Source organism: Spea bombifrons, chromosome 3 (assembly GCF_027358695.1).
Source record: "Spea bombifrons isolate aSpeBom1 chromosome 3, aSpeBom1.2.pri, whole genome shotgun sequence".
Classification (NCBI taxonomy): Eukaryota; Metazoa; Chordata; class Amphibia; order Anura; family Pelobatidae; genus Spea; species Spea bombifrons.
Window position 1 is genome coordinate 15894280 of NC_071089.1, and position 123777 is coordinate 16018056.

Genomic DNA, 123777 nt, shown 5'->3' on the forward strand with positions numbered 1-123777 from the left:
GTTCCAATAGAAATGGGGGGGCATCTTAAAGATTTGTGTTATTAGAGGAATTAATAAAATGTCAAATGTGCTAAGGGTGATTTGCTTAACATGCTCAGTCAATGTTTTGTGTAAGTGGAACAACACCTTTAATTGGCTGCAAAATTATTCCTAAAATGATGTCTTGGAAGCAAACACCAGTTATTCACTTTTAACTCTCATCACCTTTATATTTATGTAGAAGAACTAACATTTGAAACTGTGAACGGAGTGCAAAATAATGCACATACAGAAACACCGAAAGCTCAATGCATGAGAATTCATTAGGAACTGCCTTTAAGATTGAATTGATTCTGTTACCTGCATTCAGTTACAAATATTCCCTGCAGCTATTCTTCAAAATCAATATATACGGATACAAATTACATCTTCTCAAAGTAATAAGTTCCCAAGAACACTTTTCAACAGGGGTAAATTTCTATATATGTAGTATGGAATCATTGGGGAAAAGCTTATGTGGTATATATTAACATTTTCATTATCTGCATCACCAGCTTCTTGACTTGCGACAGAGTTCTGACCCTAGGGCTAAACCATGGAATTGTAACGTGGATAAATGGTTAGTGCAAAGGAAGACTTGTTAATGGAATATGAAGTCATGTGATACAGCCTATAAGACTACTAGGTATATGGAATTATTTTTCTGAGAAATACAATAAGATGATAAGCCGCTGAGCTGTCACCTAAAATTGGACTCAGTATGCTATATATATATATAAGTATGTGATGGTATACATACAGAAAAGCATTCAATGAACTACAGAACACACCTGAATTGTGCTGCTGTCATATCTATTGATGAGTAATCAAGTGGAGATATGCACTGAGACCCGATGAGACTCTGGTGTAGACTGCATGTGTTAACGATTTTGTTTTCATAGAAACATAGAATTTGACGGTAGGTAAGAATCAGTCAGCCCATCTAGTCTGGCCATTTTCCTGCTGTAAGACTCAGGTTTTAATTAATCCTTGCTCTTGTCTCAGATTCAAGATAGCTGTGTGCCTATCCATTGCGTGTTTGAATTACGTTATTGAAATAGCCTCTACCACTTATGGGAGGCTGTTCCATTTATCTACCACCCTCTAAGTAAAATAAAACTTCCTTACATCTAAACCTCTGCCCCTCCTGCTCTACCATTACTTTTCCTCTGAAATAAACTTCCTTCTTGTACTTTGTTAAAATTGTCCTTTATGTGTTCATGCCTTGCAGCAAGTAAGTGATGAAGACACTGAACACTTATTGTATTTATATTGTACGAAGTCTCTAATGTGCATTTAAAATAGGTCCAACCATCAGATGCACTTCAATGCATATAATAGCTGTCCCCATTAAGTTACTGTTTACTTCACCTTGCAAAAAATTCATCAGAAAGCACCCCAGATGCATTTGCCTTCTTCCCTTCTCCCAACTGCCCAGCTTGCAGGATATCTGCTCAGCAGAACACATCTCTGGCTTGCAACTGTGCACCAGTCAAACCCAGTGCTGTCTTGCATGTTCCATAGGGCACAATGCACACATACTGTATGTAGAAATCATTGGCAGCGCTTTCCTGCCACTTAGACTCTTTGTCTAAATATTTTGTTTTCATCTAAAAAAGTAATCCAGGGGCATAACTAGAAATCACAGGGCCCAGGTGTTAAATTGGGGCCCCCTGACTTCTCAATAAGCATGTCCCACAGTGCCACCTTTGCCCCCAAAAAGCTTATAAGTGCCAGTTTATCCCCCAAACAGCTTGTATGTGCCGTCATTTCCCCAAAACAGCTTTTCAGAGCCCCCAGCTTGCCTGGGTCATCTTTTTCCCCAAACAGCTTGTCAGTGCACAGAAATTGCCACCAGTTTGCCAATGCTCCTCATACAGCCTGCCTCTGCCATCTTTGTCACTAAACAGCCGGTCTGTGCCATCTTTGCCCTCCAAACACATACATGTCCATGTTAACACACAAACACTTAAAAATTAATGCTCACACACACATAAACAAGTACACATACACATTAATGTTCATGCAGCCTTGCTTTTACCTAGGGAGGTCAGGTAATGTGACCCCGCTGTGTTCCTGCCACTGCGTTCCACAAAAGGCCAGTCTGACCAGTAAAATCGAGCCCCAGAGAGTTAAGCTGGTACTTTTGTGGATGAGTCTTTGTGAATATACAGTAGTTCTTATTAAGTGGCTTGGCGCATGTTTTTATATGAAAACAACGTTTCCATGAGCATGACTTTGCTATGTTTACACATTCAGTTAGATGCTATAATTTTCATGCCGATTTGGGGGGAACAAAAAAGCTCTGGGTTAAGAGCTGTTAAGCTCAGGCGCAACAAAAATTCCTGGCATTACCAGTGAAATCCTTCTAAAGCTTAGAAGGTTTATAGGAGGTTAGGGAGTCATTTGCATCAGCCATGAATGAAATAGATTTTTTAGGCAGTAGCTCACTCAATAAATTCTTGCTCTTTGAAACAATGACACAGGTGGAACTATTCTAAAAGGGCAAATACAAGTGAACGATTACATGAATTCCTAGACTGTTCTTCCCTAGCTATCAGCAATAAAAAGAGACTCTTTTTCATTGCGTTTTTAACAACTACACGCAACTAGGTGTTTAGAGTATCTTCCCATCCAACTATTGTATCTAGTGCTAATGTTTCCCATTTAAGGGTTTTTCATTTAATAGGTGTTGGTTTTTTTTCGATTGGTGTTAAATGAGTTGTTATTACTTTCTACTTCTGAAATGGTGAGGTACAATATGATCAGCTCACATAGCTATAATTGTGGTCTTTTTTATTCAGTGATTCTCTAGTTTAAGATGTTCTTGGTTTAGAAACATCTTAGTCTCAGCATAAATCAAAATCTGCCCCCCCCCACAAAACCATACTATAAAATACAGAATTTAAGATATACACAAATATTATGTATGACAAAGCAGCATAAAACCCCCATCCCATCAGAGTCTTTATGTGAAATATTACCTTAATCATCTCCATCTTACTAGATGTTTTTAAAGTTCTGGCCAGGCCCATATAAGCCATTTGGCATAGCGGGTAAATGCCCATGGACCCAGTGGAGGCTCCATAGCACGTGAATCCCCAAGCGCAAAAGAAAAAAAAATTGCATAATTTTCAAAAATCCATTTTAATCTAAATTAAATAGAAGTAATAAGTTTATTATAATAAACATCAGCTCCCAGCCAACACACTCACCGCCCAGCCCGGAGTCTCCCCGCCCTCCCCAGTGACTGATGCGTGCGGGGAGGCGGGGCTTACAACTTTCTGCTTCCCAGTCCCTTCTTGCGGTCGCACTGACGATTGGCCCCTTTCCTTATAGCGTCCACACAGCTCAGCAACTCATCTAACAGTAAGTATAAAATAAATATTTGGGCTGCTGAAAGGGGAGGTGGGGGTTAATTTAGGGGCAGTTATGGTTAATGGGGTTTTTATGGTTAAGTTAGGTGCAGTTTTGGTTGATGGGGTGTTAAGGGTTAATTTAGGGCAGTTATGGTTGATGTGGTGTTAAGGGTTAATTTAGGGGCAGTTATGGTTGATGGGGTCTTTAGGGTTAATTTAGGGGCAGTTATGGTTGATGGGGTCTTTAGGGTTAATTTAGGGAAATGTATTTTAACCTGTACATTGCGTCGTGAATGTACATTTCATTTTCAAAATTTATATACGTTGGAATTACCCAGCAGCCGCCACTGCGTGGACCAATGGCCAACAGCACTCCATACTTACTGCAGTGTAACTTTACGGGCATAAATATTACATTCTTTAGTGTATGTATAATTATTGTTTTTATTACCTGTGTTAAGAGATGGGGGCTATCATTGGGCCCCTAAAGACCTATAATCCCCCTGAATAGAAAAATGTTGCAACACATTATTTATGTGTTAAGCTAACTAAGAAAGAGGTAAAATATTTCCTTGGAGAGAGAAAAAGCATAATCGTGCATTAAATTATCTTTAGTCTATGCAAATGCAATGTTAGTAGGTTTATTTCTACTACTTTATATTAAGGTATAAACAAACTTTACATTAAGTCTTTACATTTTAGATTAATTAAATGAAATGTGGTTTAAAAAGGAAAAACACATTTTGATAAGTTCTTGACAAAACATAAAATACAAAAATGAAATGCATTTAGAACAATTCTATGCTGCAAAATATAAAAAAATATATAATCTGCCACGTAGGATGGATGAGTCATAAAGGTTTAGTTGTCTATCATGATCGTGACTTTTCTCGACATTAAAAAAAAAAACTGTAAGATCTGTAAGAAATGAAATTCATAAAAATAAAAGATTAAGAAACTAATTAAAAAACTGAATAACAGCCAAAGAACATGGCAAAGATATTAGAAAGTTGTAGTGTAGATAGATTAAACTCATATTTGATACATTATTTTGCCCATAGGCGGTATTACGTACAATTGCTAGTCGTTGTATGTCATAGAAACATAGAATTTGATGGCAGATTAGAAATCATCGGCCCATCAAAAATGCCTGATTTTTCCTCATGTAAAGACTCAGACCTTAATCAGTTCTTGGTCTTGTCTTAGATTCAGGATAGCTTTATGCCAATCCCATGCATGGTTAAATTCCTCACTGTGTTAGCCTCTACAATTTTTGCTAAGTAAAACATCCTTACATAAAAGCCTTTGACCCATCTAGTTTTATATTATGGCCTCTTGTTCTAACATTTCTCTTCCTTTTAAATAAATGTCCCCTCTGTACTTAATAGTATGCCCTCATAGTACCCAGATTCAATCAGCTGAGATAAAGGCATGCACATGTGTGGTACATAAGCGTGTATGTGCGAATGAATGAGCAAGACTCTGTTTTGTTTTTTAGCATGCATTGATGTGCAGTTGATCGTAAGCACAGATTTTATAAATGTTTCTGTAATTACTTTTTGAATACTTGTGCTATAGATACACTGATGATTTCTATATCAGAGTGACTTTATTGCACATCTAAGCAGAGGCACATACAGTATTGCCAAGGTTTAGACATTCATGGCTATGTGTTGATTTTTTGTGTTGATTTATGTTCTCATCATCATTATGGGAATATCCAGACTTCTCCTGGAACCTCGGGGGCAGTCTTTTTACCTTCACTTCCCACCCAGTTTTGTCTGCTATCAACCTATCTTTAACTGTCCGTGACTCCACTCATGGCTGACTTCCCCTCATGTGGCTTCTGCATTGAAAGAGAAGGAAATGTTCCAGGGTAAAGAATTAGCAGGGATATATTAGATGACATATATTATGTTGGTTTAATGCCTTTTTATTTATATATAATATTTATCAGAACTTTACATACATTTTGCATGCAATAACTGCCTAATGTGATCAGAACCGCTTGTGATGTCATGACACTGCTCAAGAATGCTGGGTAGAGCAACGCGTGACATTACACACACTCCAGCCTCCTGGTATCGGCCCTTGGAAAGTTGGCATATTGCGCAATTACTTTGATGTCCTGCTTTCTGGCAAAAGTATACATTTTAGTGTTCTGAATATACAAGCAATATACATGATGCTCTGCACATGGTGCTTAGGCATGTTGCAATATCCAATCTGTGAAGTTATGTACCTGCTAGAGATTATGCTTCAACTCCACTGAGCATTATAAGCTCTACACACACTTCTGAAAATGAATAAATATATTAGAAATTAAAGGTTACACTTAAATAGTTATTTTCTAAAGATTGTATCTTACATAAAACGTTGATCTTGGTCTTTACATTTTGTAAAATTCTGCCTGGAACAACCATTTTCCATAAGTACAAATTCAAATATGTTATGTGTTGCTTCCTGATTTAATCTAAGCACGGTTAAGTCCCCTGGATGCCAATATTATACTATTTATTTACACTAAAAGTACATATGTTGTCTTATTTTTTTTTAAAGCGGAAGAGAGAGAAAGCCGAGTGATTTTCACTTACCAAGTTGTCAGTACCCGCTCGGCGCCCCTCACTCTCTCCTCTGCGAGCCCTCTAGCTTGGTCTCGGTGCCGGCTTGTAATGCCGAGCGCCGGAAGATGACGTCATTTCCGGCGCTCAGCATTACAAGCCGGCACCGAGTCCGTGCAGGGAGCTAGCCGCAGGACTGCCAACATCTCTACTATATTCATTTTTCATGTCCATGTGCCAATGACAGTGTATCAAAAACATCATTTTAGACACAATAGCACTAAGATTTTCAGTACATCACGCAATTCATGTCGAGGTTGCTCAGTGTTTTTCGTACTGCAATTATATAAAAGAGTATAAAAGGTGCTAAGGGTAAAAACTGGAAAGCAGTTAATAGCACTGAGGTGAAAACTATTTATACAAAAATACAAAGAATATGGAACGTCTTCTCAATGTCAATTACGTTATCTGGCATAAAGGATTATTATAGTTTTATTAGTATATTTCATCCAACAGAAATGACAAGTTGTTTCAAGTTTAATATTTACGTTTTTGTCATCGACAAATGGTGGTAACCAGAAATACTGACCCCAATAAATGTACAGTGCCCACAATTGCTCATCCAGCTGTACTGCTCTCTGGGCAGGAGAGGGGTATTTGGACGTGCCATGGAAGTGACAGAGCTCCGAGTTTATAGAAAATATAGGAGAATAAGACACCCTAGTGTCAAACTATATTGGAGCTGGCACTAAATATACACATACCATATATAACATCACAAATAAACCCACATAGCAAATAAAATGTAAAATAATTGAATAATGCAATTCAATAAATAAGCCAATAGAATAGATGTCAAAATATATAGGCCAATAAAATAAATAAGGCTAAATCTAAAATGAATAGATCAATCACTAATCTCTAAATGACATGTTAGGTGACCATAGTGTTATAACCCAAACGTTGCCCCAATGTAAATAGGATACAATGTAATCCTTTTGGTTGACCATAATATAAAGGGAGGTCTCATCAGCTATACTTGCAACTCAGGATCCTACAGGGAGACAGAGACATAAAGCCCAACACATTTTGGACATCTAACGGAAGTCATTTGATGACAGCAGGACTGGAGGTTACAAGTTAAGTGGTGTACAGTTCTGTCACCAGAGCGTTGCTACAGCCAATAATAGATGGCCGCCCAGTAATAAAAACTAGTCTGTGGCCTTTGGAAAAATCTCAATATTTCAAGGTGGGCCGAGTGCCAAAAAAACCCAAGTGAAGTCACATTGGCAAAAGTAAGTTAAATGGTGTGGTCTTCTCTGTACCAGTGTAGGGAACACACATCTTCTCGGGTCTTAAGGAAGATACATCAAAGACTATGCAGCATATTTCTATATATACATTATAAGATTCATAATATAAGACTATATATATATAAATACAAGTCTCAGGATTGAGTCTCTGGGACTGGGGACACTGGGGTGGAATAGATACTAGACCATTGGGAGGATGATTGGAAGGAAATGGGAGTTATAGACTGTTAAAGGCTCTAATTGTTTTATGGGGGTGTTTACTTACATATTTTATGATGATGAAAAAAAAGTTGCAGAGCGAACTAAGGTTCCAATCAGAGTACAAAAGACCAGCAAAGATCTCCTAAATGTACTAAAACCCCCAGCTTGAGCAAATGTACAGTGACAGATGCTGTTAAATATGCATAGAATTTTCCACAAGTAGAACTTTGTCAGAAGTGGGTCTTCATTTACAATATCCAAGGGAGCCAGTCAAGTCAAAAATGTTGAGCATTATTAAGGCAATAAAACACAGCTGAAAATACAGTTATCTGAAACTAGAGCTGGTTCCTCCAATCTGAAATGCAATAAATAATTGGGACTGAGTTCAAAAGCAGCCAAGTCTCTTGCCCAATGTGGGCTAATTATTCAACATGGACAGGTGTTCACGTAAAAGACATCTCAGAATTTACTAACCTCTCCAAATACTTTTAAACTGCATGTAACCTTTAGCATCACCCATGAACCTTTCAAATGCTGCACATCTGCTCCACAGAGGCATTTCTATCTACATTGTGACTATAAAATCCTTTAAGTGATTAAATGCCACACTGTAGCTCAGCTTTTTTCGTAGATCATTTCATGACTAAAGAATGTGATCGCGTTGCGTGTATCTTCATTAAATAACTGACTCGGATGAATTGCAGAAAAATAAGGACTGTTTCTATTTCAAATAAATATGTTTTGTTTTTTAAAAAGTGGTTTTGGAAAATCTTTATTAACCCCTTTGATCCCTACTCCAAAGGTCTTGAATATAAGTCCCTAGTTTCAAATTGGTAAACAATCCATCAATTCTTAATATTTTACTAAGTATGTCAAACCTGTTGGAGGTTATGTAGAACATTCTCACATATTAATGTGATCCATATTTTATGATGTGTTTTTGTATGTTTTTTCATTTTGAGTGTCAAAACATGAAAAATCTGCTGCAAGTGGAAAATACCCACACGTTTCCATTCCCGTTCCATTGACACCTCTGTTGTTGGTAACCGATGCCGTAGCAGAACAAACAGCCAAATCAAGCAGGACTGGTTTGGTCCTCAACCAAATAGCATCCCAGGCAAGAATCCTCACTACCCATACAAACATGGCATATCTGGTTTTATATCTTTAGAATGCTAATGTAGACACATATCATTGTGCACATCCTCCATGCATTGTGGAGGCTTCCATTGCACCCCTGACTGCTACACATTGGGGGCATTTTCTATAGTGACAAATGCTGCCCCTATCCCCATCCCCGTTATGCCATTTAGCTAAGACTGGCAAAGTCAGCGAACTCCAAGCTAGAGGTTTAGTAAAAACCTTTGTGTATATACGTGAAGCCCAGAAGTACAGGACATTCTGAACCTGGCAACTTGTACTCGCTCAATGTGCATTTTACGTGTAGTGTATCTTTCCCGCTGAGAAGTCAATCAGTCGGCAATTAGTAATGGGCTCAAAATAATTATGAGCCTTAATTGGAACTTTAAACCGTCAAAGACAAGTGGAATTTATAATTAGAAAATGAGCAAACCTTTTGCGTTTTTTTTTCAAGGGTTATTGAGCATGAGAACAATTCAGAGGTTGGGGAATGTTTTTCACCAACCAACCATGTAGTCATTGTGTTATGCATTATCAGGTAAAATTAATTATAGTGGAGGCAGAAAGGGAAGCTAAAGCCAAAAATATATTAAAAGAGCTGAAGCATATTTTTTCTTAATTATGTGATCACATGGCCTCTTTCGTGTTCCCTCGTTGGTTAAAATATATCAATCTGGAATTAACCAATTAAATTAAAGTGAGCAGGTCTCCAAAACACAAAATGTCTACATACTTTTTATGAGTTAGTTTATCTATACCTATAATTGTATAATAAACTGGTGGCTCATTTAACTCTTCGTAGTATGACATTCTGCTTCATCATGATTTTTGGGTTACATTAAATCCACTGTGACCGCATTGAACGTTATGACTTCAAATGGACATAGTTTATAACTATGATCAATTTGATTAGTAATGTTTCTGCTCTAATATTTGCTGCAGAATATAAAATGTATTACTAGATTTTCCAGCCTAACTAATACTGAAATAGATAAATATTGCAGCTGGAAAACCTGTATAAAATTTGTATGTGGGCTTAAGTAATAAAGATGAGATTTATCACTGAGCAAACATATAGCAAAAATGGTTATTCCTTTTTTTATGAACTTTGTTTTCAAAATACATAAAAATTGGACTTTTTAACCTTTGAATGCTAATTGCACTATAATTTCCATCAGTTATTACATATACATTAGTTACAGATTTCTTTTTTTAAGATAAAGTGGATATGGAAATGTTTAAATTTACTTTATGTAACTTTATAATAGAAAAGCATATGTTGACCTGAAGCCAATGCCACTTCACCCCACTTATAGGAATACAGTTTGGGTGACAAATCCCCCCAGTGCTTGATCTCAGTTCCATTCTGGTTTTGGACTCCTGGCCTTGTCTTGTGTGATAACACGTTCCGGCTCCTGACCTTGGCTTGTTCCACGATTATCCGCTTGTCGCTTGTTTTGGCTTTTTGTTATTTCATTATTATTATTATTCAAAAAATTTTGTAACCAGTACCTTTGGCCTCAGTCCTGATTGAGTGGTACCTTGGCCATATTGTATTTTAGGCTTGGTGACATAGAAGACATACACTACAGCTTTAAGGTTACAACTTAAACCGAGAAAGGAGTTGCCCAAATATTGCCCTCACATACAGTAGTCTAAATTAAATGTGAAATAAGTTTTTAACTAGAGGATGCAGAAACATAGAATTATGACAGCAGATAAAAGCATTCAGCTCAGCCAGTCTAGTCTTCCTGTTTTTTTCGGATGTAAAGACTCAAACTTTAGTTAGCCTTTGGTCTCGTCTTACATTCAGAATACACATAAGCCTGTCCCATGCGTGTTTAAATTCCTATATTAACCTCTACAACTTCTGCTGGCAGGCTGTTCCACTTAACCAACAGTCTCACAGTACAGTAAAAATCTGAAGCTATTGTGTTGTTTCAAATTCTAGGCTCCATGATATGTTTTAGCACAAATACAATGTGTCATAATATATTTGGCTGGAGCTGATCAAACAGTATTTTACAGTCCCATGGTGAAGCAAACCCATATTTCAAGAATGGAGAGACAACATTGTGCTTGGAATCAGGACTGCTATCAGCTCATAGCTGCATCAACAAAAGAAATGTATTTAGACTGCTTTTTTAAATATGTTTTCTTATGTAACACCATATGGTACTCCAGTTTTCCAGAAGCTTGATCCAGACGTAGCTATTAAATATGCAAAGACTTTCTATTATATGACTCTAAATAATATTATGGTTGGCCTTGCATGAAATAGTCTCCATACTGCGCTAAATAGAAGCCTTGTTTTTTTATTAATTCTGCTGGAAATCTTGAATAGCTGTATACGCCATTCATCTCATTCTATGCAGGGGTAGCCAGAGCGTGATGGCCTCCCTCTAACCCATCAAACAATTACAATTCATCAAAACCATCCAATAGAATTTAAACAATGTTATCATTCTTAGCCCTTTCTAATCAAAATATAGAAACATTTTCTTGGCTGGACTTCTTATCAGTTTTCACGGACAATGAAGGTGAAAAATAAAGGGTCTGTAAGGTGAGGCTTCCAAGTATAAATAAAATAACACGCTAATGAAGACTTTAACCTAATTAAATGTATAAAAATGCATGTTATTCTCCAGTTCACATAATAGTTTACATAATAACGCAGCAATAAAACCGTAGACATTCTTACGCAAATTCTATTCATAGATTTTTATAATTTATCATGAACACAAATATGTTTGTACTTATAAAGAATTCTTATGGAGAGATTATTATAGGGATGGCTAAACGATACTCTTTGGCTCATTCCTCACCTTCCCACTCCAATGCATTTTGTTGAAGGTAGGATGAAGTCTAGTGAGCCACAGGTTGACGGTAGATGAGACACATATACCCTTGATCCATATACCATGGACCCATCATAGATAAATATACAAGCCCTGATATCTAGGACTGAACAATTAGCAAGAACTACACGGGAGGACATCTTTAATGCTGTCTATATGACTGTAAAGTTGTATTAATGAAGCCAAAGCAAATTAACCATCAATTAATTAATTGCCGGGTGTTGCAATCAGTTATCTCCTTTGGTCTCCCAGGCAGCATGGTGGCATCCTTTGTGATGCCTTGCGATGCCATATGGATTGTCCTTACAGCTTCTAATCTTGGCCATGGGTGTCTGGAGGGGGGCAAGAGGGGGCACTTACTCCCCACCTAGAAATTCAAAGAGGCCCACTGGAGCAGCAGCAAGGGAGGGAGAGGTTGTTTAGGGTAAGTTACCTAGACACAGAGAGCAGAAAAACACTTGGTAGTCAGGGTGCTGCAGCAAAAACAAAATTGTTTAATTATGTAGACCCCCTGCTGTCAGAGTGGTTTGGCCTGCTATCTTCCTCTAGCTGGTCTCCTTCCCTTCGCTCTGACAGCTGTTCTTTCATAGGCACACTCATGGTCCATTATGGTGGTTGCTGGGTAAAGCAATCCTCACAAACGAGTACGAATAAAAATCATAGATATTATATTGTCATCGTTAATTATCACACCATTGGGGGGGGCTGCAGCTGTGGTAAGTACCTTTTTTCTTTTTTTCAGATTTGAAAAATCCATATGAAAGTATTTACCAATACAAAGTATTTTGATATGCATTCATTTTTCAGGGGGCTCCCTGGGAAGAGAGAGTGCCCCTTTAAGCTCAGCCTGAGTTGCAGTTTACCAGGTATAAAAGAATACGTTAAAAAAAATCAGGAACAGATTGAAATTAGTTATATAAATAGACTGATATTTGTTGCATTCTGGAAATAATGTATTGGTAACTAATGTAACTAAAGGCAGCAACAATTATATTTCCTAGCTACAGTAACTAAAACACCCAACCCAACAATTACATTTCATTTAAAGCATAATAAACAGATGACTTACAATTGCTATATATATGCAATTAGGAAAGATGCCATATAGCACTTTTTAGAAATTGCAGCATAAATGCGCATTTATATGTGTGCGTGTATAGGTAGACTAAAGATTTCTTGTTTCTTACAATCTCTAATCTCATTCATCATTTGTAATTATGTAGTCAATTCAAACACTGATTAGAAAATCTTTTACAGCATTGTAATTTTTCAATGAGAAAATTGCTTGCAGAGCTGCAAGACAGCCACACACTAAAAATAAAGATGCCAAGAAGGTCAAATATAATAGAAAGTAGCTGCTGATTGTGTTTGATCGTCATTTAAAGAGCAGGCCTTTTTTTCAGATGAAGAAAAAAGGTTACTGGGTAAGAAAAACACGCTTTGCCTCCGGCAACGTACTTTAAGCAGCATCAAAAACAGTTTTCTGAAGAAACTACGATGGATTAGTAAAGAGGCGTGAATTCATAATCAATCATAATTAGAGCATAATTCAATGGATGAAGAGATCCTTCTGATTTAACTATGCATTGCACATGGATGACAGGGTCTTCCTGCCAAAGTGCTTACTTGGGTTTGACCTTCCTAATGTATAGCGAAGTCAAGGAGCTGAAACAAGCAGTACTGTGCAGAAGTTTTAGGCAGATGTGAACAAATACTGTAAAGTGAGAATGTTTTCAAAAATAGACATGTTAATAGTTTATTTTTATCATTTAAGAAAATGCAAAGTGAATGAACAGAAGAAAAATGTAAATAAAATCAATATTTGGTGTGACCACCCTTTGCCTTCAAAACACCATCAATTCTTCTTGCACACAATTTTTTAAGTAACTCGCCAGGTAGGTTGTTGGAAACATCTTGGAAAACCACAGCTCTTCTATGGAGTTAGGCAGCCTCAGTTACTTATCTCTCTACATGTATGCCATTTTTCTGCACCCCAGTTTCTGTGTTTTCATGAAAAGTGGGGTCACTTGGCCTTGTTTCCATGTTGGAGCTGGTTAACAGGTTAACAGAGCTGATACTGGGGATAAACAGATGAAGAAAGAAGAACACGAAGAACCCGAGAGAAGAAGCGGAGATGCAGAAAAGAAGACAGGGACACAGAAACAGACGGCGGAAAAGGTAGGGAGACATTGCGAGAGGGCATAAGACAGTGCTACAAGTCTACTGTATACTTAGTAGGTAGACGTTCGGTGTAAGCATAAACAGAATTTATACGTGTGAGTTACAGGAATATAATGAGATGGAATTTCTGCTCTCAGCCATTTACATGGTGCACAATGTTGCACTTATTTTGAAATGTAGGGTAAAGGTCGCCCACCAAATACATCTATTCAAAACATAAGGACATAGGTCTTCATGAAAAATATATTTTGGTTACTATCTGGATTAATGTTAAATAAATTGTTGTACATGACTGTTTTCAATTCATTCTCTAGGGATTAAAATCATGGTTCAAAATACACAGTGAAAGCAGAACATTCATTTGCGTGAATCATCAGTATATTCTAGCCAAAGCATGTTTGTCCGTTTGAAAATTCTATTAAGAATGAATGATACAATCATCAAGGTTCTAATTTAACAGCACTTGTGATGGACAAAGACCTAATTAGAGATCTTAAGAGCTTGTAAAGGCAGAAAGTTAGCTCATCTCTTTCTTTGTAAAGCACCTAGGAGTGGGTGAGATGTTAATGAGCAGCATTCTGGCCAGTGTGGCTATTTTGGTTTCATAAGAATGAATTTAATGCATTTATACCCCCCGGTCACTATCCCATGTCATACAACAGATTATGACATACCTGAATGTTCTAAACAGAGGTCCAAGCCCACCTGTTAAACAAATTATGTTTAATGACTATATTAGAAGAGCTGATTGATTGGATTTGGCATGAGGCACAGAGCTGCCACCTGCCTATTTATTTGGCAAGGTATGGGCATTGTACGTGGCACTGGGCAAGCCCTTCTTGGTTATTTCAGACAAACGCAGATCATATAGAATAAGCCTGCCCTTGCAGGAAGCTGCCAGGTCTGCCCACTGACGTCAGTGGACAGTTCCGCTGCCATCAGGAGGAGTTACTGATGACATCAGGAGGCGTTACCTCTGACATCTCGGGAAACAGGATGTCCGATTTAAAGGGGAAATGGGTGGGGCCTGTCAAGACCCCGCTCCCGTGACCCAGAGGATTCGGGTGTTGACCTGGAGAACCCGGAGGATTCGGGTGTTGACCTGGAGGTATACCCCTCACACATTTATTTCAAGGTTTAGTTATTGTACCACACATGCCAACACCATTCTGGTTAATTTGTGGGTTCTATGCACCCCTTTTTTAAAATCTATATCTTCATAATTACTGGGGCAGTATTTTCAATAAAACACCCATTATCTGGATGTTTGAGTTGTTCAGTTGTGTTAAGTTTCGCAAATCTCGGGACAGCCCCGCCTCTCATAATGTAAAAAATATATCAAGATTGAAATCGCAAATAAAAATTGTGTATAAAGAAATTGGTCAAGAGAAACCCGGTTAGATTTTTTTTCACAAAAATGAAACACAAATATATTTGAGTTAAAAAGCAAGTGTGATATTTGACAGAATTTCTGTTCTATCTGGTGTAAACAGCCTTGTTCAAAATGAGCACAACATTACAACGGGAAACAAAGAGATAACACAAAAGAATGTACTTTGGCTTTGTTACAGACAACAAGGTTATGAAACTTAAAGCAAAACTGTGGAACTGTCATACCGATTCATCATGCATCCTATTGTAGAGAAAATCACCAGGGATGGAAAACAAATGCAGAAATTTTCAAATGAAACGGGTCTTTTTAGACGTCATAACATAAATTGTATGTGACATTTATAGAAGCCTGCAGTAGAATAATAGAATCTTCAGAAGAAACATATTACAAGTTATAAGTACAGATGTCACCAAGGATTCACAAAGTGTTAAAAAAAATACATCTTTCTTGTTTCAAGGTGATTCATATTAAGGGGTTTACATGTTTCTCTTCTCCAATTTCTTGTCTTTATAGACTAAATTGTATCGTGTATATATTTAAGAACAATTTTATAGATTAATGAGATAAACATTGGTTGGTTTTCTACAGTGGAGTCTATTCACTAAAGGGAGCGTTAACAAGAGGGTTGGCAGGAGAAATGGCTCTCTATAACGCATAGTCTAATCAGTTAAGGTTCTTAAATGTCTCTTTACACTTTGAATTATGAATTTTAGAGGGTCAGTGCAGACCTTCTTGCTGGAGAAAGTTGATTTGAAGTGTGACATGAGAGAGTTAAAACCACAACTCTCCTGACAACTCTCCCTTTCATCAATATAGCCCAGTATGGGAATATGTCAGATGATGACTTGTAACTATGTATGTAAAATCACCGTCATAATGTCAGGGCTTTTGGCCTGCCTGCATGGTCCTCCTACGCCTCATGGTTTTGCCGCTTGTTAGGCTGAACCCACTTCCTCTTATAGCTTCTGAACCCAGCTAACCCCTCCTCTACCTTCAGGCTACGCCTATAGTTGCTGAGCGGCTCCAGTCTCCGATTGTCCTTTCGTGGTTCCAGACCGATGAGTGCGTGCCTCCTGTGTATATTCTCCTCCTCCAAGAAAGCCACGCCATCGGTAGCAGACCCCCCCCCGCCATCAGCAACGCAGTCATGCTCGCTTTCGGCGAGGTGCGCTTCACTAGAGCTACTCTGCAACCTTGTGGTCCCCAGACAGAGGATCAGGCATCTGGATGTGGATGCAGCTTGTGGAGAGCTCCTGGTCTGGCATTTCGGTAAGTCAGGGGTCTAAAAGAAAGGTTGCATTTTATCAGAAATTCAATACACCAGACACGTGGTCCGTTGAAACAAGTTTCCTGAACTAACATGTGAAAGAAGCAGTGAAGGGGCAGCTTTAAGTACACTTGGATGAAGATCAGATCCATATGACAAGTTAAAGAGCACTATAAATATTTATATCAATTCCAGATCCCCTGTTAAAGTTGCTTTCTCCTTGTGTCATAAATCCCAGTTATGTATATTTTCCCTTCATCAAACATTTTTGACATTCCCCATGCAGAATAGGAAATTAAATGAATTGTATAGACTAGATCAGACCTAACATGGTGAGGTTCATAAACTATTCTTTCATTGAAACTGGAAGGAACAAACATTACTTCTTCTGCCCATATGTATTTAGTCTAGACTTGGGCGCCGGCCAACTCTTCGTGTTCGTCTTCGTGGGGAAAAAAATGTCGTATTCCAGGAATATTCGCCCGTTCCTGTGTTCAGTTCGGGCAAATATTCGTACATTCTTCGTGTTTGTTTTTTTTCATAATTTTTTCTAGAAGGGGTTAATACGGAGATAACGCTGTAAGCACAATGCAGCAGCATTGGCGCCAGGATTTTAAATGTCCGTACGAGCAACTCTATTGGTTAATGGCAGATGAGCCCCCTGCTGGCGACCAATAGAGTCGCTCCTACAGACTTTTAAAATCCTGGTGTCTCAACTTGGCTGGGAGAGACCACTGGTCTCCCTGCTCAAAGAGCTAAAGGTCTGTACGAGCGACTTTATAGGTGGCCAGCAGGGAGCTCCTCTACCATTGGTTGATGGCAGACGAGCCCCCTGCCGGCGACCAATAGAGTCGCTCGTACAGACTTTTTAAAATCCTGGTGCCGCAACTTTTGCGAGTGAGTTTATCGGTGACCAGTGGAGTTGTTTGCACGGCTCTTTAACTCCTGACGCCAAACCTAAGGATTTCCGCTCCCGTTAACCCCTGCGATGCTGCGTAGATAAGGTAGGCTAGATGGGAAAGGAACCAGGGAGATTAGTAAACGAAGAGTGTTGTGTGTCTTCATATACATTTGGCCGCTATCATGTTCGGTATACGGGCTGAACAAGGAAAACACACCCTTTGTGTTCGTTTCATCTTCGCCTGAATACGAATGCACAAGCCTAATTTAATCATCTTCCAAAATATGGCATAAATATCACAATCAAACAAATTTGGTAAAAATGAAAATGTTTATCTGACTAGATATATTAAAACATGAATTTTGTCAGGAGGTTGTCCCTTAAACAGCCTGACTGTGCCATATCTGCCCCTAACCAGCCTGCCTATACCACCTCTGCCTCTAAACCACCTGTCTGTGCCACCTCTGCCCCTAAACAGCCTGTCTGTGCCACCTCTGCCTCCTAAACATCCTGCCTGTGCCACCCTGCCTTCTAAATACCCTGCTTTATACATTCCTTCACTCGTTTACTTACTCAATGACTCATTCACTGAAGAGTGTGTTTTGGCCTTGGTCAACTAGGTAATGGACAGTAGCCACTGTGTTGCATTAGCGGGACAGACCAGCCTATTGGATTTCCCAAAACTTCATTTCCCAAAACTTCAGACAGATCAAGGCAAGCTGAGTTAATGAGTCATGACCATTATTTAGAAAACAATAATGCAAACAAATAACAGATCCCCAAGCATTGTTACATCAGCCAAAAGTATTTTACAATTGTTCATGTGTGTAAGTAGGTGGTTACCAGAATCTGGAATGTTTTGAAAGTAGCAGCCTTTAATGCAAAATAAATACTTGTTTACTGTCTGTGATGGAGCATCATGCATAACTCCAAATAACCTACAAAAATACACAACTGTGCTTTTAGACACTTTTTAAAATATGGCAACAACGCAAAAGAAGAAATGCATACGTTTTTATGAAACCATTCTATTTTGGCTGCAAATTCCTTGGTTCGTGTCTTAGATCATTATATCCTATGAATTCTTTATTCAGCAACAACATTTTTGAATTCTATAAACGTTCAAATAGTCACATGGCTTTCATTTAGACATGGAAATAGATTCTGGAATCCTAAACACAATAGTGCAAGATTTTGGAAACATTATATTCTTCCAAGGGTAACATTATCAAAGGGGTGCAGAATAATCATCCAAATTACATATTATCACTGATTGTAGTTTGGATTCCAGAGAATGAGAGACATACATTATAATCTATTTATTTCTTGGAAAGTGTGATTATGCAATGCCTTTGTTGGGATGTCTCAAAAATATGATAATCCAAATTAAATATAAAAAATATATTAAAAATCACGCCATTATTGCGATTTTGCAGTTATCCACATAATAAGACACATGTGAAGGGCACCAGACTTAAGAACTAATTAGAATAATAGCATTAAATAATTAGCATTAAAAATTGGTATAATCAATCAGTGAACAATATCTCTCTCTCTCTCTCACTTACTCAGATTTTCACTCATTCTCTCACACTCTCATTCTCTCACGATCTCTAAACGCTCACCGTTTCTGCCGACCACTTCTGCATCTCCCTCCACAACTTTCTTCAGCTTCATTTCCATGTACATAACTAGGCGGAAACTTCCACCAAACTTGCTGTGCTGTGATGTCTCCTACCGATCCTCCAATCAGGGGAGGACGTCACTGCAAGTGCTCTTATTTTGCCCTCACGTGAACCGAGGCCTATATGCCGGCTGTTGCAGGGACGTCAACTCCCTGATCCCCCAATCAGGGTAGAGGACGTTACCACAAGCGCTGTCATTTTGCCCTCATTTGAATTGAGGACAACATGGCAACGCTTGGACTTTTGGCGGATGTTGCTGCTGAGTTATGTCTGCGGAGATGCAGACAAAGAAAGAAGATAGCAGATTAAGGATTGGAGATAGAATCGAGAAGATAATGGAGAAGATAAAAGATGAAGATGTGAAAGAAGATGCGAAAGTGGTCGGCGGAAGAGGAAGTGGTCAGTAGAGAAGGTATGGAAACATTTAAAGAGAGTGAGACATTGTGGGGGGAAATTAACGAGTATGAGAGTGTGAGTGATTGTGAACCCATGAATTTCAGAAGAAAATTTGAAGCTTTTTCCTTTGTATTCGTCCATTTTGTTGGGGGCCTGGCTTCATTTTCTGGGCTTTGTACGAATCGCAGAATTTACTGAAATTCTATGACAACAGAGCACATGGATAGTGAAATAAAACTCAGGAAAATGTTTGTCAGTACATTTTGGTTTTTTTTCCCTGTATTATTAGCCTTTAGCCCATATTCACCATATGAATGCAGAACATTTTCCATCATTCACTGCAAAGTGGATTGGTGCAATTACTGTTCAATGACTGCGACTATATATAAGAGAAGAAATATAATCAGACCAAGAAGGTATAACTCAATCAGCAGAAAATTAATTACTCGTGACGCCATTGGCCTCATAGCCTGAATATATATAATACTTAATTTATCTGCAGTAGTGTGTTGTGTATTATAACCCCAACAATCAAATGCTATGAAAAATTGTGGAAGAATTATTCAGATGGATGTTCTTGCAGGGTACAACACCATGGGTATATATATATATCTATATATATATATATATATAGATATATATATATTAATTTGTCAAACAAAAATGCAAAATAGCTGAGTGCATATGATACAGTTTATTGCTTCCTACAAGGTCTAGCACAGACCATTGGGACACCTGACCATTACACCAATGGAGTAAAAGATGAAGAAGATGTCAAGTTCTTTAGTGTGGAAGAAGTTGACCGGCTGCACAAAGCCCTGACCTCAACCCAATCAAACACCTTTGGTATGAACTGGAACGGAGATTACGAGCCAGGCCTTCTCATCCAACATCAGTGCCTGACCTCACAAACGCTCTACTGGATGAATGGGAGACCATTCCCACAGAATCTCACCAAAATCTTGTGGAAAGCCTTCCCAGAAGAGTGGAATCTGTTATTGCTGCAAAGGGGGATAAACTACATATTAATGTCTTTATTAAGAATGCAATATCCTAGGCATACCTGGGAACTTCTCGTGCAGGACGCGGCCAGGACTGCACAATGAAGTCAGCGGGCGGTCCCGCTGATGTTGGTGGGCGGTCCCGCTGACGTTGGGGGAGTTCCCGCTGACGTCGGGGGAGTTCCCGCTGACCATATCGGGAAACACCCCCATTTAAAAGAAGAAATGGGCGGGGAGTGGGCGTGTCAAAACCCCGCTCCCACGACCAGGAGGATTCAGGTCTTAACCCGGAGAAGCAGCGCTCACCTGGCAATCTCCAGGTGAAACCCGGAGAGTTCCCAGGTATGGTCATAGGAGTCCCTATTGGTGTAATGGTCAGGTGTCCATATAGTACAAGGGTGTCCTGCGGCCTTCCAGCTGCCGCGGAACTACATCTCCCATACTCCTCTGCCAGCCCCTTAGCTGAAAGAGCATTATGGGAGATGTAGTGCTGCAGTAGCTGGAGGGCCAGCTGGATAGTCCAACCGACTACCTCCGCTGACTTGTGCTCCCTTAGCCTGGGACAACACACTCTTTCCACAGTTTCCCAGTCACTAGCCAAGACTCAGTGTAGGGTATAAACCAAAACAAAGACTGATTTATTGTAGACACACACAGGGCCAGCGAAACACACATTAACATAAAACAAGATATTGGGATACAAACTGCCCCCTTAATCTGCCTCCCAGAGACAACAGGGGCAGTAAGGGGATTAACATTACAATAGGGTCCCAACCTTCATAACCCCTATATATTACTGCCCCAAATCAGTTCCAGGGACTGGCCGGGGTCTAGGCAGGGAGAGGGACCTAAGAGCATGTTGTTGGATTGTGCACCAAGCTGCCCAAGACTAAAAGAGGGCTGTCAGCTATATTTCAGGGGCCTGGTTTAGCTGGGTACCTGTGGTTAGTCAGGGACCAGACAGGCAATTGTCAGATGAATTCTCCAAGTAGGAGATGGGTTTTTATTTATGTTTGTTTTGCTTTGTAAATACAGCTTATGTATCTGATGTTGTTACACTTGTATGCTGAATGAATACAGAATAAAAAGGCTACTTTATTACAATGAATCCGGCTTCATGTGTGCTGTACCTTCTACAACTACCCCAACAAAGGTAAAAACTGGTACAGGCTGTTTATCAGAGTGTGGGCTAGGCCCCTTAGTTCCAGTAATGGAACAGCATGTAATGGCATTCTAGACAATTATATGCCTACAACCTAGTATTAGTTTGGGGAAGGCCCTTTCCAGCATTACTGTGCCCTATGAGCAAAGCAAGTTCCATAAAGACATGGTTTGATGGGTTTGGTGAGAAGGAACTCCAGTGGCCAGCACAGAGCACTGGCCTTTACCTCATTGAACAACTTTGGGATGAATTGGAATGCAATTGCAAGCCAGGCCTTCTCCTCCAACATTACTGCCTGGCCTTACAAACACTCTTATAGTTAAATGGGCAGAAATTCCTTCAGACATAGAATCTTGTAGAAAGCCTTCACAGAAGAGTGGCTGCAAGGGGGGATTTCCACATTAATGCTCATGGGTTTGCAATGGGACGTACAACAAGCTCATAAACGTGTGATGGTCAGATGTCCACATACTTTTGGTCATATAATGTATCATGCAATTTGGATGCAATTTGTAACAATATGCACATCAAGTAACCAACCAAGATATAGATACCATGTTTCATTCAAAAACATATGCTACAAATATAATGAAGGTATGTTGAATCTTACCTCTCCTTCACAGAAATTGAGATTGATGTCTTCAACGTACAACAATTACTTTGATATATAAACCATTTACTAGGAGGCACAAGAAACAGCAAACATATGGAGAGAAGGCAGGATGAAAAATAAAATATTTTTAAGTAGCAAACATGTTTTTATAGAAAAGGTCAATTCAATCCAGCAAAGAAACAAACATGTTAACTGCTTACATTTGAATTGTTTTTATTGTAGATTTGAAGTGTCAAACTCTGCAGAACAGGTCAAAATACAAACAGGCTTCTGGAATTTCTCCAATAAACATGAAATCCAACAATTATCAATGCATATAAGTAAACAGCATGCAATGTGCTTTCCTTAAATCGTGATGTTTGAGCGGCCTGGAATACTGGATGATGACATTTCTGTAATAAGAGTGAATATAAAAATTATAAAAAAATATTTAATTTACAAAAGAAAAGCAAGAAAAACCTATAAATTAACATTGCTTTCTCTTAGCCACTATAGATCAGATAAGGTCATGTATTTATTGTTATTGTAATTACGTATTCAGATTTGAGATTTTTATTCCTTAATAACATGTTTTTGTAATTTAGTAATAAGACAAACTTCATAATTAACCTTCCCCTGCTTGGCTGAATAGCTATTATGTCTTAAATACTCTCACTAGCACAGATATGTGTGTTACAAAGTTCCAATGCTTTTGTTAAAGGACATAATTAATGGAGGTATAATTAATAAATTACTTTGAGGATTATGTAAAGTCTACAAAGTCTAATCATCATAGCAACCAATCAGCGAGAGCATTGCACTACTTGTTTGATGAGAAAACCTATTTTCAAATTTTGTGCTAGAAATATGTGTTTTTATAGATAACCCCTACTGAGTTCAGGTCTAGACTATAAGCTCCAAAGGACAAGGACCTCCTACTGTTTTCATTGCTATATTGCCCTGATCACAATGTCTGTAGATTACTGTAATTATAAGACTGCACTTATTTTACCTACCATTTTATTATGCTGTAAATTGCTAATTAAATTATAATATACATATTCATAGCGAGTTACAAGTGTATTGCCATGAGATATAGAAAATTAAATCAATAGACTTCATTAACTATGCATTACGCATGACCAATATGGCCTTCATCACAGAAGGAAATCACTAGGCTTGGACTTTTTTTATTTAAGGAGATTTAACCTCAATTATTCTACAACTCTCTCAACTATATTAAAGCTACAACATTTCTTTAACACGTATCCATGCACCAGCATAGTTACATTTTTATGTAAATAGTGTTATAAAATGACATTTATAGGGTAAATATTTAATTGTATTTTTACTATGCTGGCGTGTTTCATACGTAAGAAAAAAACATAGAGCTTCTTTATGCATTGTGAAGGGATAACCAAAGTGAGCTTCTCCTACAAGATTTGCTGAGCTGACCCTACATATTGCATAAATAATATAGGGACAGTCCTTAAATATCATCTAATTTTTTTACTATGCATTATGCAGGTTAAGCTAAACTACTGCAGAAGCTCGCTTGGTTTTGTCCTTCATGATGCAGAAGTTAGTGGGCTTAGGTGTCCTCAAGGGCCAAAATCCTACCAGGATATTACAATTTGTAAGTAAACATTTAACACACTAGGTCGACAAGCAGCATGTTCTGTCTCATCTTAAAAACTGGTTGTGTTTGCAGCCCTCAAGGTTTGAAGTCATCTTGGTTAAAATCTGGCCATAAAAAAACATGGAATGGTATGTTATTCATTAATGTATTTCGAAATCTAAATCATTTCAAATCTGCACTATGCTTTGTCGTAATTGTAAGGTTACGTAATGAAAAAGAAAAATAATTTCAGATTCCCAGTAACCATGGCACTGCTTAAATTTGTCTACAGACTTCAACCTAGGAACATGACTACGCTCTAGAGAATCAGCTCCAGAAGGTAAAACAAGAAGCTGAGCCAAAAATCTAATAAGGTTATAAATATCAAAAGCTGAAAACAGCTGCCTTTTTGTTATCCTTTTATTGCTCGGTATAATCTTCTTGTTAATGCGTTCTTTAGTCTGGTTGATTATATTTGTTTCAGATTCAATAAATATTAAATAAATATATTAATAACATTGAAAATTAGAGAGGTGGTGAAAAATACACGTGATAATCCTTCACAGGCAGTCTTCCAAAACAAAGAGTGAGAATCTGCTGAAGAATAGATTATCTAATGCAGACACACCGGACAGGGTTTTTTCAGGACAATGCGGTACCGGTTCAGTTGCATAGTTTTTAAAAAGGGAGGCCAACATCCCAGAACGACTCCTAGATAAATCTGAAATGTATAAATAAACACATGCTGGGCTTGATAAAATTCACACATTTAAAATTACACACTCAAAACATACGGTAGTTGAAAGAAAATAATTTAACTCTCAGAGTACAAATCCAAAAATTGCGAAATGCTCAAATGCATGTACACATTTTAGCAAGCAGGACGGTGTGTTGATTCCATGTCTAAATCACTGTTCAAGTCAGAAGATCAAAGAAAAAAATGAAATTGCCACTGCAGAAGCGCATTACAGACAATGTGGACCAGTCAGTAGTGTGAATACTAGACGTGTATTAGTATTCGCGCGAACATAAAAAAACGAACACAAAGGGTGTGCTTTCGTTGTTCAGCCCGAACACTGAAGAAGCGGCACTTCTCCCGGAGTTCTCCGCGACAAACCTGGAGAGTTCCCAGGTATGCTTTTTATTAACGCAATTAATGCAAACACAACGTTTAGCACCAATAACTGTAATAAAACATTTCCTGCAGTTATTGATTAGTCGCGGAGCTGTGCGACTAGCAGGTGGAACGTTTGGTTATTTTGAGATATAAATATGTCTATGTCTCACTTTCCTGATTACATATTGTTTCTCTTTTTTTAACTTGAATACTTTGTATATAAATCATATACATCACCAACACATTTTAGGAAAAGTTAAAATGTAACTTTATCTTACTGATTAGTGCTATGTTCCAGCAATTTAATTCCTCTCGTAGTTTCTGTGTATTGTGATACTTGGTTGGCTTTTTAGTGTTTGCTTTCCTTTTACCTATTGCGTAATACACCCCAACTCCCGCTAGATTGTAAACTCGTTTGAGCAGGGCCCTCCTCACCTGTTGTCTCTGTAAGTCAAATTGTTATGTTATATACTACTTGTTATGTCCTGTCTACCCATTGTACAGCGCCACGGAATATGATGGGGCTATGTAAAACAATAAACAGTATTAATAAGAAATAGTGTAAATGTCACCCAAAAATGTCACTTTTCACACATCTGCCCGTAGAACATTGTTCTAGAACTCTCTAGGAGCATTCATGTCTTTTTTGACATATGCTAGGCTAGAAGGCATTGGTTTCAGCCCTATTGCCCTCCCATGAATGCCATATTTATTTTTCTAATGGTGAGGAAAGGCCTTCGGGTCCCCGTAGTTGTTCTGGGGCCATTTGTTCTCACTCTATATACGCTATATTACCAAATGTATGTGTATGCGGATTGTACGATGTAGTGAATGTAATGTTCACTATCCTTGGCACATTGAATCGACATTTATTTTTATATGGGTTCTAATTTCCCTTGCATAACCTAAAACTGAACATCCCACAGATGAACCAGCAATTCTAGTTCAAGTATAAATAACAATGGTGAAACATTTATATTTAAAACACGTTAATTGGCTTGTGGAATGAACAGAGGGCCAGAGGTCGTTTAAAGAGAACTAAAATATGTTTAAGTATCAGTAGAAATAAAGTCTAATTATAAATGTCACAGCATATTCACAGCCTGACGAATTTAATCACGGATCCCATTTTCCAAGGATAAATACCGTCAAAGGTATCTGCAAAATAAAACCAGTTTCCATCTCCAGCAGAGTAAAATGAATCACAGTTACATCACGACAAAAAAGCGAAATGAATCCAAGGCTTTGCTTCGGTAGTGTGATATATTAGTAAAGATTAAGAAAGAAACATTTGTATGATTAGCATAGCAGTTAACATCTTTTGTGTTTTGCTATTGCTAATAAGAAATTGCAAAATGTATGATAATTCAAGTAATATAAGGATTAGTTCACATGATACATGTTGTTCTTAAGCCTTTGTAGTTTTTGCATTAGTAAAGTTAATATGATAAACGCAGTGTTTAATTTTTTAATAATTTGTCAGAAAAGATTCCCTTTAAGGTATAATCGTAGCGTTATAATCTCTCACATGTGCTCTGTCATTTTTGATAACGTTCCACCCTTTTTTAAACATACTCCATACAATAGAAGCCGTTTATAGTTTTCATAGTTGGTGCTATCAATTAAGCCATCTAAAAGGAACAGTCATGTTTGGTTTTCTAAGTAATTAGTTAAATAAATCTTTGATGCCCTCCTTTCAGTAAGTGGTATTTGCTTGGAGTTCAGACTCCTGGTGGGCAGCACCACCGTATCTCCTGACCATACGTCTACTCTTTTGACCATACTTCTACTGTCTTACCATTGGCATGTTGAGCAGATTGCTACTGAAAACACCTTATGGATTTCAATGGGACCTCACACGGTCCTGAATTAGGGAGTATATCTTGACCTGTGTGGACATGTTTTGTTTTTCCAGACTGGACCCCTTAAGTGCGACTACCCCGCATAAAGGCATATGGCTGAAGCTGCCCATTATTGGGTCATTTGGATGTTGTTGCCATTTTACTTGAATCTTGCCAGTCTGCCCTGGTATGAGTTTTGTACACTGGAACGATATGCCAATAAATACCAGATTCCATCCCTAATACTCACATTATCACATGCCAGGTCTATAAGATGATTCATAAAAGGAATATCAGCACATGATGTGCATGATTATCCCCTATCCTGTCCTAACAACAAAATAGAAAGGGTGTAAATGTTGCCACCTAGTGATTGTTAGTCTGGACACCCTGATAGCTATATGTGACCTTACATGCATGGGTAAAACACGCAAAAATACTTTAAGTAATGGCCACAAATCTTCAAATCAGGGCAGCCCACTAACCTCCATGGCAGCATTTACATGGATCTTCATACTGTTCAAAATGAATCAGAAAAAATAAAGCACTTAATGTAAAATGGGCCCAGGGAGCAACTTAAAGCTGGGTCACAGGACTGAAGGGGCGATGGAATTGTTCATCCCTGCTTACAATGTAGAATAACAATTACTGGAAACTAAGGTCGGAGGTTTGCTTATATCTAATCTAAATACAAATGAAAGAAGGTAAGCATCTTTCAGGTGTAATTTAACATTTTTGATTTCAGTCTTAACCTATCGCTGGAGACAATCTTTGCTTCCGGCTAAACCGTAAAAACGTATTAAATGTATCCTGAAAGGTGTCGAATGAAGGAGATTAATGTAACATAGTAAACAAATCACCTGGAGTTTGTTTAGCACAATGTTTACAAAGAGCAGTGTGTCTGAACATTATCCCCTTAAGGACAATGGGCGGTCCCAAAACCCATTGAATACAATGCATTTTGAGCCCGTACATGTACGGGCTTTGTCATTAAGGGGTTATTCTTAGAATCCATAAATACAAAAGGTTCTCCATAATAATTGAACATATAGGCCAGTAATTTATTGGATACATATGCCAGTTTTTTCAGTGCTCTGTATATGATGTTTGTCATATCATTATAGGCATGGACTGGCCATTGGGCACACCAAGCACATGCCATGCCACTGGCATGCATTGCTTCCCATGCACCCCATCTGCCACTCAAGCCACACGCTACATGAGCATAAAACTATAGCATGCAGTCATGCTTATCCAACTGTCAGCTGCACCTATGTCATCGGGCAACCGCTGGCCTTAAAGTGACAGTATCATTATGTTACATTTATTTATGGGGTGCAAGCAGATTCCTTAGCGCTATATCTTTCCATAGGACTGACAAATGAAAAAAAAAAAAAAAGAGCAGTGTGTTCTGGAATGAATAAGAAAAGATTCCATTATGCAGGATGTCTAAGATAATTGCTTTTGGTGGAAGAAGATTGTCATGTTCATATTAAAAGTGTGGGGGATACAAAGAAGAAAAAGGAAATATTCTATGTGATATCTCTGAAACAAAGCTTCCCCTTAATTCCTAGAACATTTATCATCTTTTTTGACAACCACATGTAAAACGCTTATATAGTAGGGTGAACATCCTGTTTCTCTTATTATGTAGTATTTCAATTAATATTACACCGCTTGGTTCTTTTCAACGAACATCTGTTGCAATGTTACCTTTGATATGCCTTTTAATTGGCTAATTGTATTGAGACTGGCATATTCTATTGGTGGCCATTTAGCCACCTAACAAATCTCTCCTATATCCAAAGCAACTGTTGGCGCAAATATGTGATTAAACTCATGTTACCAAAGTTGTCTTAGTTATATTTTCTTCAGGGAACTATTTATTAACATGTGACACAAACGTATGCACTGATAGGCTGTTGCCATAGAAACTGGAAATGTTTTTTTGTGATATTTTATGTGGCAGATTTGCTATAGTTTACTTTATTAACATGATCAGTAGTGTGAATGTTTTGTCTAAGCGAAGCAGCATGGTCCCTAAATCTATACTGTTTGTTCTGCTTATTGTATCGAATTATATGGGCCCTATTTTCCAGCTGATGTAATTTAATTTTTTTTGCCAATTTATCCATAATAAATCTAAAATGTCCTCATTCTTTGCTTTTTGCCAGCCCTTCAGTTTTTAATCCTGTATATCAGATCTAATGTTATTTTTTTCTCGTCTTTTTAGACTTGCACATTCTACAAAACGAATTTTAAGCATGAGAAAGTGAGGGTGGGAACATGCATGACCGAGAAGCCAAATCATTTCAAACCAGCCTTATCTCTGCGTAAAAATAGAAAACTGAGCCATTTAGAGGTCTAATAACAATGTTTAGCAGCAGGAGAATTATGTAGAAGATGTAAAATATGAATTATCTAGTTATGGAATCTTTGCTCCAGAGTTCACCTTGTGTTAGTTTAAGCAAAGCATCTAAATATCTATTCTCTCTTTTAACAATATTGAACGTAATGGAACAGAAAATTGATAGCAAACAGACCAATAATACGGTTATTTATATAGGAATTTGATTCATACAACTACAAGTTAACAAAATATCCTTAGCTATGATCTACACTGATATTTTACAAACTCGGCATGGTGTGGATTGTAACCTTTTACAGGTACGATTAATAAATGTGTAGAAAAATATTTTTTATGAACACTACAAATGATAATTAATTAGTTGGGGAAGCGATTATGTTACATGATTAGTAGAGAGGAGCACTATGAATAATGCCCCCCCCCCGGACATGGCACTAGACCCTGCTGGGATATCTGCTTGGAAGTGGCACTTCCTTACTTGCTTGCTTTTCGACCAGGATCAGGCACGGAGAGGATCTTAAACTTTCCCACTCACCTGCCGGGAATTGATTGCTAAGAAGACTAATTGCTATCCGCAACAGCAGAAATTGGGAGACTAAGTCAGTAGTGGCCAATGCAACTGGTTCGAAGCTCCTGTTGAAAATGGTGGCTGGCAGGGGTGTCCTTAAGTTGGCCAGGCCGTGAATATGCGTTCAATAAAGATGTGGCCAAGCCCTTGCCCACATATTCCTCTCTGGTGTCTTATTGGGGAAGACTAAAGGTATTGTACTGATATCTGTATGGATGATATAGTGCTAAGCAGTCATGTTATTTTCTGCGCCTACTTACACTTAATAAAAGCCCAGGGTGGAGCTGGCAAGATAGGCCCTGAGGCTACTAATCTGGACCAATGGGCTGCACTACTTTGAGTATTTTGGGTCACCACCAAAAGTATTTTTTTTTTCAATTTTATACATAATCTCACATTTACCCTGTGGGGTATTCAGTCATATGATAAATACCTGGGAGCTTCCCAGGCCAGGCTACTTGTAGCCCTTCCTCTTCAGGGGCATGTGACCTTAAGAGGGAGTGGGGCTAGCCATGTACATGGATGGGGCTAGCCCCAGATAGCTCAAACCAGTATGGTAGTGGAATTGGGAGGTGAGTTGGTGTGCCTAAGTGCATGCCCACATCCCAGAGACAAGGCATGATGACCTGGGGACATCTTCACCTGGAGAGGTGTGGATATAAGTAAACGGTGTACACTACACAAATGTGCTTTGTGCAACTGTATTACAGGGAAATAGGCTGACCTTGCCCCTGACCTTACAATTGCCAGCCTATCCCTGTAAAAGGCATTCAATGAGACTATAGCTAGCATCTAATCTTCCTCTCGGTCCATGAGAACTCAAAATTCTTCTTTTGGTAACATTTGTTTACTTTTACCTGATGGCTAACAGCATGGGCGCAAATAAATTACAGTTGCCTAATTGTAGAACCTTCAACCAAATATACAATCGAGCCTTGAGGAGTGACTACAGTTTTAATGTACTTCCAGTATATTTTAGTCAGTCATCCTCAGGCAGTCTACTATCCCACCCTTACATTAAATGGGTCTACCAATTCAGTAAGAACCCAAAGTCAAGTATCTAAGTTAATTTTGGGGTGTTTATGGTATCAGATAGAGCACAGCCAGTGGAGTGACAACTTTGTGCCTTGACTTCTCACAGAACAGTTCCTCCTGACATAGTCCAGACACCTGACAAGACAAAGTTGAAAGAACTAAGTACTCTGTGACCCTGGAGTTTCCAAGAAGAAAATCAGACGGCTGATTCTTGAGTCTAAACTTCTTTCTCCACGTGGAAAATCTCCATGAAGTTTCAAGTCGCTTCCATCAACAGATGAATTCCAGGTTTGCCAAGGGTTCTAAAAGTTTATAGCAAAAAGAAACAAATGGAGAGGCTACAATCCCATAGAGTTTCAAATAATAAATTCGGAGTGCTGCGGTGCCAAAAGAACCCGGTCCAGGTTCCAAACTACGACACAAAAACAAATCGTTTTAAGAGCCGACACCAGCATCACACAAGGATATCCATGAATGTATAAAATTAATGCCATTGCCTTGCAAAAGTTCTTTAATTACCGTATTGGCTCGAATATAGGCCGCACTTTTTTCCCCCACTTTAAGTCTTTAAAGTGGGGGTGCGGCCTATATTCGGGGGTCTAGCGCCCGACGCCCGGGACATGCGTCCTACTCTCTGATACGCTCAGACAGCCTCCCCTGCCAGCACTTCCCACGGGGGAAAAAACTTTTTCTTTAAAAAAGCACCAAACTTTTAGGGTGCGGCCTATATACGGGGGCGGCCTATATCCGAGCCAATACGGCATATTAAAAGTTCTGTTCCACTGCTGAAAAGGAAACACTAAGTTACTGTGGGGTCAATAAAGAAATAATGCACCCTGGTGCCACTAACCAAACGTACCCCTGGATTTAACTAACACGTAGCTGTTATAACTTATTAAACCCATTCCAAACCAGATGATTTTGTGTACCAAGGAACAGGAAGATAATTCTGTGTTATTCACAAAAATACATTTATCAGATTCCAAAAAGCCTTACGTGTGCAGAAAACACATTCATGTCTCTAAAGGGAGAGTTCAGTATTTGCTGTCACTATTTTACCTGCTGCGTCATTTATCCTTAAAGGACTGTGAAATTTCCACTCACTCGTACTCAAAAAGTCAACAAAAAAAAAGTGAATTATTGCAGCGGTAGCTATTATTCTTGGCAGGAAATATCTGTGCAGCTAAGGCATTGTAAAAGGTATCTTGCGGGCTGTGTATGAAATCCGTTTGATGGGAGTTGCCTCGTCTTACAGAGTAGATGACTTTAGAGCAGAAAGGGTGGATCGAGGAGTGGTGGCAGGAAGGAAGAGGGGTTCTATTATTGTATGTTCTCTTTTGTGTGACCCCATGACATTGTGCACAATAGGCAGGGGGAGAGGTCACTAAATATTTTAGTTATATATTATGCAACGGTATCCATGATCACATTAGCCTATTGAAAATGTTGAAAATGTACTCAAGGGTTGAGATTCTCACTATAACACTGTTTTTATTGTGGGTTTTTTTACATCTGAATCAATGCAGGAAAATATTTATCTTTCTAATACAAATGGAGAAAAATAAACATCTAAGAATGCGTAGGCTCTCACCTTATCTTATTTTTAGTTGTTTGCTTTTTTTATTACTTAAGGCACCTGTAATTGAAAATTGCAATTATATAACAGTTTCTCTACAATCGCCAAGACAACACATTGCATTTGGTAACAATATTCATTAAATTAATAGAACCCTCCCGTACTGTCTCTACAAAGCTTGTGCCAATCCAAGCATGTCTGAGAGTGCTGCATTAATCAGTAGAAACGGCCACATTTCAATAACTAATCTTTCCAAGCTAAAAACTGTATTTCTGGTTTTGGTTTTCTTGCAACAAACAGTGTAAATTGTTTTAGTAACAGGTTTTTTTAGCATATTCTTGTAAATATTTTTATAGAGAGAAGTGCAATAAAAAAAAAAGCAAAGCTTTCCAGATTTGATTTTTCTTTATATTGATCGGGACATAATGGGGAAAAATACATTTATAAATACATTAACCACTTTGGATAAGGATAATGCACTCAGCTGTCCCTGAGCTCTGGGTTTGCTTATATTGCAGGGCTGGCAATGGTAGCCCCCCAAATGCATGAGATTCTAGAGATTCTTCTAGATTGTAAACTCCTTCGAGCAGGGCCCTTCTTACCTTTTATTTCTGTCCAAATTGTTATGTTCTGAACTAATTGTTATGCTTTGTTTAAAAATTGTAGAGCGCTGTAGAATATGATGGCGCTTTATAACTCAAGAAATAATAATATGGGATACCCCTGCACATCAAGTGTTTCTGTCATCTGGAGATATAGCTAAGCAGAGTTCATTTTTTCTGCATACATTTTATCTTATAAATACTAGGCAATGTATGTAAAAATCATATATATATATATATATATATATATATATATAGTAAAATGTGGCAGGGATTAGCAGCAAATAATTTTGCATATATATGTGTCTATGGTGTGCGTTCAATTTCACCTCTTCTGCTTGGTCAGTTTAAAATTAGCAGTTGGATTTCATTGTACCACACTACAACTACAGTGTATATAATGTGAAAACAGCCTTTTTTATTTCTTATCTGCTTCTGGAAAAAAAAAAACATAATCATATATATCAAATTAGTGTCTTTTTTCCATTTCCCTCTGTATAGTAGCAATGCTTGACTACTGCATACTTATGATAAATTTATTTTTATAGCCAATTCATATAAACAGGTATCATGGTCACGAAAGGTGTGTCGTTGCTCTGCATGCAGCCAAAGACATCCGTTATTTCTAATGAAAGAGAATGAAAGCGACATATGTTACATTTTTTAAGCATGGCGTTTCTGTAAATATTTGCAGACTGGCAACTAGAACCACAGAGACTCTATATATCACAGTGTCAAAGTATTAATAGTGTGTTGAATTGCATAGCCAAGACCATAGTCATTTTAAGAATGGCTTCCAGTAAGAAGGCGGATTTCTGAAATAAAGTTATTATATGCTGTGTGCAGAGAATGTATGCCATTTAATGACACAAACAGAAAAATAATGATTTTGTATTATAGCTCTTATAAAGCATGCAGTAAGTAAGGACATCGCTGATAATGGTAGGAATGCCTGATTAAGGAGGAAGGTTATGCTATAACTGTTACATCCACAAAAGGCCTAGAGCTCCCCCTAGTGTATTTTAAACTCACACCCAGTAGATATTTAAAAAAAAAAATATATAGAAGACATAATCCCAAATGTCTCCATTGGCAGTGACTGCAGAAGGCATCTGTTGCGGTGTACATCAGCAGGGCAAAGTACTGCGGCCACTGTCTGGTTGGGGGGGGACTATTTGGTAGAATAGGAAATAATAAACTGGAACATAGTTTGTCATGATAAACCATGCTTTTGCAAAGGAGAAATTTGGTGTTAAATAGCTTAATGGTTGTTTTCTGATGCCCCATGTGAGGCAAGGTCTGAATAATCTTCCCATGTTTTTCATATTAAGAGAGGCTTTCCCCTTTAGGGCTTATATCCATCAGTCCCTCTTCTGATCTTGATGTTCCCCTTTGCTAGGAGCTCAGAATGCCGAGGAGCCAAGTACACCTTGAATGTATTGTGTACACTTCTAGAAACCCCATCTACAGAAGGATATTGAGATACCGGAGAAAGTTCAGTATAGGGCGACTAAAAGGGTAAATGGTCTGCAGGGTGAAAAATTATCAGGAAAGACTAATGGGTGTCCACATGTATAGTTTGATAGAAAGAAGACAGAAAGGAGATGTGCTATAAATATTAAAGAGATTTAACAAATTACAGGAGGGAAATTTATTTGAAGGCATGAAATATGTTAGAACAGAAGGTCATAGTCTAAAACTAGAGGGCCAGAAGCTTAGATGTAATGTAAGGAAGCTTTACTTTAATGAGAGGGTGGTAGATTTGCAATGGAGTAGCTTCCCAGCAGAGGTGGTAGAGGCTAATACAGTGAGGGAATTTAAATGTGCATGGTATAGGCGTAATGTTATCCTGAATCTAAGACCAAGGACTGATCACGGTCTGAATCTTAGCATGGGGGAAAATGGCCAGACTAGATGGCCTGAATTGTTTTTATCTGCAGTGTAAGGACATGTTCAAGAGCCCTAAAATGCACAATAATGTGTATGCAAATAGCAGGAAATGTATTTTTGTTTAGAATTGTGTCAACAAAATGCATGATGCATCAGTCACAAAGTCCTGGAAAAAGTCTTGGTAAATAGCCCACCCCCAGCTATGCCTCTTGCAAACACCTTCTTAAACAAGCGTCCCTTTATGGCTGTATGAAATGCTGAGAGGTATGGTCTGGTGCCTGCTGAGAAGCACGCAGGAATCTTGTTCAGGGTTTCAAGGAAACACATTGATGTCCTTCAAATGCAGCCCTGCCAGGATGCCCTGAAAAGGAACAGGGCTATCAATCCAACATGGACAGAATTATACATACCGATTTATCTATCTTGATATATCCATATACAAAATATGCATCCATGTAAAGCTATATTTATATGTCTAATGTATAGAAATATAGAATTTGGTGGCAGATACAGGATGTTCAGTCCATCTAGTTTGTTTATTTTTCTACCAGCTTTAAGATTTTACTTTAAGAAGTTTAAGAAGGCCAGAGAGCCTTCCTTCCCCAATGCATGCATATGTATTAAGAAGTGCTCTAGTGCTCGGCTTTCACTGTTTTGTTGCCTTCGCTGTTCATTTAATCTGCTTTGCATCTCCACATTCCTCCTGAGTGAGGAATTACTATTTTGTTCCATTTCAGTTATTTGGATTCAAACAGAGAGTGAGTCACTGAGAACAGCTGGATTCACCCTCAGTGACTATAGAAATCCTTTCCAAAAATGATGTATTGCCAGAAAACCATATGCAGAATCAGATATATGAGAAACTCTGCACACCTTCACTAAACAAATATACAGACTTTGTATCTGAATTAGATCGTTAACAATATTTTATACACAAATTACTAATTAAACAAATATGTAGAGTGTTGAAACATTTAACATCAGAACACATTGTTATGTTCTGAATTACGTGGGTCAACATGTTACATTGAAGAACAACTTGCATTTAACACGTGTAAAATATAGTACACATAATTGTAATATGCATTGATGTAACTGTGTATGAATGTACACTATATGTTACAGTGAAAAGGCCCCTCTGGAATTCATAGGATCTAATAGGCTGGTTTGCCCATGTAATGGAGAGCATAGTCTTCAAGAGAAACATTTAACAAGGCTTTTAGCTGCTGTTTCAAGAACCATGTATACAACATACAATTACAGTGTTACGGAAGGCTAATAAACATAGAATTTGACGGCAGATAACTATTCAGCCCATCTAGTCTGCCCATTATCCTGATTATTTTTTTTTACATATTAGCACTTATAATTATTATGTTTATGTGTTTGTATGGTTTCAACAGAATGCCCTACTTGTATATACAATATTTAGGGTACTGAAAACCTTTGGTACTGAAGGGGTTAATCTAAAACCACTTCAAAGCAGATTTGCACCGCTATGGAGACATATGTCCATTTTTCAAGGTCATCTTTGAAGTGAGTTGCCAAATGTGCTGCAACTCAGCAAATTTTTGTATGAATTATTCTTTCCTATCCCTCCCAATGTCCCACTGTACTTCTGTCAAGCCACCTTTGTCCTGCTTCTCGTTGTTTCTTTACCTTTCTTCACTTAATTCTGTGTTTGACCTCTTTATGAACATGCAGAGCTCAGATGGAAACACCCAGTTAACGCAATTACAGAACAGTAGCTGTCATAGTGGAAAGGGTTAACATGTAGCTCTGCAGCACCATCTAATGTCAGTTCGTGGTACTGCTAATGAAATGTTTTTTGTTTTGTAAGAGGGAGCATTCTGTCTTATCCATTCTCAGCCCTCTTTAGTTCCTTTACTTTCTGAATGTATTGTTGAATTAAAAACAAAATTCATATGGGGGTTTCTGCAGAATATATCCATGCTTTTGCAAGGGGACCACAAAAAAACCCTCAGCTATGAAATGCATTAAACTTCATATGATGGGTGCATAGATTTAAAGTTATGTAACTTTACCTTTAATATAAGTAAGATTTACAGAAGCTTCTTTTGTACATTATATGTATTAAGCATCACCAGATTCCAAAGCCCTCTCTTCAACATCAACTACTGCACCACTGGCTTTAGAAAATACATTTTAACTCATTAATAACTGTTTCCCTTAGTAGAATGAGAGAACGTTATCGCCATCTGAATGCACAACCCAAACACGTCTCTATCCGCCTGTTTGCCTCAGGGAATTATACTTTTTAATTTTGCATTAGTCCAGTATCTCTTGACCTCTCGTATGTGCAAGTGTAATTCATAGGCCTACTTAGATGATAATATCTTCTGTGAATGTCTTTGTGCCCCGGGCAGCTTTATGGCAGGAGATACATCTCAAATCTATGTCAGGAGCCGTATCTCAAATCTCTTTGTTGAGGCTCAGGCACACATTTCCATTTTAAAGATGAAGCCCAACATAAGAAAATTATCATCATATCATTATAATCATGAAATAACATGGCCACTATGGTGTCTGTTTCCTAATTACTGGGCAATAAAAGTTGGACCTGGGGAATTTCCTCTCAACCAGATATGCCCAATAAAATACATTTTATCCTAAGAATACATGACTGAACTCTAAACTGGTAGAAGGCTACAAATCCAATTCTTTATTTCTTGAACAATCCTAACAAAGTACTTGAAAGTCTGGTCAGATACTCATTGTATTTTTGTACCTGAGCGTAACATTCGATAGAAACTTTCAAACATTCGCACATATTTTCTAGAATATGTTTTCTTTTCTTTTATACTTAAATAGGTTGCTTAGCATTCCAGCTGAAAAATATTTGCCTGCCACCTGTGATGAAAGTGAATTATAAGAAAGCATGCTCCCATCTCCTACATTTTCCTCACTACAGGGATACAGGTTCTCTTGCTGCTTAGTACTTAACACTAATGCTAGTCCCCTGAATCTTATGAATTAAGATATGTAGCAACACTGTGGGAGGAAAAAGTCTAAACAAACCCAGCTATCTCTAATGTGTTATTCTCCTTATGCAGCCAAACAATACATTTAGGATCGCACAAAGACCCACATGTAATAAAGGTAGAGAGCAGCTACACTGCTGTGCATTAAGGTGCAAATGCACCATATCGTTTTCCGAACACTTATCAGAGAAAGAAATTTGAAAGAGCTGAAGACCCATTTTGTACTTTATAACGCTCATACAGTTATTAGCTCTGTGCTTAAGCATAACGGACGATGAGGCTACCAGGCAATTTACTCTTAATAAACGTATATTTGTGTTCTTTTGTGTGTGTGTTTGGCATTTCTCAGCTTGTTTCTACATCAGTCTGCTTCATATTGTTGCATCTATTTTATTTGAGAAGGTATTATGGTGCCAACTGATGAACTTTGTGTTCTCCACTAAAATGGCTTCAAGGGCATCCAACCAGATACAGATTGTCGTAACACAAAGAGCAGAGCAACTTTAGAAAACTCTCCTGGTCCAAAAGCAGACATTGCATAACCATGTCATGAGATACGTAATTCCATGTAAAATACTTTTTGGGGATAATCTATTAGACTGTTTGATCCAGGGAAATAATGTGTTTGTTAGTTGCTGGGTTATGAATTGATAGAATAGCAACTTCTTTTTTCCAGAACATTTTTTTAAATGTTGATGGTGTTGACAATTGATCCCGTGGAAAAATGAAAACTTGTTAGATTTTCTTGAAAAAAATATTTCTTAGTTTAACCCTGGAGTAAATATTTCAACTAAAACTGTTTTTCACAATGGCTATACAGTATGTTAGATGAACCAAGGCATGAGGATATCACTGGTTTGCTCTGTCTTCACATTACAACTAACGTGGATGCATAGTATGGATGTGGTATATTGCTCTAGCATTATTGCTAGAACAACATACACAATTCAGATATGGAAATATTTTTGGTAGGACAGTCATTTCACACGGCAAAGGCTGTTAAAATGCTTTTTGAACAGGCTACAGAAGGAAGCTTAGCAAGTCTTTACAAAACAGGTCCGTTACCATTAATTTACACCTCTGCTGTAATAATTCCCAACTGGGTTATTAAGTGTAGACATAATAAAACATATCAGGAAAATTGCTTACTAGAATAATTAACACCCTCTTAGCACTCGCAACAATCTGATTTTGCTCTTTTATAAGACAATTTAAGCATGAACAAATCACGTTGAAGTATAAAACATAAGCAATATATAAAATCATTATAGCTTACTAGCAATAACTTATGTTTGTAATCAGTATATTTTGGACACGTTAAAGGGACAACTTACTGCTTATTCTTAAAACCCAAACATTATTAGTTTATTACTAGGGCTTATTTAATGTACGGAACACAAAAAAATAGTACTTGGGAAAACTGACAAATCAGCTTTATCTGATTTATAAAGGTCTAGGAGAAATACACCATTAGCATTGTAGTAACACAACCAGCATACTGGTTTGTGACTAGGGAGAGAGACTCAAATATTAACCCCTTGATGACAATCGACGGTCCAGGCACGTCACATGAAATGAAACGGTAAAATAATTTCACCATCAGGGGAACCTTCCAGTTCCATTTTTTTTAAAGGGCAAAAAAATAATATATATATATATATATATATATATATATATAAAATATTTTTAGGAGCAAGTCCTAAAATTTGCGCTTTATTTTCTCACATGGAAAGAGTGCCCATGGGGTGTCTAGCTTTTAAGAAATGGATGATTTGATGGCCACATGTCTAATTTCCAATTTGAAATGTGCACACATCCCAAATGTGGTCTTTTTAGCCCCCAAACAACCCGACAAACCAATGCATGTGGGGTATTACTGTACTCAGGAGATGTTGCTGAACACATCTTGGGGTGTTATATGACCAGGACCTGTAAACTCATAACTAAAGTACAACGTGTGTGGGAAAAATACACACAAGAAAATACCACTGCAAACTTTGACTGGTGGTAGAATAAGTGCATTGAAACCAGCATTTGAAATACCCTGGGGTGTCTAGTTTTCAAAAACATATGGGTTTTTTTGGGCACACTAAATTAACCAGGCTCAAAGATGTACCAAATATGGCATGGGCAGTGGATCACCAAATAAAGTTAAACATTGCAAAATTTGCATGCCCAAATGTGGCCTTTTTGCCCCAAAACAGCCAGGCAAACCCATGCATGGGTGGTATCACTATACTCAGGAGATGTTACTGAACACATATTGGGGTGTTGTGTGACAGGGAAATATACCAGGACCTGTTTATTCATACATGAAGTAAAATGTGTGTGAAAAAAATGACTACCACAAAATTTGACAAAGACTGGGGATAGAATTAGTGCATGGACAGAGTTAAAATACTAGCATTTGTAATACCCTGGGGTGTCTAGTCTTCAAAAATATATGGTTTGAAGGGGTAATTTGCATTGGCTAGCTTCAAAGATACCCAAAATAGCACATGGGGGAATTACCAGAATTGGAAAAAATGGTTTTGAAATAGCAAAACTCTACTTGTACTTTATTGCCCCATAATGTGTTGAAAAAAGCAAAAAAAGATTTTTCTAGTAAAACCCAGAAAAAAAGTATTTTATGTTTTTATAGTAAATGATATGATACAATCAAAATAATGACATCTAAAGAAAGCCCTTCTTGTCCTAAAAAAAAAAAAACCAATATATAACTTGTGTGGGTTCAGTAAACAGCAAAAAAGAAAATTACAGCTAAACATGAGCACCACAGAAATGCTAAAACAGCCTTTGTCACGAAGGGTACAAAAAATAAAATCACCCATTGTCACAAAGGGGTTAAGATTGCGTATATCCATACCTGGACCTTCCTAGGGTAGTTCACCTGGAGCTCTCTCTCTTCTGAGGGAGCTGCTTCACATGGGGAGGTCAGAGCTAGCCAGGGAACAAGGGACAAGGTTATCATGAGGGGTAAGATTAGCCCCATATAGCATTAAATGGGTTGGGAGCAGGAAGGGAATTGGGTGGGACTGGGCAGAGAGAATGGCTATGCAACATGACCTGGGGAAGCAGTGGGTTAAACCCTGGAGACTTCCCAGGTACGCCTATATCTATGCGCACCAATAAACAAACTAATGAAATAATGAGAACTACAATGCACTTCAGAAATGCAATATAGATGAACCAGCTAAACAGAATTTTCTTCACTGGACTTCTCTTGAAAGGATTTTAAGAAACCGGATTCCTGTCAGAATCGCAGGGGTTTTTCCTCACTGTTAGAGCCATCACATTATAGATTATCCCCAGTCCTAATTCTTACACACATATATATATACACACAACACACGAAACATGTCCTACTTCTTGCATCCCTTAAGCATTAGTGACGATAGCGTTAAATATAATAATGAAATAATATGTGAGAGATAGAGTTCTAGTGCTAAGGTGTGAAAGTTGCTCTGTAATCAGATGAAGCTATATGAGGCTTTTGTTGATGAAAGCATCAGGCTGATTAGGTTGTCTGAGGTTTCAAGCACATTACTTAACATCCTTTCTTTACAAGGTGAGAGAATGCTGTGCCTTTTAAGAAGCACGCAGTGACACAAGCTTTTTATACATAGAAGAATATAATGAAGGCTATTAGCTGCTTTTTCTTGTAACTTGACTTGTGATGTTGATTACTTTGTGTCTGACACAGATATTTTGAAGAGAGAAGCTGCGATTTAAGATGTATAATATATATATATATACATACACACACACACATACATAATGCAGTTTCTACATTGTTTTTATTGCTTTAATACATGCAAAAAGTATTTAATGCTTAAAAAGTTATTGCAGAAATTAGAAAACTGAAGTTTACTTTATCTTATTAGTGTTGACAGAATGAACAAATCATCCTGTTCTGACATCTGGGTTTATGTGAACTGAGAAACTGAAAAGAAGGTTTTAAAGAAAGGAAAGGAGAAAACTACCAGGATAATTTTTACCATTGGTTTCAGGTTTAGGTGAAAAACTGGCTGGATCAAATTGACAACATTAGAAATAGTGCTGGGACTATGACATTGGTAAGCCAAGACATTTCAGTGATTTTTATATCAAATGTTTATGGGAATTTTGTTTCTGTGAGTCTGTATTGTTGCCCATTTTGGTGTTAGTATGGTGCATGTGTAAGTACTAAATCTAACACAACCTTCTTCATTCAGTAGGTAGCATTCTCCTGGTATCTGGCAAACCCAGATTTGTCCATCAGACTTTCAGAGAGTAAAGCACGATTCATCATTTCCTGAGTTTTGTCTAAAGGCTGTCTTGTACAGCGGACAATTACTTTCAAGGCATCCATTTGTGAAGCGGATAGAGGCAAAAGGTGATTATTGTTGACCTTTTTTTGCATGCGCATACCCAGAATCCCTTGTGGTTGTGGCAGGACCATGATGTTTCTGGTATCTGTAGATAAGTGTTTAATAATGTTTCTCCTACCCCCGTTACACACCATAATTTATTTAATGCAATTACAAATTGCAAATCACATTTTGATGATAGATCAATTTTAACCTCTTTAGGACAAAAGCTGTTACACTGAACTGCAAAAACATTTTGGGCTTTTTTTTGCTTTACAGAAGTAAATGAGGTAAAGTGAATGTGGCTAGAATGTTTACATACAAGTACCATACTGTGTGTGCAGATTTAAAAAATGAGAGAAATGTTGAAAGCACTTAACCCCAGGTATGTCATAAAAAGGTAGTTTTACAGGATTGGTGACAAACCTGGTACATCATGTGTTAAAATCACTCCCACATTGAAGCGATTGCAGGGGAACCGCTGTTACTGACCACTTCGTGACTCAAGCAGTCTACAGCAGATCCCATGCATGTGATCGCTTTTACTGCCAATCACGTGCACTGATGCAGTTAGATGACAAAGGCAATGTTTGTCTCCACTGCCTTCATCTGTCTCTTTCCTTCTCGCTGTGATTGTGATCTGGAGAGACAGAGAACGGTAAGAAAATAGTGTTTCCCTAGGTCCCAAGCTCCAGGTTTAAAACAAATATAGATTCAACAATATCAACTTGACTCTAAAGAGTTAATCTTTTTATATTTATCAGTTTACATCGTGTAGTTAGTGGGGGTGGGTAGTTAGTGGGGAGTTTGCGGGACAGGGTTAGGGTAAGCTAGGGGTTAAAAAGAAAATAATTAAAAACAAAAGGATGTACGGATATAGGGGTGGTTTTCAAATCAGGGCTGGTTAACAAGTATATTTTTGGTATTTTTCCCATTAGCACTATCTGCCATTAATTCATATACCTTTAAATTTAAGGTGTTTTTTTGTAATCCCATTTTTTTCCTTATATGAATATGGTTAAAATAAAAGCCCATCTCGTAACTTGTGAGGGAACACTAAATATGGATTGCTATTAATGAAATGGCTGTTGGATATGGCTGTCTCTCAGAGAGACCGTTTGAAAGAAAACAGATTTCTTGGAAATATTGCAATTACTCCGTCCGTTAAACTCCTCCGCTCACAGCCCTACTATCTCCTCATAAATGCACCAGCGCACTTCGCTCATTCTCCACTGCACGGCGTGGGAGCTTGACGCAGGACGCTTACGCGATGACGTCTGCAATGTCCCGTCGCATCACTGACGTGCATGAGTTCCTGCGCGCATGCGCAACAGGTGAGGCACAGGGCTCCAGCTGGATAGGAACCTTTCCGAAGCTGATGCATCCTACCCGGTTTTCCAGACTGCGCAGCTAACCGAGGCGGAGTTGGCTTTTAAGCGGCGCTATTTGGAGTCGTGTCTCAGGATATTCTCTCCGCTTACGGGAGGAAATTGCAGCCTTTGTTGTAGGTAAACCGTTCACGGGCACTTACCGCGGCCCGTACACGCCTGCCCGTCAGCTGCTCTGATATACGATGATTTCTTTATATCGGTTTCTCCTTTTTATAAGTGCATCTGAGGAGACTCCTGTGATTGGCTGCGTGCTGTCCAATCAGGTCTTACCCTTATTTGATCTGAAATGTAAAGGTAGGGTAAAATCAGGCCAGGCATGAGCCGAGCTGGTCCCAGACAGGTGAGGTGTGTTAAATAATAAAAAATAATAATTTACTATGAGTGTAACATAATCCTGCCCAGATAGCTGTATTATATTAATAAATATAACTATTCTGTTACAGCATGTTTTGGTGGTATCCTCTGATTGGATGTTAGCTTTCTGCTACGCGCATTGTATGTGTTTTGCAAAAATGCTGCATATATCCCATCAAAAGCATAACATTTGAGTTTGTTTCTGTGCTGTTGGCATGGAGATTCTCTACAATGGGAGGAAAGTGTTGTGTTCTGCACATTTGCTATAACAACACATAGATATGCTTAGATTGTCATATACACCATATACATATTTTCCTCTGCTTTGGAGGGTGGCATATAATATATTTTATTTTTTTCCTGTTCTTATGATGATCTTGTTTGCTTACGTATGTTATTTATTTCATTCAGGCACATGTCACTGCAGAGTGGCAAGATGGAAAACGCTACTATTTTGCTGGAGTCTAAAACTTTGCCTGCCAGCCTGCTGAATGAAATGTATCAACTGCGGCTTCTCGGACACTTCTGCGATGCTACGGTGAAAGTGGAGCACGACGGAAATAGAGTGGAATTTGTCGCTCACAAGTCTGTTCTGGCAGCTTCGAGTAAATATTTCAAGGAAGTGTTTATTAAAGAAAATGTATTGGATGGCTCCGGTGCTTGTGTATTGCTCAGTGACATACATGCTGTAGACTTTGCATCGTTTCTTGAGTTTATATATACAGCAAAGGTTGAGGTGGAGGAAGACAGAGTACAGCGGATGATAGATGTTGCCGAAAAACTTAAGTGTGAGGAACTGGAAGACGTCTGCTTCCAAATTAAAAAGCAAATGCTAGAATCCGTGTGGCTGGATCTACAAAATTTCTCAGAGGCGCAAGAAACAGAAGACATAAGTGCATTGCATATGCATTCTCTGTCTGATATCCAGTCCGCTTCTGAAGAGGATGCACAAACTGCAAACGCCACCATGTTTCCTGATACCTCTGATGGAAAAAGAGCACAAGAGACGCTCCCTATTGAATCCGCTACAAACTCTGAAGACAATTCAGAAACTGTGAAAGAGACCCCGAAACTCTCAAATGCAAAATCTAAAAGATCTAGTGGGCGCTTAGCTGGAAAAAAGGCTGTGGTTGAAATTCCAAAGAAGAAATACACGAGGAAATTGAGAGAGGAGCAGGACAATGCAGAGACTTGTATGGTGGGTGATGGCGCATCCGTAGAACAAAATACACACCGCGAGGAAATGAGCGATGAGCAGACTGAGGATAGTATTAAGGCTGAAGACGATGACAGCCGTTGTGATTTAAAAGAGAGCTGTAAAAAAAACAGCAAGGATAACACTTGCCCCATCTATGACAAAATGTATTTAGATGAAAATGGTTACTTACTGCACTCCAAAAAGGCTGACACGGATTCTGAAGAAGTTGTATATAAATGTGAAATTTGCTTGCAGACCTTTGCGAATCGGTGTAATTTGAAAAGTCACCAGCGTCATGTTCATAGCAATGAACGTCGCTTTCCATGTGAGCTCTGTGGGAAAAAGTTTAAAAGGAAAAAAGACATCAAAAGACACATACTACAGGTCCACGAGGGTGGGGGTGAGAGGCATTTCTGCCAACAATGTGGTAAGGGTCTAAGCTCCAAAACTGCTTTGAGACTTCATGAGAGGACGCATACAGGTGACAAACCTTACGGATGTACGCAGTGCGATGCCAAATTTTCTCAGACCTCAGCACTTAAAACACATATGAGGTAGGAACAGACATCATAGTGTAAACAAAATGCTTGAATCTTCTGTTTCACCAGTATTGTGACAGATGTAAGTACTACGTATCCTGTACGTATGTTTTTATATTTTATATTGGCAGATACCACTGCATGTAAAGTGAGTGCTAAGAAATGTGCACCAGACGAGGAGATAAGCACCATTAGTCTTTTAGGTTCTGGAGCAGTGATACTGTTAGCAATCTTTTTACATGATCTGGATCGTTGCAGTAGCAGTCATGACCAATTTTCTTCTCAGGGATTAGAAAGGTAAACTGCGTGCTTTACTGATGCTTAGTTAACCACTAAACATGCAGTGTTTTGCTTAGAAACACCATCTCTATACTTTCTTGATGGCTGCACTTCTGTGATCTGTGCCGCTAGGAGCTAGAAAAAGGCAATGGGGGCAAGTTAATGCACACTGCATTAACATGCCCCCATTGCCTTTTTCTAGCTCCTAAATGCGTTTAAACTGGCAAGCATACAGGTCATAGAGGTTGGCAACCGAACATTCTGCATGGCACAGTGAGGTGGCACAAAATGTAAAAGTCGGTGCCAAAGTTCAAGTTAACAAATGTGTGTTGTGTGTGGCAAAGGGAGGCAGCACAAAGTATTCACCCAAAGGCTGCCAATAATTGTATCATACACACTTTACAATTTGTTTTTGTATAAACTTTTGCTGGGTTTGCAATTCTTTGATATCTATGAAAGCAGGGTATATTTTTTGTGTTGAAGAAAAGCTCAAAGGGTTAAACAATAAAGACAATTTTCACAGCCTTCTTATATTATACTTTCAATGTGAATATCCCTGATTGCTTGAGTGCGTCCAATAGTTGTACAGTTAAACCCCAATCTTTGGTTGAATGGATCCTTTGAGCATTCCATGTCTTTCAGGTTCAGCTGCACTTGGTAATATTATATTATCTCTTCGAAGGGAAATCCTGTGGAATAAAGCATTTTGCTTTGAGTCTTATATACAGTACTTTATCCAATAATGCAGTTTAGCATTTAAGAAAACTTTCATTTAGTTCAAACTTGCTGACTTTTTATCTGCAGACCTGAGGGTTTAGAGGGTGCGCACGTTTTGAAATGTGTGGTAACTGAACGCTGGATTTTCTTTTCTCCAGAATTCACACTGGTGAGAAGCCGTTCGTCTGTGATGTATGTGGAGTCAAATTTACACAGAACCACATGCTCATCTACCATAAAAGATGTCACACGGGTAAACACACGTCACCCTTATTCTATTTCACTATTGTGTGGCTGCTGCTCAAGCTGAACCCCCAGTGACCCCTGACAGAATCAGACATGGGAGAAGGAAGATTATTATTTATTGATTTATATAGTTCCATAACATGCCACCACCTTGTACAACTGGTAAACAGGATATAGCAAGCAATGCCTCCCATTACAATCTGAGTGCGCATGTGTGCATGCAGTAAATTGCACTGTAGTATAGTATAGATCTGTAAGTTTTATGCCCTGCAAGTGAATTTTATTCTAGCATCAGAGTAGGTAACATTTTGAGCCTATATGTATATAAAGCTTTCTGTTTATTCACTATAGAACATAAAAGTAGCCCAGTAAAATAAAAAGAAAGTTTGCAATAAATTATTAGTCATAAATTACGATGTTGGATACTAGGCTGTTCTTTTAAGAAAACTAGGGCTAGTGCTTGTATCAAATGACTGGATGAGATGCACCAAACACAGTCACAGCTCATTTGCCATTCATATACAGCTAAAAGCGCAGTTTCATGTGTATATTTGTAACAATCTGTTCATCAAAATATATAGATTAAATAGTTCTCTCTCAAACCTTTCTGTTGCCTTTTTTTTGTTTTGTTTTTATTTAGCTTTCTTTTGTTCACACTTTTTGCAGAAATGTCATTTTCACATTGTTTCTGTTACAGGAGAGAGACCGTTCATGTGTGAAACCTGTGGAAAGAGCTTTGCCTCCAAAGAATACTTAAAACATCATAATCGTATTCACACTGGATCCAAGCCGTTCAAATGTGACATCTGCATGAGAACATTTGCACAGAGAAATTCCCTTTACCAGCACATTAAAGTCCACACTGGTAATGCTAATACCAAAGCTTCCTATTTGTGTATCCTACAGGACAGAAAACTTGTGACTCTCCTGTTCTCCGATCATACCGCCCGTCCACTGGCTTTTCAGGGTCAGGGCTGCAAATAGACTTTTAAACACCGTTTACCCTTTTATAGGCCAGCCGTAAATTATCTGATCATATCACAAGTTCACTGTATCATATGGTTTAAAAAAATTGCATTGGGCAAACCTGCTCTATGTAAGCTGGCTCATTTACAACAAATGATATATCCCATCTGATTCACTTCAGCAAGTTTTGCAGTAACTTTGGCAGAGAATTGTGTCTTTGACATCATAGATATATATTATTTTCTGTTGTGTTCCAGATACACTGTATATAGAACTCCCTTGGGCCTGACCCAGGGCAGCGTCTCTTCTGCATCTGCTGTCGTAACTGCTGATCTGCCCCCGTTGACTAAATCTTGGGTGTCAAATGTTACAGCTGCGATATTGCAAGGATTGTATGAGTTCTGTAATTAACATTAAATCAGACAATGAACACTTTATCTTTGTGCAACATGTTCAGTGTCTCCTTTCAGGAGAAACTCCTCCAACTAGCGAAGCATTGTTTTTGCAATTAGGAGACATTTGTCATGTGATCCCCATTATTTTGCTGGGTCTCACTCAGATGTAGTATCTCCCCTTTTCCTACCATTAATTACAGTATTGCACTCGATGTTTTCATGAAATTTGAGTCAACAAAATGAGTGTCCTTACCAAATGTATTGTGTTTTCAGGGGAACGTCCTTATTGCTGTGATCAGTGTGGGAAGCAGTTTACCCAGCTAAACGCCTTACAGCGTCACCATCGCATACACACGGGAGAAAAGCCATTCATGTGCATCGCGTGTCACCGCACGTTTACCGATAAATCAACCCTGCGAAGGCATACAACTGTAAGAGAATGCTTCTTCACATTTTTATCTTTATTTCATTGGTTATGAGAAGGTTTTTGAAAAGGCACACATTGTCCGGTCATGAAATCCAGCCATCGTGCAGCTGAATGACAATATCCTCCATCCTCAACTCATAATAGGACTTGTAGTCCTGTTATATCTTAAATGATTTGGATGTACGGGGGTGTATTTCAGTTTAGGGAGTGAGTACATGCAAGGAAGGTGCGATACCCCACCGAGTGCTGTGTATGTAGTTGGTCCATTGTATAGCAGTAATCCAAGAAAAAGAAGGTACCATGCGTTACTTAAATTTCAAGGTACTTATTAAATGCTACACACAAGAACAACGTGCTAATGTTTTGAAACTTTGTCTCTTTATCAATGTTCTCAACTTTTGTGCATTTTATATAAAATATTAACTATAGGTTGTGGAAATTTGCATTGTTGCTGGGAGTGACCCTCTAACCTAGCATGTGGCTATAGCCTATGGTTCTTGGCAATAGTCATCAAATTAATAATTAGCTAATAAGCATTGTAACGGCGATAGATTTAAATAAGTAATAGGCAACTGTGAGGCTCCAGTAACCATGTAGCTACTATCTTATTTTTGTTTTAGATACATGACAAAAATACCCCATGGAAATCATTCCTTGTGGTTTTGGACTCTGCTTCTAAAGACGATGCTTCCCAAAAGGCGGACATTATGGAGGACGAGTGTGACGATTCACCTAAACCTACCGAAAAGTTGACTTACACAGAAAATGGGCACTATCAAAGCCTGACAGTGGTGCCAGCCACGGTGGATATTTTGCATGAAAATGGCAGTGCCTCGGTTCTAGGCTGCAAGGCAGACTGCTCGGCCATACCTCAGGAAGTGTTTATAGCCACCACGTTAAACCACCTAACGGTTCTTCATACGCAGACTGAACCTATTCAAGCCGTGGTGAACATGGAATAGCTTCAGTCTGCGCCTGTCCCTTGGCTTCAGCTCAGTCTAATATAATGTAATCTCATAAAATGAAAACATGCAGGATTTGTTTTTTTATTATTGTTATTAATTGGAATTCCCTGTGTAAATAAATTGCATTCCAATTTGTTAATAAGTCTCTTGCTCTTTTTTATACAATTTTAGTAGGTGGAAAAAAAGATATTGGCCTCGGTTCAATGCCCCTTACTAAATATTTTTACAGTTGGAAAGTATTATCTTTTATTTATATAGTGCCAATAATTGGCGCAGAGCTTCTTGCAATACATATATTCAAGGGGTATGACAAGAGTAGAAACCAACCAATATATTGGGCAGAGAGCTTGCGATCTCGAGGATGTCATCAGCCAAAAACAAGCAGATGACTTAATCAGGCCACAGCATGTACTATCTGTGTGGCAAAACCACTTAACCACCAATTATATAAAATGAAAAATAGAGAGAGCGTTTACATTAAAGTGTAAAGTGACTCGCACTGTCTCTTGCTCTGTTTTCACTTGTGCGCTGTGTTTATTTGGTTATGGTACATTTAGTATTCTCAGGTCTGGTGCATCAATGCATCATACAAATTCCACGCCTCATGGAAGGGTTTTAATGTAGTTTTTTCTGTGCGTTTGTACCGTAGAATGTACCGTCATTCAATGAGGTCAAGTTGAATTGCTTTGAGTGATTTATTCCGTCTTATTCTTTTTCCTTCACTAACCCCAGAGTTAGATTTCTCCATTATACTTGGTACACCTTTAGAATGCATTGCTGGAGGATCTATGACCTGCCAATATCCCATGTGCCATTCATTTACTGAGCATTCTCTTCTTTGGTCCCACCTGCATACAAACATGTTTCATCTTTCTTAACCCCTTCGCGACCTTTGCCGGTTCAGGACCGTCATGACATGAAGGTCGCTAAATGACCTTTGACGGTCCTGAACCGTCATAAAATTAAATAAGCTTAGAAAGTGATCAACGATCACTTTCTTCGCTTAAACGGCGTTACTGTAATGCCTCGATGTCGAGGCATTCAGTAACGCCGAGATCGGCATCGGGGGCCATGTCTGGCCCCTCCCCGGGGCGTCAACAGCCGCCATACATTGTATGGCGGCGGACGTCCGTTTTAAAAGCGTTTAGGAGGCGATCGACGATCGCCTCCTAAACTTAAATGGTGTCGCTGGAATGCCTCGATCAGGAGGCATCCAGCGACACCAAACACTTACCTTTGGATGGGCTGTGACCGCTCCGGAGAGCGGTCACAGCCGCAGCTGCCGGTGATCTTCGCCATCAAGAAAGATGGCGGCGGCCCGGGAAAATAAACAATAAAGATGAGAGAGTTAGCTAGACGGTCTCCAGACCCTCTAGAGAACTCTGGCTCCACTTGCAGGTTGAATACAGGTACTGCATTCAACCATGCAAGTCAATGGAGCCCAGCTTTCTAATCACTATGTGATTAGTAAAATATTCAAAAAAAAAAAAAAAAAAATGGAAAAAAAAAAAAAAGTGCTAACATTTAAAAATAATTATGCAGTGATGTCACTAGATGAACCATCCAGTACATTGCAAAATGTGTAAAAAAAAAATATAAAAAAGTATTAAAAAAATAAAATAAAATAAAAAAATAAAGTTTATTATTTTGAGCAAGTGCTAAAATTTCTCAAAAATCTCAACAAAGAGTTAAAATAAAAGCACTTCAAATACCCAAGGGGTGTCTAATATATATAAAAAATGGCTGATGGGGTAAACTGGAGTGGCCAAGCTCAAAGATAGGGCATAGGTACAGACTGACCAAAATGGAGAAAAAAAGCGCACTTCCCAAATGTGGCATTTTAAATCTCAAACAACCCGACAAACCCATGCATGTCGGGTATCACTGCACTCAGGAGATGTTCCTGAACACATATTGGGGGGTTGTTTGACAGTGGCATATACCAGAACCTGTATATCTATAACTAAAGTACAATTTGTGTGAAAAAAAAATAAAAAAAAAAATACTATTACAAAGTTTGACAAAGTGTAGTTCTATAATTGGTGCATGGAAAGGGTTAAAATAACAGCATTTGGAATACCCTGGGGTGTCTAGTTTTCAAAAATATATGGTTTGAATGGGTTAAATTGAGTTAACCCGCTTCAAAGATGTTCCAAAGAGGAGATGGAGGCAGAATGACCAAATGACCACCTGGATTACGCATGCCCCAAAAGTAGCCTTTTACCAGCCAAACAATCTGACAAACCCATGCATGTGGGGTATCGCTGTACTCAGGAGATGTTCCTGAACACATATTGGGGGGTTGTTTTACAGTGACATATATCAGGACCTGTATATCTATAACTAAAGTACAATTTGTGTGAAAAAAAAAATAAAAAAAATTACTATTACAAAGTTTGACAAAGTGTAGTTCTATAATTGGTGCATGGAAAGGGTTAAAATAACAGCATTTGGAATACCCTGGGGTGTCTAGTTTTCAAAAATATATGGTTTGAGGGGGTTAAATTGAGTTAACTGGCTTCAAAGATCTTCCAAAGAGGAGATGGAGGCAGACTGACCAGATTTGTTAAAAAAGATTTGGAAATCATAAAACGCTGCTTGTACTTATTGCCCTATAACTTACAAAAAACAGCAAAAAAACATAAAAACATTGGGTATTTCTAAACTCAGGACAAGTAGTAGAATCTATTTAGCTAGTTTTTTTACTTGCTTTTTTAGGTGAGTAAAAGATTTTTCAAATAAAAGTCATAAAATGTGTTTTTTTTCAATTTTTCACCATGTTTTTTTTATTTTTTTTATAGTAAATAAGATGATACGATCAAAATAATGGTATCCGAAGAAAGCCCATCTTGTCCTGAAAAAAACAATATATAACTTATGTGGGTACACTAAATGGGTGAGGAGAAATTTGCAGCTGAACACAAGCACCACAATAGTGTCAAAACAGCTGCGGTCCCACAGGGTACAAAACGAAAAATGAGCCCGGTCCTTAAGGGGTTAATATTTGTGGCAATGGACCCCCGATTTCATACCTAGAATGGAGCCAGCGGAAGCAGTAGAGAGTAATGCAGTGACAGGGCCAAAGACCTAGTAAGATAAATCAGCAACTAGATTGGCCAAATATTCAACTTCTTTACATCATAATGCATTATGTAGGGTCAACCCCAGGAAGAAGGGCTGAGCAGATCCCACATACATGTATAGTTAAATGAGATGAGGACTTTTCTTATGTGTTCTGAGGTTATTCATTCATAACACATTTCAAGGAAGCAAAATATTTCATTAATACACCCATTCATGTAGCTGTTAACGTTAAAGATAGACAATTATTTTTGTTAACACATATTAGGGTCAGTTTTGCTGCATGGAAATTGGTGAATGTATTTGCTTTCTATCGTAATTACAAAATCAGATTTCTGCGTTTCTGAGCTTCTGTCACGATGAACAATTGGTTCAATAGATTTATGAACTGGGCTCAGTCAATCACGTATGCCAGCGGAACCCTTTGCTTTTAACTTGCACACAGTCATCCACCATTCATGTGAGTTAACCTCCCATTGGCCAGTGCATAGTGGTACAGCACACGTGAGGGACGTGTACTTAAGTATGCTCCCTGAATCAGTCACCGTTCTTTATGCAGTAAAGCGCATTTGGGCTCCAACATTTGATTTACTAAGACTGGTCTGTTCCTTTAAATTGCCTCTCTGTAGTTATATTATAAAAACTTTGTATTTTTAATGGAACGTAAACCAGGAACTACGAGATAGCAGAATGTATGCAATTATGAAAATTCGGAATTTCAAAATATTTGGTTTTATCATTGGATTTTTGTTCCCTGTATGTCTTGTTGAGATTAGACAGACTTAATCCTAACAGAACAGTTTTAGAACAACTATTTTACTCGGGAAACAGCTGACAGATGGCTGCGTTGAGAGAACTTAATCCCTCTCTACCATCATTATTGTGAGTACAGGTTACAGAATTCAGTGTACCATCCAAAAGCATCACTGCTGTAGCAGTATACAAACCATATCCAATACCACGGTTATGAAAAGGATAGTGAAATCAGTGTGTGTGTGTGTGTGATCACTTCAGGGTAAAAAAAAAAATGATTAGGTATAACTTCATATTCATAAGGGTAAAGTAATCCCTTCGTTTGAAGCTTTATACCTCCAAATTATACTGATTACTAAACAAAGCTTAATGTAACCCAGGCCTCTTTGCAAAAGGTGCTCCGAAAGTGGTAGGGCCCGGGTTTCACCCGCCCTTTCCATTCCTCTCTGTTCCTTTTCTCTACTTCCATTACCTTTTTGTCTGAAACAATTATTTACTCTTTATTTAATCTTCTTTACCATGTAAACTGCTGAGCTGCGTCCCCAGCAGCCCTTCTCTCCCGATGCGCACTTGCATAAAACCGCTGTTATGGAGAGAGAGAGATTACGATTTACAGACAGGGGTTGTGATTCGTTATAAAACTCATCATCAACTATCAGCTACATCAGGTTGAAAAAATTCAAATTGTGTTTTAGGAACATTTTAGGAACTAATTTTTGAAGAAATATTTTACCCAAAATGTTGTTTTTGGCATTAGTTAGGAGCTTAACATTCCCAGGACTGGGTTCATTATTGCTTGATGGCACACAGAATGTATTACCGTATTTGCTTGATTATAAGACGACCCTGATTATAAGACGACCCCCCAAAATCAAAATATTAATTTAGGAAAAAAAACAAAAAGCCTGAATATAAGACTACCCTATAGGAAAAAAGTTTTACTAGTAAATATTAATTCATGTAAACTAATTTTCATATTTAATAAAAGCTATGATTGAGAAAAATATATTTTTTATTTCTTTTTATTTGCCAACCTGCCCCCCCCCAGTTATGCACATCTGCCCCCAGGCTTGCCACTCTGCCCCCAGAAATGCCTTATACCCCCCTATTTGCCACTCTGCCCCATGATGTGCCTTTTAACCCCCTATATGCCCCTCTGCCCCATGATATGCCTTATACCCCTATATGCCACTCTGGCATATAGGGGGTTAAAAGGCATATCATGGGGCTGAGTGGCATATAGGGGGTTAAAATGCATTTCTGGAGATATATATATATATATATATATACTGCTAACAGCAATCGCACTCCTATCAAGCCAAGGCAGCCAGTACATGCTGGAACCTGGGGATGTTAGAAGTGTGATTGCAGCCTCCCTATGCCATGCTACCACCCCCACCCCCCTTACACATCCATGCTATCACACACACACACTCATTCACAAACATTTAAATACTCATTCATTCCATTAATCACACATACACACACGCTCAAACCCCCCACCCCCTTACCTGAACTGCAGATCTCCCACTCGCAGACTTCTGCAGGGGCCCGGCTGTGCGAGCAACTTCTCTGGCCCCGCCCCCAGAGGAAGGAGGGGGGAGGTAGAGTTATGTAAGGACTGTGCTAGCTTCCTGTTTCCTGCTGCTAATAGCAGAGACGTTGCTCGCGATCAAAGCCTGGTAAGCAGCACGACCGAAGCAGAATGAGGTCTGATTAGAAGACGACCTCGATTATAAGACGAGGGGTATTTTTCAGAGCATTTGCTCTGGAAAAAACCTCATCTTATAATCGAGCAAATACGGTATTTCCTCGCCCCATGCTCTCATCAAATCGAAAACTGTTAGAACAATCCTATTCTACCAAAAATATAATGCAAGTGGTTAAGATGCCCAATCTCGTTGACATTTATAAAAGGCTGAATTATAATACAGATCTATTGGTTATATTAATCTATTAATAACATTAGATATAGTATAATGAATTGCAAAATGTAGAATAAAGGAAACTTAAAGGTCGACCTAAAAAGTGCAGACAAGCGATCCACTGGGAAAACAAGGTTGGAGATTGCACTAAACAACCAAATATAATTTAAAGGAGAAGTCGCATGGGGTAAAAAAAACTCCTTAGGCATAAACCCAGTGTTCTATACAATGATGTAGGTCAGCACTCACAAAAACCTAGTTTCATCTCAATTTGCTCCTTTTAATGTCCTTTATCTGAAAACATTGTCGATCACGTGATATTTAGGCTCCCTGCTCAACCACCACACTGAGTTGACTGTTTACAGAAACGCGAACAAAGTCCATTCCAACGCAGACTTTCATTAGTCAGAGTTGGTAAATAAAACCGAGCTATTCTATTATTAACCACAGGCAGTGTGGTAAGGAATCAGGTTCAGTAATGCTATTGTATATAATTGACATTATCAACGAGATGATGCAAAGATAACAAAAATAAAAAAAGCCACAGACATTTCATTTTCTCCTTGGGATTTATTGATTACATGAGACACATAAAAAGGAAGACAGATTGTCATTTGTATCATTTGAAAGTGCGGCACCACATTTTACACTAGTTGACACATACATGCCATCCACAACACATTAACAAAGTCTACCAAGTGTCTATTAAGATACAGAAGACCACATTTACGATACAAAAAAAACTGGTGCCTAAGGTATCTTGTGACATTGAAACACAATATGCATATTTTCACAACTGTGCAAAAATACTGTTTTTAGATCATCTCAAATTAAAAATAAAAAGGTATAAATCACAAAACCAACAACGATGCGCGTGAAACCAATAGATGAAGAACAAGGGTTAATAGTAATAATCCAGTTGAGAATTAGCATTCCATATAAACATTCCTTTTTTTGTGAATCAGAAAAAAAAAAACTGGAAAATTCTAAATACCTTTGATATGATATGAAAGGTAATTATGTACTAATTATGCATAATCAAACTTGACTATCCTTTTACAGGGCCCTCCTCACCTGTTGTCTCTGTTAGTCAATTTGTTATGTTATATACTACTTGTTATGTCCTGTCTACCCATTGTACAGCGCTACGGAATTTGATGGCGCCATATAAAACCATAAATAATAATAATAATACCCTAATCTTCTTTATAGGACCAGACATTAAATGTAACCATCTTATAGCCTTCCAATAATCCATAACTAGAAAGGAATTAAAACACATGGAAAGATCTAAAATATTAAATTTGAATCCCCTTTTTTTGGGGGGGGGGTTTCCATTTAAACTGTGAGCAAAGTCTGCTATCAGTACTGTTGGCTTTTGCAGGAATTTAATAAGCTGGTCCTAGCTGGCCAGGTGAACATTTATGCTCACACGTCTTCTACAGTAACATCCCAACTCATTGATTTGTCTATTAAGAAAATACACTCAATGTTTCAAAAGAAAAAGCTCTAAACAAAACAAGGTTATAGGGAATAAACCAGAAGTATATACTATTCAGAAGTAGCTACTTAGTTTTTTTGGCTTTTTTATCTAAACACTCATTGTCTCAAGAATGTCTGCACCCACTGCTTTAAATGCAGTCACAAACTGAGACATGAACCATAGGTTTACTTACAGGCTTCCTAAACAATTTGGACCTGTAGATGGTTATTTGTGGCCACCATATGGGAAAACTGCCTAAATTTTCGTTGTATTTATTATTTGTAGTATATTATTTTATGTATTATTAATGAATAACTTATTTTATGTAGTAAATAAGATATTCAAACAAACATGTAATATTCTCTAATAATCTCTCAATAACAGCTTTTCAGACCCAAAAATAATAAATGTCTGCAGGACACATTACACACTGTGTTGCATTATCAGTTATTGTGAATCTGCAAAAATGACAAGGAATATCTTCGGGAAACCAAAATAAATATATATATATATATATATATATATATATTAAAAAAACAAAATGGGAAGGTGGGCTTGTTGTATATACTTCACTTCATTTCAGGTCTCCATCAACATCTCCTTGAAATGATTTCTTTATACGAAGTAACATAGTGGTCAGCCATTGATCCAAGCGAGATATTGAATCAAATTCTTTAACCTGGAAAAAAAGAAAAAAGAAAATGCAACCAACACTATAAATGGAAACATGTCATTGTACATTAAAGACCAGGAAAATAAGGGGCGCTTCACCTTTAAGTTCACTTGTACTTTTGGCCTATGCCAGGAGTGACCCCATGACCCTAAGTAGCTGAAGTTTCACAACTGGTGGAATCACTGATGCAAAGTACATAAAAAGAAACAATGGCGAAAAAAAATCTTTTTGTATTTTCAAGGGTATTCTAGACTAAGGTCTATCTGGTAAATCCATCTGTCGGGCAGGGGAGAGCTTATATTAACCACTTAACGACCAATGGCGTGCCAGGCATGTCATGCAAAAACAGACAGTTAACGTCCAATGACGTTATGGCATTAAATAAGCTTAGAAATCTAAGATCAGTTTTCTTCGCTTAAATGTCAAAATCTGAAGTACAATGTGTGTTTTTGTACTTCAGGAATTGACATTGAGGTATTAATTGACAAAAAAAAAAACCCAAAAAAGGCTGGTGACAGAATAATGCACCATTTACCCTTGTGTGTCTAGTTTTCAAAAATATTGATGGGGTAAACTGAATTGGCCAGCTTCCAAGATGTCCTAAATAGGACATGGGGCAGGATTATGAGATTTGGGGAAAAAATGGTTTTGAAAGAGCAAAACACTACAACGTGGAAAAAATGCAACAACATATGAAAACACTGGGTATTTCTAAACTCAGGACAAATAGTACAATCTGGTTAGCAGTTTTTTTCATTAGGCTTTGTAGATGAGTAATAGATTTTTCAAACTAAAAAAAAAAAAAAAAAAATTCGCCATATTTTTTTCTTTATAGGAAATTCGATATGATCATATAAATGGTTTCTGAACAAAGCCCTTATAAATGTACCTCTTAATGTGAGCTCTAATGTATTTAAATCGTTCCATCACCTTTCTGTCTTCTCTCCTCCAAGGTATACATATTGAGACTCCATAGTTTACATGCTTACAAACTATTAGGAGGTTGAAGAGGAATGAGAGAGAAGAGGGACTACTTGGGTGAGGGTGATGTGGCTATAGCGCAGGTGATGTGGAGAAGCAGGTTGCGTGGATCTCTACACTAGCTGACCCCTTCATCTAAGAAGAACAGTTATTTGTAAATGGCCAAGCGGCAGCAAGGGTAATTTACGTGTATCTATATGTACACCTACATCCATGTGTTTTACCCAGATTACATATTCTACTTACTGCCTCGGTGTATGCATCGCAGTTCTGCTCTTCATGGGCCTCTAATAATTTCTGTAAAAAAAAAATTATATAGGTATTGATTTCATTCCAATAGCCAGAACACTGCACTGAATCATTATCACGTCACCCTTGCTGTTCCTGTTCTAAACCAAACTTTATCAATAATTTTTAAGCTTTCTATGGCTACTTCCCAATAAATGTGTTCCTTCCTTGTCTCTGTGCGGAATCATTAGCCTTCTGTCCTGGTACCAGAGCATATCTTACCACAACAGCTACCAGCTTTTCTGGAGACACGTTCCGGTCAGACTGTGGGAACACTCCGTCTTAATCTCAGTTCCCATGGACATCATGCCGATATCTGGTAGTGAAGCCCACCCCATGTTTTTCAACCCTAACCTCCAATTCTTCCCCGCCACCAAACCTCGCACGCTCCTGCTTTATACCTTCAAAAGTTGGCATTCCCTAGAATCTGAAAACGCAGGAAACATTTCTTCGTACTTCTCGACTGCCAGCTGCAAAACAGAGGGAATTTCACAGATGAACACAAGAACGGCGTGTGCTAATTATACACGTGACCAGCAAGCTGTACTCCAGATGGCACTAAGCAACACATGCAAAATTCATTTCCCACTATCCGGGAGAAATAAAAAATGAATACAGAAACACGGTACCTTAGCGTTTAGTTCATCTACAATAAAATGGCAGAGGGCGGCTTTGAAGAAATATTCTTTTGCGCTGTACTTTAGCAAAGGATTATCCATTGCACTTGCGCCAACCTAGGTGAGATTACAATCAGAATACACGTATCCAATAGAGAGTTTCACAAAATGTAATCTTTTCGGGAGTAATTTTGGTAGACAAGCTGCTCGCGTTAAGTTTTAGCACTGTTACAAGTTTTCTCTGTGTGTAGATAATGGCTCTTATGGTTCACTGGAGTCCCAGAGCCTTAGAAATGGCTTTGTTACCCGATATATGTCAATGACTTTGCTTCTCATATGTTCTTGAATTTCTTCACCTCGCAGAATTGTGTGCTGCTTTTTGAGACCTTTTAGCCTGCTTTACTTTGCATAGATAGATTTGCTTCTATTTTAATTGATATTGAGAATCAACAGGGCCGACAGAAATCATCCCTGGGTGTGTCTAGTGAAGTTGAACCCATTTATCAACTACATTTGGTTAAATTGCTTGATTCATATTAAAATTAGTTTGAGGATCTGAATGACGCAATTATAACAAATATGCAAAAATAGAATAATACTTTCACGACACTGTAGCTACAGTTTCATTTATGAGCGTTTGACCTTCACCACATGGCACATCAAGGTCTACTACCTTGTCCTAAAAAAGACCATCGAATGTTATAATAGCTCTGAGAGTTTTGCATCAGCAGCGAGATGTTGATGCACATAAATTATGGGAAACGGGAAATTATGGTTGAACAAATTTATGATTAACAATTTATTCCCCCCCCCCATTGATCACAGACAAGTTTCCAGTTCTGCATAACAAATTTCGCACTTAAACCAGGTAAAGATATGGAATGGTTTTTAACGCGAGGCTTGTCTTTGCTCAGTATTGTACAACTCAACAAATGCACAAACCTGTTCATATATTTCAATAGCCTTTTGATACTGCTCCAATTGTGCTGTATATCCAGCTACTTTCAGGAGGCACTTGTTAGCAGAGCTGAAGAGAGGTTTGAATACATTACAGATAGGAAAAAGAAAATGATATAAATGCATTACCGATCACAAAAAATAAATATTTAACAAAGAAAAATGCTGTATTCACAAAAACCATCCCATCGAGCACACGGACTGCTATTTGTCAATTGTTCTCCGTTTCAAAAGTGATACAATGATAAGAATTCTACACTCTTCCCAAGCAATTTTGAAACATGAAAACCAAATAGCGGTGAGTGGATTTTTCTTATACAAATGCAATCACCATATTTTATTTAAAAATATACCCTACATTTCCAAGTCCAGAGCAGTGATAGCCTAAAGTACAGTATTAGGTCACCTTGGTCTTCACTCTTTGAACAACTAGCTTTTATTTAAGAGGTAGAAGAAAAAAATGCATATTCATTCATATAAATAACCAATATATATATTAAAATTAATACATTTAATTGTGATGGTGTACACAACAGCTATAAATGTATAAGATCACCATGTGTTTAAATCCCCTTAATTGTGATGCACCGCCTGCCACTGGTGCAACAAGAACATAATCTGCCAAGGACTTCACTTTGCGTTTCCTTGCACCTCACTTCTGATATTCTTATTAGTCTATATGACAAAGAGACGGAGCTTCCGGGCTAAATTTTACAAAAATTATCTTGACGTTATGACAGATAAAATTTTAGATATTAAAATCTATAAAATATTAACAGACAAAGTAATAATAAAACAAGGATCTATGCACTTGCCTGTTTGATTCTTCCCCCTTGTAGTAATCCGCGGACTGCTCATAATGTGCAATTGCCTAACAGGGGACACAATGAATAGTTATTATTACACTCATATCCTAAGAGTAGCAGCACACCAGGTTACTAACAGCCAAGAGTCACTATGGTCAAGCAGAAGGCTTTAAACATGCTTATCCATTTAGAAAAAAACATTAACTGCGCACTCTAGCGTATTAAGCATAATAAATAAAATAGTATAGCTGTCATTTTTTTTATTCTCTATGGACGTTTCATCACATGAAAAACACGCAGGAGATGTGGCTGCTGCTCATGTTCATGGTATTTTCTTCACTAACTTTGCAAGGAATTGTCAGGGGAAAAAACTAATCTTGCCTCATACCAAAAACATAGAACAAGTAGCCAAGACCTTACCTTTTCAATGTCTACCAGCTCAGTCTCGTATATCTCCGCAATTGTAATATGATGCTTTGCAGCAATTGTAAACCTCCCCTGTTACAGATAAAAAAACATCAAATGTAAGCATTTCTTCTTAAGTATAAAATTTACCAGCATCGGAGGCTACAAGGAAAATTATGAGAAATAAATCAAATAATTTATACATTTAAAGAAAACAATGGCAGCGATGGCCACTGAATTGTGAATAAGAACATGTTTTACGTGTTGAGTTTGAGTCACCCCTGATTCATGCAACAAAAAGACACATACAATATTTACAATGTTGTTCTCCAATCATAATACAATGTATATCTATACAAAGAAAAGACTAATACATGAACGACAGTAATCGGATGGCTTCCAAGAGAGTTATAGGGTGGATGAAGAGTGTAATCTCTCTGAAATAATTACATTTACCCCACAGCAGTATAAACCTCTACAGAGATAACACTCAAATTAAATATAGTGGCAAGAAAAAGTAAGTGAATTCTTTGGAATTACCACTACTTATGTATACATTTGTCTTTAAATATGATCTTCACCTAACTTACAATAATGAACAAACACAATCTGTTTTAACTAATAATACAGAAATGATTGTATTGAATTCCTGTCCACATTAAATACACAATGCTAATCACTTCAACAAAAGCTAGTTGGTGTCAGGAGTTAGAAAAACTGGAGTCCAATCAATGAAACAAGAACGGAGGTGTGTTTTAGAGCTACTTTAACATAAAATTTTATAAAGGGAGACAATTTGGAATGGTGGCTACTCTCCTCAGAAGGGGATGCCAAGCCAAGAGGACTCCAAGGGTACAACGCAGAATGATTAAGGAGGTTAAAAAAAAAAAGGACCTTAGTGCAACAGCTAAAGGCTTGAAGGAATCACTGGACCTGGTTAACATCCCTGTTCATGAGTTTGCCACATGCAAAACATTGAACAGTCCATGTGTTGTCCATGGCAGGACAACACAGAGAAATCTGCCACTCTCCAATTTAACATCGCAGTTCGGCTGAACTTTGCCAAAGAGCACCTTGCTACTGGGAAGATGTTTTGTGAACTGGTGAAATGAAGGTTAAATTGTTTGGGAAGAAAATGTATGGCGTAAAAAGGGAACCACATAGCCACACAAAAACATCAACCCAATGGTGAAGTACGGCGGGGGGCATCATCATTTTGGGCTGCTTTGCTGCCTCTGGGCCTAGAAAGCTTTCTGTCATCAGGGAGATAATGTCAGGGTGGCTGTCTGCCAGCTGAAGCTCATTAGAAGTTAGGTAGGGTCATTGACTTGCTGCATTATACATTGAACTAAATCTACTCCAGAATCGGAAAAAAAAGCAAAAAAAAAAAAACAGCCTTTTGGGATGGCCCAGTCCTTAATCCATTGGTAATGCAGTAGAATGACCACGAGAGAGCCGTTCACACCAGACATCCTAACAATGTGGCTGAGCTTAAGCAGTTCTGTAAGGTAGAACGGTGTAATTCCTCCTGAACGTCGTGCAGGTCGGATCCGTAGCTCCTGGAAGCGATTGAGAGTATAGCTGCCAAAGGAGTTCAACCAGTTATAAAATCCAATAGTTCACTTACTTTTTCCATCAGCACTGTGAATGTTTAATGGATGTGTTCAATAACGACATAAATGATTATCCTTGTTTGTGTGTTATTAGGTTAAGCGCATTGTGTTTGTTTATACATGCGACTTAGATGTAGATCAGATCACATTTTATGAACAATTAATGTAGAAAATTAGGTAATTCCAGAGGGTACACTTACTTTTCGTTGCCACGAAATGATTTATGTAGATCATGACATAGTGAAACTAACGTCATGTGTTTTAAAAGAGACAGTTCTTAATCAAAAGGGCACATTTCCCAAGTGTTAATTTATTAACATGTTTCTGGGTTTATACATTGATCACTACATACAATGAATAAAACAAGTACTTCTAGCTTCCAAGAAATGCTGTCCTCTTTTCCTGACCAACTATAACACAGAGTAACAGCTAACCTTCCCATTCCCACAGGATCCTGCTCCTTACCATGTCTGTGTAAATATCGATGGCTGCGTTTAAGCAGTTGATGGCCTCTGATTGCATTAAGAAAGACAATATAAAAAAACATCTCAGCCTGTTGGTTGAATTAATGGTCGAATTCTCCTCAGAAAAAGTTTTTTCTTAATTTAGATTATGCACATAATCGAGACAAGGCACACAACACACAAAAGTCGAAGCGTTGTCTAATTACGTATTTGGATTACATGGTTTATATAACTTCTTATACTTCTTATCTGCTTCTAATAGCATGCATCATTCTGATTGGTTACCGTTTAAGCAGGTTACGCCTCTTAGTAGATATGTTGGCGCAACTCGTGATATATCATAGACTAGACATTTTCTACTGTCTTTGTCAGCAATAATATTTATGATAACATAAGCATTTTTCTAACACAGCCAACAATCCTTCAATTACATCACTGGTTATAGCAGACAAACTCGAAAGGATATGGACCAGAAGCCTAGTTTACTGCTGCCAGATTAAAGGGAGTATGTGCACGGGGATTACACAAATGGTAAAATCCCATTGTACAGGGCTGTGGAACATGATGATCAATAAATAATAATTATATAATGCACAGCTGCAAACAACTTACACATTGATCGTGGGTAACATGCTTTATATCGGGCCATAAATGTGATTCTTGGAGCGGAAGCTCACTGGGGTTGGTCCTTCATAATGTATAATGAAGTCAGTGAGATGAAACCACAAGTCTACCAACTTTTATAAATAAAAGTTTACTTGATTCAAGCAACAACAAGGTTTATGGTTATTTTTTTGCCCCAATAAATGGACCTTTATCAAGGCAGTGGTAGGCACCAACATTGCTCATGATGAACATTTACAGGGGTATGTGGTGGACAACTTAATGATGTTCTACAGATCTTCACACCACGGATACTAGTGTCCTTGTACAGACACTTTGCCTATCCCTGTATCAAGGTAACATATATGGGAGGTTTATACAAGCAGCCCCAGCCTAGAACACGCGTGTGAGCTCTCACCTTGAGGATCTGCTTTCTTGTATGCATTTCCCGCATCTACAAAACTTGTCGCTGCATCGTGTTTGCTTTGTAGCTGCATATGGAGTTTGGCCGCCTGACAAAATGCATTTCCTGCAGCTAGAAACAGATTAACAATAATGACATCATTCACGATGAACAGTATTCTCTAAGGCGTTTATAATACACAAGGAGTACTTTTAACAGCAGGCAAATAATTCCAGGTGGATATGGAGATGAGAAGTTATGTTAGGGGGTATGAAGATGGAGGGGGGTGATTGTAATGCAATATGGGGTGATGATCGTGGTGGGGGCTGTGAATGAATGATGTGGGGGATATGATGATGGTCAGTTACACATACATACACACATCCACTCTAAAACCTTACACATATATGCACTCACATACTCCTACAACAGAAACTTACACATATGCAACATCATAGATCGCATTTATATTTGTATTATATTAAAACATGGAAATAGTTTTATTGGCCATTATTATTTATTATTATTATCTTTTATTTATATAGCGCCAACAATTTACGCAGCTCTTGAGAGGCTGTGCCAAAATTATCTCAGGCTTAGATCTGCACAAGCATTCAGTGCACATATACTCTCGTAACAGGAAAACAAAATGCGCACAACACATGATTTCTGCACACAGAGGACTAAAAACCAGAGGGAACATTTCTCATAAGGCTATGACTGAAGAATTAAGAAGGCTTGAGTTTTCTTACGACAGACTAGACTGTTCTAGTAGCTATTATCTGCTCAAATATTCTAGGTTTCTAAAACCAGTCCTTGATGAATATAAGAATGACGCGGTACATCCTGCGAAATACACCAAAAATAAATTAACCAGCACAGAGAAAAAACTGATTAAAATAAAAAATGGAAACAATGATATTATCGAATGCACTTTAAGTCTACTGCAGTGTTCAAAATAGAGCAATATATGCTGGGCTCAAGCTCCCACAGTGTTTTATTTTAGGTCACTATTTGCACCACAAGGTGAAGTAATGTTGAAGTTGCATGTTGGGTGTGGGTGATATGTTAATTGGAAAGGTATTGATTGCTTTGACACAGGGGCAGCTCTATGATTAATAGTTTTTCTAGCATTACTCTTGCATTACTTCCATAGGAAAAGAACCTCAAGGTTGGAGACAGCAGTGTGAGCTGTACAGATGATGGAAAGGGGGGGTGTTAGCATATGGTGTTAGCGTAAGTGTGTGTCTTCACCAAGCGAGGATGGCGTTGACCATTGTCTACTATCTCTTAATAATTAAGTACTCCACTTGATTATTTTTTTTATTGAGTGTGTGCATATTTTGTTGGGAGTGCTGGGAGTAAGCCTATGGATAGTGGCACCTGGGAGATGAGGAGTAGGAGAAAGTTTGTGTGTATGTATGTATGTATGTAAGAGAATGTGTGTGAACAGTGTGTGAGTATTAGAGCAAGCTTGCTTGTTAAGTGCATACATGTGTTAGTGCATACATGTGTTAAATACTGCACCCAAGGGCCATTAACCATATGCTCACCCCTGCCTACCAGTGCCCGAGGTAGAGTAGGGCAGGCCTTGTAAAAGGGGTACACACCATTCCCTCTGTGATTATACTTTTAAAAGCCAAACATAAATTCCAAAACAGACTATTTTAACCTCACCAGTATCCAGATATAGTTAGTGAGTGTTTGTCCATCACAGATTCCTTAATCGGTGATAGTTTAGCCAAGAAGGCAATAATTATTTTATTACCCGCGCAGCAGGTGTTTTCATATGATAGAGAAGTCACTATATTTACCTTTATATCTACATAAATAAATATATCTATATATCCATCTCCCTATAAGTCTATACGGATCGTCTTTATTTTGTATCAGATTGGAAGTTCTACATACCGCTCCAATTCTTAACCATCTTGAACATGTTGGCTGCTCTGGCGTACATGTCACAGGCTTCTTCGACTTTTGTGTTGCCACTGAAAACGGAGCAGATACTTTTGTTAAGTGTGATATGTAATAATAATATCAGTACAAAATAAGGTAAGCAACATAAGTAAACAGGTTTCATAACTTCTTATCCTCAATATGGCAAGCTTTGGATTTATTTTACAAATGTTCCATGTCATCCATAAATACATTTGTTTCTAATTCATTGAACCAAAATCCAAATCTGAACTATTACTGGGGGCAAATTATTATTATTATTTATTGTTTTATATAGCGCCCTCAAATTCCGTAACGCTGTACAATGGGTAGACAGGACATAACAAGTAGTATATAACATAACAAATTGACTAACAGAGACAACAGGTGAGGAGGGTTCTGCTCAAACGAGCGATTCATAAAGTACCAAAATAAATTTGTATTTTTAAGAATCACAAAACGCTTTACACACCTCTACTGACTATCACTGTCACTGACACCCTCACAAAAAGAAAAAATACACTGCCGGCCGGCAATACCGAGCAGTAAAAAAAATGGAATTTGACGGTAAGTAAGAACCATTCGGCGCATCCCGTCGTCTATTTTCCATGCTATAAAGACATTAACCTTGGTCTTAAGACTAAATTTATATTCAGAATAGCTTTATACCAATCTCATGCATGCTTAAAGTACCTCACTGTATTAACCTTGCCACTTCTGCTAGGAGGCCGTTCAACTTATCTACCACCCTCTTTGTAAAGTAAAACTTCCTAACATTGCCTTTGAGCCTCAGATTCAATTGAAATGAAATTTGGATTATGAATAAATGAAAGAATTTTTTTTTCCTCCAGTATATACATATTGAGTTCCCTTAGTCTTTCCTGGGTAATGTTCTGCTGTGCGTTGTTTTTTTTTACATTTTATAAGAATTTTTCGTTCCAATTTCGAGAAGCCTTTCAGACTCTATGCAACAATCTATATGTTTATAGATTATTATTATGAACAAGGAATCTTTTGACAATAGAAGGAAACTATTGACAATACAAATCAGTTATAAAAGCTTAAAATTCTCTACCATTTCACGTTTGAAGCCAGAAGGGCTTCAATAGCTTATGTCATATAGAAAGAAGTGACCCATAATGCTTGGAGGACCAGGACCCATAATGCTTGGAGGACCAGGACCCATAACGCTTGGAGGACCAGGACCCATAACGCTTGGAGGACCAGGACCCATAACGCTTGGAGGACCAGGACCCATAACGCTTGGAGGACCAGGACCCATAATGCTTGGAGGACCAGGACCCATAACGCTTGGAGGACCAGGACCCATAACGCTTGGAGGACCAGGACCCATAACGCTTGGAGGACCAGGACCCGGTCCGTATCAGTTCACCGTATCTGGCATCCGTTATCATTAATGGAACTGAATTATAACTGTAATTACTGAGATGTACAACAAAAAAATTCTTACCATGTTTCAAGAATCTAACCCACGTTTCACATTAATGCTGCTGTCTCTTTAACATTGTCCAAAACAAACCACATCATGTATCGTTTATTCCTCCCCTTCTTCTTTTTTTTTGGAACCAGCATCTCTACTGAGATCTGTGACCAACCTAAATGTTCCCTTAAGTCCCTTTCTTATTTTTGAAGGAGATCTCACACACAAAAAAAAGCCAGCTACAGCCGGCAAGCCCTTGGGAACGTGCAACAAGGGATGTCCTAATGCGTGCCAGGAGTATTCCATCATACCGACGACAGGGCTTTTAATCCGAATGCAAACGGCAAACTAATCTTGCAAGGAAAGGCCAGGTAATCAGACATAATGCAAAACAACTGAATGCACTGACGCGGTGCTGCGTCCTTTCACGGAGTTAAAATTAAGATTTCCCATCCAAGCCCTTTTTACGGTTTAATTTTCCTGAAGTAGAAGAGAAGCCAGGGGTGAAGGAACAATGAATGATTCGGTTCAGCGTCATTTTTCCCGTCGAGGGCATTCGTTACTCTGAACACCGCATGTTACACGTCAAAATGTAATTGTAATTGAGAAAAATATTAACTGCAAAACGAAATAGTAGGTTCCAGTGCGTCTAATCCAGAAAGACTTTTATATACCGTGTCTGCCACTAGAAAAGAAACATACCTCCTGCATATTATTATATATTTCTATGGCTGAAAAGCAGAAAAATAAGCTGTGCAGAACCAGACAGCGATACAAGATGACAAAAGGTATAACAACAAGATATAAAAACAAGATACAAGTATCACAACCTTACAAACCTTTCAGCATCAGAATTTGGGGAGAAATGTAACAATAGGATTATTATACTCCTAATATTATACCAGAAGGGAAAGGGAAATCAGTGGGCCAGACATCATGGTAACACTACGTTTATTTTATTTATACAGCGCCAGCAGATACCGTAGTGCTATATTATATATATATATATATATATATATATATATATATATATATATATATATATATACACACACACACATATTTATAAATATAAAAGGACGTTATAGAATTAAACAATTAGATGCGACTCTGGAAGGGATGCTATGTTAAAAGTTCTCATATTCACCCCCCCTGTCTAGGACCCAATGAACCGACATGAAATACTTAACTTTTTTAATACAGTAGCTATATTAAATAATGTTATCATCAAAATAAGTATCATGTTATTCAATTCAAGGGAAAATATTTCATTTTTCATGATTCATTCAAGTTTCCTTTAATTCCCCATTAAATCAATCTTCACGACCATAGATATATAACACATGCGACCCATACTTTGTAGGAAACGCGTACAGGCACAATCATATCACGCCTTACCAAGCCATGTTTGCGTGTTTTGGGGAAAAGCGAATGCAAAACTAAAGCATGAATGTTCTCCGCATGACAAAGTAATCTGTCTTGGAAAACAAAGGTGCAAAGAAAACCGTAGACAGGCAATCATGAATTAATATAAACAGACCTTGGGAATTAGATTTTAACACAAAAAACAAAACACCGTCATGTGTGCAGTCTCCAGGGAAACACCACTGACCGGCAATGCCTACAAAACATGGCTGACATCTTACTTAGCAGATCCGGCCCATTTCATCCCTGCCAATGAAATCCGTAATAGAGGCCGGTAGGTAATGGACTTCTATTGTATAAGAAAGAAAGGAGTGTGGCTTTAGGTTGAAGGGGTTAATATGGAGATCACATAAATGGCGACTTTCTAATCCTTTACATACGGTGTATGCGTGTTATTTTGAGCACTCTGTGCCCTGAAGGAAGGATGTGTTATTATATTATATTAAGGTGTGATAAAACTTATTTTTATACCGTCTCCATGGCATCCATCAATGTTGCCTTTTATCTATTGCGATATGTGGGCTCTACTAGTCTATACTGGGCTCTTGGGCGACCATGGAAGTAAATCAGGGGTACTGACACTGTTAATGGATGACACCAGTGCAGGGCTGGGTGACTGCAGCAATCAAGCTAATGGCGAATGATGGGAATTGTAGTCAGACTGACGGGGACACATTTGCCCTTAGCGTTTCTGCCAGTCATCGCGCTACAACCCAAATGTCTGGATGTCACCAGCACCACTCCCTTATCGGTGCTGCGCTCACACCACACTCACTCCACGGGCCTCTCCCTCCCTGCTCGTCGGTTCTCTCACCCGAAGAGACCCCTAAGGAACGACTGCGATGACTTGACCCTCTTCTCCGCCTCGGCCATTAGCTGCACGGCCTCTCGTTCCTTGCCAGTGTTATCCATGGTGTCGTAGAGAGGACTCCAGTCAGAAATCCTTCTCAAGCTCTAGCGTTCTCTTGCTAGTCTCCTGCACCAACAGACAATGAGCCTCGGCGGCACCCGTCACTTTCCACTACTCCTGTTAGGCATGCTGGGAGATGTAGTTTCTAGTTTTCTACAGCTGTCAGAGAGACGCAAAGCAGAGAACCGGCTTATCGGTATCATGTTTGACGAGGGCAAGAAATGGCTACGAATAACCTCAGTATTGGTTAAATAATCTTGGCAATTTGCAGCTTTGTTATTGGTGCGTTATGAATGCGTCTCTTCGCTGTCAGTAAACGACGAATCAACTTTTATTAAGGCCACAAACAAATGTATAAGTGCGTTTGTTGTTGCAGTGTTTTGCCCGGTCTTAAAATGGCCGCAGCTGCATCACTAGAAAATACGCAGGTTATGGGCAGGGCTAAAGAGGGCGCAATGGAAATATTATGAGGCAGATTCATTTTGTGTTTTTATTTGTTTATTGCCAGGAGTGATTATCTTGCTCTAGAATTTCGGGTTATTGGTCATTATTTCTGCCATTGCCATTATTTCTTTAACTTTAAATAGTTAAAGAAAAAAATAGCAAAACCATTTATGTGGAATTTCAAAAACTCTTGATTTTGTTGACCATACCGGGTCACTGCAGGGTACTTCCTGCCCACTTACCCTCACAATGTCAGTAGGACCCCCGCAAGGTCAGCGGGACCTCCTAACCCACATCCTGCAAGGGGGGCCCCGGGTAGCCGCAGCCAGAAAGCCCCCAGGTGCGCACATGCCATTTCTTTAATGTTTGAAGATTTGGAAAGTTCTCTCCCGCCGTCCAGGCGATTGGCGCTCATTGGCATCGTACCCGGTGGTAACCTCGGCTCCTGTTATTTCCCTAACACAAGTACACAAGAGACATTGTAAAAAGCTGGCAGCGACTTTGTTTTGTCTGCGAGCAGCACCTGAGTCATGCTTATTGACATTGCGTTTGCCGTCATGAGTAATGGGCATTTCATCATGGCACGCAGAGCAGAAAGCTTTTAATATGCCCTCTTGGGCAGGAAAAAATCCAAGAATAAACATACCGGGGAACTTTGTAACCGAGCTGACCCTGAAACCCTTTACAGATTAACCCTTTAATGAGCCAACATGCTGTGTAGCAGCTCAAATGCGTTAACCAAATTATTCTAATACCTGTCATCATGGAAGTCTTGACTTATTATTATGAATTGTATTGAGTGCACTAAGACACAGCTAATTGGGTCACCTGTATTCAAGCAAGGATATCAATCATAATATACTGGTAGCAAAAACACCAACTGAGAGTCTTTTATATATACTTGGGAGCTCTCCAGGTCTTGCCCGGAGACTCTGGGAGAGGCGCCGCTTCTCCAGGTCGCCAACAGAAAACGCGGCCCACTTCCCGCCCATTTCCCACTTAAAACAACTGTGTGTCCCTCAACGTCAGCGGGACTTCCTGCCCACATCCCGCAGAGGAGGGCTCCAGGTAGCCAGAGCCATAAGGTTTCCAGGTATACTTATATATGATCCCAGCAGGGTAGAATAGGAAGGAGTCGACTGTGTGCCCCTGAGAATCTGCCCCAAAAACCCTGAGACTCCGGGTCAAAACCCCCCGAGACTCCGGGTCAAAACCCCCCGAGACTCCGGGTCAAAAACGCCCGAGACTCCGGGTCAAAAACCCCTGAGACTCTGGGTCAAAACCCCCCAAGACCCCAGGCCGAAAACCCGAGACTCCAGGTCAAAAACCCCCCAGACTCCAGGTCAAAAACCCCCGAGACTCCAGGTTAAAAAACCCCGAGACTCCGGGTCAAAATCCCCCCAGACTCCAGGTCAAAAACCCCCGAGACTCCAGGTTAAAAAACCCCGAGACTCCGGGTCAAAATCCCCTGAGACTCTGGGTAAAACCCTAAAAGTTTCTAGGTATATTGACAACTATTGTGTTTCATTCTTCTTCCTAATTTTGTAGCCCACAGTTTTTCAGTGCTTTTATTTAAAAAAAAAACTTACGTTTTTGCAAATTTGTAATTAAGCTATTTAAACAACTTACATATCATCTTAAAAATAATAGAAATGTTTAAACAAACTTTCACATTTGTAACTAGCTGATCCAGCCACTGGATGTCAATGTTGCTTCAGCGGTACCATGTATGACCAGTTATCCTGGTATAAAGTATATCAAATCAGAAGGTATCACAAGGCTTATTATTTGTTTAGAAGTAGAACAGTATGTGACTATATACGGTATATATATATATAGATAGATAGATATATATATAACCAGTGACCCGATTAGTATGTGAGAAAAATATGCATTGAATATAAAGTCATTGTTACAATATCAAAAAACATACACTGGAAACTTTTAACCCTTCAAATGCCACTGGTGTGCCACTGAACATGAAGCAGGCAGGTAGGCAACTACAATAGGATAACACTGCAAGAGAGTATACGAAACACAGTGCCCCAGCCTGTTGCTATTATTATTTATTGGTTTATATAGAGCTATAATATTCCGCAGCGCTGTACAGTGGAGTAAACAGAACATAACAAGTAGCGCATCACTATACCTCCCAACTTCTACCCCCAGCAAATCGGGACGCCAGGGATAGAGCTTGGGAGGTGGAGTGTCACTCAAACTGTCAGCACTACTGTGCATGCGCACAATTCTGCATATGCATTATTAAAATGAAATCGGGACTACGGGATCGCGGTCCCAAATCCCTCTGTCCGTCCAAGCTCTACCGCTGTATTGAAAACTGGGACAGAAGTAGAGCTCAGCGGGACAGAGTGGCAAAATCGAGACAGTTGGGAGGCATGCATAACATTCTGGTCTTACAGAAACAAAAAGTAACGAGGGACCTGCTCAAACGAGCTTACAATTGTGTATATCCTGTATATTAATAAAGGTGGAATCCTGTTCCTAATCTGGTCAGAATAGGCTGTAATTTACGTTACATTAGAAGAGGGATGGTCATGCCTTCATTTCACTGACCCCCATCTCAGTTAAATGAGAGCATTGCGACCGAGCAGCCATTATTTTTGTGTGAATATGTATGGGATATGAAGTATGTTTTTAGTGGATGTTTCGTTGTATGCAGGGTTTTAGCTTTTTAGTATTGCAATAATCTATTAAAATGCTTGCAGGTGGGGAATGAGTAGAGGCAGAATGTGTTGGAAAGATGTTCTTCAGGATTCCGCACAGAGCCGATTATTTTTGGTATTTGCACATTGCTGTGCGTGTCAGGGCATCCTCTTGCATATGATAAAATATCTTGTATGTCTTCACTCCTTATTTTATACTCCTTTGGATTTTAGTTTTTTTGTCCCAAGTTCCTCATACCTGGGAACTTCTGGGCTCCGGCTACCCAGAGCCTTCCCTTGCGGGACGCGGCCAGGACTGCTCACTGACGTCAGCGGGAAACACCCACATTTAAAGGAAAAATGGGCGGGGAGCGGGGTGTGTCAAGACCCCGCTCCCGCGACCCGGAGGATTCGGGTCTTGACCCTGAGAAGCAGCGTTCACCCGGCAATCTCCAGGTCCAACCCGGAGAGTTCCCAGGTATGCTAATGTTTATATAACAGGATTTATTTAAATGCTACACTGCAGATTTTATATTATGGGATTTTCTTCCCATACTGAATATAGAAGTCCAAGTAATAATAAAAGTTCTGGCTAACATCTTAGATGTATATTTGTGTTCCATTTTCCTACAGGTGAAAAATGTTCAAGATGAATTCTGCCAGCTGTTTTTGGAATGCTATTCGCTGGGTATGCGCTGAATTCTTACTTTGCTTTGTGTATTTATTGGTCATAATTATTCTAGCAGTAAATGCCCCCTGTTGCCCCCCGGACTCCCATGTATATGATATATAATTCTGCCAGAATAGGCCGTTTGCTACAGGCATAAATGTAAGATATGAACTCACAGCAATGCCCACATTTGCACATAATGAGATCTGATTACTGTTTTATGGCTAAGTCCTCACGATCCCACTCCATTTAACATGTTCCAAGTTCATTATTAATTTTTAGCATAATAATTATTTCATAAAAGACAATAAATAACAGCTGCGTTTGTACGTGTTTTGCGCTTGAGCTAATCTGTTAGTAAATCCATGTTTTACATGAGAATGAACCCTGGAGAAAACCTTCAGAAGTTTGTATTGTGAGCTGTAGGAAGTACTCTATATGGCCAGAAGTATGTGGACACCTGACCATCACACCAATATGAGTTCAAAAACATCCCATTCCAAAGCCATGGGTATTAATATGGAGTCCCCATACTTTGCAGTTATAACAACCCCCACTTATCTGGAAAGGCTCTCCACAAGATCCTAGTGCATGTCTGTGTGATTTGTGCCATCCTACCAAAAGAGCATTTGCGAGGTGAGGCACTGATATAAGGCGAGAAGGTCTGGCTCGCAATCGGCTTTCAAATTCATCCCAAAGCTGTTCGATGGGGTTGAGGTCAGGGCGCTGTGCAGGCAACTAGAGTTCCTCCACACCAAACTCATCCAACCATGTCTTTATGGACCTTCAAAAAGTCCCTCAAGTCCCACTTATTTAGCGATGCCTACAAACTTACGCCTTGATGTCCTTCCTTCCATCTCCCTGAGCCCACTTTTCCTATTCCCTCTTCTGCCTTCAGACAATGCTAGGTATGGCTAGTCCATCTTTAACAATGGCACTTTCATCTCTCATATAACACACCCTAACTTCCTTTATATTGTAAACTCGTTTAGCAGGGCTCTCCTTACCCCATCTTTCTATAAGTTGAATTATGTTATATACTACTTTTTATGTCCTGTTTACATTGTACAGCACTACTGAATATGATGGTGCAAAATCGAACTGTAAGTAACAATAATAATAATCATAAACTAGAACGCTTCCATACAAAGAAAAAAGCTAATGTATGTAAAATCAGAAAGACAAACATATTCAGACCTTGTACTATTCTCCGTATAGTCCCAGAGGGAGTAGTACAGAGAATAAGATAGCTTGGTTTCCATAATAATCATTTCTCAGAATTAAGTGCAAGGTTATATAACAAATTCCTGATGATAGCCCAAGACACTTTATCTGTTGAATGCACCATTCTGTTAGACGTGTTTATTATCTTCTAGATATATCAGTAATTATTTTAGTTATTATTTGGCTGTCTACAGTCCTCCCTCTGACCTCACTGAGAATTCGCATGGCCTTGAAATAATCACCCTTTCTATTTTAGTAACAATGTTTGATTGCAAAGAAAACAGGCAACTGTTTGTACAGGGTGTGCATAACGTATACCCCAACATTTCAGGTGTCCAAAGTGGGTCAGCTTGGATGGGGTACATGAACGGAGGTGAGGAGGGGTTGTAGGCGAGGGGCAGGAGTTGGAAGCAGGGCTGGTGCTGGACTGTCTGTCTAGTTTGCCCAAACAACCACCATGTGAATGAAGCTCAGCTTCAAGGCATCGCGTGGCCACGCGGGTGCTGCGGTGTAGGTTTGGGCTGTAACAGCACAGACCTTTTATCAATTTTACAGCTCTTTGGAGAAGTCAGGGGAGGTCAGATGTCACCAACTACGGTCCCAATTTGTTGGGGACAACTGAGAATGCATACCGCACATGCGCAGTAGTGCTGCCTTCCATGCTCTGCTGACGGGGTCCTAGTTCGTCAGTGGTAGAAGTTGGGAGGTATGGGTTATGTATAATATTTTTTATTGTAAGCTCACAAGAACAAGACCCTCTCCTCCTTCTGTACCAGCGTGTTATAATGTAAATTAATGTTGTTTTGAACTGTCTATTAGATGTCGTTGTCCCCCACCGTAACAGAGCTACAGAACCTTCCGGCACTGTATAAATAAACATGATTTTTCATTATAGTGGATATTGTCCATCTGATACCCTAACTGGGCCAGATGTGAGAGGCAGCTGCTAAATAGAGAAAAATGTATCGCACTTGTGTTGAGTGTAGGATGACCACATCTGGACACATATAATTTGAACGTATTGTTGACCAACACTTGTTAAGCACTGCATTGAGACGTACAACCAAGTGATGGGTTCCCTTCCATGACTTTATACATCCCAAACACTGCATGTGCTGGCAATATCTGAAAATTAGATGTGACCTGGAAAACATGGTGGTCAACCTAGCTGAGCTTTAGTTTAGGGAGTCCAATTTTCAGTAATAGTATTTTCTTTTTTTCAGCAATATGCCTAAAATTAAGGTTTGGCTTTTTAGTTTGAAAGTGTACAGCAATGATCCCAATCCCTTGCTGTTTTAGTCTTTCAATGACGCACCCTCCCCAGCATTACCCCTTGGAATTGGTTAAGGTAATTTAAAACAAGTTAATATATATATATATATATATATATATATATATATATATATATACCGTATTGGCCCGAATATAGGCCGCACTCCCTCCCCCCCACTTTAAGCCTTTAAAGTGGGGGTGCGGCCTGTATTCGGGGTCTAGCGCCCGACGCCCGGGACATGCAGTCCCAGGCGCCGGGCAGGCAGCGGGGTTAGGATACAGATCCCCGCAGCGGTGCAGGGGACATGCATCGTACTCTCTGATACGCTCAGACAGCCTCCTCTGCCGGCACTTTCCACGGGGGGAGTGCCAGCATAGGAGGTTGTCTAAGCGCATCGCGCAGACGTTCACCGGCTGCAGCGATGCGCACGTAAACAGCCTCCGCTGCCGGCACGTCTGCACAATGTGCTTTAACAATCTCCCTTGCCGGGAATTCCCACGAGGGGAGTCCAGACGTGCCGGCAGCGGAGGTTGTTTACGCGCATCGCCGCAGCCGGTGAACGTCCGCACGATGCGTTTTACCTCTGCCCCCAAGAGGGGTGCTGAGTGCCGGCACCGGAAGTTGTATACGCGTATTGCGTAGATGTCCCCTGCCGGCCCCGCAAGACACCCGGGAGTCTGCTCTGGTAAGTCGGGGGGGCCGAGTGGCAGCATATCTCGGGGGGGGCAGAGTGGCAGCATATCTTGGGGGGCGGGGAGGACAGAGTGGCAGCATATCTCGGGGGGGCAGAGTGGCAGCATATCTCGGGCGTGGGGGGGGGACAGAGTGGCAGCATATCTTTTACAAAACTTTTTCTTTAAAAAAGCACCAAACTTTTAGGGTGCGGCCTATATCCGAGCCAATACGGTATATATATATGTGTGTTTTGCTACTTGAACACTTCAGGGGGGTTAAAAAAGTCATCATTGTGCAAAACGTTTAAAAGTGGTCTATTTTATCGGTTGCACTTTTCAAACTTTGCACCAGGATCACCTTAACACCATATGTATGTTTTAGCTCAAAACATTTTTTGGTAAATATTTGTTTACTTATTGAAATAGAAAGATAATAAGAATAATAGACTGCTCTTGACTTTCCTGAGAACAAGGAAAAGATACAATGCTTCCATGACTCCTACAGTTCTAGGTCAGCATGGCCCCAGACAAAACATATCACGAGAGCCAGAGCCAGGAATTAAAAATAAAAAGATTCTGAGAAGAAAAACAAGCACAGCATTGTGAAAAACATTCTAAATTTACATTTATTTAACGACTATCAACTTTCACCCAATATAAACGTATCTATAAGGCTTTGCTTGTCTATTTCAATTCATAATATTTTGTCTCTATTTATGTACTGCATCACTGCTAAACTGTAAGAAAAGGTGACCCCACAATTAATGAAGTAATAGTGATTATTCATTTTTGTATTCACTTTAATTAAAAGTGTTTATATTAAGGAAAATAATCAAATATTTGGTTAATTTTTTGTCAGGGTTGACGTTTCCTTCAACTGTACAGCTTTATAGGTGCGTAGTTTAACTGGACATGAAATGAAAAAAAATGTTGTGTTGGCGATTAAGCCATCTTTGTTAAATAATGCGTTCATACAAAATATATACAGTTTTTTTGTTTAAATAATAGAAAGGCTTTGATTTAATTACCCAGACACTGGCTAATATGTAATAATAATGTATAATGTGTATCTGTGATCAGAATTCACTAGCATAAAGAACTGTGCTTCAGGGAGAATCACCCCAAAAATTACAACACTCTGTTTTGTTCTCATGTTTCACGGAACATCTTGTTTTAGCTTATCCACTCACTGGCCACTTTATTAGGTACACCTTGCTAGTACTAGGTTGGACCCCCTTTTGCCTTCAGAACTGCCTTCATTCTTCGTGGCGTACTTTCTACAAGGTGCTGGAAACATTCCTCTGAGATTTTGGTCCATATGGACATGATGGCATCACGCACTTGCTGCAGATTTGTCGGCTGCACATCCATGATGTGAATCCCCCATTCCACCACATCCCAAATGTGCTTCATTGGATTGAGATCTGGTGACTGTGGAGGCGATTGGAGTACGGTGACCTCATTGTCATGTTCAAGAAACCAGTGACTGGCTGATTGAAGTTGATTGGTTAATGAATTGGCCAGTGAGCGTATACTACACTTTTGGTATCTGCCTCATAGAAATCCTCCAGTTTCTGCAATAGCCTACATGTAGAGCTGCCACCTCTCCCTCTTAAAACCAAATACCTATGAACTCATCCATACCCATCATTGTGTATTTTAAATGCTGTAGAATTTGCAGCATGCATTGTGTAGCCCTCATAGATATTAAGGTTTTAAAGGTGTTCTATCACCATACTTGTATATCCTTCCATTATTAATATATGGAATATTTGCGATATAGAGTAACATTTATTTTATGTTTTTATGAAAGTGCTCCCCCATGATCATCTGTTGTTTGTTAAGCTAGTTCTCATGACTTGGAAACCCTTCGGAGATCATAACACAGCCCCGATTGTGTCACACAGGATGCAGCGTGCAAAGCAGTTTAGGAAATATTTATGTTGCAAATGATTTTCTTAACCATTTCAGGCCCTGGGGTTTTCATAACCAAATATTTTTGTCATTTTTACCGTATGTTTGTTCAACCATGATTCACCTTATAAAATCCTAGAAAAAACTAAAACATAATTGTTACAGTATAGAACATTTTTTTTTAATCTAGTAAGTGCCACAGCTGAACAATGACCCAATTTATGTTCAGCAACATCTCCTGGTTAGACACTCAACATGCGTATTTTTTTTTTCTTTTCCCAGAGGGCCACATCCATGTTTTACATAGTACCCCACTTACATATTTTCAACACTATTGCCTTTAGGGAAAGTGATTTTTGGATTTTTTTTTTTACTTATAGTGGAAGAGCTGAGGAGCAACATTTTAAAATAAAGTTTTATTTCGTTTTTCTTGCAGTGCAGCTTGAGATCCCTTTGGGGACCTTATACATTTTGTATTGCAATAATGTCAAGGTGACATCACTTACCTACCAATGTTTTTTTTTTTTTAAATTTCATTTCTTTTTATCTCCCCTTCATTTTTTTTTTTATTTTTTATTTTTTAGAGTGCGTGAGCGACAAACCCCTAGACTAAGTCCTGTGCCCTGGATCTGAGTTCTGAATAAAAGATTACCTCAATTACAAAGTAAGGTAATTTTTTCAGATTTTTTGGTGGGCCTTCAGTTTTAAATTGAGGCGGCAGCTCTACCTATTTCCATATTGTTATCTGTACCCAAACATGCATTTTAAGGGAACTTAATGAATCAACATTACATACAAAATCAGAGTTCTGATTTTCTCCCCTCAGAGCACACTAGCTAAAGTTTAATGTTTCTAAATTGCATTTGTTAGCTAAGGTGTGAAACGTCTGCCTCCTGTATGCAATCACCTTACCTGACCACTTGTGAGGAAGCCCTATAGATTCCTAGACCTCACTTGGAAACGTAGCTGCTGTGGCCTTACCCCACGTGGACTGTTCATAAGTAGATAGTTACAATGGAGGGAAACATACCAGGTACCACTGCAGAAAGCGACTACAACACATCATCGGAACCAGATCAACTCATCCCCATCCAAGCAGTTCTCTCCTGTTGTCTCACTTTCCCCCTCAACCACCGAGTAGATTGTAAGCTCACAAGAGCAGGGCCCTTTTCTCCTTTGCACCAGTTTGTTACTGTGTGTGCTTTTGTATGTGAAATTGTTCTACTGACTAAAAGCCCTGCAGAATCTGCAGGGAGCTTTGTAAATAAATGTAATGTAAAATATTCTAAACATTCTCACATTCCTTGTTAATGACAAGTATACTATCAATGTTAATCTTTATTACTACGTTACATTATTAAATCGTTCACAGAAAATCCCACAATGCAAAGAGGAATTGGGTTTTTTATTCAGTAGAAAGTAACAGCTCACATTCCGCTATCAAATAGAAAAACAAACAGAAAACCTTTACATCTGAAAATGTGAAGCATGCATATGCACAGGTCAATGGCTTCTATACCATATCATCTGTGAGCAATTAAAAACATGATGCATCAGGCACAGAGCTGTGGACATAAACTTAAAGCAGCAACCCCTCAAAATGTTTTCTTTGAAACGGATGTAATGCCCGGGAAACTTCCATATTTTTGGTGCCAAAGGGTTAATAAAAAAACACATTGTTTTTGCAATGCGCTCGCCCTCTGTTCTTGCCCATTAAAAGGGCTTCATCTTACATGTATCTGTTGCCTTAATTATTGACTGTGCGTTATCGGACTATTCTCGCTCAGTGGAATGGTAAAGAGGCATTACATTCCCTTTAAGTGAAAAGAAGCAAACAAATTTCTGTGTGTGCATTGTATGGATAAAAATATATATGAATTGTTACATTCTATTGTTGTTTTGCAGATATAAAAAATATAAAACAGGGATTTTATACACTGGCATACAACTGGAAAGAAAAGCCGTATATAACTTATATAAATAGGTAGCCATGCAAACAGTCCAAGAAAAATACACAGAGAGCAGAGGACCACATACTGTACATTAAGGTAGGCGAGTGATCCAGTGGGTTTTAGAGGGGTTGCTGCTTTACAGAAAGCAGGTACTGTGATTTGCATATTATTTAATATGGGAAGTAATACAGGTTACAGACTATACACCCCATATAAATGTATGCATATATTGGCTTTTGCAAATTCCTAGGCACCATGATTAGTCACCACTTTTGACAATCTGATCGGCAGAATAAAAATAAGCATTGTGTAAGGTACTCATCCAGTTCTGCTTCATGTTTCAAGCATAAATTGTACATTAAGTATTTCCTATATGAGGGTGACAGACCATTGTAAGACAAAACAATTTCATACTTGTTCTTAAAATTTGTATTATATATTTAGCCACTAAAATTACATTTAAATCAAAGATTTATCCAACATTTAATTCTAGCGTAAATGAGCAGGCTAGTAACTACCTAACCCCATTCAAATGTGAGACCTAAGCTTTATTTAATAACTGAAGAGTCGGTGCGACCATCTCTGCTCATGCTACTGAAAGGGGTTGGAAGCAAGCATAGTCTTCTCCGCCAACTTGGTCTACACGGTGAACACATGGAGGGGAAAACAGACAGAACTCATGCCTAGATACAACACAGACAGTACACAAGAGGACACTATGATCCGGTAAGGATGGCACCAAAAATCCAAACACTATATAATTGAACAATGGCACATTTTTGTACCAGCGTGTTTAGCCGTGCAAAAATCTGCATCTGAGGTAACTAACATGGCCAGAAATAATTATGTGTACAGTACAGTGATGGATGTGCATACGAAGTCCAGCTGCTAGTGTTTATATTGCACTTAAGGATAAAAAGTGAACACTTATCTTATGAGGTACTTTGGTTACATTTAGTATTTTTTTTCCCCTACACAAAAACCTTATGGCATTTTTGCCTGCACCAGTAAGATTCCCGACCTCCCTCCCTCCCGCCCCATCCCCTGAAATGTAAATTTGTTCTTTATACTGGAATGATAACTATGTCTGGCCAAACAAAAATAAAATCAGAGACAGTCAGGATGCAAGCAACTTCTGTAATGGAACAGAGTGGGTGGGTTATTGCTTTTGAGGGGGCAACTAATGAAGGTCTAAGCAGTATACAGCCCTGAGATGTTGGAGAAAGCTTATTAAGACTCAGACAGGCTGATGGTTGATGACTCCATTTGTATCCACATGGATTTGGTTATGAACGCAAACGGCTGAACTGCAAACATAGTGGTTGGTGACAAATGAGCAGAGACAGCTCCTCAGCATTTCCTCTGGCAGCCCTCTCTTCAAGCGCTCCATCTGCTCCACCTGGAACACGTTGGGTTGTTCAGGGTTCCAGTCGTATATCCTGTATAACAAAAATGAAAATAAAATTTCATATTAAGATTAAATAAAGTCACTCGAACTGCCCATAATGTTAAGAATAACCTGTCCATTTACGTTCCTTTCTTCAAGAGCTTCCAGATAATGTCCTTATTCGACATAGCTAAGTTAATTAATGATTCATTCATTTGAAGTACCCTTCACTTGGCCATTGTAGGTAAATCTTTATAACAATATTTTAAGGATCACCGGCCTGAGGAAGCAGTTTTGCTTTTCATTAATATTAAGTCCTTTAACAAGAGCAAATTAGAATTAACAAGGTTAGCATGCCAAGCCGTATCTTGTATATTTGCGGAACATATTCCAGCGGTTAATAAGTAAACAGGAGAATTTAAGATATATTAATCCGAAAATTAGTCTGACCTTTCTCCAACAAAAATGTTTCCGTTGGCAAGCAGCATAATTAAGATACGGTTCAAAAATAATAAGGAATAAAATATTCCACAAAATCTGTAGATTATTCATAAACAGTATGTGACAGCTATAAAAAAGGTACCAATATAAAATATTAAGGACAAAACCATCGTATCCCATGCGGACAATTAAGTTTAATAACCATAAAAGGAAAAAATAAACGCTAAAAAAAAAATTATATATATATATTAAAGCACTACCTGTCATAGATCAATCCATCAACACCATAATCTCTCATCAGGTTCCTGTTCTCTGGGTCATTTGTATCATCACCCCAGCAAAATACCACTAAGCCTTTGGATTTTGCTTCCTTGACATACTCTGGATTTCTCAGTAAGTCTTCAGTGTGAACGTTTATTCCCTGTTTAGAGAGGAAACACAGATACACATGCCAATGGGTTTATACAATTTTAATGTCTAATTCAAAACTATGCAGAACAGAAATATATGCAAATTCAACAAGAGGTAAACTAACGGGATATACAAATACCTAGGTTTTGCCAAGTGCAGCCTAGTGATGGAAATAATAAAATCATTAACCTTCACTAGGATCAGGCAAGTTTTAAACTGAAGCCCATTGTTCTCCTCCACCACAGGATGAGGGCTGAAGGAAAACGTCTGGAGATGCCAATGGGCCGTGTCAGCAAGATCAGTTATCTTTCTTAACGTTAAGATGATATCCCATTACGAGTACATACGCAAAATTAGATCTTACCAGGATATTTTCAAATTGTGCAAAACTTATTGCCATTGGAGTGGTGCGACATCTCAGATCCATGAGCTCTGGGTAGATGTCAGACTGCCCTTGTGTCAGAAAAAGAATGGGGTATCGATTTTGCTTCAAGCGAACCCTGAAACACACAAGACATATGAAAATAAGTGAAGGGATATAGATGAACACTTGGTTCATAAGCAGCTGTGAAAAGACAACCACACATCAGTGAGAACTTTACACATCAGGGGTTTGTTCCATACAGGGGTGTACAGTTGTGAAGACAAAAGGATTATTTTTATTGTTTTATATAGCGCCATCACATTCCGCAGCGCTGTACAAAGGGTAGACAGGCATGTCCAAAGTCTGGCTCGAGGGCAAATTGCGGCCCGCGTTCCGGACTGATAAGGCCCCACAGATAAGTTGCCCAAATATAGATCTGTTTTTTTTTTTTTTTATATATTAAAGGCAGAGTGATTTAACACCTGTTTAGATTTGTCATCCAAGTTACAAAATGAAAAGTATGCCGTTTTCAATAAACTTTGCATAAAATAGTTAATTTGCATTTAATTTTAATGGTTCAAAGAATGGCAGGCAAAACGGTCGGCCCTTGCACATGTTCACTTCATCAAATCTGGCACTCTTCGAAAAAAGTTTGGACATGTCTGCAGTAAAGTCATCAGTATAGCGTGATGTACATTAGATTATCCTCTGGAAGTGCCAAATAACTTCCACACTTCTGGTAGGAGATAGGATGTCTATATTATGCTTATCAAGGTAATTCTGTAATGTGACAGATACTCTAACATTTCAGGGCATTGTTTAAAGAGCTGAAACGTCACATTCATTTTAACTGCCATATTTCTCTGTTTTGGGGTATGAAATTGTGCTAATTGCTCCAACATGCTTGAAAAGATACTTTAGAAAATATGCTTCCGCTGCAACTAATTTGGAGAGTGGGGAGAGAGAGGGGGAGAGAGAGAGAGAGAGAGAGAGGGGGAGAGAGAGAGAGAGAGGGGGAGAGAGAGAGAGAGAGAGAGAGAGGGGGAGAGAGAGAGAGAGAGAGAGAGGGAGAGAGGGAGAGAGAGAGAGAGGGAGAGAGAGAGAGAGAGAGGGAGAGAGAGAGAGAGAGAGAGAGAGAGAGGGGGAGAGAGAGAGATTTAACACCTGTTGGGAGAGAGAGGGGGATGTTTCACTGGTACTAGAGCAGATTCAGAAAAGGAGAAAAGAAAAAAAAAGACAATTCTGGACTAAGTGAGTGGAGATGTGGATAGGAATGGGAGAGAAACTGTAGCAGAAAATGTATTGAGGGAATGTTCCTGAACATTATAAAGCACCAAGTGCAAGTTTTAAACTGAATATGCACAATAGTTGTGTGTCTTCAAGTGAGAAGCAGGCGAACGTAGGCAATTGTCTTAAAGTGGAGCTTGTATACAGTATAAAAAGAAAAAGCAGTTCATGTAGAACCACAGGTTGCAGTGACAGATGGAGGTTACACATCCCACCCCCAGGATCATTTATAGATGTGACTTCACTAAAATGTACTTACATTGTGCAAATATCTGCATCAAATGAAGAAAACACTATCCTTCTCCGGCCAGCACTTTCCAAAACAGTTTTTAAAATGATGTCCAGGAAAAGGTTCATGTCAAAATAGGAAGATAAATTGCCGTCCCATTTACCGCACTAAACAGAACAAAAGTAAAAACTTGTGAGGAAATGTTAGTTTACTGCAAAATGAATGCTAACATGACATAAAAAAAAATATATGATTTTAACACAGCAGCTCATTTTACTGATATTAGTCCGGTATTTATATAAAATAGTTTTTCTTACCTTTTCTTGGCAAGTCCATTTAATTTCAATATTGAAGCCAACATCTTCAGGAACAGATTCCAAAGTCTAAGTAAAAAATTTGCATAATTTTATAATGATGGCAATACAAATAATAGGTATATTGCAGTAATACTATGGCAATCACAATGCGACAAAATATTCTGGAACTAATTTCAACTCAAGGTTTATAACTATCATGCCATCAACATAGGAACTACACTGCTGTGTAGAAGGATGGCCTGTATTAACAAATGTAGTGTCTGGCGCTGGAACAGAAGCCACCAAGTTCTCATTGACAATGTCAGATCTTTATGAATATTTTGTACTAAGCTGAGCTGTTTTCCACAAAAGCATAGACAACAAGGCCAACTTCAAGAAAGGAAATAAATTACAAATTATTACAAAGGCTGTTACCGTTTGGAGAGAGGGGAATGGCTGGTTGTCTGAAATAGTACTTTCTTCATCACAGGGGTCTGAAACCATGAAAGAAAAAAGAAAGGTCATTGGTGACACACAAACCAGGTTATTAATCCATGGTAAATTAGCTTTGGGGACCAGTAAACATTGCACCATCTACATGTCAACTGAGATTGCGAAATTCTGGCAATACTAATGCTCTCGAGGATTCTAATAGTTTATGGGCATTCTTCAGCCGTTAAACACGTAGACATTATACGCATTTGGAAAGATGAAGTGTTGCACAAAAAATTTTAAGTATCTATTAATGACAATTCATTAATATCACCAAAAACAATACAAGGTATATACCACACAAAATAAATTTGAACAATACTTATATTTCTTGCAATTTGTTACATAGAACATTCAATCGGTGTGTCACAAGGGCATATCACCATGCAAAAAACATGGCAAGATAAAGCAACACTATCTTTCCACTATTGTTTGGGGTATAGGGGGCTGTACCTTTGGTGTTTGCAGCACTGTCTATAACACTTTGTATTATATATCTTTTGCACTGTCATTTATTTATATAGTTTAGCACCTAATCATCACTCTTGCGTATAATGTGTATAATTATTATTATACGCATTTGTAACATCCATTGTATTAGTAAAGGTAAACACCCCAGTTACATAAAAAGGCGCGCCATGAATAAGTATTAAGACACTCAAGATGGTGGTTTGGGAATAATGACCACTGATATGACATGATTATAGCTATTATAGCTGCCTGTTTATTAAAATGACAATGGCAGAGCAATAGGAAGACAGTGGAAATCCTTAGCTATTGTCTTTTAAAAAAAAAACAAAAAAAAAAAAAAACCCACATTTAATACTGGTCTTGCTGAATTTTTTGTAAATCAAGGCAGGTATTTGCATCTGGATGCATAGCCGTGTATTTTTTTTTTTTGCAGTGGGGATCAAAGTCAGGTAACAATGTAGAGGTCATACGGTTTTCAACAAAACAACTTAATTTTACTAAGTAGATTAGATATCAAGGAATAATCAGATAAGCTTCATTCTGGACACATTGTGAAGTACAAACATTGCATTAACATGCAGTAGATTTCCATTCAAATTAGTACGTACCAAAGCAATCCTTTAACGTCAGTGCGGTTACATGTGCTAGCTGGAAACAAAGGAGAACACACACACATCTTAACCGCATGTAACAAAAGGGGCTCATGATTTTAAATACTAGGAACGGTGACCCAAAATAGATGTGATTCGACTAGGTGACCAACATATCAAACTATCTTAGTAATGGGAATCCTTCTGGCTACGCAGGCTTCAATGACAATGAGGGATATGACGGCATACTCTAGCTCGCTCTATTAAAACGTATGCCTGCTAAGGCTCAGTTACATTATTCATTTCACAATGAGCTCTTTAATGTATATTTAAAGTGATACAGTAATGGGTGAAGGGGGTTGAAGGGCTCTGTGCCTAGTCCATAAAGCATATTCAGAACAGTGTGCCTGTAGGCTGGATGCAGAGAAGGTGCCCCTAACCAATATTTTAGAATCTGCATGTGGTAATAGATGAGGGGATGATATATAAACAGAACTTAGTTACGTTTAGTAGCTGTAGCTGGTCATAGGTAAGTTCCTTCACAGGAATCTCAAACAGCTCCAAGGAGTTGGCATTTGCTTTCTGCAATAAAAGGAAATTTACATTTGCGTATGTGCATTATTATTAAACATGTTTTACATAAGATAAGTGACAAGGTCTAATTATATATAACTGCAAAGATATTATACCATAATAATCACAAATACAATCAAGCAACGTGTCTAACCGCTTCATCCCAATACACCCCACATAAAGGAAGAGAAAAGGAATTGCTATATGCTAAAATCTATGTGCAGTAATAAAGTAAGATGCCCACTCTGCACGAAAAGGGATTGCCCACCCATATCACCCTTAAAGGCACGGTATAATGTCAGACACTCCTCCTGCAGAAAACCACTTGGCTACGGCTGCCTGTTTAACCAACGCATACTAGTACAAAGCACACATTACTGAGCTCAGAATATGGACACATTGCGTAGCAACAGCAGTTTCACGGCCACTGGGATTAATTAAGTTTGTATTACTCCACTTCATATCAGACTCGCAGCATGTGCCTTTATTTTCACATCAAATCCCTTAAGATTTGCGTTCCTCTTTACACAAAATAAAAATCTAAAAAATTAAGATTGAAAACACACTGTTGCGATGAACTCATTATGGCGTGAAACACTTTTAAAAAGATTCACTGCACTTTGCCATCTACCTTTTTCATTGATATGCAGCAAGTGAGGTCATGGTATATTACAGGAACAAGATCTTTGGAAAGCTGAACATCAAATTCAACAAATGCAGCTCCCTGGGGGGGAAAAAAAAAAGTGTAAAACCATCATTAGTCGGTAACTGGCTGTACATAACTGCATACATGATTACATACATGTCATTATGTAGCAATGACCCGGTGTTGTACTACAATTTTCTTAATACGATAAAGACGCAAGTATTTGAAAAAAGAAATCTGTTCAGGGATCGGTAGAGCCAACCATGTCAGCCGTAGCATCCCCGACATTCAGGAAACTAAACACCATTTCACATAGAAGCACTGCTTGGCTTACTTGTTGGACGCATTTCGGGATCAATTAACTACTTCTCAGTAGGAAGCTTGTGACCAAGAACAGAAATGGCTTATTTGGCTCATGTATATGGGACATAGGCTTAATGTCGATTTTTTGACACAGTTAAGTACATCAGGAGAAATTGGAACATTTTATTTAATTACAACACTAATACTAATAGATTGTGTGCTCACAAGAGAAGACCCCTCCTCCTTCTGTACCATGTCTTAGAATGTGTTAATCTTATTAACTGGTATAGTGTCAATTTTGATGTCTCGCTAGGGTAAATGGGTGCTCTATAAAAAGTTTACTTACAGATACACACACAAACAAAGATCACTTACATGGCTTGCAGCATTTTTGAGCGAAGCAACAGTGTTCTCACGAATTTTGGCAAGCCTGCAAAGAGTTCAAAGTAATTTAGCATAAAAATGTAAGCATTCATTATATGTAAATCAATATTTATTGCTGTTTTGTTTGGGGACAACAATTATCCACAGTCCCCCCCCCAAAAAAAAATACGCAAAGGTGCCAGAGCTCCCCACTAACAGTTACAATACCCCCCCTGCAACATCTGTCAAAAATACAGCCATTAGAACATACACAGTTTCACCCAATAGAGGATGAGCTCGCATTAAAACAATATGAGACGGCTGCCTGGAGATCTGAGCAGCGGCATATTATTTCTAAGGAGACAATGCCGAAGTGGTGGCAGCTGCTGGGCCACTTTACTATGGGCAAACGGTCTTCATGGGACCCAAATCAAGTAAACTCACAGTAATTGTGCAACATCTACATAGCAATTATCTATATACGGTTAAGGCTGTGCAAACAGCAACAGGTCAGGTGCTGATCTCCTTGTATAATGTTCATGAACTGGTTTTAACTAGACTGCCTATCTTGTACTTGGATCACATATATTGAACTATTTTATCTGCTAGTCAAAGTGCATGAAATCCATTGGTGAAAGGAGAAGCATATGAAATTATATCTATATAGTATTAGTGGGTCCAAAGAGTATATTTGCATGCGGTGCAATTTCTAGGACTGGCCCTGGCAACTGCTTGTAAAGGTATGTTTGTAACAAGACAAGGCGGAACTTTTCAAATTGTTCTCCCCTTTTTTCATATATCATATGAAGTGTACAGAAAAGTATATAAAACTTGAGTGGATGAACATGGTAGTTACTGAAACAAAAACAGCTGGAGCTAGAGAATTTTTATTTTTTATTATCCACACCTCACCCCCTTGGACACAAAGGTCTTGCGTATGTACTATATATTGTTTTGGAAAGTACAAGCCACAGGAAAGAACTCTTCTTATTTATAGACTGCAGATTTTATGTATATAATATTTAAAACTATGTGAATACTGACAGGTCAATTGCCCATCATGTGCTGATATCCTTGTGTGCGTGCGTGTTACAGATTACTTGTCAGAAAGCAGACAAGTTGTTTGTCCAATGACACATACCAAGTTATGAACTGGTTTTAACTAGACTACCTATCTTGTACATAGACCACAAGTATTGATCAATTTTATCTGCTAGTCACAGTGCATAAGATACAAGTTGTCACCAGAGTCAGCATTTTCTGCAGGGAAAAGGAGCAGCATATAGAATTCAGATAAAAAATGGCATTAAAAATATATACACAGAAGCATTTTTTTTTTTTTTAATTACACACACGATTTTAACTATAATATTGTCATGTCTCCAGGGTTTATCTTACTTTGCAGTTGTGGTGGAATTCCCAGCACCTCTATGGCCAACATCTAGTGGAGTTCTTGGCTTCCAGTACTTGGAAAATGAGTTTCTCATGTCACAGTTATAACCTTCTATTGGCTTGATAATAATGTAGTCAACTGTAAACAGAATTAAAGGGCACGTTAAATGTACAGTACCATGGCTTCCCCAAGAAGCAGAGCTAAAAAGGGGAGCAAGGAAAGGAGCAAAAGAAGTAGGAGTGGAAGATACTATACAGCTATGGAAATGTATCGGACAGAGAAGCGCTAAACAACGGCCAGTAAGCCGCAACCATCTCCAAGTATTAGCAAGCGGTTATTAGTGTTGGGAGCTTACAGCTAATATTTAAAAGGTCTTGACAAAAGACATGCAATGTAATTGTTGGTTGAAATAATGGTCGAATTCTCCACAGAAAGAGTTTCCTTTAATTAGATCATGCGCATAATCGAGACAAGGCACACAACACACAAAAGTCGAAGCGTTGTCTGATTACATGTTTGGATTACATGGTTTATATAGCATCTTATCTACTTCTAATAGCATGCATTATTATGATTGGTTACTTTTCAAGCAAGTTACACCTCTTTAAGCTGCATAATTAAGAATGGCCTAGACTTGACCCTTTGCACATATATATAGAACAACATAGAGTAGACGTGTTGGCGGGAACTTGTCCATATATCATAGACTAGACATTCCCTGCTTTCTTATGTCTTTGTTCAGGAATAATATTTACGATAACATAAGCTTTCTTCTAACAGTAATGGTTGAAGGATTGTACGATGTTTTTAAACTAATACTGCTATCTGGAGTTTGCTGTGGGATTAGAGCCATCAATGTCTAACTAATAACTCCTAAGGCAGAACGACAAAGGTTACCAAGATCATGGGGATGTTACGCAACGGATTAGCAGAAAAATGGATGAAAAGTTCAAATGCATACATTTATTGCAAGCCGTGTTAATTTCTGCTAAAGTCTTTTTTACTTTAAAAAAAAAAAGCCTAAATAAATAAATAAAACTAAATAAATCTGCTTACTAATAGCCAGTTGGCTGCATTTTGGATCTGTAGCAGACAAATATGATAAGTCAGTATTTAATTGGTTATTCATCTTGGCTTTAAACAGAAATATGAACAAATCAGTTCAATATGTCTGATTAACAGGTCGGTTGCTGCACCAATTATCTTATAGCTATAACTGGAGATGAAAAAAAGAAAAAAACTCAAAGTGGGCTTTTGTTTAATAATTGCATCGTAGAATGATGGGGCCAACTGCTTCTTTTATTAAAATAAACATTTATAATTTGATAAGGTAAAATCAGTTTCCTCCAGAATGCATACCTCTAACCTTCCCGAGGGTCTGTCTTGCATTCCTACTCATAATAGGGAGTGTAATGATGCCATTGCTTTTGCCAGTCTCCATGATGGTGGAGGACAGAAGACATGCGGTACCCATATGTCCTGGGAGTGCGTCACCTTGAACCACAGCTTCACTTAGATCTTCCTATAACGTCAAAGAAACAAAATTACAAAACCTTCCCAACGTAATATTTTTGTATATTTATTTTCTTTATCTCCTGCAATAATAATCAAGGTCTTAAAATACAGAGGCAGGTCCACCTTATTATACGGTTGTGCAAAACATTATCACATATTATTCATACTGAGTTTGGTCAGATCATTTTGTGAGTTCTAGTAATATGCAGTTTCATTTGTTTGGTGTGCTAGGCAATTAAACATGCAGGTAGCAAAAGCTATCGTCCCTTCCAGCGTTTTAGGCCAGCTCTGGCCAATACAAACCTGACCAATGTTGGCTCTTGTCACCAGACTTAAGTCGGCAAACAAAGTTCACAATCCACATCATGCCACACTGAAAAGACATCGCTGATGAGTCTGAAAGGGTTACATGGCTCTGGGGCGAAACTGAACCAAAACCAAACAGTGAAAGTTTGAGATAGTGGTGTCTCTTCCAAGCAGCAGATGTCCCGCCAGTACTTCTGCACACAGCTGGCATGTATTTAACAATGTTTTTGCCCGACAGAACTTTTTGTTTAAAAAAAAACAAACAAAAAAAAACCTACCTCAAAGAAGTCAAAAAGCAATTCCAGGTTGTCAGGCTCCATGGTGTGTATACTGAACTCAGTCCATCTATCAGGCTCAAGTGCATAGCCACATTCTGGCTGAGAGTGACGAGATTTATATTCTGTGTTGCTTATCAGTGAGATGTCAAAAGTGTTGGCCATTTTTAGGAGAACGACAGGAGATGTTTTTTCTTGCTCTTCTTGTTCCTCTTCACCTTCATCTTCTAGCCCCCCCAAGGTCAACTTCACCCTGTCCCCACAAGAGAAGCAATATTAACACCCAGGTCATTTCAAAGACATGAGACACAAGTGAATTTGTTGGGTTGGTGCAAACTTACCCCATAAACCCCTGAAATCAGTTTAATTAAACTTGAGACCCTATGGAGCAGAATTATTTGCCATTTTATCCATGGGTGGCTGCATTGATCTGGCACTTTCTGTAGCCCCCAGGAATCACCTAATATTCACAGCATAAACAAATAATTGGCTCCAAGGGTCTCTGCAGTTTACAATATACATTATTAAACCACTTGAGTGCCAGAAACCTGTACAGAAGAATAGAAGAACGCTTATTCTCTGGGACTCAAGAGGGTTAAATACATTGGTAAAGGGAGAGTTCCAGCACCTGAAACCGCCCTTACCAATGTCTGGCAACATACATAAAAGTGTTTTTACGCTAGGAAGAATCATTTGTGTCTCCTCACCCCCTCTTAACGTTAGGCTAAAGTCACACGTACACAAAACATGCAGCTGTGAATGATTTCCTAGAAAGTGCACGGCTTGAAGACAAGCCAGCAGGGCTTGGTGCTCTCCCGGCCAGGAGCCTGCCTGTCACTATGTGTTAAGCGCGTAGTGCCGTTTAACACATGCATCCAACTCCCCCCAAACACTGAGCCCTCAACAGGGTCTGAAAAGGCTGCACGCTGCCAAAAACTACCCCAACCCACCCAAAAAACGCCAGAGCACAAGCGTGTTCAACCTAATCGGAAATATTCATTTGGATGTTTAACCCTTTAAGTACCCCACTTATGCCACATTAATAAGGTACTTTTGGTTGCTAGCTTGGCAACACATTACACAGAAATGTGCTACATGTTTCTCTAAAACCCAGAGAAAAGAATGCCAAGTTACATTGTTTTCTCTGGAAAGAGTAATGCTGTTTGTACAGTTCATAGCAAAAGTCCCCTTTCTCCTAAACAGAAAGCAGTGAAAAGAATTGCCTATTGGGTCTGCAATGCTGCGGACACGCTCCTAAAGTCGTGGAAATGCCTATTAGTTGGCAATTTGCATTTCCACGTAAAACATTTTCCAGTATCCTTTCTGAATGGTCCCTTCCCTCTTTAATCTTCTGCGCTCCAAGTAGATTAAGTGGTATTCATAAATATGTACATATGTTTTTCTTGCCTATAACAGTGTGTGAGTGTGTGTATATGTGTATGTACACAAGCACTTTATAAAGGCACACGTGACAATATATTTAAATGTTTGCTTCCCTACACAAGCTCACATAGCCTGTATCCGTAATACTCATGTGTTATTGCCAATTTTATATACCGTCCACATTAATGTTGGTAATGTTCACCCTTCCCCTACTGCAATATCTTTAAAGTCTGTATAAAAGGAAAATGTAATATATTCCCTAAGTTTGGGAGTTTGTAGGCGAGTTAAACACGTCGAAGCGCTACGAGCTTTGCATAAAGTACAGTTAATATAGAGAGCTCTCCTGTATCAACTATACCAGGGGTGGCCAAACTGCAGCCCTCCCGCTGCTGCAGGACTACACCTCCCATAATGCTCTTTCAGCTAAGGGGCTGGCTTAGGAGGGTGGGACATGTAGTCCTGCAGCAGCTGAAGGGCCGCAGGTTGGACACCCCTGAACTATACATTAATGCAAGGGTTAACGCTCTCTGAAGGGGTGCACTGTACTGAATGCATTGCAAAGTCAGCGAGATGAAGTGCTTCATTTTGGTTAAAAAAAAAAAACAAAACAAAAAAAAAACATAAAAAGATTATCTGCACAAACAGCATTACTTGCGTTAGGTGGCAAGTCATCTATGCTCTGAAACAGCAAGACCGATTTAACACCATACCTAAACCTAGACTTTTTAAATTTTTTCTTGGATATAGTAACAGGTTGTTTTTCAGAAAAATGCAGACGTAATCTAAGCTCAGTCTGACATGTCAGCCATCCGGAATCCACAGTTTCAACGCCATCTGGCAAAGTAGATGAAAGTTATCAGTTGCAACAAATAAAACCTAGATATAGCAAACACAAATACTTCCACGACACAGTCACTGGAAAAACGTAGAATGCCATGCTAATGTTAAAAGTCTCTCTATAAACCCAGCACATTGGCAAGATGTTAATATCCCAAAAGTAAGCTAGAGTTAATGATATTAGTGTTTAGCGTCACGCCTTTCACTGTCTGCGGATGTAATCGTCTAATACGGTAAAATGGCAAACTAAGGCCGAAACGCTTATTCGAAATGGAAAAAAAGTGTAATTTAAGATCTAAAAATTTTCTCCGGCCTTATTTTGCAAAAAGTGCAGAACACCACCAACAAGCAAAGTAATATTCCATACACATTTAAACAAAATAAATACATTTTCTTCCCCCATAAAGGTGTATCCAGAGCTAGGTATGAGAACGGGTTTTTTGCTTGACTACTTTAAGCACAACCCGTTACAGATGTTCAGGAGTGTGATAGGCACTTTCCTATGACATTTCAACTTAAATATTTATCAATTATACTTCTATCCACTTTTAACAGCTACTTATTTGACCTGTCACCTAAAACAGCTTTACATCAAAATCAATAGTTTATAAACTAGTCTGTGTATAATGGATTTCACAAGGTTTACAGGTGATATTCCCATGAATCCAAAGCACCAGACCCTCTTTAGGACCTACATTCCTCCGTCATCCCAAATACATTATTACACGCATGTACTCAAAATTACATAATGCCCCAATCATTCCAGCACTGCATTTATAAGAAGTATAGCGTACCATAGTGGAATACATTAAACGTCTTGACCGTTAAAGGGTCAAAAGGCATATAGACTATGTTTATGTGCTATTGACTGATGTAATAGAAAGATCTTGGGTAACAGGTCAACTTGACTTTAAAAGCAAATCAAAACGACTTCATGAGTTTTATAATTAAGCTGCATTAAAACGTGTATCAAGCAGTCACCTGTATTTCCTACTATTTCATGGTCTGTACCAGATATAAGACATATGAGAAAGATTGAGGAGCCAGTCAGGAAAGAGTTAAAGATGGCTAAAAACTGCCATTTAGTATATTTTCGTTTGTCTTGATCTGCCATACACAGTATATAATTGTGGACTCTGACAATTAAGGAACATTGTAACTGTGTAGTGAACTTTTATTTCCCTTTTCTTTCATAAATTTAGGTTAAATCCAAATTGCAGCCAAATGAATTACTAAAGAATAATAGGCCTTTAAGTTAGACAGAAAGTCGATCAAAATGGCAATTGAAATATGTAGATTGTATGTATCCTTGTGTTACCCTATGCAGTTATATAACATACACGCATTTATATACACACAAATATATAGTGTGTCCATAAGGGTAACCCAAAAGGTCCTGAACGATTTTCTTTACAATGCAAGATTCACACAACATACTAGAGACGTTCACGTGTCAAAGAGGGGGAAAAATAAGACAAACACTTCTGGGAGGCTTTTCATTGAAAAATAAAATTGGCTCCATCTTTGAACATGAAAGAACAATGCATCTATCCCACCCTAGACATTTATGGGATTAGTTTGAATTTCATATTTATGGGCATCTGTTCATTTGTTCAGAATAAAAACAATGAATTGCTTTAGTTTAAAGAAACAGTAACTCTTAATCCTAGTTATATTTACTTTAATTGTAGCACACCAGGTTTGTGTTTTATGGCAGGCATTACCATTGTGTGAAATTCAGACAGACAATCTGAATGTCAGCTAAATTCTTCAAAGTATCCAACCAGAATACAGCGCTAATTTTAAAGCGTCTTTTTTAATGCAAAATAGTATCTTTTACTGCTAATACCCCCTTAAAAAAATAAAGGTAGTTGAGTAAAATAAGACCTTAAACTTTACCATTATCTAGAACTGTAACAGTTACACTTCCCTTTGCCATTTTAGAAATATCAATATGTAAGCAAAATACAGCATTTTGCTTGCATGGTTTAAATACTACATAAACGTAACAGCTGACTAGTTGTTCCTATGATAATAGCTTTCTAAAGATTTTTTCTTTAAAAAGATTGTGAATGTTTTAGCTCCAGGAACTAATGAAAAGCCATAAGATAATTGCTCCATGCTCACACTTGAGTATATTAGCTCCTTTTATCATTTAAAAAAACAAGCAGTCAGCAAAAGCATCGTTCTTCCAAAGCATTTTTTCTTTGCTAAACATGATCATGTTACTTACTGTGAATTCCGAAATCACCATCATCTTTCAGGCATTCGGTTTCTAGATGGCGAAAGAAGAAGAAGTCATATTAATAATTTCATAGACTAAGAAATAAAGACCTCAAATTACACTTCATTGAAACCAATATTCTGCCTAGAGTCTCGATATTTTTTGATCAGTTTACACTGTCTATCATTATATGGGCTTTTGTGCCTACTTCTAGCATAATTTAGTAGATGTCCAAATGGTGATGTTGCAAAGCAGAAAACCGCAAAAAAATAAAAAAAAAATAAAAAAAATTATATATAAGTTTAACAAGCAAGTTTTGCTTGCTATTTTAAAATACAGTGATCATATTTTTTATGCTTCATTCAGTCACATTAATAGTTAGACAATTATTGAATCTGGTTATGTACCAAAATAATCCTCAATTTCATTTCAATTGTTTCTGCAGTTCGGGGAAAGTCAGCAAACATACCCAAAATCAATCAACTTCCTAGCTCAGATTTTTAAAGAGACAAAGATTTTACTAGATCATGCTTGATGGAGGAGCAAACCCGCAGTAATGGTTATGGACATTTAGAATCCTATGGTGTGTGATATCACTGGGACAAGCCTCACAAAGCATAGCATCACTAATAAAAAAGAAAATACCTGGTTGAGTATATGAACATTTTTAATTATTAAAAAAAATGGAAGTTTGAGGTGAAATAAATTAGACTGATTTTTTTCTTTTTTTAATATACAGACAGATAGCAGAAAACGGTGGTTAAGAGCCCCGGGCCGCTGAAAAGTTTCTTATTCCAGTAAAGCTTAGATATGCCTTTAGTGTCTTTTATATAAACAGAATGAAGAAAATAAAGTGGTGTACTGTATGTCAAATAGTAAAGGATGATTTGATGTAAATGAACTTGTATTAATATGCTGGCTAAAGCAATGATTCCGTAAAAGCATATTCATGCTATAACTAAATTAATCCATTGCTATCCTTTCCTTTATAAATCACACTGGAAATATGATTAAAAGTGGTGAGTAAATCTTTAAAAACAAACATTCGGCAAATAAGCTTTTCACCGAATGGAACCCTTGAAACCAGGACACTGATCCATGACGTATAAGTGCCTTGATTTGTCCCTGTGCGCTCCTGGGAGTGGTTTCCAGTGTTTCTCATTATACATGTGTCATATACACAATACATAGATAATTCCTAGCAAATAAAAAGAAAACGAACGCAATAGTCACCTACATTTGTAGATATTAAAATTGTTGTAAAAAGTGTTCTGAATCCTTTGAATGCCAGAGATCTATGCAACGTATTGTGCTATAATCTGGCTCTCAAAGGGTTAACCTGTGTTTCAGTTTCAGCAAAAGACACCTGTGTGTAGATGCAATTGTTTCCCATACCTAGGGGTTTTATTGATCGTGGCTGTAGATGGGTCTCCCACTTGTGGACTATGACTTGGCATGGACCACTGGTATTCTGTAATTTAAAAGTTAAAGGTCTGCATTGATAAAGTCAAACCATGTTTACCCTTGCCTTCTTCATTATGAGACTTTGGTTATTCACGGGAACCATCCAAAAAAGCATCAAGCTTCCAAGGCTTTAACGTTATTTACCAAGAAGCTACTTTCCCTTGTAGGGAACGATTTAATCTCATGCATCTGGGAAGAACGGAACATGCCCTCGGAGCTTCAAACACACTCTTCGACTTGCCCGGTTTAGGTGAGTAAGCAGGAGGTAAATGCTGATCTTACAAGCTGCTGTGTCTTAGCAGTATATGCTATGTCAGCTTTCAAAGTACCAGAGGGGTTTAGAGAGGAGAAAAAAAAAAAACCCTATGGATTGTCACATGGCAGGCCACAAATTGAAGTGCAACGCAGATACCCGTATGCCAGTGCTTGATGTATTTCCCATTATACAACAGAACAACAAGATGATCCTAAATATACATAGCTCACACAAGACTGATAAGGTTGATGCTTTTGAAAGTAAAATAAGTTTTTTTTAAAAAAAAAACACTTTAAAAAGTTCAGATATTCTATCACTGAATTTTTTCCCTCAAAAAACAAAAACAAAACACCACTTTTAGGGATATCTGAGAATTAACAGCAAAAAAAAGAAACAATTAATGTACACCAGAGAAAGTAGTTCGGAAAAACATTTTGGGTTCATTTACCAGTTTGCTTTAGTATAGTTAGTAAACAATATTCTATTTGCAAAGAACAAACTTTTAAAATCCTTAGATAAAATCAACATCACTTCACACTAGGTATGTATATATAATCTGAGTTATAAATAAAGTCACAAAACGTTAGTCTTCATATTAGAATTTAGACTGGGTTTTCGGACGTGCGGACGGCTTTTTCAAACTTTTTTCATACTCAACATATGGGACACAAAATGTAGTACATGCAAGCTGTCATTTAGAGGAAACAATCTTCTGCAGCACTTTTCTATGAAAAAAATGACCGCTTCGTTTTTAATGAGTGAAATAATGCAGCGCTAAGCCTTCTTATTTACATTGTTGGAATTAGTTCAACTCTGTTTGTATTATGTTAGAATACATGCATCTTTCCACAATTAAACAGAAATGCGAACATTTTCATGACACTGCTCTATTGACATATATATGTGTGGCCTCAATTCCCCTTTCAATAAAAGGGAACAAAGCCAACATACCTTTGGGTCCAGAAAGTAACCTTGCAAGTATCGATAGTTTACAGCAGTTCCTTTGGGAAGCATAAGAGTGGTTTTCCAGACAGTACTGTTGGGGTAGAAAGGGAACAGACGTTTTAAATGACAAGATTACAGAAATTGTCTTTGGAGACCTTTTTTACACAGGACTATGTCAACAGATGCAACATCGGGAGCTTAGTTATAAGAGGGCAACTACCTCTTCACTGATCCAGTTTGGTACATGTGTACGCTCATCATTGAATACAAACAATGTTGCATTTTACACAGAAAACACCTAACAAAAAATATGTGGACAAGTCATTCAAAAATAAATGGACAATGGGGCCCATTTCATGAAGTACATGTTATGTAATCAGTTAGGAGGAAATGTATCGTCCGGTCCAGCCTCGAGGGTCCAGCTTCACGGCAATCCTCTGTCAGAACAGGACATGTAACAAGCACGGACCACCAGCAGCCATCTACGTAATAACAGCTGAAACCAGCAACAGCTTTTCACCTATTCAGCTGCTAGGAAAGAGTAAAAATGTCTGGCCCTAGAACAGCGCTCCTCAACCCTCTCTTCCAAACACACACCCAACAGTCCAGGATTTGGGAATTACCCAGGTGTGTAATGTGTTTAAGGTGTTGCACAATTAAAAAAAACAAACACACCTTAGACACACCTGAGTAATACCTAAATCCTAGATGGTTCAGTGTGCCGTGGGGGAGGGTTGAGGAGCACTGCCCTAGAAAACCCCACTGTATCATTTTGTAGGCATAGGTCAGGGATGTCCAACCTGCGGCCCTCCAGCTGCTGCAGGACTACATCTCCCATACTCCTCAGCCGGCCCCTTAGCTGAAAGGGAAATGTAGTCCTGCAGCAGCTGGAGGGCTGCAGGTTGGACTCCCCTGGCATAGGTGCATCTTAACGTCTTTACTAGCTAGAAATCTACACCAATATGTATGTGAAGAGAAGGATTATTTAGTCTGCATGTGATAGTTACTTAATATTACTTACCAATCATTAGCATCAGGCTGTAGAATAATTGCATCTTGAGGTTTCCAGTTTCCCAGCACATCATTGCCCCCGCAGAGCGCAATAACTTCCCCTAAAGACAAGTTGACAGCTTGAATATACAATATAAGTTGTTTTCACATTTACAAGACCATACAAAATACAGTGTGTGGCGAAGTCCTCGTGAATCCATCACATCCCAGTGCCCCATTTACCCCTCACCATTCAGCAGCACCAATATTCTGCTTTCTCAGTTTTAAAAGGTGTGATGTTTTTCTGTAGACTATATACGTTAGCTGTATATCAATAAAAAAAGTGTGTGTGTGTGTGTGTGTGTGTGTGTGTGTGTGTGTGTGTGTGTGTGTGTGTGTGTGTGTATGCACAATCCCCAATCCCCATTAATCAGATACTCAACAACTGGTTTGGTGTAACTTAATGGGGAGAAAAAAAATGCACATTAAGAGAAAAGGAAACCAAGATGATGACTGCTTCTATGCCATACACAAAGTCACTTTACAATTCATACATACTGTAAATTGTTATCTGTATCATTATACTGAGTGTACAGAACTGGAAAAACATTGGTGAACATTAAACCTACACTAAAAAAAACCTCATGTCACCTTTTATGCATACAATTTATTGTTTTATATAGCGCCATCATATTCCACAGAGCTGTACAACGGGTATATCCCATCTCTTTGTTTAAATGGAAGAGGCAGTAAAAACGCACCTTACAGTTTTTAGCGACTCAACCAGTTTACATCCAGACAAGATAAACACGTACACATTTCTACTCTTCAGCATATAATTCTTATCGCTGACACCCAGCTGCTGATGCAGCATAAAACGCACAGAAGCCTCCATACACATATACACATACATACACGTATTTTTCACGACTACCAGTTATAAGTGCTGCCTTTAAATTGATAAGATCAGAGTGTCATAATTACAAGACTGAAATTTTATAGCAGATAAGAACCATTCGGCCCATCTAGTGTTATCATTCCTGTGTTAAAGACTCGGACCCTAATCGGTCCTTGGTTTCGTCTTCAGGACGGCCATAAGCCAAATCCATGCAGGTATACAGGCTGTTCCAATTATCTACCACCCCTTCAGTAAAGTAAAACATACTACAATTCACTGTTTATTGCTGCTGTAATGGAGCGATAAGTCACATCACCATCATTACTCTGTTGCTGGTAGGCGACAATATTCAGCATTCATACTACAAACCCCCTCCCCATAAAAAAAGTACAAACAAGTTAATTCTTCTAACTACAAGAGACTAGAACAGACATAACACTATATTATTGAAGAAACATTCGGAAAGGGTCAATTAAGGCTTTTATGTGCCACTTCCAGAAAGGGTGAGTCACAGAAGGCTAAGCTTTTGGCAACCTGCCACGTCCCTGAATCGCGGCCAGTATAATGTTTGCGGAAGAGTCATTAAGCGATATGTTTGGTCACTTCAACAATAGGAGCACAACAACATAAATTGCAAAACCATCATGTGCGGAGAATTATTTCAACTCATAGTCATCCCGTAGCAACCTGTGACTGAGCGCTCATCACGTCAGTGTCTAGAGCTGCGCTCAATGCAGGAGTTAACAGTTATGTTACCATTTTCTAGAAGTAAACAGAAATACTGTAACACATTAACACAGTGTGTAATTATATGTCCCCTTTAAATTATGGATTTCTTCCCCCCTTGAAAAATACACTTGCCCTAGCAGCAGACACGACTGGCCAAATTTATCTGCTGCTCAGCAAAGTGTGCTATACCCAGCCTGCCAAGAAAGTACCATATCTATGAGCACCATAAAAAAAGGAACAGAAAATGTTACTAGAAAATAAACAGGCAAAAGCCTGAAACACAGGTTCCGTGAATTGAGGTATCTTAGGATGATATATTTAGCTTTAGAGAAAGCATAACACATAAGGAGTGGAAAAGATCCTTTTAGGCTTCGGATCACTGGTTATGTTCAGCCAAACGCCTGCGTAAACAACCAAGCCATAAATAACTCTAAAAGTTTCCTGAAACAGTGATCTGGCAGCTGGCAAAGCTTTCCAGGAGGGGAATGAGACGTTGCTTTGGGCCACATGATGAGCAGAAGATCTCAAATGTCAATAAAATAAATCTGCCACGTCTCTTAGATGCAAAATAGTGTTTAGAAGCAGTAAATAGTCGTGTTTGCACAGAAATATAAGAAACATACCTGAAAATAAAAGCACCTGACAACTCACTCTCCTGGAACATACTTAATATTTTTAAAAGCATTAATAAAAGGCTTTTGCTTTTCATTATTTCAAGTTCATTGCCTTTTTTTCCAGTATTCAATAAAGCAAGCCATGGGCGCACATGCACAGGAACTGAAAGCCCACCTTTACTCACACACAATGGCTTCTCCCCCCTGCGGCTGGGCATGGCAGCCTGTGTAAAGTATCATAAATGGAACCGGTGGTGATTATGTCAAATGGAAATAACCATCGCTACATCACCCAACACAACAAGTTGGGCATCAGTTAGGCATCCTGTTTACGCGCACGTTTGTTAGCACAGTATTTAGTTACAGTTTGGTACAGACAGTACGTAACACGTCCAGGACACGGATTCCCTCCGATTCCCCCAACCATGCATGCTTAACAGGACCTGGGTGCACCACATCATTCACAAGAACGGCAAAGTATTAAAAGCCCTAGCGGGTACCGGCCGTCCACAGCTGAACGGGGCAGCTCCGGTTACACTAGTTCTCCTCTTTTTCGTGGAAAAGACCAGAGGCAAAATTAGCCAAGTGTAACAAGTGTCTATAGCTGTCTGGGCACTGACTGGGGCTATTCTACTGCTGTATGGTTAAATAATATATCACTGTAAACACCTATAATACCCTCCTCTGTTGGGGGGGGGCATACTTCTATTTCCTTAAACGTTAACATCCCTAAACCCCAAAGACTGTACAGTATGCCAACACCTCGAACTCCAGCTTTCAGTTCATGAGCAGCTGCAGCTAAAGCAGAAGCAAACAGGAAGATCAACCTTGAAACAGGTTTATACCGGTCTCCAAACCTCACCGGCACAGCTTTACACCAGTAAACATGATCCTTTATGCCAGTGATCGCTGATCTTTTGAATGCCAGTGAAGTATGTAAACATGTTACATGGATACAAAACGACAGCAGAAAAGCCAGCTGGCTTATCTAGTAAAATTACTTTTAAATGATTCATTCTTAAGGGTGCTGTTTGCCCGCACTACAGCCACGATAAGGCGATTCCACGTATCTACTACCCTTCCTGTAAAGTAGAAATTCACATCTTCCATCAAGCTAGTTGAATATTTATCCAGGGAGTTTTCAAAAAGAGATTCCAACCAGCGATTCATAAAATGGCATTTTTTCTTGTCATTCATACCTCTTCCTACACAACCGAGTATCCTACCTCTCCCTGTTGCTTCCCTACAAAGCCTGGACACGTTTTGAAATAAGATGAGACCAACATCACTTGAGTAATTTCACGTAAACCTCACAATGTATATTTTTTGCTGTAACATCAGAACTTCCCCTTTCCTATCGACAGCTTAGTTACAAAGCAGCTTACATGGACCTCCAGGATGATAACAGCTCAAAATGTAGACGCTTTACTAATCACTAATGTTACTAGAAAGCAGAAAATCACCAAAAGCGGCGGTCCCTTGGGAATTTATCCGTCTTCAAAGCAAAGCCAGCCGCTAAAATGGATACTTCAAGCAAAACATGAAAACGCACCTTCAGCATTCACTAAGGTTAAATCAGGTGACTGAGAACCTCAGCAACATTCCCTGGCACCTCAGACCCTGTCAAGGTCAAACACACATAGATTACACTTCATTTCATCCAGTTCCATCTAGAAGGTTTACCCTCAGCTGAGAAATGAATTCAGTCACTGGGTGCCGAGTATGCCTAAACCTACCGGACTTCAGAACCCAAGAGTAGGCGATTTAAACGGTTGATTTAAACACCCCCCCACCATGGACCAGCAGCACCCAGTTAGAACAGCCATAGTACTAAGGTACTAAAAGGTGCAAGAATTTCCATAACAGAAGGAAGATACTCGTTCACATGCTAGAGCCAATACCCAATTATGAATTTCAACTGGCTTGCATAACTTATAAAGCCCAAGAAACACCGCCTTAAAAATCTTAAAGAATGCCAGCGGCACAGAAATTAACTACAATTATCCCGCGATCAAGCTGTGCAAACATCCATGGCCACTTGCCACTGGAAATTCCTGAAGGCAACCAATTATTATATCGGGCCATCATAATCTGTAGCGCTCTAAAATGGATAAACAGGACTTAACAAGTAGGACACATAACTTGTAATTATGGGAAAAAGTAAGTCAAGGTGCTGGTCAAACAAGCTTACAATCTAGATGGAGTCTGGGTAGATTGTAAGCTCATTGAGCAAGCCCCTACCTTATGTCTTGTTTGTAGAAGTCCTTCTTGTTATGTCCCGTTTCTCACCACACAGCGCTACAGAATATGGTGGCAAAATAAAGGGAGTTTTAATATCGTACCTGTGCACCTGATGCCCTCTAAGACAACATAAAGAAAGGGTTTACGCCTCGCAGCAGATGCCAGGCACAGAGGGTTATAACGTTTTGTTTTTTAACGAAAGGAGAGGTTTAACTAAAATGGTGTGTAAATAACAAACAACGCGGACAAACGGAAAGACCCGGCTTGAGGTTTACCCGGCAATGTTGTGCCTCTGACTTGGAAGGTGACTCGGGAGGCTGGCATTGTGAAGGCTTCCAGCAGTGCAATGGTTGACGTATTTATAACAGATCCGGCCTGGAAAAAAATACAATAAAAAATGCGGGTTTTTTTTCAAAATATTGCCTCATTTACACACAACGTCGGCATTTCACTAAATAAACCCCCCTCGGGCACCGCTAGGACCGCGGGGTGATTAATACAGTAATGTATATTGGTAACACCCGTCCCCTGTAATAAGGGACCGGTGGCAGGGAGACAGCTGTACCTGATTACTGAAGCCGCAGTACCACGATCAATCCCCTCAGCGGTCGCTATACATCACGAACACCGGACAGCCCGCGCGTCTCCTCACAAATCATGCGTCGTCACCGTACTGCAAAGAAACCGGCAGGAGAAGCGCACAAAATGACTGCAGTTACTCGCCCGGTCCGAGGAAAGGGTGCGCACAGAAAAACGATGGCTCCAGACCGGCTAGATCCTGTCTTGTGTCTTTCGCTCGCATGCGCACAGGACTTCACCACTAACAACAGAGACGGCGGGGCTGGTGACGTCATTGCGTAATCCCTGCCCGCAGTTTTTTTTTTTTCGTGGAAAAGTCAAAGAAGGGAGGGAGGATGGAGCTTTCAGAGGAAAAGCTAATTAGCGGTGAAACTAGCCTGTGAAATGGGGTGTGAACAGAGGAAAGACAAGTTTGGTGTAAGCAGGGGAGTTGAGAGAGGAGTGTAGAGTGGGGTCTAAGCAGGGGAGAGAGGGGTGTGTGGAGTGGAGGCTAAGCAGAGGAGTGGAGTATAAGCAGGGGACAGGAGTCTGTGTAGTGGGATGTGTGGACTGAGGTCTAAGCAGGGGAGTGGAGAGGGCTGTGTATAGTAAGGTCTCAGCAGAGGAGAGGAGTCTGTGGAGTGGGGTCTTAGCGGGAAGTGGACTCTGTGGAGTAGGGTCTCAGCAAGGGAGTGGAGTGGGTTCTAAGCAGGGGAGGGGAGAGTCTAACCAGAGGAGTGGAGACTGTGTATTGGGATTTCTGGACTGGGGTCTAAGCCTAGGAGTGTGTAGTGTGGGCTCTAATGAGATGGGTGGAGAGAGGTCTGTAGAGTGGGCTCTAAACACGGGAGTGGAGAGTAGTGTGGGGATCTAAGCAGAGGAGTGGAGCCTGTAGAGAGTTGTCTAAGCGAGGGGGGGTGCGGGGGAGTCTGGAGCGGGTTGTAAGCACGGGAGTGGAGTCTGTGGAGTGGGATGTGTGGACTGAGGACTAAGCAGAGGAGTGTGTGGAGTGGGGGTCTAAGCAGGGGAGTGGAGTGGGGGTCTAAGCAGGGGAGTGGAGTGGGGGGTCTAAGCAGGGGAGTGGAGTCGGGTATAAGCAGTGGAGTGATGTGTAGCGTGGGGTCTAAACAGAAGAATGGAGTATGTGGAGTGGGATCTAAGCAGTGTTGGGGAGAATGGGGTCTAAGCAGAGGAGGGGAGAGGGTTGTATAGAGTGGGGTCTAAGCAGAGGAGTGAAGTCTCTGTAGAGTGGGGTCTGTAAAGTGGGGTCTAAGCAGGCAAGTGGGGTCTGTAGATTAGATGGGGTGTGTTTCAGCTCCTTCACCGCACTATGCTTTATAAAGGACAAGCTCCAGTGAACTTTAGCCGCAGGATGCGCTTGGTTAACCCTGTAGGGTGTATAGTTAAATCAGCAAGATTTCTGCGATCTTCCCGCGCTGTAAACTATGCATTATCCAGGCCCCGTTCAGCCAGTGTTGGTCCCAACTCTCCCTTTAGTGCATAGAGCCGACACAGCAGGTGGAAAGGACCAGAACCTGTGGGGTCTTAGCAGAGTAAAAGCAGAAATACGTGACTATAGACTGCGCTGCCCGTGTTCTTTTTATTAATACCCGCGCGCTCTCCGGGTGCATCTCTTTGCTTCATATGTATTTTAATGCGTATTAATCGGTCACCGTGCCGGTTTTGCGGGCTCATTGGTGTCACTGCTGCAGTGACAGGCCGCACTGCGTTATAATGCGCCATTGAGGAAGGAAATGGCTAACACCGCACTGCACGGCTGTCCTATCAATCAAGGCTTCTTTCCCCGCGGTTTATTTAACGGTAAATGCTGGGCTGCCAACACCCGGCGGCAAAGACATCCAGCGCTTTGTGAATGAATTACACCGCCCACCCATCATCTTCGGCGGGAGTACAGTGCAGGCTGGCCACAACTCCCATAAGCCCCTGCGGCAGCCGGCGTACTGTACACTTGGACGGAATGAAACGGGTTAAGCTACGTAAGCAGCGTATAAGGCTGTGGTTATGATAGAAGGCGTACGGAGCGGGCGCTATCTCCGTATACAGGGCGGGACACACTGCAGAGGGCGGGTCAGGCGAGGACACAGAGTTCCTGGAAACCCGGTGTCGTACTGTATGCGGCTGTCAAGGGATCGATGACGTAGCTACTGTCATCAGATGCTGGATGGAGAAGCGGCCTAGCCGGGTCAGGGACAGGGTGTCAGTAAAAACAGTTACCGACAAAGTATATGACAATATTTGGGATACAGTATATGAAATGGAATATAAAACAATAGTTAGTATTGGATTTAGACACAGTATACACAATAAAAATAATAATAATACAACAGTAAAAATGTGTGATTGTAATTTAACTAATACTGTGTGTTATGAAGAATCTTGAGGTAATTCGGTAACTCTTGAGGTAATTCTCTGACAGTCTAATCCTTTATGAGGAATCCTTTAAGATTTCAAGGGTCCTGCTGGGTGATGGGCAGTATGATAAGGACCTGGGGGAGTTTGCCAATATAGCGGGCAAGGATAAAAGAGCATTAACAGGAAGAAAAAAAACAATTGTTTTAAAAGGAAATTGTTTTCTGCTTTTAACTCCTTAAAACCTTCATGACGTGAATAATGTAACGGTGCACGCTGCTACCTGACAAACATCAGACAAGACTTGCTGTATACACGGTGTACGCAATGCTCCATTCATGTATAGTGAGTGTACCGATCAGCATCCTCAGAAGTGTTAAAAATAAAATAAATAAGAGTGGCCGCCCGCTACCGTGGAACAAAAAGTAGAAGAAATAAAAAATTATTGCCATAACAGGTTGCCAGCTGATCTATAGTTAAATCAGCTTCCTGACACACTGAAAAAAGTGTCTGATCCCTGCTATCATGCAGGGGATCGGACAATATGACGCATCCAGCCCCCCCCCCATAAAATAAATAAAATAAACCACAAATAAAAAAATACAATAGAAAAAAGATCCCTACTCACATTTTATTTTGGAAATGGGCTGATGACTGTCTGGATTACAACTCCCATCACTCTCAGTGAGGCTGATGATGAGCATGTTGGGAGTTGTGGCCCACAAAGAAAAGCAAAAGGCTGGCATACTTGAGAGAATGTATTTAAAAAAAATCTAAACTGTGTTTGTATAGTGTATTATCATGTAATCCTTTATTTTATGCATGCCTACCCTACTCTGTATTTTTGGTGAGTTTCTCTGCAGTTGCATGTAAAAAGAAATCCTAATAAACATGGAAGGTTTGGTGAAAAAAGCAAAAACAATTATTAATGTTGCAGCTCCCTTTGGTGACCAATTAACTGTCCAAGTGCTCCTAGTAAAATATCTTGGCTTTTATTCTCTGCAAAAAGGTATACTTTTCTGGGGGCATTTTGAGCTGCCAGGCTGCTAAACGGTCCCAAATAAGACATAGGTTTCAGAAAATAAAATGTCAAGTTTGGAAAAAGGAATAGGTATGTTCCATTTTGTGCCACTGTAACCTCCACAAAAAGATTAAAACAAAAAACAATGCACATTACCTAATATTTTTTTTGGTATTTAGGTGAACGGAGCTGGCTTGGGGACAATTATCATAGCAAAATAGTACAAAACTGTTTTTTCCCCCAATTATTTTCATTGTTTTAATGTATTATTCATATTAAATCTTGCACTGTAGATCTAAAAATAGTATCAAAAGAAAGCTCTATCTGTCCTTAGTATACATAAAATTAAAAAGGAGAATCGTGGTTTAGGTTTTTGGGTGCAAAATACAGTAAAGAAGAGGTTAAGTGACACCAGTAATAATAATAATAACAATTATAATTTAAAAAAAATAAAAAAAACTAAGGTGGGAGTTCCCCTTCAAGTCCCTATTTGTTATAATAGCGAAGGTCATTGGATAGTCACAACCATTTAATCAGTCTATTGTGTTTGAGAAAGTGTTATTCCAAGTGTGTTCACTTATCTCATTTCATAATCACAACAATGCCCTGATAAAATGCCACATCTGAAAACACAAAAAAGTGCCTCATCATCGCTATCCGTAAAGTCTGGCAAAAACATGTTACCGTAGAACACTGAGTCCAGTGGGACAGCCTTGGGTGGAGGGAAATGTGATATCAGGGCAGGGCAACTGGCTGTAGCCTTGAAGTATAATGTAACAGGTCCAGCGCCAACTCTTTGTGGGGCCTTAATTGGTCAGTGTGCTTCTCTTCCACTCACTGCCCCCACCCACCTTGCCGTGGTCCTGACTGTGGTGGTGGGATCACAAGGCCTCTGTCTCGAGCGCTTGATGCTGAGTGCTGGAATATGACATCATATCCCGGCACTCAGGAGTGAAGCCGCGCCCACCGTGACAGAGACAGAGGCCTTGGGCTCCCGCCACAGGACTTCAGCAAGGTAAGAGAGTTAGAAAGGGGAGAAAGTAAGAAAATTGAAATAACTAAATGAGAAACATAAGGGAGAGATGAGGAGAAAGAAAGGTGGCAGGGCCCATGTGTACAATCTGGGTGCTGGGCAAGTTCTTTGAGCGCAATCTGGGTGTTGCAGCAAGTCCTGTGGATGCAACCTGGATACCGGACAAGTTCTTAGGATGTAACTTGGCTGCTGAGCATGCAACTTGGGTACTGGACAAGTTCTTTGGATGTAACTTGGCTGCTGAGCAAGTCCCACATGTTCAATCTAGGTTCCAGAGCTTGCCTTTGTGGTGTGTGACCTGTTATCTATGCTTGCTATGTAGGTCACTGAATACTAATGTGTTGGTCTGTGAGGAATCAATGTTATTTATACTTTCTTCTTGCAGGTCCTTTAATATATTTAAATTGGTCCTTTATAATGTAATTATATAATTATATATAATTATTGGACGCATGTTTTACCTACAACTACTTGGCATAAAATGTAGGAAAGTATGCACGAAAATTAGAACTCTCTGGAATTCTAATATTAAAATTTCCCTGTTATTTATTTACTTTCCTCAAAATTACTGTAAAAATATAGCAGGGAGCACAATGTTCTGTTCTTGGGTACAAAAGAAGCTAGCTACAGGTTTGCTATTCTCACTCTGACTTCTCTAACGTCAGAGCGCCGGATGTCACATTTTGCTAGCTGGTTTGCATGAGGCTTCCGGGGGGTAATGAGATCTTCTGCATACATTGGCAATTGGTACAGCCATTGATTTCAATTGGAGCTCATTGCTTCCAGTGACTCCAGTTGATGTGTATTAATGTACTGAGTACATTTGTCTTTGATTAGGCAGTTGAGATGTAGACTGAACTTTTAATAATTCCTGGATTCATCAGAGTAGTCTGAACATTTGCGAAGGACATTTCCATGTGAGAAGATGTTTAACCAGAAATGAGCCCTATTACATTTCCCTGTCGTATGCTGTATTACAGTCCAGTTGTGTTAAAATGGAAAGGCCACAAAGTTGTGCAGAATGAGCCCCAGTGACAACATAGAGATTACAAAGAAGCAGCCTTATGACTCTCAAAGTCAGGTCCGCAGGAGTACACTGGTGAAGGACATTTCCATGCGAGAAGATTAACCTGGCCGAACCCAATCAGCTCTATTAAATTTCCCTGTCAGATCCAGTATTACAGTTCAGTGGTGTTAAAATAGAAAGACCCCCAAGCGTTGCAGCTAATGTTTGCACATACCTTTAATTGATGTTACTATTTTAAATATTAACCTAGATCATTTACATGGGTTTTAATTTACACACATGTACCACAGTAACTGTGATTGGCATGGTCTGTATTATTCTGTGTCCCTTGCCAGTTCATCTAATTCCAGTGAAGGGTTTGGCAGGAACGCCCTGTGGAAAATCTTTAAATGCCTTGGCATGTAGATGAAATTGCAAAATAGCTGAAAGGAAAATAAGACACGTATGTAATAAAAGAGCACAGTGATCAGCACATCGATTACTATGCATTGCAGCAAAATGCAATTGCTAATTCGAAGCAATGTATTCACCCATGGTTTCTGCCGTGGATTGCCAAAATCTAGCCCTAGCTAAAAATGTATTGATTTTCACCGGTTAGTTTAATTACTAATGCTTTTCTGTTTGTTTCTACTGTGACAGATCACTTCAAATATTATCCCCTCGAGCAGTCACCATGGAAACGAATAGACTGTTCTTCCTAACTGATCCACAATTAGTGCCTACCGTAAAATCACAGGCAGTAAGCACCAAGTATAATATGAAAGGGAAAATTGGATGTATATTTAAATGGAAACTTTATATACAAATATTGAATATATATATATATATATATTGTACAGTATCTGTTTTAGTAAATTAACTTAATAAAGAGCTGCAGCACAGTCCTCAATTGTAGCTCCCATGGGTGTCCAAGGGTGTGCGGTCTGTCCTTCCTGAAAAGCTTAGGATGAATGTACGTACTTATCGCAAGGGAGCAGGATTGGAGGTCTGCATTAGCTCCCTTGACCGATTTTAAACTGGTTAGAGGGAGATCTCTGATCTCCCCAACAGAGCATGCTCCTCTAGAGTTGGACATTATAGTCCGTCTCTGGAGGGGTGCACAACCAATGTCGGCCTGGTGACACCCCCCTGATGAGTGCCACCTGGGGCGCGCCCCCCCCAGGTACCCTACTGAGTGCTGCCCTTTTTTGCTGGAGATCACTAAAGTTTGTCCTTTACAATGTACTGTGGAGTTGGTGAATTGAAGCTGTAACTCTCCTGCCACTTCCATCGTCGATATTTTCTTCAAGCATCCCAGTATCAAAATGAGTCTGAGAGGCCGCAATAAAACCACGCCCTGTCACTGAAGAAGTGTGGTGCCTCATGTGTTATGTTAAACGCTGTGGTTTGCTAGGAACTTGCCTGATCCTCAGTAGGGAACTGTTTTGATGGGCGTTGCTTCTTTATAATACCGTATTTGCTCGATTATAAGACGAGGTTTTTTCCAGAGCAAATGCTCTGAAAAATACCCCTCGTCTTATAATCGAGGTCGTCTTCTAATCAGACCTCATTCTGCTTCGGCCGTGCTGCTTACCGGGCTTTGATCGCGAGCAGCTCTCTGCTATTAGCAGCAGGAGAACAGGAAGCTAGCACAGTCCTCACATAACTCTACCTCCCCCTCCTTCCTCTGGGGGTGGGGCCAGAGAAGTTGCTTGCACAGCCAGGCCCCTGCAGAAGTCTGCGAGTGGGAGATCTGCAGTTCAGGTAAGGGGGTGTGGGGGTGGGGGGTTTGAGCATGTGTGTGTATGTGTGATTAATGGAATGAATGAGTATTTAAATGTTTGTGAATGAGTGTGTGTGTGTGTGTGTGTGTGTGATAGCATGGATGTGTAAGGGGGGAGGGGATGGTAGCATGGCATAGGGAGGCTGTAATCACACTTCTAACATCCCCAGGTTCCAGCATGTACTTGGCTTGATAGGAGTGTGATTGCTGTTAGCAGTATATATATATATATATATATATATATATATATATATATATATATATATATATATATATATCTCCAGAAATGCATTTTAACCCCCTATATGCCACTCAGCCCCATGATATGCCTTTTAACCCCCTATATGCCAGAGTGGCATATAGGGGTATAAGGCATATCATGGGGCAGAGGGGCATATAGGGGTTAAAAGGCATATCATGGGGCACAGTGGCATATAGGAGTGTATAAGACATTTCTGGAGGCAGAGTGGCATATAGAGGGTTAAAAGGCACATCATGGGGCAGAGTGGCAAATAGGGGGGTATAAGGCATTTCTGGGGGCAGAGTGGCAAGCCTGGGGGCAGATGTGCATAACTGGGGGGGGCAGGTTGGCAAATAAAAGGAAATAAAAAATATATTTTTCTCAATCATAGCTTTTATTAAATATGAAAATTAGTTTACATGAATTAATATTTACTAGTAAAACTTTTTTCCTATAGGGTAGTCTTATATTCAGGCTTTTTTGTTTTTTCCTAAATTAATATTTTGATTTTGGGGGGTCGTCTTATATTCGAGCAAATAAGGTATGTTACAGACTAAATATTGATGGTGCTGCAGTGGCGACTCTAGAAACAATATATAGGGGGGGTGCATAAGATACCACAGTCAAAACTGGGGGGGCATTCATAATTTCCACCATTAAATCATACCACTGAAAAACAGATAGATAGATAGATAGATAGATAGATAGATAGAGATCTATATAAATAGATATATTACTTTTGCAATATATATATATATATATATAGATAGATATTTCTAAAAGTAATATTTGAAATAAATATTATAGAGTAAACAACACAATACCTTATCTTTTCCAATAAAGTCACTTTTTTGTCCCCTGAAGTCACTATAAATTCAGGGGGGTGTTTTATCTCTGGATAAGTAAAAATGAAATAGATCCTACTGTAAATTAAGTGCCAGGAACAAACACCAGGACAGTCTCTGCCACACCAACACCCAAACACGCACACCAGGAAAGGCTCTGTCACACCAACACATACACCAGGACAGACTCTTCAACACCGACACTCAAACACACACCAAGACAGGCTCTGCCACACTGACACTCAAACACACACAGGACAGGCTCTGCCACACCGACACCCAAACACCAGGAGAGGCTCTGCCACACCAACACTGACACTCAAACACACACCAAGATAGGCTCTGCCGCTGTGACGGTTCCTAGAGTCACCCTACCCCTCAGTTAATGTTATCCTGTGACATGAAGCCCTTTTGTGTGTTATTAATAAAAATGTATTTTATTATTGCCTTATTTTCCTAACCATTTACACCTAGCACACTAAGGTCTGGGATATAATCTAATCAAGATAATGTGTATTCCTTATTTTAGTGGTGTCTGTGTCCTTTTGTATTGTTAATCCCTTTACTGCCCCTGTTGTCTCTGGGAGGCAGATTAAGGGGGTGGTTTGTATCCCAGTATCTTGTCTTATGTTAATGTGTGTTTTGCTGGATATATCAAGCCGTCTGTGTCTAAAATAAATCAGTTCTCTTGTTGTACCTAAAGACTAGTCTTGCCTGGTCATTTGGGTACTGGATAGCGATATCCCTTTACTTTGCTTGGGGATATTGCCTATGGATTGTGGTGAATTGTCAGATATTTTATTGTCATGAAGGCAGAAGTCGCTCTTGGCGGAGAGGGACAATCTGAGGTCCCTGGTCGGTCTGTCACAGCCACACTGACACTCAAACACACACAGGACAGGCTCTGCCACACCGACACCCACACACCCACCAGGACAGGCTCTGCTACACCGACATCCAAGCACACACACCAGGACAGGCTCTGCCACACTGACACCCAAACACACACAGGACAGGCTCTGCCACACCGACACCCAAACACACACACCAGGACAGGCTCTGCCAGACTAACACCCAAACACACACACAGGGACAGGCTCTGCCACACCGACACCCAAACACACACACACACCAGGACAGGCTCTGCCACACCGACACCCAAACACACACACCAGGACAGGCTCTACCACACCAACACCCAAACACACCAGGACAGGCTCTGCTACGCTAACAGCATTGCAGGTATTGATCAACTGAATAAGACATACACACCCTGTATTTAAATTTACATATATAATGTATGGAAACACAGCATAGCAGATATGGATCTACAGAATAAAACAAAAACCCAGCTTTGCAGGTATAGATCAATTGGAATTCACATAAAAACATGGCATTAAAGGTAAAACCCCCCTAAATTAAGGTATATATCACAGGTTGCACACCCCAAAGCCAGTCCTGGCATCCACACTGCTCACATAGAACCTGACCAGCACCTAGATAACACACATAGGATTTTCCATCTTTGTCCCCAAACAGCCCAGCACAAGTCAACTTTGTTCCCAAACAGCCAACCTGTGCCATCTTTGTCCCACAAATACCCTGCCTGTGCCATCTTGGTCCCCAAGGCTCAAACCTCCTGCTAGTGCCATCTTTGCCTTTCCACAATTATACATCTGATACACACAAACACTTTTACAGTCACTCACTAATTCACACTTTCATTCATCCATTAATTCATACTCTCACTTATTCACACAATGCATCCACACATTAATTCATACTCACTCATTCACACTCATTCATACTTATTTCAATATTACTACCCTCTTTCTCACTATCTCCCTCCCTTAGCACTTTCTAACCCCTCTCCCTACTCACTATTTACCTTCTCCCCCCTCTTTAGTTCACTCACCTTTAAGTCCTGCGGAAGGAGCATGATGCTTCTGTCTTCCAGCTCTGCCGCGGCGCGCGCTGCCGGTATATGCCAGCACCGCAACGGAGGGAAATTATTTATCAACCAGACATCCACCCACAAGGGAACTTATTTAACAACCAGTGAACTTATGCACCAACCAGACATCCAGCCACCAGGGAACTTATTCAACAACCAGGGAACTTATGCACCAACCAGACATCCAGCCACCAGGGAACTTATTTAACAACCAGGGAACTTATTTAACAACCAGGGAACCTGCACACCAACCGGGCACCCAGCCTCCAGGCAGCACCATTTAACGACCAGGGAACCTGCGCACCAACCGGGCACCCAGTCCCCAGGCAGAGCATTTAATGACCAGGGAACCTGTGCACCAACCGGGCACCCAGCCCCCAGGCAGCGCATTTAATGACCAGGGAACCTGTGCACCAACCGGGCACCCAGCCCCCAGGCAGCACCATTTAACGACCAGGGAACCTGCGCACCAACTGGGCTTGTTTTTTCCCTCAGAAATCTCATGGTGCTGCCACAACCACAAGGGATTCTGGGTATGCGCTTGAAAACAAGTGGTGATCTGGTTACTGCACCTCTTTCCCAAGTTTTGTCTAAAGGCTGTCTTGTACAGCGGGCATTTACTTTCAAGGGATCCATAAAGTGGATATAGAGGCAAAAGGTGATCATTGTTGACCTTGTTTACATGCACCTACCCAGAATCCCTTGTGGTTGTGGCAGCACCATGAGATTTCTGAGGGAAAAACAAGCCTTCTGGCTTGTCTGGTGTCTGTAGATGAGTGTGAATAATGCTTCTACTACCCCCTTAATTTTAAGTGGAAGGGTTTTCCATCACCTCTACCCACCATAACTTTTGTTATCAGACTTTTTTTGGCATGACTGTTACCTTTTGGAAACCTTGATTTAAAACAGTTAATACGCTGACAGTTAAAGTTTATGAGAAAGTTATTTACCATTAGTATATGCCTTGGTTTTCTATGTGAACGTTGACATTTGCAGAGATGCTTTTTAGCATAGGAGTGTGTTAAGATAATGTACTCATTTGTTCTGTGTTTATACACAGCCCCCCCCCCAGATCCTATCCGCTTTGGAGTGCTGGCTCCTGAAATATTTTGACAGGCTATATCAACACCTATTATTAACTAGCACTCATTGACGTGATCCAATGATAATTATTGCATTGTGTCCCAGGGGAAAAATTCTATTGGCAACAAGACTATGGGGGAGGGAAAAGGTCCCAGATCATATATTTTGCATATCTTTTGTGTTCAAATGACAAACTATAAACGAAAAGTACTGTGCCTTCTTTGTTAGGTCATGAAAATGTTTCTTATCAGGATATCCAAAACATTTATTCATGAGAAACAGCTTTTATCTAATTCACTGAGCTTACAGCGAACTCACCAGGTCAGTTAGCTGGTTAGCAGCTGCCACAAGTACGAGGTGGTATGGAGGTGGGGAGCTATAGAATAATGATCATCCTGTCTATAGGGGTTGCTCTCCCCTGTACCTGTTTGTATTCCTTGGTGGCTTAACCCCCATGCTGTTTGACAGGCTGTGATATTGGTGAATGTTTTCCTCTGAAAACAAGGCTACCATAATGGGGGGGGGCATCATTACAGCTGTATTGGCATTATTCTTTAATGAACTCACACTGGTGAACTCCTCTACATCCCCACCTTGAAATCAGGGACTTGAGGGGAGCACATTTAAAAGGGATGATAATAATTACTACTATTGCATTATAAATGTATAATAAAATTCTGGCAAATGCACATTAGCCATTTGTAACTCTGTTATCTCAGCCTGGTCTCCGAGAAGAGAGAGAGAGGGCGCCGAGTGGTTTTATCTTACCAAGTTGTCAGTACCCGCTTGGCGCCCCTCTCTCTTCTGCGAGCCCTCTAGCTCGGTCTCGGTGCTGGCTTGTAATGTTGAGCGCCGGAAGATGACGTCATTTCCGGCGCTCAGCATTACAAGCCGGCACCGAGACCGAGCAGGGAGACTCACCGCAGGACTGCTGAAAGGTAAGTACGGGGGGGGTAGATAAAGGAGGGGGGGAAGGGTAGATAATGGGGGGGCGGTAGGGAAAGGGTAGATAATGGGGGGGCGGAAGGGAGAGGAAGGGTAGATAATGGGGGGGGCGGAAGGGAGAGGAAGGGTAGATAATGGGGGGAGGAAGGGTAGATAATGGGGAGGAAGGGTAGATAATGGGGGGGCAGCAGGGAGAGGAAGGGTAGAAAATGGGGGGGGCAGCATTTTAAACTTCGCCCCAGGCGTTATTTTGTCTTGTGCCGGCCCTGATAGGATGGCTTAGTCCTAAGGACTTACCTCCGTGTCCAGTGGGTACCCTCCAAGCCAATCCTCTGTTGTCTGAGGGATTGCTGACCCGCTCAGGGTCACCTCCTGCCCCCTTTTGGTCCATCAGACCTTCTGGAGGTAGCAGGGAGCACTAACACTCACCTGCTACATCCTCCGGTACTCTGTCAGTGTGGCAGGCCATTACTAGGCCCAACTAGCAATGCGTGTCTGCACGTATGTGATGTCACGTACCCCCGAATGACCCTTTATGTGCTCAGATAGACTTGCACCTTGGCTAGTAGTCAGCTTTGTGTTTTGGCTTTCACTTTCTCCCAGAGTTCCAACACCAAAGTTTCTGCTTTCAGGAGAGGCAATATCTTTGGATGCATGGACTTATTTGCATGCAGTAAAAAAGTGTTCCTTTCAAACCTACTATAATGGGCCGAGGAGGTATGAAATAAATGCAAATATATTACCTTGGGAACAATAAGGAGAACAAAGGCATATTGTGTGTAGGAGATTTATGCATTCTGTTGGTTCTTTTTATTTTTTAATATTCACGGTTATATAACATATCTGTGTTAATGCCAAAGTAATCACACTGCCTCTGGGATTAAAAATGTGAAAACAGTTACCGGTGTTGTTTGTTGCAAACTTGTGTCACACTGTGAGTATTAACATTCTTCTTCTTTAAAGAAAGGAAAAGCAAACACGCTGCCTCGCAGATGTCGTTTATAAAAGCAAAGGCTGTTTACGTAACTCTTACTTACAGTGTGGTGGGTTTTCATAGATGACCCCATAATTTCACCTAAGGTTCTCTGTTCCTTGCGTTTCTCTCAAAACAATAACAGGCTAAAATGGTTTAAAACGGTGGGGCCAGACTGGGGAAGTATGCCTCCCAACTGTCCTGCTTTGTCTGCCAAGATCCACCTCTGTCCAGGTTTTCAAAACAGAGGTACAGCTCAATGGGACAGCAGAATCAGGGACCGCAATGATTTCTTTCACTGGTGTCTGGGACATTAGGGAACGCATGCTGCATTGTGCAGAGCTCCCAGTTTGAGTGATACTCTACCTCCCAAGCTCCGCTACCTATGTCCCAATTTGCCTGGGGTATCAGTTGAGAGGTGACTTAGCGGGCCTGGCACTTTAACCCCTTCAAGACCGGGACGTACCTGGTACTTCCGGGTCAAAGGTCACCGACAGACCGGGACATACCAGGTATGTCATCGATGATGCGCGATCCAGTGTGGCTATGAACGCTGGGATCGCGAGGGGCGGCTGCTACTGATCCGTAGCAGCCACTCCCCCTCAATTCCGTGCACGTGATCCCTTTGAAGCGAATCACGAGCACGGAATTTAAATATTTAAAAAAAACCTGCGGTCTTCAAGGGAAGACGCAGTTTGCCAACGTCGGTCCTGAAGGGGTTAAGGTCAACGGCCATCAAATGATGTATGTTATGGTGGCCACACATTACATGGCTGCATGTATCCAGCTGGATCTGATCTACAGCTAGCGTGGCTCTATCATAAATAAATATCAAATGCGATTATCGTAATATGACATAACGGTACAAAATAGCAAAAAAGACCCCATAACATTCTAGTGGATGATGTCACAATTTCAGCTACTTAGTCTCCCCTTTGATATTAGAGGCATTTGACAAACACATTAGTCTTCTCAATGGGCTAAAGTGTCAGCTCATGTACAAGGTTCCCAGGTATGGTGATTTATCAGTTCAGAGAACATGTTTCCACTGCTCCAGAGTCCAGTGGCGGTGTGCTTTACACCACTCTAGATGATGCTTGGCATCGTACATAGTGTCTTCGGCTTGCATGCAGCTGCTTGGCCATTGAAACACATTTCATGAAGCTCCCAACACACAGTGCTTGTGTTGATGTTACTTCCAGAAGCACGTTGGAACTCAGTAGTGAGCGATGCTACTGAGGACAGGTGATTTTATTACCGCTTCAGCACTTTAGAAGTCAGCGGCGCCTCACTGCGTGGATGCACTCTTACGTTTCCATGCCACAATAAGAGCACTTAAAGTGGACCAGGACAGATCTAGCAGCGCATATAGGTGGCATCCTATTTACTTAAATAAAGTGTAAGCTAGCTGTAATGTTGTCTCCTAAATAATACTGTTATCTAAACTACAATAACTGGCTCAGGCTCTTGAAGGGTTGAGGATCTATCCATCCTGCACGCCCATATAATCCTGAAGTCCTTGACAGACACACCCAGATACATGATCATACATTATGATCAAACAACCGAGTTAGGATACAGGAGCCAGGGAGGTAATACTTCTGATATACAGGCAGTCTAATGTTCAAAGTGTACGCATGCTTTATTTAGTACACTTCAAACTGAAAGACCTAACAAGCGGGGTAGAAATCTTGTTTAATCAGGGTGGATGCCGCTGAAGATTAATAATCTTCAGATGCCTGCTCATTCTGATTAAGCGAATAACACCCTATTTGATAGAGGACGTTATTGCTGCGGTAACCCCCTCCCCAATTATACTCTGACGTTATGAGGTTGTTGTGATATATATAAATATATTTACCATCTCAATTATCATAAAGCACATGTAACTAATACTTTTTTGCACTCATGATACAATTCTGTAGTTTTCACTATATGAAGGATAACAATATAGCCAATTTAAATATTAGAAATGAATGCTCATAGACATGATATATTTAATAAAATATGTTTAACTGCATCAAGGTTTTCCTGTGATTGGCAGTTGATAGCAGAGCTGTAACTAAGGCTCTTGGTGCCTGGGGCAAAATTGGAGGCCTGTCTTGCGTAGATGTCAAAAAAGCTTCAGGAACAGGAAAGAAGTACAGCCTCCTTCTCCTTGGGGTACATTGGTGAGATGCATGACCCTGGTTAGCAGCTAATAACGAAGGGTTAACATTCAAAGAAAAGAAAATATCTCCATTTCAGTTGATTGATTTTATTTGGTACTTTGTTTTATGATAATTCTATAAATATGTACAATACCCTCGTTATGGGTTTGTTTCATATAATCTAATCTGTAAATGTAGCTACATCATTTGGATTCAAGGAACTATATCAGGAGGTGAAAGTCTACATGTCATTAACTGCAATATGTGCAAACAATGCTCACAAAGCAAAGAGTTAACATATACAATCTGCTAACCAAACCCCAAAGCAGGCAATTCATTATAAATTGGCAATTCATAATATTTGCCTCTTATTTGTATCCTCATCCCGTAATACCAAACCAAAGCAAAACAAGTCGTAAAGCAAAACTTTCAAAGTGGTCTTAATGGGATGGTCCAATGAAAAGGAACCTTTTATAGTTTGCTTTGGGCAATCAGGAAACTGTGAAGGTTTTGGACCCTCATTACGGCCCAAGCAGCGCTTCCTTACTGCGGTCTTATTTTTTGCCTAATCTTGGGTGAGGTAGTTTGATTCACAAATATTTAAAAATTGGAGAAATGTCAGAAAAATAGGTTATAACCTAAAACTATGGTAGGTAAGTGGAACAGCAAGCACAAGTGGTTAATTTAATGTTGGAATTTAAACACACAAAATAGGCACAGGGCTGCCATCAGTAATCTTGGACTTAGTACATGCTTAATACCCATCCCATCAGCCTACCCATGTCCATCCCACTGCCCCACCCATCAATCCACCTTAAGATCCTTCCATTAGCACACCTTATGTGAACAAGGACAAGCCTAGGGTTAGTGGCATCTGGGTGCAGTATTTATTCAAGGCTTCAACACCCACTCACTCACTCACTCTACCCTGGTACGCTTACACACATATTCTCTCACACTCCTCCACTCCCCCTTCCTTTAATCACAATGACAGACTTCAATACCATACACTGACTCACAATAACACACACACACTAACACAATACACTTACACACTATATACCACCGTACCGTAATTGATACACATACAGTAACATTGTGCTTTTCATTGGTTGGGTTGTATAGGACATTAGACTGTCTTTTTACTGCAAGGATGGGAAATTCACACATATAACATTTCTGGTTTGTTGTTTACAGGTCACAGACAGCTTTCTTGCCTCACAGACATCTTGCTCAAGTTGGAGGTCAAACTGTCTTGTGATATATTTATATAATCATTATCATTCTATTTTTGTTCTTGGAAGTATTTCTCATTTTACTGGATTAAGGCAAAGGGCAATAATACTTTTAAGAATATGACATTTTTTTTTCTTTCACCAAAGTATATTTCTTTAATAGTGAAGCTTACATGTGCAGGATTCGATCTTAAAAGTGATGAATGCGTTTTTACCGTATTTCTAGAAGCTATGGTAGGATGGGGTGGCATTTTGCTAATCTAGAATATTTCATGTTTTTGGCCATTTAAAATCATAGGCCGGGTGCTTAGACATATACATGCATCATGGTGCTCTGCACTGTCTGCAGCCCCCCCCCAGCTATGTGATAATAAAGTGTGTGAATACGGTGCATTATTTTTGTTCTAAATGCCAGTTACATAAATAGCTGTCAATCAATCACAATGACAGAAAACTTCACTAAAGCCTCGTCCCTAGCCAAACCCTTTCCCACAACACCAGACCAAACACTTTACACTGCATAGCTGGAGTCGTTTTCAGTGTTGTGAGGGACTTTTACTATTACATTTATTAACCCCTTAACGACCTTTGAACCGTCAAAAAATTAAATAAGCTTAGAAAGTGATCAACGCTTAAACGGCGTTACTGTAATGCCTCGATGTCGAGGCATTCAGCGAGGCCGAGATAGGCATCGGGGGCCATGTCTGGCCTCCCCGGGGGGTCAACAGCCGCCAAAAAAAAAAAAAAAAAAAATGGAAAAAAAAAAAAAATGTGCTAACATTTAAAAATAATTATGCAGTGATGTCACTAGATGAACCATCCAGTACCAGCAAAATGTGTAATAAAAATATAAAAAAAAGTATTAATAAAATAAAAAAATAAAGTTTATTATTTTGAGCAAGTGCTAAAATTTCTCAAAAATCTCAACAGAGTTAAAATAAAAGCACTTCAAATACCCAAAGGGTGTCTAATATAAAAAAAAAAAAAAAAAAAATGGCTGATGGGGTAAATTGGAGCGGCCGAGCTCAAAGATAGGGCATAGGTACAGACTGACCAAAACGGAGAAAAAAAAAAAGCGCACTTCCCAAATGTGGCATTTTAAATCTCAAACAACACATGCATGTCGGGTATCACTGCACTCAGGAGATGTTCCTGAACACACATTGGGGTGTTGTTTGACAGTGACATATACCAGAACCTGTATATCTATAACTAAAGTACAATTTGTATGAAAAAAAAAAATTACTATTACAAAGTTTGACAAAGTGTGGTTGTATAACTGTTGCATGGAAAGGGTTAAAATAACAGCATTTGAAATACCCTGGGGTGTCTAGTTTTCAAAAATACATGGTTTGAATGGGTTAAATTGAGTTAACCAGCTTCAAATATATTCCAAAGAGGAGATGGAGGCAGACTGACCAGATCTGTTAAAAAAGGTTTGGAAATCATAAAACGCTGCTTGTACTTATTGCCCTATAACTTACAAAAAACAGCAAAAAAAACATAAAAACATTGGGTATTTCTAATCTCAGGACAAGTAGTAGAATCTATTTAGCTAGTTTTTTTTACTTGCTTTTTTAGGCGAGTAAAAGATTTTTCAAATAAA

General features: G+C 39.3%; 3 protein-coding genes across 4 annotated transcripts; 1 reads left to right on the forward strand and 2 right to left on the reverse strand.

Annotated features, from left to right (window-relative positions):
* The first annotated feature begins 44154 nt into the window (after nt 1-44154).
* GZF1 (GDNF inducible zinc finger protein 1) lies at nt 44155-49613 on the forward strand. The gene is made up of 5 exons (XM_053460588.1): nt 44155-45491; nt 46631-46725; nt 47416-47583; nt 48353-48510; nt 49127-49613. Exons 1-5 carry the CDS (start codon nt 44155-44157, stop codon nt 49466-49468), a joined length of 2100 nt encoding a protein of 699 aa, XP_053316563.1. The 3' UTR covers nt 49469-49613.
* A 6950-nt stretch (nt 49614-56563) lies between these two features.
* LOC128484098 (beta-soluble NSF attachment protein) lies at nt 56564-70351 on the reverse strand. Of its 2 annotated transcripts, XM_053460417.1 has the most exons (11): nt 70142-70351; nt 66435-66514; nt 64539-64655; nt 63519-63565; nt 61456-61533; nt 61045-61100; nt 60215-60299; nt 59285-59389; nt 59057-59125; nt 58614-58664; nt 56564-57392 (listed from the first exon to the last, which is right to left on the reverse strand). In XM_053460417.1, exons 1-11 carry the CDS (start codon nt 70237-70239, stop codon nt 57288-57290), a joined length of 891 nt encoding a protein of 296 aa, XP_053316392.1. In that variant the 5' UTR covers nt 70240-70351; the 3' UTR covers nt 56564-57287. The 2 variants fall into 2 exon arrangements, with proteins under 2 accessions (XP_053316392.1, XP_053316393.1); XM_053460418.1 differs by lacking the exons at nt 63519-63565; nt 66435-66514; nt 70142-70351.
* Nucleotides 70352-81048: 10697 nt separating this feature from the next.
* GPCPD1 (glycerophosphocholine phosphodiesterase 1) lies at nt 81049-105776 on the reverse strand. Its single transcript, XM_053460413.1, has 20 exons — nt 105540-105776; nt 105250-105349; nt 100524-100614; nt 99509-99593; nt 98233-98308; nt 96847-96888; nt 94487-94610; nt 92397-92646; nt 91657-91819; nt 90303-90435; nt 88917-88971; nt 88224-88316; nt 87524-87601; nt 87038-87077; nt 85902-85960; nt 85488-85553; nt 85201-85337; nt 83655-83790; nt 83140-83300; nt 81049-82490 (listed from the first exon to the last, which is right to left on the reverse strand). The coding sequence occupies exons 2-20, from the start codon at nt 105296-105298 to the stop codon at nt 82289-82291; spliced, it is 2040 nt and encodes a 679-aa protein (XP_053316388.1). The 5' UTR covers nt 105299-105349; nt 105540-105776; the 3' UTR covers nt 81049-82288.
* Between the last annotated feature and the right edge of the window lie 18001 nt (nt 105777-123777).

What these genes read in the sequence shown, in the direction of transcription:
- GZF1 (XM_053460588.1), top strand. Translation starts at nt 44,155, where the DNA reads ATGTCACTGCAGAGTGGCAAGATGGAAAACGCTACTATTTTGCTGGAG. An exon ending in GCACTTAAAACACATATGAG is followed by an intron (nt 45,492 to 46,630) that starts GTAGGAACAGAC and finishes TCTTTTCTCCAG; the next exon opens with AATTCACACTGGTGAGAAGC. An exon ending in CCCTGCGAAGGCATACAACT is followed by an intron (nt 48,511 to 49,126) that starts GTAAGAGAATGC and finishes TTTTTGTTTTAG; the next exon opens with ATACATGACAAAAATACCCC.
- LOC128484098 (XM_053460417.1), bottom strand. Translation starts at nt 70,239, where the DNA reads ATGGATAACACTGGCAAGGAACGAGAGGCCGTGCAGCTAATGGCCGAG. An exon ending in TTCCTTAGGGGTCTCTTCGG is followed by an intron (nt 66,515 to 70,141) that starts GTGAGAGAACCG and finishes CTCCGTTTTCAG; the next exon opens with TGGCAACACAAAAGTCGAAG. An exon ending in AAGGGGGAAGAATCAAACAG is followed by an intron (nt 60,300 to 61,044) that starts GCAAGTGCATAG and finishes ACCTCTCTTCAG; the next exon opens with CTCTGCTAACAAGTGCCTCC.
- GPCPD1 (XM_053460413.1), bottom strand. Translation starts at nt 105,298, where the DNA reads ATGCCAGCCTCCCGAGTCACCTTCCAAGTCAGAGGCACAACATTGCCG. An exon ending in ACGATCAATAAAACCCCTAG is followed by an intron (nt 96,889 to 98,232) that starts GTATGGGAAACA and finishes TTCGCCATCTAG; the next exon opens with AAACCGAATGCCTGAAAGAT. An exon ending in CACAATTTGAAAATATCCTG is followed by an intron (nt 83,301 to 83,654) that starts GTAAGATCTAAT and finishes CTCTCTAAACAG; the next exon opens with GGAATAAACGTTCACACTGA.